The 121,896-nt window shown below is 45.3% G+C and overlaps 1 protein-coding gene across 1 annotated transcript; it reads right to left on the bottom strand.

Moving 5' to 3' along the window:
* Positions 1–407: 407 nt before the first annotated feature.
* Positions 408–107,872, bottom strand: ALDOC (aldolase, fructose-bisphosphate C). The gene is made up of 9 exons (XM_069615336.1): positions 107,366–107,872; positions 97,107–97,238; positions 95,243–95,454; positions 92,967–93,021; positions 82,875–83,035; positions 79,276–79,359; positions 70,909–71,083; positions 35,999–36,198; positions 408–646 (listed from the first exon to the last, which is right to left on the bottom strand). The coding sequence occupies exons 2-9, from the start codon at positions 97,216–97,218 to the stop codon at positions 551–553; spliced, it is 1,095 nt and encodes a 364-aa protein (XP_069471437.1). The 5' UTR covers positions 97,219–97,238; positions 107,366–107,872; the 3' UTR covers positions 408–550.
* Between the last annotated feature and the right edge of the window lie 14,024 nt (positions 107,873–121,896).

Below are 121,896 nucleotides of genomic sequence, written 5' to 3'. Positions count from 1 at the left end.
CAAACTGTAGTTTGAAGGTGATAACAACACTTTGTCTATCCCTACCAGAACTTGAATGAAACCACTCTGGCCAAAGCTGCTTTTCAGAGACAGTGGCCTTTCAGGAAATGTCGACTCTAGAACATTCTAAGTGCTGGCCTCAACCAGAGTTATGAGAACAAAATACTCCCATGTATCTATTTTCCCAAAGGCTTTCGCAAATCTCTGGTGTGAAGAAAAATGTCCTACCAAGCAACACAACCTGTAGGCAAGATGTTATTTGATAGCACACTCAGCTCACACTCTAAAATGTGCAGGGACAGGTCAACTCCCAAGACACCTACTCCACCCCAAAGAGGCAACTAACCTCCTTCTGTCCTTCCCAGGCACTGGAACAAAAGTTAAATTAAATGACTTCAAGACATGACTTTCCTAAGAAGCATTGTTCGCGAAAGGTGTGCATTCCCCAAATTGGGGTTTCTCCTAACTATGGTGGGAAGCAGAGAGCAGGTGGACAGCTAGAATGCCACAAAGCAGAGATGACAGGCAGCTCCATGATCCCGTGGCCGCCTCAGTAGGCGTGGTTTTCAACAAAGAGGGATTGCGCAGAAGCTCCAGAATCCAATCCGCTGTGCTCATACTGGCCAAGGGCTGCCTGGCTATTAATCTGAAAGAGAAACAGCAAGAGATAGTTTAATGGTTGCAAAAGAAAGGGAGGGAATAAGGTAAGAGTCCAGAGAGGTATGCATCAAGAAATGAAATGGATGGTAAATACAGTAGAAAGGTTTGACAAACAATAGTATCACTACCACTCTTGATCTATGCAATAGGCTTCCAGAAATGCTTTCTTGTTGCCTTTCACTCCTGGAGATCCATTCTTACCTTTTTGTTCCCTTTTAGCTCCTACGAGTCTGTTACCATGCAAGCTAACCCCTGTGGCCTCAACTCCAACTCTGGCACCAAGTAACTCTGGGGCAAACACTGGCATGAGTATATCAACTGTGGCCACAGTGTCTGCATCTGCAGTATCAATAGCAGGCGCCAGCCCACCTAATGGTCAGTGTTTGACTGGATATAGATCCTCATGTGAGGTCTAACGTCTCCCACACTTCTTACTCAGTCCAGGTGTCTCTCTCAACCAGACTAGCCATGGCAGGACCATTCTCCCTTATTCTTTCTGCATAGCACACTCTTCTTACTGCGTCTTCATGTCTTGTTCTTCTCTTACCTACCCATCTCTTTTTACCATCTCTTTCCACTGTCTGCTTAGTTTCACAAAGAGCATACGCACAAGCATTAAGATTATTGCCCATCAGTCAAGGCAATGCAGTTGTAGGACAAAGAGTTTGGTTTTCCCAATAAGAGTTAGTCATGTAGAGGTGGCTCATTCAATATGGAACACATTCCAAACATGCAACACTGCTTAGCATGAACTGTTTCAGGACACAGACACCATAGCCTGGTATCTCAGCATGCCTTCTAACACATCTATGCACTATGTTATAAACTGGAACCAGGACATCCACACTGAACAGTCCTTGCCCTCCCCTCCGCTTTGAAATCTCATTCACGTTGATCATTAACCTATGTGCTTGTGGCTCTCTAAATAGCTCAATTTTAGCACGCTGAGAAATCGCCTCTAAAATGTCTATTCTTGTACTCTCTCTGGAAACTGGCAACCAGCATGATCACCATATGCTAGCCCTCCTAACATGCTTATGCTCCTGGAGTATACCCTGGCCACTGCTCAGGGCACAGCAGCTCAATGAATCTAGCTGCAATGTTTAATGGCCTGCACTATTTAATTGAGTGACACTGGGAGCATTCCTCATACTAAACCCCTTACAGATCCAAGTGAATTACTGTAATTACCCAATTACCTTACCAGCATGGTGAGCCCTTGAATTACATGACTGCCCCTCTGTCTGGTCCCAGCCCTATGTATCTGCCCACAGTTTTGGGGTCTCAGGAATGCTTGCTGATCTCGCCTCTACACCCGGCCGCGGCATTGCCCTTCTGTTATCAGCTCCACTGCATGGGCTTTCTGTTTTTGCTAGTGACACAGAATTTCCCAAACAGCAGCCAACTTGAGAAGGGTTCACAAAGGCCTAAAAGGTTTGGATTTGGGCTTTGCATACCGACAGGATTCATGATCATAAATCCTTTAATCCAGTACAAAATCCCAATCCCATAACGGGTCACCCTAAAATTGATTAATAATATATGCGCGCTCCATTTCACTAGCTACTTATTTAACTACAGTTGGATCAATTGTAGCATGTTTTTTATTAAGGCCAGTACTCTGACCTTATCAGGAGAGGGGGTGAGGAGGGGTAAGGGACCTGCCACAAAACTGTCCAGGAGCAGCCCTGGCTATAAGGGGCAACACAGCTGTGGCAGACCCAATTCCTAAACTTTCCCTTGTGCAGTGTGTATTTGTGCAGATCACCTACTGTTTATACCATTTTTCAAACCGATGCTTGCCTGTGTCCCTCTGTTTCTTTCATTTGTTTCAAGCCAAGAGCAGAAAAGAGGCCTGGACGATTGCCAAACTACCAGAAAGCTAGAAGCCAGAAAGCAAGAAAGGCACAGTAAATCCACCGGGAACCCAGAAGCAAATAAACTGCTACTCCACACTGTGCAGCAGACAGAGAGACTGCTCCCATAGAAGGCGGTGCAACAAACATTCCCAAGCTGCTGGATCGAGCAGGCAGGCTTAAGATCGAGCAGGCAGGCTTATAACGCCATTCCCGGGTCCCTTAGACCACCGAGGACCCACAAGAGGGGTAAATACGGCCAACCCTGAAAGACATACCAGTAGGCTGCGTGGGGCGGCGCCTCTTGGGTTTTCCGATTTTACAGCCACTATCCGCGGCAACATTGTGGAGCTCAGAAACCATAAAGGAAAACTTGCACAAACACTACAAACTCCTCTAGCTCACCAGAGGGGAAAAAGGAGAGGCCCACCCTTTCCAACCCGATTTACCATGACACCCCTCTGAAAAGGGACCTGAATGACTGACGTGAACATGGGTCCTCTGGCGCTGCCATTGATAATACGAAGCAAGTTTGGAGAGAGTGGGTGGAGCTCAGGCCCTTTGCTATACCCTACCAGCACATATATCCACCCTTGATGAAGAAGCCAGAACTAGATTGGTTAGGGAAAGCTGGCCAATCCCCAGGACGGGAGGGAGATTTTAAGTATAGAAAAGGAAACCGGAAGTGTGCGTCTTCCATGTGAGGTCAGTAGTGGAGGTAGAGGTGGACCAAGGGACCAGCAGGAGGATGTGTGAGTTTGTGGAGATTTGTGTAGCAGGTGAGGAATTTGTTTAGGCATGAAAGTGGTTCTGCAGTGTGAGGTTGAGGGGGTGTTAGTGTAATTGTGTGGAAGAAGGAGGGAGTAATAGAGTGGCGAAGAGAGTAGTAGTGGCAGGAGAGTAGAAGTGTGAGGGAGGGAGTATCTGTAAGGAGATTAGTAGTGGGAGGGAGGGAGTAGTGGCACAGAGGAGGAGAGTAGTGGTGAGGCGTAGGATTAGTGAGGTGGGAGGGAGAAGTAACATCAAAGGGTGGAGGTGAGAACTAGGAGGAGTGAAACATTGGAGGTTGACGAATCCTGGAGGTTGACGAATCCTGAGATGTAGTCACTTCTGCCCAAGGGAACTGCGATACGGGTCTGGGACCCACATTGACCAGAGCATATGAGAAAGGCCAGGAGAAGGGAGACTTTCCCGCTGGCATTGTGAACTGTGATAAAAAGCCTGAGAAAGACCAGGGGAAGGGAGACATCCCCCCTGGTGTTGTGAACAGTGAAACTAAACCCCAAAAAGGCCAGGGGAAGGGAGTAATTCCCCTTGTGTTGTGAACTGAAAGTAAAAGCCAAGAATTTGTGAGAACAAAGCTAAGGGACGCCACGGGAAGGGAGCAATTCCCCAGGCATTGTGAAATCATGGAACCAAGTGAAAAGAGAGCCCAGGGGAAGGAAGTAATTCCCCCTGGCTTTGCGTCAAGATACCCGGAGAAGGGAGGCACTCTCCAGGAGCCTAATAGTGAAGAAGCAACTATGGGCAATAAGGAATGTTGATGTTTGAACTTCTTTTGAGTTTGAATTGAGAACTTTACTGCTTTTTGGCAAATAACCCATCTAACAACTGGAACTGTGATCCACTGTCCAGAAGAAGGGAGCCATTCTTATGGACCAAGAAGAACCACTAGCTATTTAGTTATAAGTATGAGGGACAGAAGTTGAGATTTGACAAACACAGGGCGGTGGGCTCTTTACTTGCAAAGACATCCTGACTGATCCATTAGTACTTTTAGTTGAGGTAGGGAAACCCCTCTTAGAGTTAGGGAAAGTTAGGCTTTCTCTTTATTTTCATTACTAATAAAGGTTTATGCCAACAACCATGCCACCTGTGTGCCAGTCTCCTCCTTCTGCACCCTTATGAGGCACAGAAGAGAGGTGGGAAGTGTAAGGAGGAGATGGAGACAGTAAGAGTAGAAAGGAAGAGGGGAGTGTGGGTGTCAGGGAACCAACCTGAGTCCAACTGAGTAAGTGTACCCCAATTCCCTACAAAACAGTAACATATGGCTAGAGTAGGGACAGATAAGAATTCCCTGATGGAGATTAGAGAGGCATAATTTAGAGAGACCATCCTTATCTAAATCAAGAAGTAAAGAGTAGGTGTTACCGATCAGTAGCACTAGCCTGGATTACTGATGCCTGGGTAAGGGAGGGAATCCCAAGCGAGACTAGGGCCAGAGGCACTATCCTAGGACCCACAGATTATCAATAAAAACCCTTGGACGGTCTCACAGAGAGTGACTTTGGGGTCATCAGTGACATTTACTGCAATATGGTCACTAGTAACCTGTGTGTGTGTCTGCATTTTGATCAGTGGTGGCCCAGCCGTCACCTACCTCTACCCACCATCGGCATGCTTCTACCCATCTCCCTCTTCTCATTTTATCCATACCCTTTACTATGGGTCTCCAGGCACCGTCTTGCATAGTACACCCAACCCTACCCCTCCAAAATACCCACCAAATCCAGATTCTATCCCCCTCTCAAACGACCCTTGAGGCACTCTGCTCACACCTACTATAACTTCAACTACCACTCTCCCCTATCTGTTGGAGGCACCTCTTCCCGCTTAATATCCACCCTCCACGTCCACCAAACTCACTTTTGGGCCCTGGGGTAGCCCATCCCTCTATATTAAGTGGTACGTCTCAAATACTTAACTCTCACATTCCCTGCCACACAGTGAAGGACATCACAGAAACCTGCATCACCCCCAAAGACACATGCTAAGCTGGAGGCTGGAAGGTTATGAATTAATCTTAACCACTGGAAATTGCTCAGGGCAACCCTCCGGACCATCATTTTTCAATATGTCATGCGATTACAAAAGGGGAACTACCATAAGAAAATTGAGCTTGGCTGCACACCAAAAGGGGCAGCCCTGCCTAAACTGCTAGGTCACATCCTTTCTGCACAAGACCACAAGCAACCCCAGACATGTTTCGGTTTAATCTGTGAGGTGTAGTTTGGACCGCTAGGCGCCTGAAGCTTGGGACCCAAATATGGGCATAACCGTCCCACTCGGGGTGACAAATGATAAACTTAAGGTTGATGGCAGGAAGGTTGAATGACCCACCGAAAACTGCTCTGGGCTACCCTCTAGACCCTTTCTTCCCCTGCCTGCAATGCTTTTACAGAAGGGGAAAGCGATATGCAAATCAGGCAACCCCCAAAGGCAAGACATTAGTAGCTCTCCACACTGACTGAAATTCGTCCATTCCTTGCATTTCCAAGAAGGATGGCATGGCTGGTCACTAGATCAGCAAAGACACCCATCCCTCTGCTCCCTGACCTTGACTTACTCTATCTAGTTTTAAATATGTTGTTGTTCAAGTCCCTACACTAACTCCTCTCACTATATATCTTATCTATTGGCCTCCTGGTTCACCAAACCTCTTCTTCCATTGCCTCAGAACTCTTAATTTAAATATCTGCCCTCCTTAAAGTGAATAAGTTGCATCATCTTCAGCTTGACTCCTCATATCTTCTCTCCTGTTTTCAGTCGTCACCTCTCTATTGTCCCCCCTCCCTCAGACCACACCCTTCTGAACTGCACTGTTTAACTTCCCCCTTGACTCTGCTTCCTCTCCCGCTACCTGATGAGCAAGCGCAAATTCCGACTTCATGCCCCACTATCTGAATTAAGTTGGGTCTTCCATCCTGGCGTTCTCTCCAACCCTTACGGATCCCTTTGAGAGGAACTTCCAAGACGTTATCCTAGTACTTGCTACTCCATTTGAATACCTTTATCCAGCGTGTACCTTCACGCCTTCTTGCCCATGACAGCCACCTTGGATCTCGCCTGCTGTTGCAACAGTATGGATTCATTAGGCACTTCAAACTATGGCATTGGCATATACCCTGTGCCCTGGCTCTCCTTGCCTCTTAAAAGGAATCTCTCCACTCACCCAATCCTCCAAAACCATGTGGACCGGAACTCAATTCCTTCCTCTCATTCTGCTGATTATGGGCCTCATCACGAGTTGGGCAGTATCTCTTAAATGCGGCGGTAACAGTATTACCGTTGCATTTAAGAGCTGGCCATATCACGAGTTGGGCGCTAAATGGCCTGTTTTACCGCCAGCTGTATTAGCACTAGGTATTTGCACCGAAAATTCCCCCATTGGGTCCTACCTGCCTACTAGAGGATGGGGATTTACGGTTAACGTCCAACCTGTGATCCAGAAGTAATACCGACCGACAGGTTGGCGCCAACGCTATTACAGTGGGCAGTATTACAGCAGGGATACCGCCCAACTCGTGATGAGGCCCTTCATTTGCACTTCTGCACAAAAGTCTCTCAAATCCATTACACGCAATGCCCTCCTTTCCCTTTCCTGTATTGCCTCCTTAGCTCGTTGCACATTTCCTAGCTCTTGAGCTAAAACATCCTATGTAACCACTCTACTGCTGTTTTATATGGGTCTGGTCCTTGGTCCTCTACTAATCACAATCTGTACCTCAATTTCACCTTCTCCTTTGGCTTCTTTTATCACCTCTTTTCTAATGATACACCAATATTTTCCCCTTTACCTTCCTTTAGCCTGGCTCCTTCTGCCTGTATAATTTGCTACCGCATGCCATTGAATGTTGATTGGCTGCGTAGTGCTTAACTCTTCCAAAACAAATGTGATCTACTCCTGGCTTCTAACACCACTCCTATCCTCTAACCATACTCCCCCACCCAAACACTGCCTATTGCGTTCATTTGGGCCATCCTGGTTCACTTCCCCAGTAGTAATCATTCTCTGATGCCCTCATTTGTTAATCGAGCTGCTCAGATTTTTTCTGCCTGGTTCCCCAGTCTTTTAATGGCCATCCTCGTCACTTCTGATTTTGGCTAGAGGGTCCTAACTCCTGGGAAGGCTAATTATTCTTTTCCACCTTCTGGGTCATCATTGGTCTGGGGTTCAGGTCCCTTGCTACTCAGATGCTGTAAACTACATCTGGAAAAGAAAAACGATATTCACTGGGTTGTTTCTGGCTTCCTGAACAGTCTTTTTTCAAACCATCACTGCAAATACTTACCTATGGGCTCAGAGTTGGCGGGCTATTTCAGATACTAACTCTCAGGGGTGCCCATGGACCGTGGTTTAATATCTACAGGTGTTCTTCAGCCACAATTTCCCATTCATTTGGTTCCTGCTTGGCTGGATCGCCTCCTGTGGCTGCTGGCGCTCAAAGCTGGCACTGCAGCTCTTCTTAAGCATCTCCTCGGGCATACCTTGGTCACCATCTCTGCCTGTGAGGTAGAACTGGGGCTTACCTTCCTTTTCCCCATAAGCATAGGGTTTCCTACTGATGGTCTCATTTTTCCTTTTAACTCACCTAACATTTCTGAAAGAGATTTAGAGGTCCTTACCTGCCTCTGGATATTATCCCTGTATACACCTTGATTACAGTGAGTGTAAGGGAGTGAATGGAATTTTAACTTGTATAAGTGATTTTAAGTGACTTTTTACCCTCTTGTATCACATTCCTGCCTGTGGGAATGCCTGATTATTTTTACTTTATTTGAATTTTTCTTCAGCACTGCTCTTACAAAGAGGGTCTCGGAGAACCTTACAAGGTTCTGAAGTGCAAAAGGTGGGAGGTGAAACAGTTACAAAATGTTTTCAGGAAAGGATAGAAATATTAGTATAGGCAGGTGATAGAAGGGGAGTTGGAGGGACTGGATTGTGTGTGGGTAGTGTGGCGAACCAGAAGAAGGATTTGGACACATGTTAGGCATGATTTAGCTTTTTATTTAAATATTAGTACCCAGTGAGGGTGTGTGGCAGACTTCCAGCCAATGAGGAGGTTCAGAATGGGGTCTTTACCACAAGGTAAAGACCCTGTTTTGAGTCTCTTCAGAGCAGGAGGCTGCCATCTTCCCTCCCCGGAAATCAGGTACGTGCGTTCCCCCGTGCCCCTGTGTCCCCATTCCCTACCCCGCTTTTCCACTTATTTAGGATCCCTAGCCCCTCCCCACCCAACTTGTGCTTCGTTGTGCCTCGCCAGCGCCGGAAAAAGTAGTTTCCTTGGCGCATCTCTGACTCTCGAATGACCGCCTTGGAAAGGGAGAAAGGACTATGTGTAGTTTCCTTCCCTCCCATCCATGGCGGCAGCCATTCTATTTGTAGTTTCATCGCGATACGAGAAACAGCAAACACACAGTTTCTGAACTTGTGATAAAAACACTTTTAATACCCTGGTACAACGTGCCGGGGAATTAATATCAATATAACCCGAGCAGGGAGGGAGGGATTACCGGACTGGTAATGCCTATGGACTTACATTAAAGCCCAAGCAAACTGATACCCCGGGGCATTACCTAACTATCTTGCTCTACTGCTAGCTGCAATAGTCCCTGCCTAACAGAACGAAATAAGGGTGCTCATCTGTCAGTAAGTGTCCAAAATGAACTGTCCACAGTCTAAATCCTCACTTCTAAAGTGCCATATCACTAAAAGTAATAGCTAAAGATTGCCAGTTAGTATTCTCTCTGGCACGTTCCCTTTTGGCCTGCTGGAAGCAAGGCCTTTCCTCCAGGGTTTTTTTCCACAAGAAATGTTTCTGTTATTGTCATGTTTTCAAAATCAGAGAACAAGTTCCTAAAATCATTACTGAGACTCCCAAATAGTTTGCCAAGTGTTTCACTCCACATTGAGTGTGGAGTCCGCCTCCCTCCTTTCCTGTAGCTCTCTGGCCGGCCTCTCTTGGCCCTCTTCCTGCTTGGCTAAAAACCTCTGGGTCATCTTCGACTCCACACTCTCCTTCTCTCCTCACATCCCTGTCGTCCCTAAGAAGTCACACTACCAGCTGCACCTCCACAGAGGTATTCTTCCTTTCCTCTCCTTCCCCCAGAAGCTCACTGTCTCCAGAGCTCTGGTTCTCTCTAGGCTGGATTACTGCAACAGCCTCTTTCTAAATCTGCCTGCCTCTACTCTGCACCCTTTGCAACTCATCCACAACAGTACTGCAAGACTTGCCCTTGGCCTCAAGCCCAGGGATCGTATCTCCCCAGGACTGAAATCTCTGCACTGGCTCCCACTGGCTGTGAGGATTAATTTCAAAACCCTATGCATTGCCCACAAGGCCTTCTGGGGCATGGGCCTCAATACCTTCAACTCTCTCTTCCTAAATATCTTCCTTCTCGAGCATCCGCCTACAACTCCCTCAGGGTCAGGCGCTTCTCCAAGCAACAAGTTGGTGGTAGATCTCTTTCTTCAGCTGGGGCCTCCCTCTGGAACAGCCTTCCTGCCTCCCTTAAACTTGAGGAGAACCATCTACGGTTCCGGAAGCACCTCAAAACTTTTCTCTTTGGTTCTGCTTTTTTTCCTACTCTCCCCTGCTGACCTGGATGTAACCAGAACTGTACTGGTTACCTGGACACCCTCTGATCTCTGTCACAGGTCCCTCGCCCGCCAGTCTCGCACAACTTCACTGCCTGCCTGGCAACCCCCGCACTTGGGGACTGTTTCTGTATCCCTACAGTCCCCCTACCAGCACTTGACACCTAATGCCTGCACTTACCCTTGCACTTGCCACTTGCTGGCTGTTACTTATTGTGATTATCTATTCCCATGTACTGCACTGTCCCTTCCCCCATCCCATGCACTTGCGCGATCTGAATGACATCTGGCCTAGTAGGATCTTTATCTGTCCTCGCCATTTTCCCTCTCCGTTGCCTCGTCGCGCCTTGAAACACTTGTGTATAGGCACGTTATAAATGCCATATCATATATCATATCTGATATTGCTCTATTCATACCCATCTTGTACTGGGTGAGAATCTGGTGCACCCTCGAACTAGGGAAGTACATGGAGGCATTGTCCCATGTCCTTGCCTCTGGAGGAGGCTGGCCACTCTTATGGGTAACTCATGTAAAGAAAATGGCTATTAGCTCTAAACCTGCAGTTTGTGGCTTGATCCTTTGTCAATGGGCAATGGACCAAGGTTGAGATATCAAAAGCAGCAAAGGAGTTGTCCAGGAGAAGGCTAGAGAGCTCTTGCAATTCACTGTGCATAGGCCCAATGTACTTGCAGGTCAAACAAGTACCTAGGGTTGAATCTTATTTTGATATCATAACATCGTCATTTGCTTGCTCGCTTTTCCAGGTGTTCTGAAAGGGCACATTGAACGTGCGGAAATGTACATATGGCTGGGGTAACTCAAATATTTCCATTTGCCTGACGTTTAACTGTAGCAAAGAAATAGTCATACATTTCTTGCCACTTTGCAATGGCTACAGTATCTTGAGAGCAAAATATCTCACACCTATGTTCAAAGCTGCTAACATTCGCCATATCTGTGGGGAAATGTCTCTTTGCAGGGTAACAGATGACCTTAATGTTGTCTATTTCACAGCCAAGTTCATCCGTCGATCTTGGCTGGTGAGGAAGGGACTGATTATTTAGTCACCTATCCTTGTAACATTTTTCATGCAGGACGTCATCAAATCCACTCTATTGTGTATTTAGTTGCTAGTGGGCTTTCAATCATTGTTGGAATTATTATGATGGGGTCTGTTTATATTTGTTCTAAAGTGTATTTATAGTGTTATCTATTGTCAAGATTGGTATGCCTTTTTTCCCTTTATTTGTGAATTGATGCTCTCCTGTATTTCTTGATGTATTCAGCAGAATTTTTTTGTACGTATTTATATTCATATGCAGAGTGACATCAAATAAAGATTTTATGAACTGAACTGTTTTCAAAATAAGTCACTAAGTTATATTGGTCTGAACTCACAAGGTTTCTCGTGAGCTCCTGTAGCTTTTAGTACACATTTCCTAGTATTATTTCCTGGTATTTGCCAGACTTCCTGAGGACCTTACTGTCCATCTTATTTTCCTTTTGAATATATTCTTTTATGATTCTTCCTCTTGTTTTTAATTCTGTATTGTCCTTGTACTGACATCTGCCTCTCTTAGGACTTGGTTTCTCTTGCTCCTCCTTTTCACTATATAGTGGTTGCAACACTCCTGGGGCTTTTCCACTGGTTTACCCCTCTCTTGTTCTCTTCTAATGCTGGGCTTTGTACTTGAACTTAATATCGAATGGCTTTCATGCCCTTTTCCTAGCACGTTAAAATGTTTGACAACGAAACACATAGCAACTTCCTAGGTTCCTCCCAGTACACACTCTCGTGGTTTCTCAGCGGTACACATTCATTCTTATACTTCATTTAATATTTAGCCTGTAGCCTGTTGCCTCTCCCTCTCTCTCTCTCTCTACCCCGCTACCTTCATTTGGGGGGGTTTATATTCCTGGGGTCTGGCGGAAAGACTGAGCGGCTTCAAATTGTTCTGCAACATCTTCCTGACTCTGCGACAGAGTCACTCCAAGCATCTGGTCAACTCACGTTGTTCGGCGTCACTTGTCCGACAGGCGATTTTGCTTATCCCACTCCTGTTGGTTTTGGCTTTGTTCGTCAGGCCCCCGGCCCATGACAGATCTCCAGTGGCCAAATCACCATAATGAACAGTCTCCTCGACCCAGTTCTGCCAGCTGAGTCGCCCTTGCTTGCAACACCAATCTTCTGGCGTTCTCGGCTGGCATTCTCTCCTTCAAGGACAACCCCAAGCTCCACGGTTCCTCACTGCTCCGCCCTCCAAGGCGTAGCGACATCAGAGGGCTGCCCCTGCATATGGCTCTCTCATGTCTCTCTCTCTCTCCTAATCAATTTGTCTATTAACATATACGGCAGAATGCTAATGGATGTTCGTTTGGCTTCAGATGTCACTGTTGATCCAGCATTACATGAAGTCAATAGGAAAGAAGACGTTTGACTTGGTATAGAAGTTAATCCCATATAAGCAGATGTTGTTGCTGGTATAGGGAGTTCCTCAGAGGAATGAGAATCCTGGTCCCCTAGAGGGGAGTCCCTCCCAGTGAGGTCCCACTTACCCAGACCCTGAGGGAGGGCCTTGTAGAGCAGGCTCACCTCCCTAGCATCACAGGGGGTGGCTCGTCCCTGGGGAGACAGGTGAATACTTTCAATTCATTACAGGAGGCAAGTATGTTTTGAGGCTCTTTCGGAAAGTGGTGATCGAGGATGTAGAGCGGATGTGAAGTGGTAGTGTGTTCCATGCTCTTGGTACCGGTACCCACTGCGTACATTCTTACTTGTTTGTGCATGTTAGTTTGCAAAATGGACTATGTAGAAGATGCTGGCTACCTTGTCTGGTGTTTGTGTGGGTGATGGGTTTCATATTGATGTGAAGGTGAGATAGAGTTTGGAGAATTACAATGTATCTCGCTTTAGAATATACACTTATCCCTAAGAATGTAAATTAGTGATCCTATTTGTCTAAATGTATCCTAGTTTTTGGTGGCCGCAGTGTGTATGTTATTGTGCGTTTCCCTCATTTGTCATCCCTCTCGGTCCTACATTTACTGTGAGGTATACATTTGTATTATTCTTGATAGTATGTCGTTGAGCAGGGATCTGCAATCTGAGTGCCTAAAGATATCTTGGACTACAACTCCCATGATTTCTCACATTGACTTTGCGGGATGAAGCTAATTGGTGTTCTAGTCCAAAACATCTGGAAAGCCAAAAGGTTTCAGAGCCCTGTCCTAGATGTTAGGAAAATTGAGACGGTTTGGTATTGGCAATTGTGGTCCTGTTTTTTACTTTAATACTGTTTGTTTTAATGTTCGTGGTTCCCCGTTTCTCTCCCCTCTCCCCTGCTTACATGTTAGTATAGGGGTGAGGTGTGTCTTCCTTGACAATTTCCGGTTTGTATACATACACTGTATTGTCAAGCGTGTGGTTCAACTAATAGATACATTTATGTATAACTTAATAAAAGGTGTATATTTCAGTATATCAATGTGGTGTATTTTTTGTTTAATTGTGTGGACTAACTGTATTTCTGTGTTAGCCTACTTCCCCTCCCAGGAGTTAATCCTTACTGCTCTACCCATACCTACTGTAGATAGGTTTACTTTACATTACAGGTTGGAAGCACTGGCCCACCTCTTAGTTAGAAAGTTAGCAAGCCCTCACCAGAGGGTTGTGCAAAAATATCCCCAGCAGCTGGCATGCCCGTAAACCCAACAAAATGTGACCAAGCCCAATCATTCATTACATTTTTGGGGTTTCAAGTGGGCAAAATAACAGTACAGCCTCACAGTGTCCAGGTACAAAGTATCCAGAAGATCTCAAGCTGAAAACAACAAAAAGACACTGCATGCCTTTCTCAGCCTTGTGGACATTTACAGATGGTTCATCCCCAACTCCTCAATCATCGCTGGAGCCAATAAAGGGTCAGCTAATAGGTTCAACTTTTCAACAGAATCCAGTGGGAATACAGGGAAGGCTTTTCTTAGTTAAAAAACTATGCCGAAGCCACCCTCCCTTATTGACAACTTTTCATACCCATTCATTCTTCAAACCGATGCCTCATGGGTGTGCGTAGGAGCCATTTTATTCCAAGTAAGGAACTGGGTGGAGCAACAGATCTTATTAATTAGTAGAAAATTACAATGCCAGCAGAAAAATGTCACATTAGAACTTAAATGCCCAGCCATCCCATTGGCCAACGTGGCCCTCAAATATTACTAACCTGGGTGATTTAACCCTGCTGACTTGGCTAGGCAGGGCCACATACAATAACCAATGAGTTCACAACCACTGCTGCTACTTCTGAACAATAAATACTGAGATTCCTCTTTCCTCCCCCTTTATTGGTTGGACGACTTTGGTGACGAGAGAAAAACTAGAACATTGATCATGCTTTTCTTCCTGTTATCCTACATTCAGGCTGGGCCCCCTCGTCCCAGTATTCTATGTTTACTGCTGATTCAGATGTACACAAATATATTGACTTACACACCATTGGTGTTGCTTCAGAAAAATACATATAGCCATATGGTATTTGAGGATTTAAGTCTGGGGGTAGTTTGGGAATCTTACAATGAGGCCCTTCGTCTCAGAGGCTTCGAGTAGCTTGCCACAACCAGTAGAAATAAGTCCTGTAACTTTAACTGCTTTAAACTTTGTCCTCAACTCACTTGTAAGAGTTTGTTGAGAACAGAGACAAAGTTAAAGGAATAGGTCACTAAAATGTTATTGTCCCAAAAGATGGGCAATAATCAAAAAACTACATCAAACATCTTTTTAAAGAAAGTTCCTATGTAAACTTTTGAGCAAACGAGGCTCAAAGCGTTTACATGGGAGCATCCATTTTGTCATTTCAGGCAGCCTCCTCTGCTCATGTTAAGCTCTGCCCTGGCGGCACTAAACAAGCAGCAAAAGCCCCCCTGGAAACATAGAAAGAAAAGAAAAACGTTTTTGTATTTGTAAATACCAGAGCATTTAGAAACCGGAGCACTGTTGTATTTCTGACTGCAGCGGTTTTCACTTCGAGTCTCCTGGGCTCCCGTGGGTCGGGGGAGCCCAGGAGACTCAAAGCGAAAGCCACCGCAAACATAAATACAATGTTATAAAGGCTCGGTTTTCTTTCTAAGTTAGAAAGGAATCCGCAGCATTTATTTTGCAGTGCTTTGAAAAAAGAATGAAATTTAAAGCACTTACCAGCAACAGCTTGTGTTAATCTCTGCTCTCCGGCAATAATGAAGCAAAAGCCACCTGCTGGTAGCTTTCATTTATTACAGCTGGCTGGCTCTTGCTTCATTAGTGCCACAAGGGCAGAGATTAACACAAGCACAGGAGTCTCATCCATTTCACAAAATGGATGCCTCATAGTGCTTGAAATGTATAACTTTGAGCCTCAATTGCTCAAAAGCTTTTTTAGAAACTTTTTTAATAAATATTTTTTGATCATGGCCCATCTTTTGAGCCAATAACATTTTTGAGTGAAATATTCCTATAAATTACATACCCAAACGTTAGCTGAAATAAAGGGTACGGTTTACTGGATGTAAAAGAATGGAAAAACCAAAAAAGGTAACAGTGACAACTCGGAAGCCTACATTACAGAACCAGACTTATTGACTGCTGACATTCCCCCCTCGAAAGAGTTCTTAAATGAGGGAGTCAGGCTAGCAATGCTGCCATGTGAAGACGAGGGTAAGCAAACAACATCTGAGCCTGAAAATGAAAACAATTTGCAAGTATAATAATTTGAATACCAGGACGACATTGAAAATCATCAACTAAAGATCGCAGATCTTTTTTTTTTATAATGCGCCACATGCCCGTGGGCCTCAGAGCACACTTAAAACATGACAGGACAAACACTGAACAGAGGGGATAGATGATCAGCTACGCGAAAGGAAAAAGGGGAAAATCCTGAATTAGGATGGTTTAAGGTTGAAAAGTTGGGTTGTTATTGCCTTCTTAAAGATAGACACATTGACTGCTAGGCGTGTGGGAGTGGGAAGAATATTCTTGGGAGGATAGCTCAGGGTCAACGTGCTTGCCTTGGAAGCAAGATGACACGGAGCATCACAGGATCCATCCCCAGGTCCGTGCTTAGAAACCTCTGGGTATTAAGCGCGTTATAAATAACCTATCATATCAGTGTAGAGGAGCCTGGATGTCGAAAGAGGTCCCTCCAAAGCGCCAGTTTGTACGTAGGCTGAGTGAACCTAGGCGCAGCAGAGGAACAAAGATTCCTTGTGATGATGTAGGGCTTGACACGATCAGAGAGATAAGCCGGGCAGATATTAGCATGGCATTTAAAGGCCAGGGTCAAGATCTTATGTGTAATCCTATGCGTAATCAGTAGCCATCTGGCGTAAGAAGCATGAGCACGCCGACAGCATTGTTCTGGGTAACTTGCAGGACCTGAATGTTGAGAGCTGTGGTACCAGCTAGCAAGCTGTTGAAGTAATCCAGTCTTGAATTAACAAGTGCTGTAGCAAGCAGAGCGCAGTTCTCAACGGTTAGAAAGGGACGAATGTAGTTTATACTTTTAGTGATGAGACCACATGTGGAATGAGACCACATATGGAATGAATATAAGAGACATGGGGTCTCATAGAAAGTTCCTGGTTATGAACCACCCCCAAGGTTTTGACTTGGAGACAGCAATGATATAACCCGCAATACGGAAGTTGGCATAATCAGGGGCTAATTTGCTCAGGCCTGTTTTAGATCGACAATTGAGTGCTTAGTGAATTATATGCCATGCAGGCCTGGATGGCATTGTAGATGTTATTTATAGCAATCAGGTCTTGCGCATATTGAGTGCTAAGCTCCAGGACAACCTGGGTGTCATCTGAATAGTTTGTACACCGAAAACCCAGGGCGTCAAACCGGTCGAGCAGAAACCAGCAGAAACCTAATGTAAATGTTAAATTAGATAAGGGACAAGCACGAACCCTGGGGGACGACACCGCATGTTTGGATGACAGGCGCAGAGTGCTCTCCACCAACTGATACCCGGACAGTCTGGGGTCCCAAGAAAGAGGATATCCAACTGGAGGCTAGAAGAGGACAATGGGCAACCTCCCCGAGTCTCCTGACTAGCAGAGAGTGGTACACCAAATCGAAGGCCGCAGAGAGGTCCAGAAGCATCAGCAGGGCAGGATGACCTTTGTCCGCCATGCCGGCCAGGGTGGATTTGAGGTCTAGCATGGTGGTTTCAGTCCCATGCTGTGCTCTGTAACCAGATTGACGCAGAGCCAAGATCTTATGTTCTTCAATGTGTTTCTCAAGTTGAAGGTTTTAAGGATAAATGGCATATTGGTGATGGGCCTGTAATTGTCCACCACCAGTGGATCCAGGTTAGCTTTTTTAAGCAGGGGTGTAACCCACTCTTCTTAAAGGGGGAATGGCACTACTCCCTCATCAAACGAAAGGTTAATGAGTTTTATCATCCAGGGTGCAAAAAGTTCAAGAGAGTCTTTAAAGATGCATCAGAACTCGAATATCAGGAGTTCATTGGGCGAAGGAGGACAAAAGGGCAAAGGAATAAAGGGGAAGGAAAGGTGGAGAAACGGGCCAAGAAAATGAAAAATCTGAAAAATAAACAGCGAAATAAAAGATCTTCAACTAGATGTCTTTGTGCCATCACTATACCAGAGTCACCAGCTGTAGAAACAAGGGATATGGCTCTTTTACCTGAAGCCTACAGGGTTGACGGACCGGCTAACATTGCTCCTATTTTTACTAAGTTTAAGATGTTAGGTAAGAATTAGTGCAGCCCAACTGGTGTGGGACTACACAAGACTTCTCTTGCTATTAGGTAACCAACCTTTTAATATAGGCATGTACTACACAAGTTGGTTGTGTGACTGAGCAGCAAGGCTTACCTTAAGAGGGGTAATGTGAAATGTAGAGCTGTACAATGAAGTCAGTAAATACAGGTATCCAAGTAAACGCTTACACACTTAAAGTTATATAATAAATATGTATTTATTTACACACAAATATATTTAAAGCATTCTTTAAAAATTAGTAACTAGCAGTAATATTAATTCATATGTTACACATTTTCCAGCACCAAGGGTGACGTAATTTGAGGTCAGTATAACACTTACTTTGTATCACCTTTGCAGCATTGAGTTATACATGAGGGAAAGGTTAGGGTTAGATGAGAACATACTGGTATTCTATAAAAACAGTTAGATTCTCCCAAAGGGATGCAGGTAGTCTTTTATCCCAGCATTAAGAGTGTTCAACAATTAAAACCTGCAAGGTAACAAGCACTGCCAAAGCCAATAGGTTAAGAATGGGTTCTTTAGGGGTTCTTTAGGGAGTCAGGACAGCCAAAGTTAATGGGCAAATTCAAAGTTCTGATGCCCTTCTTCTTAGAAAATGTTCTTAAATAAAGAAATCCCAGCAACTCAAGGAGTCACCTTGAAGAGGCACAAGCTGAAAAGCCAGTGCAAGTGAGTTGAGGTCAACTCAGATTAGGGTTAAATAGCACTCCCAAAGGTAGGAAGCACCCAAAATGGCAAATTGATAATGTATCCCAAGCCCCACAGTACCCGTGAACTGAAGAAATTGTTCCAGCTGGCTGCCTTCTGGTTGCAGTGCAGCAGACCCTTGTTCCAGGTCCTTGGTCGTTGTGATGAAAGGGAGGACGTCTGTCGGGCTCCTGTGGCAGCACTCGAGAGAGGACTCGGCAGCAATGAATTTCCTTCATTCAGCGGCTCTTTCTGGTTTTGGTGCCTTTTTCTCAGCACCAAAGAAGAACGAACAGCGCTGGTTAGAAGTTCCTTGATCCCTCAGTCCTGGACTCTGGTGAGGGGACGCTGGGCCCGTGGGCTGTAGTGCGCTATACAAATGTAAAAAATAAAATAAATGTCCTGCTTCTGTAGGGTCCTCTGGATGCCCAAGAAGTGTTGGCCGGATTCACACTTTGGAAGACATAGCACTCACAGATGGTCGAGGTGCCCTGGGTATTGGGATTCTGCAGCCTTGGAAAGCCACAGGAAGTCGGGGGTTGTACCAAAATAGAGTTTGTCTTGAGTCTAGTTGGTCCTACCAGCGTAAGGGAGCAAGTCGTCCTGTAAGGGTCTTCCCAGTAGATTTGAAAACTGGGTCAGCACAGCTGCAGGGCTTCACAAGAGACTTTGATGACCAGGAGGGTGCTGCTGGCGTCTTCTCACGTCATCATCTTGTTCGTTCTTCGGATGTCGTCTACCAGTGGTCGACTGTCTCTGGTCTCAAAAACGTTGCTTTTTATGTTATGTTAGCGGTACTTGTATTGCGCACCGTCACCAACGGAATTGGTCCCCAGGCGCTCTGGCGGATCTGTAAACAAGAAGGGTCGGGGGAGGGTTAGTCGGGAGGAGGGGAGAAGTAGTGTGCTGTTGGCAGCTTCAGCTCGGTATACACCGAGTGCTGGGATTTTGTGCTAGTATCGGATGGGATGAAGGCCTCCAGTGCTGTGGGTGAAGTCTATGTGTTGTTGATGCAGTGTTGTAAAGTGCGTGCAGATTGCTCGGAGAGAGATGGTTGTGTGGTTTTGTAGGGGTTTAAGTATGCAGAAGATTGAGGGTTGGGTTAGTGGGGCCTGTATCCTGGTTCAGGCACTTATGATTCCGTTAGAGTTGTATACCTGTGGGTTTCGGATGTTGCTGGTTCCTCGTGGGCCGACTCGATTTGGTGGTGTTGCGCTGATCCAACTGTATCCTATTGACTATAATTTGTATTGGTGGGTGCGTCTGAACCTAATCTTCAGGTGTGGGACTTGGTGGGTGATATCTATTCTCAGGTGATCTAGTGTGACCCTGGTCGGTTAAGGCTTTAAGTGGTTCATGTTCAGGGTCGGGGTCATGTTGAAGTGTTGTCCTAGTGGATCTGTCTTGGTGAGCGTGTGGATTCAGACGTTCGTATCCTTCTGTCCTGACTGGTTCTTTGATTTCTGTGGGGTGAACATCCTTGGGACTGTTTAGTTGTAGTTTGTGTGGTGGGGCATTGTGCTTCCTGCTTTGTGTTGGTGGACCGTGTGTAGTGATGAAACATTCTGTTTCTCACCCATTGCATTGGGCCCGTGATGCAGTGCTTCCTTTCCCTCTCTGTTTGTTCTAAGGGCTGTTGGGGAAGGTCATAGTTGGGTCCTGGCCCTCTTGATGATTTGTTCTAGTCTTTCTGTCTTAGTTTGCTATGTTTACTGTCTCCCGTTTGGTCCTTTAGTATGCCGTGGGATATTTACCTCAGCTTTTCCCATTGATTGATTGATCGGTGCGTATCGCGGTCGCTCTACGTTCATTGATGTGTTTAGTTATGTTGGGGCACCTGTGGCCAGTCTTTCTAGTTATGACGTGAAGAACCAGGTTTTGAGTAATTTCCTGAATAATAGGTGGTTTCTTGTGTTACATATGTACTTTGGAAGGTCGTTCCAGGTTTTTTGGGGCTTGGTGAGAGAAGGAGGATTCTCCAAGTTTTCTTTTGTTGTAGGGCTTCGGTTCCAGGCGGATGTCAATGCTTGATCTGAGCGTTCTTGTTGGTTGATGTAGGCGCAGTTTGTCTCTTAGGAAATCAGCGCCTCTGTTGTGTACAGCTCTGTGCGTAATGCATATTGTTTTGAATTTTATTTGTTGTTTTATTGGTAGCCAATGTATGTTTTCAGCGCTGGTGTGGTGTGTTCTCTTCGGGGTAGTTTCAGAAGCAGTCTGGCTGCCACGTTTTGAATGCGTTGTAGCTTTTTTAGGAGTCGTTCAGGCATGCCTAGGTATAGGCTATTGGCGTAGTCTACTTTGGACATGACGAGGGCGATGTTGGTGGTCGTTTTGTTGGTGAACGATAAAAACGGTAAGATTCTCTTTGCCGCTCGCAGGAGGAAGAAACATTTCTTGAGGAGAGCGTTTACTTGTGGCTATAGCGTGAGATCATTGTCCATCAGAACCCCCAGGTTTTTTACAATCGCTGAGGGTGCTGGGGTAGTCCTGAGTTCCCTTGGCCAAGGGATGAGTTGGTTTTCTCCTCCATTTTTTGTGACGATCATTATTTCAGTTTTGCCTGGGTTGATTTTGAGGGAATTGGAGTTCATCCAGAAGAATACATCGCAGAGGCAGTTTTCTAGCGTTGAGTTTCTTTCCGGGTTGTCTTGTATTTTGAAGATTATTTGTGTCGTTAGCGTAGTTGTAGCAGGTGAGGCCGTGGCTTTTGATGATTCTGATAAGTAGATACAGGTAGATGTTGAATAGTAGTGGGGAGAAGGAAGATCCTTGTGGTACTCCACAAGTTGAATCTCTCGGGCTGAATTTGAAGGGTTTCATCCATACAGTTTCCATTTTGTTGGTTAGGAAAGATTTGATCCATAGTAGGGCGGTGTCTGTTATTCCAAGTGCTTCTAATCTCGTTATGAGGGTGTCGTGGTCGACTGTGTCAAATGCTGCTGATAGGTATAGGAGTATCAAGGCAGTGCTGTTGTCTGAGTCTGTGTTGATTTTTAGATCGTCCCATATTGAGAGTAGAGCTGATTCCGTTCCTCTCAGTGGTCTGAAGCCAACTTGTGCCTGGTCTAGTAGGCCGTGCTCTTCTCGTTTTGTATATGTACATTTCGAGCAGCTTGGCTGTATACAGAATGTTGGAGAAAGGTCTGCAGTTGGAGAGGTCCTCTAAGTCTCCTGCTGTATCTTTGAGTAGTGGCCTGATGTATGCAGTTTTGAAGGCTTGTGGCACTTTCCCAGTTGCGATGGCATGGTTGAGGACGTTCCTGTGATATTCCATGGGCGTTTCTTGTTTAAGAATTGATTTGTATATGTCTGGTGGGCATGGGTCTTCGGGGGACCCTGTGTGGTTGCTTTCATTCACCAGTTTTACGAATGTCTCCACTGATATTTCTGGAAAGATTTGTAGTTTGTTTGGGTGCTCCTCCCGGTTGTAGGTTGGGGTTGTGGTCAGATCAGATGGTCTGCTTTGAATGGTTTGTTGGATGTTGGTGGTTTTGTTTTTGAAGTGGTCTGCAAGGTCGTGGCAGTTTCGTGGACGGAGTTGGTGTGTTGTTACATCCTGGAGGGATTTTGATTTAGTTTATGATTTTGAAAAGCTCTTTTTTGGTGTTTGGTGCTTTGAAGATTCGTTGTCGTAGTGTTTCCTCTTTGCTTCTTGTATTTCCTTTTTGTAAGCCCGGTTGTGTTGTAGGAATTTCAGTTTGTTCGCCGCGCCGTTTTGTTTTCTCCAATGAAGTTCTAGTCTTCTGTTTTTTTCTTTTCATGGTGCAAAGTAGTGGGGTGAACCATTTTGCCTTAGACAGTTTATTAGAAGAAGCAAAGGGTTTTTCTTGGGCGATGTTGTCTATAGTAGTTATAATCCAGGAATGCAGCAGGGTTACCTTTTTGTCCAAGTCATCTTCTTCCATGAATGTTGGGTGTGGTTTGTTTAGCTCCAGGAGTTCATGCAGGTTGGAGTTTTTGATGGTTCTCCAATTTCTTCTCATGGTTTTCGTTGTTTTGTCCAGTTGATTGTTAGCCTGGTCATTTTGATTACGAAGGGGATGATGAAGTGGTCGATCCAGGGTATTTGAATTGGGGGTGCTGTGGTGAGGAGTAGTTTGTTGGCTAAGATTACATCAAGTGATTGTGTTTGATGGCTAGGACGGTATTTGCTTCTGTGAAGGAATCTACGAAGGTTGCATCGTAGGTTGGTGGTCTATATATTAGTACGAATTTCAAGTTTGTTTTGGATGTTACTGCTAGACGTATGATTAGGGATTTGCATTTATCGATGAGTAGTGAGTCTTCCAGTTTGATATCCAGGTGTTTCTTGTGAATGATTGCCAATCCTCCCCCCTCTTTTGGTTTTTCTGTTCGACTGGACGCATTTGAAGTATTCAGGTAAGCAGTTGTTGAGGGTTATCTTGTAATTGTCGTCTAGCCAGGTTTCTGCTACAAATAGGATGTCGATCCCTCCTTCGCAAAGCAGATCGTATATCTCAGTGGCATGTTTCGACATTGATCTTGCATTGATGAGGTTGCATTGGATCTTATTGGTGTGGTGTTGCTTGTTGGTTGTACCTTGTTTTGGTTTGTGGTTGTTTGGCTGCGGTGCATCATTGTTGGCGTTGATTGGGGTTGTATCTTCATTGTAGGAGGGCATATGAGGATTATCGGAGGCTGCATCTTCATTGAGGCGGTCTGCTAGATTGAAAGCTTGGCTGTTCAGTGGTGTTGCTTCTACGTTTGTGCTGGTTTGGTGAAGGTCTGTGAATGCTTCTTCTTCGTTCAATTGGTCAGTTAGGTTCATGTTTGGGTTGTTGGTTATAAGATCTTCGTCGTCGTTATGTCTGATATGGCGTGGGTGTTGGGGGTGTCCTTCTGTTCTTGTGATGTATGGGGTCGGACTCTGGCCACCTTCTTCTTGGGTGTTCCCGTCTTTTTTCTGGTTGTCTCTGGATTTTCTTTGTCTGTCTTGCTGTCTTTGTGTCGTTGGGGTATCCTGGTTCTGGGGTTGTTGCAAGGTATGGTGTGAGATATAGGGAGTTTTCCCTTTGGAGTTTTGTTCTGGTCGTTTTGGTTTTTGGCGTTGTGTTTCTACTATTTGAGGTTGTTGCTTCGGTGGTAGGTTGGATTTGTGTGCCTGTTTCCAGTGCGGCCTTGTCTTGTGCCCTTTCTCAGCATCCCTTTCTGGTCCGGGGCATTTTGGTCCTCAGTGCTGAAGTACCGGTTGAGTGGTTGGCTGCTGTGTCTTGTGATGGGAGTGCTGGTATTTCTTCTTGTATTGGTAGGCTTGGTAGCTTTTGTGCCGTCTGTTCTTCCGGTGGGTCGGTTTGTGTGTCCTCCGAGCGTTGTCTGGTGGGGTTTTGGTGCTGGGTGTACTGTTGTCAGGGGTGTAGGTCAAAGTTCAGTGCTGTCTGTGTAGGTCTCTCTGAAAGGATAAGGGCAGATAGAACTATTCTATCACAGTATAGTCCTCTCTGGGAGTATTTTAAGGTGGTTAAGCTAGGTTTGTGCTTGAGGCTAGTTCTGACTATATTCTAGAGTCTCGTATGGTAGGAGGGACCCTAAGGAGTATTGTAATTCTTATGAATAAAAAAAAAAAATTCAGAGCAGAGTCCCTGCTAAATTTGCGAGGCCTGTATAGTGGGAGAGAGGCCTATCGCTGTAGTCTGAACGGCACAAGATGCTATTTTGGCGATAGAACCCCTGCTATATTTGGGAGACCTGCCTAGTGGGAGAGAGGCCTATCAATGTAAACTGAATAACATAAAATGCGGTATGGGACCAGAGCCCCCGCTAAAATTGGGAGGCCTTCCCAGTGGGAGAGAGGCCCCCCAATGCAATCCGAATATCACAATACAGTCTGGGAACAGGAACCCTGGCAAAATAGGGAGACCTGTCTAGTGGGAGAGAGGCCTATCAATGCAATCTGAATGTCATACAATATAATTTTGGAATAGAACCCCTGATAGTTTTGGGAGACCTGTATAGTGGGAGAGAGGCCTATCAATGCAATCTGAATATCATACAATACAACTTATCAAAGCAATCGGACTATCATACAATGCAATTTTGGAATAGAGTCCCTAGTGGTTTTGGGGGACCTGTGCAGTGGGAGGGCGGTCTCTCACTGCAATCCGAACATCATGTAATACAACTTGGGGGCAGAACCCCTGATGGATTTGGGGGACCTGTATACTGGGAGAGAGTTCTAACTATGCAATCCGGATGTCACACAATGCAATCTATACAGATCTCGTCAAGTTTGGGAGATCTGTATAGTGGGAGAGAGGCCTATCAGTCCATTCGGAATATGATACAATACAGTTTGGGAGCAGGCCTGTATAGTGGGTGGGAGGCCCACCAATGCAATCTAAATATCGTACAATACAATTTGGGGTAGAACCCCTGATACATTTTGGAGACTTATATAGTGGGAGAGAGGCCTATCAATGCAATCTGAGTGTCACACGATACAGTTTGGGAATGGAGCCCCTGGTAAGTTTGGGAGACCTGTATAGTGGGAGAAAGGCCTATCAATGCAAACAGAACATCACACTATGCAGTTTGGGGACAGAACCCCTGATCAATTTGGGGAGCCTGTATAGAGAGGCCTATTAGAGCAATCAGAATATCATACAATACAACTTGGGGACGGAACCCCTGATAAGTTTGGGAGACCTGTATAGTGGGAGAGAGGCCTATCAATGCAATCTGAGTGTCATACGATACAGTTTGGGAATGGAGCCCCTGGTAAGTTTGGGAGACCTGTATAGTGGGAGAGAGGCCTATCAATGCAAACAGAATATCATACTATGCCGTTTGGGGACAAGAACCCATGATCAATTTAGGGGACCTGTGTAGTGGGGGAGAGACCTATCAATGCAATCTGAAAATCATACCATACAATTTTGGAACAGAGACCCTGCTAAATTTGGGAGACCTGTGTATTGGGAGAGAGGCCTATCAATGCAATCTGAATATCACACAATATAGTATGTGGACGGGACCTCTGATAGATTTGGGAGACCTGTATAGTGGGAGAGAGGCCTATCAATGCAATCTGAATAACTTACAATACAATTTCGGAACAGAAACTCTGAAACATTTTGGAACTGTTTTATATCGGTTTGTTAAGTGGCTAGATTATAGGGTAGAGTGGTTGATCTACTCCTAACCCAGGCCACTCCTACCTTACTGGTCCTTGTAGTTGATGGTTGACGGCTGGCACCTGGCTTCCCCTGTGGACTCCTGCCGGCACTTCCTGGAGCCGCCTCTGTTGGGGCCGCCCTTGGCCTTGGGGCTACCGGGCTGCACTTGCAGACCGGTGAAGGAGGCTTCCCAGTGAAGGAAGCAGGAGGGCGGGGGAGAGGGGCAGTGGTCATCAACGGCGCTGGAATGGCCAGAGGAAGTAAAAGCTATGGGCCCAGGGGCTCTCTGGAAGCGGCCGCAGTTACCTGCCTCTGGGGTGGGATGAGAGTTGAATGAGGGCGCGACTCTCACTGTGCTTCTGGACCAAATCAAGATGTCAGATGGCACTAAAGTCCAATCTGGGCTCGGGGGCGGGATGGGAGGCTGGAGTCCAGGGAGGGGAGCTGAGAGGGTTGTGGTGAGCAGGGGAGGGAAGCGGGCCTGGCCGTGGGTGTTTTTTTTTTTTTGGTTATGGGGGTGTAGAGGCCTGGGAGCTGTGGCGAAGCCTTACCTGGATGGCGGCAGTGCGGGGAGGCGAGTGGGCTCACGCAGGTCTATGGACCTGGGACACACGGAGCTAAGCTCCAATCTGTGCTCGGTGGCGGGATGGGAGGCAGGAGGGCTGGAGTCCAGGAAGGGGAGCTGGGAATGTTGTGGTGAGCTGGTGAGGGAAGCGGGCCTGGCCGCAGGTGTTTTTAAAAAAATGTTTTATACAAGTGTTCATTCATTCACAGCCCTAGGCTGTCAATCACACAGCAGTGTGGCTGTCCTCCAGGACAGCCAGCCGGAGACAAAGGACAGGGAAGTTTTGACACCCTCTCTCACTTCCTGCTTTTCCAAACACACTGGAGCCTGGGCAGGCTTCAGGGCTGAAGCCTGCCAAAGGCAAAACACACAAAGGACTGAAACCGAATTCAAACAACAGAGTAAAAATCCAGATGAAACTAACTAGCAAGAAATGGCGGAAAAAAGGAGACCAGGGCCATTTCGTGAAAATGGTCACCCTTGTGTGCTGTACTGCAGCTGTGGTATCAGCCTGCAGATACAGATCACCAGCTAGTAAAAAAAATAAACTGCCACAAGCCATTCAAGTGAGTTAGTGTAACAAAATGTTACATGAGGAATGGGTTAAAGGAGTTACTATGTAAGTCCCCAGCAGTCCACATAGGGTGGTGTGCGCTGGACCCATAAAGTAAAGGTAAGTAAGACGGGGGTCATCTTACTATTCTTGGGAACAGTAGTTCACCCAAGAAAAGTTAATCAGTGGCACTGCACAAAAGGTGCTGTGTACTACAATGCAAAAAGCAGATGCATATGGAGTTTACCAGACCCAATAAAACAGTATGAAACACAGAAAATCATAGACAGGAAAACACATGAGACTGAAAAAAAAGTCCCACTCACTCAGGAGTTAAAATTAGAAAGCCCTGAGTCCAGCAAAAGAGCTGGGGGTCTCTAAGGTTAAAGGGAATAGGCCCAGAAATTAACATTCTCCCTAACACTCGTCCCGCTCCCGACTAAGGGACAGGGGTATTTAATCCACTCCTGGATTAATCTCTTGTTCCAGTTGTTCAGACTTTCTGGAGAGGCCAACAGCATTTGGTGATTGCATCCCGACCTATGCTCAGTGGTAAAATCAAACCCTTGGAGGCTAATAGACCATCTAAGTATTTTAGGATTTCCCCCCTTCATTTGCATTAACCATCTCAAGGGTTGGAGATCAGTTTGAATAAGGAAAGTAGAACCATACAAGTATGGCCTAAACATCTTCAAAGACCACACAATGACAAAACACTCACGCTCTATAGTTGCCCACCTTGTTTCACAGTCCTTCGGTATTCTACTGATGAAGCAAATAGGGTGTTCTCTGCCTTGCTCATCCAGTTGATTTAAGACTGCACCTATCTCTGTAATAGAATCATCTGTTGTACCATAAAGGATTGGCCATAATCAGGACCTGTTACAACTGGAGCTTTGCAGAGGGCTTGTTTCAGCCCTTCGAATGCCTTGGCATACTCCTCATTCCATCTTCCCTTCCTAGGAAACATCGGTGGGGCATACTATATAAGGTGTTGCCCAAGCTGATTCATGGAGAGCAGGTGGGGTTCACCTGGTGGGTTGTGGGGGAGATATGGGGCAGACAATATTAGGAACATTCTTGATATTATACACTGGGTGCAATGTGAAGGAGAAATCAACCTTTTAATAACCCCTAGACGTGGAGAACGGGTTCAATCATGTTTAATGGTTTTTCACAGAAGTGGTCTTGGAAAGAGCAGGGATTGATCAGACTTTTGGCAGATGGGTAGTCTCATTTTACAAGCGGTTGATAGCTAGGGAGCAGATCAACAAAGATGTATTTCTTTTTTATTTGCACTAGTCACAACCGCTGTTGTGCGTGAAACTACTTTATCCTGACAAAAAAGGTTTGCAATATGAGAGAATGGATTTTAAAATATCACTATTTGCTGATGATGTTGTTTTTATATCTGCCCAGCCCAGAAGAATCCATTGCAGCAGTGAGGTCCAAATTAGCTGAATATGGTTGTGAGGTATCAGAAGTAAGACTCGGACACAAGGGTGGCATGTTTCTGGGTAAAGACTTCTATTGCTTGATCAAGGGCTGGATTAAAGGCCACATCTATCCCTAAATCTAAGAGGGGTTTCCCTGACACGAAAAACACTAATGAAGATGTCAGGATGTCTGAAACTAAAAGTCTGTCCCAGTCAGGTACCAAAAACCTACTTCTGTCTCTGACGCCAAACTAATAAAATGGGTTAGGGTTAATCTTGCTCCAACAAAATAGTGTACATCAACATCAATTAAAAGGTTCTTGGCCAGTCCGGCCTTAAAGAAAGGACTCAAAATAATGTCTAAGAAATAGTGTTCCAATATTAGGGGGTTGCTCCATTCCCCTAGACTTCAATAGTGTGAGAAACATGAAGGTGTCTTCCTGACTAGTCCTGTGGATCTGTCATCCAGGTGGCCAGGACACAGCCATCGCTATTGGATCCAGTTCCTGAGGGTGGACCAGAGAGTGAGGATCACCTGGATGAGGGATCCTCAGGAAGTAAGCGGGACACCGACGGGTGAAACACGGTATCCCCCTTCTTAGAACACCTTTTCCCCAGCCTACCATGTACTCGGACACTCTACCTCCCCCCCTTTTCCGATACAAACACTTTCTTACACCACAAAAGACAACAGACTTACACTAGAGCCATTTACCTGAAATGTTCCAACACAAGGGTCAGGCAGAGTCAGGCAATAGACCAGAGCCACACACACCCGACGGCCCTTTCCCTTCCCCACAGGGATAAAAGGTGGAGAGCACACGACAAGCAAAGCAGACGGCATGACGAAACAGCTATCCAAGCACGGCAGTTCAAGAGGAGGAGAAAGGCGGCAAGAATAGAAGCGACCTTGCACTTTCCAACCCAGACCCGCAAAGCCTCCATGGAAGGAAACGCAAGACCGCGAACAATAGCCTGCGTGTGTTGCAGCAAATGTCAACGGTAAACGGAGCACACCTACATTGATAATCAGAACAGGGAGAGACGCTTGATACGGTGGTACCGGCCTTGACTCCAGAGACAAGAAAAGCCAAGCGGTTCATCACAGCCGGTGAGTCGAGGGGAGAACCGATTAGAAATCAAACTGTTGAACCAAAGTTGCAAATGGCAAATTAAAGCAAGTCCAAAGAACTGTTAACATTAAGGGAAAACCAGCTGCAAAGTGGTCCGGGACCACGTGGGTGCTCATTCGAGAGATTCTGGTTGATCCCACATTAGTTGAACCTACTGATACTAGAAGGCCCTAAGAGAGCTGGAAGGAAAAGGTCAAAGTGGTCATACAGGGGTCTAGCAAAACCCCCTGTACAGTAGAAAGTCTTTGACCTACACGTAATTGAAAAGCTAATGGAGGTTAATCTTGCATAGTAAGTTCAAGAGAAAGAGCTGTGCGATTGGCAAGAGTGAACCCGATGGAGGGATGACGATGGAAAGGGGCCAAGTCTGAAGTCCCAATGAACAGTGCATTGACAGGAGTGAACCAGACACATGGATGTCCGCAGTGAACTGTTCAAAAACACATTAAGACTTGTGAATGCCACAGGTGAAATTGTTTCGAGAAAAAGCCTTAGTGAACCCGACGGAGGGAGGCTGAGATTCGATAGGGGTCTGAGCCTGGAAGAGGGGCACCAAGGGGTGAAAAGACATCACCCGACATACAATTTGAAAGGAACTTTTTTTGTTATTTATTTTGAACACATCAGGTCCTCTGAGGAAAGGGACTTTTTGTAGAAAAGAGACTTAACCACCGAAGTTCTTGATAGCTGAAAACGGAACTGTCTTCTCGCGCTTGGACAGCTCAAGAGTGTGTGCTGTGCTCAGGAGTCCCGCCTTGTCTCGTCCTCAAAACGTGGGGAAGAGAGACCCCCGGCTACAGCATCCTGACTTATCATTTGTGAACACTTCTTTCTTTCTTATGAACCCTATCCCACACTCTTTTTGTATTTAGTTGTAAGGATTGGCAATATTTTTTTTAGCATAGGCCTTTTTATTTGACAAGACGCCACTAGGACTGCCTTATAATTATTTAATGGTCGTAGCACGCTCCAATCTTAGATTTAGGTTTAGATTAGATTAGGCCTTTTTCCCACCTGCACCCTTGAACTGTGATCACTTGTGTCAGGCTTTACTGTTGTCACCATGAGTTCCTTACAAGAGTAATAAACGTCTTTTAGTCTCTTCTCACGAAACACACAAGACAAGGAGCCTCATTACGAGGTGGGCAGTAAGGGATTACCGGCACCGGTAAGGACAGCGGTGCCGGTAATCCCTTACCACCCTATTCCGAGTTCCCTTAGCGGGTCCCTTCCTCAATGCCTGGTTTCACCAGGCGTTATGGAAGGGACCCGTTAAGGGACTTCAGAGCTAATAAAGGGCCCGCTAACAGCGGGCCCTTTATTAGCTCCATCCCCATTCCCATTGAGCCCTCTGGGGGCTCGAATGGTAATGGGGAATGGTTCCCGGAATGGGGATTTACCAGGTCCTCAAAGGTCAGAATGACCCGGTAAATCCCTATTCCACGAACACGGACCCAGAATGCGGTAAGGGGGTAGCATGGCGCTAATAGCGCCATGGCTACCTCCTACCTCGTAATGAGGCCCAAGATCAGTAATAGAATCTTCTAGGTCACCATTCTCTTCCTGTACTAGGATTCTCAACCCATCAGTTTTCACACTCTTATGTAGTTGCGGGTTCCAGACTCGCAGTATGCCGAAATACTGGTTTTACTCTCCTGCCCAGGAATAGCCCCTTCACACAGGCTATCAAAGCCGGGAAATTATGTAGCTTTACCTCAAGTGCCCACCATACCTAAACTGGCTAAAGAATGAATGCAGCATATCTTCTGACTGCCTGGTATTTCTCAAGCTATTATTTCAGACAGAGGTACACAATGTGTCTCTATGTTTTGGAAAACCCTCAGTAACCTTTTGGGAATTAAGTTTTTCTTCTGCTTATCATCTGCAGAGTGATGGACAGATGGAATGACTGAATCAAACCTAGGGGCAGTATCACAGTTTTTCTATATCGCAGACTACTCGGGTGACTGGGTGTCACTCCTACCACTGGCGGAATTGGCCTATAATGACAACCACTGTGCTTGCTAAAGTGATTCGCCTTTTCATGTGTCCTATGGAGGGAACTCTGTTTTTATTTCATTAGGAATCATCTGACCCTCCACAGTACCTGCAGTAAAGTAATTATTGAAGCAACTATGTCAGGGCATACAGATGGCTCATGTCCACTTAACCAAGGCCTAAAGCTAATCTAAATTGTCTGCATACAAAAAGCAATTACCAGAACCTGCATGCTCACAAGGGGATTATGTTTGGCTTTGTACCCAAAATCTCCATATCCCTTCATGCACCCAGAAATTAAAACCTCATTACACTGGGCCTTTTCTCATTGACAAAGTCGTAATCCCTGTTGCCATGAAGCTACGTCTTCCTAAAACACAGAAGATGCATTGCTATTGTGAGAGCATTGGTGACAATGTACAATAAATAAAGGTGTTTAAAAAAACATACAAGATTCATCCCGTGTTTCAAGTTTCCCTTCTCAAAGCAGTCATCAAGTTTACTAAATATCTAGAACATTCCATGTTAAAACCAATGGCGGTGGGATAGGAAGAGGATTATGAGATAAGCAGGATCCTGGATTCCCAGTATGTCTGGAATAAGGTGGAATACTTGGTGGACTGGAATGGGTACGGCCCTGAGGAGCATTCCTGGATTAAGATCAAGGACCTATGTGCTCCTAGATTCCTTAGACTGTTTCACTGCAAATGTCCAGGAAAACCTGGATAGTGCATTGTTTTTTTTTCCTGGGAGTGGTTTTGGATGGGGCGTACTGTTAGAGTTATGACCCATGCACACGCACCTCTTACCAGGCAGGTGCTGAGAACCTCAAAGGATGTGGTGATGCATCCTGGCGACAGGACGTGGACACGCGAGACCCGCATTCCTTGATATGATTGTGGTCATCCCAAGCAAGGTGGGGTCCTCCTCCTGGAATAGGAACTCAAATGAAAGGTGACTGTCCTTTCAAAGATGTTCCTTGAATAGGGGAGTGTCTAGTCAATAAACCAGTGCCTGTTCCAAAATGGCAGCCAGTAGAGGATTTGGCCACCACTCAAGGACATATTCATAGTTTGATAGTTTATTTGTATAGTGCCTATACACATGTGTTTCAAAGCACTTCAAGGCAGGCGAGGAAGCAAGGGAAAAAAAATACAATAACATTCTTACAAGGCCTTGAGACATTAAGAATGGGTACTAGGCCTGATGACATTTCAGTTAGTGCAAGAGCATTGACAATAAGTGAGGGAGGTGAAGGGAGGGTGGGGGAGAAGAGGAACAAACGGGGACTATTGTACTAGACCGGACGTCATTTCTGATAGTGCAAGGGCATTAACAATAGGTGAGGGAGGGAGGAAGGAGAGGAACAAACAATGACTATTGTACTAGGCCTGACGACATTTCTGATAGTGCAAGTGCATTAATTATAGTGAGGGGAGAGGAGAGAAAGGTACCAGCAAGGTTGAGGGAGAGAAGACTGAGAAACAGTGAGTAAGGTGAGAAGATGAAAAGCCAGCAAAATTCAGTATTAAGGAGCAAACAATCAGATGGAGTGAACACTGCCAGGATACAAAAGTCAGGAATGAATGCATAATGATGCAAGAGTCCAGCATGTGCATGCCATGATTCAAAGTAATTGAAGGGCAGAACATGAATCAGGGCCACCATGGTGGCGTAATGATTCCAAAGTCCAGCATGGGAATTTCAAGATTCAAGATGGGTGAACCAGCATGAGTCAAAAAATCCATTCAAGCATTAGCAACATAGCGGTGATGGTACCTTCATAATGTGACCTTCAGACTCAGACTTTGGACAGGTTGGGTATGTTGAAGCAGAGGAGGCATTGCAACTGTGGAATGCCATGGAAGGGGAATGCAAAGAGTGATAGCAGTGTTGCTAAGGTGCAAGGATGGAAAGAGCCAACGGGCAGGCAGGTGGGAGGAGGAATGAGTAGGCAATAAAGCGGGTGGGGGGAAGTATAGGTAGGGGGACAAAAGGAGTGGGGGCAATTTCATACAGCAAAGGGAGGACAGCTAACTTCGAAATTCAGGCATGCAGGCACACTTATACAGCAAAGGGGGAGGGGGGCAGCTAAATATTAATCGGGCATCCAGGCACACTCATACAGCAAAGGAGGGACAGCTAAATACGAATTGCATGCATGCAGGCACACTCATACAGAAGAGGGGAGAGCTAAATACGAATTTCATGCATGCAGAGCCAACGGGCAGGCGGGTGGGAGGAGGAATGGGTAGGCAGTAAAGCAGGTGGGGGAAGTATAGGGAGGGGGACAAAAACAGCGGGGGCAATTTCATACAGCAAAGGGGGACAGCTAACTTTGAAATTCAGGCATGCAGGCACATTTATACAGCAAAGGGGTAAAGGGGCAGCTAAATATGAATCAGGCATCCAGGCACACTCATACAGCAAAGAGGGGGACAACTAAATACGAATCAGGCATCCAGGCACACTCATACAGCAAAGGGGGACAGCTAAATACGAATTTCATGCATGCAGGCACACTCATACAGCAGAGGGGACAGCTAAATACAAATTTCATGAAAGCGGGCACACTCATACAGCAGAGGGGACAGCTAAATACGAATTTCATGCATGCAGGCACACGAGTCACGGAGGAGGGGGAAGAGGAGCGAAGGAGTCCGGTGTGGGAACTGACCTTGGGTTAGCAGCCTCCATGAGAATGAGGGGTGAGAGATGTCTCCGGACCCGGCCTAGTAGCGGACAGGGTAGCAGGCAGGGGCTTTAGGAGTGGGCCTTTGGTGGGGGGGCCGGCTAAAGCCTACCAGTCACCGATAGGCCCATAAGGAAGGAAAGTGGGCCAATTGCCAGGCAGATGGGAGTATGGAGGAGGGCTCAGAGCCTTCTCCAAGGGTGCCTTCTCCAAGGCAGCCATCTTGGAGTTGCCACGAGGTAACCAGCATCAGGGGGCAATTTAATTGTGTTGGCCCCATGCACGCTGCCCCATAGTGATAAATGGCCAGTGGGTGAAGCGCAGAGGTTGCAGTGCTCAGGATGCTCATAAAGTAAATTAACTTTTCATTTTTCAGAATTCTTGTCTTTTTTTCCAAAAAATGCTCACCACAGATGCAATCCGACATGGGCAGAAATAGGGATTCATATAGATTTGTATAGATAAAGGGAAGTTGTGAACACCGCTCTGTCTCCCAATCACAGGCCCTCAACCCTACACGTGGCTCTTGACTCATGGTATCTGTTACCAGAGAAAGGAGGCACAGACCATAAATCGCTCCCACCTTGTGGGGAGAGACTCCCCTTGTGTGCGAGTTTACAACAGGAGAAGTCTTTCCGGTCAGGGTGTGTGTAGCTCGCTTCCACGATTCTCAAGAAACAGGTATCGGGAAATTAGACCACAGTAATACCCTATTTACCAAAATCCCTGGCCAACACCCACTCTTTTATATAAAAGCTTTTGCCAAATCGAAAAAGGAAGGTTGCCAATATCTCCAGCCTGTGTTTGTACAAGGATCAATAAAGTTGCTGGAAAGATGCAAGACAGGCTATATGTTAGACTAAAAAGATAGGCTTCTCTATATGCACTGGGCCTTGAAAAGACCCAACAGAATAGTGGACCATGCATGAAGGTCCAAGTGGAATGATATCCTCTTCATATAAAGCTAATTCAGAATAATGAACACAGTCTATAAAGGGGACATATGAGTAAGTGGGAAAACTCATTAAAATCACAATAGGATGGAAACGATTGGCATAGGGTTTCGATTGACATCCCTAAAACAAATATATCCAAGCAGATAAGGCCTAATACAAGATGCTCTTGAATTTGTATATGGTCCCTACCAAGCAAAGTAAATATTGGGTTTTCCTATGGTCACTGAACAAGCCGCTTTCTTACGTGTTCTCATACTTGTTACATGGGAAAGTCTCTCGGCAAGTACGTGGAGGGTTCTTTACCAGTTGATGGCATTTTAATTTTTTAATGCTCAAATTTGGGGGAACACTGAACCTCCTTCTTATGCTATGTGGATACAAACATTATGTGGCATTTTATCAATGAAACAGGTTATGTAATCACTTCTGTCAGCACATGGTCGGTTTCTTCAATTGTAGAAGCCGATTTTCGACTTTCTCATGAAAGATGCCATGTTATTCTCCCACAAGCCCTGAAAGTGCTAAATGCTTGGACATGCTAAGGTGGGAAACTACACAATGATGAAGTAATCACATGCCTTTTTGTTCTGGAAATTAATGCCAAGGGTAGGGCAAGAGACCTCAAGCCATGCAGCATGAATAACTGTTCTTTGAGAGGGGAACAACTTAATTGCGTTAGTGTGAAATGTGCTGGTGTGAAGGGTTGCACATGCCTTTGTTAAGTCTGTGTTATTTACACATGTAACCTTTATCAGGGACATACTCGCGGTCACCATGCCTCTATACTACACCTGACTATTGAGTCTGTTTCTACATCCCCTCTACTTCTGCAAGGCACCCATCCATGGGATTGCCCAGTAAATACCAAAATAAAAAAAGAATAAAAATGCACTCCTGTTACACCTTTTTCACTTGTCTGGTAGTATGTTCCCCCCCCCCCGCCCCCCCCCCGACACCCCCACCTGTCCCATCAGCATTAACTCTCTCCAGGTTTATCTCTCCATTCCCACTAGCCATTTGTGTGCTGCCCCATCAGTCTCATGTTTGGATCTTGCTCAATCCACATTTTTATCATTATATTATTTTCTGCCCGGCTGTCCATTCCAGTCTCCAAGTGTGCCATGTGCTTCCCTAGCATGTGTTTGAAGGGCTCTGTTCATTACCTCTGCACGTTTGATGAACACCTCAGTAGCTGCACTCTCATTTTCCTTTTGGCCATGCCAAGTATCGAGGACGGAGGCCTGTAGGGCCCGGCCGAAGGAAAAGGTCAGTGCCCACGGCTTGGCCAGAGAGCATTTGTTGATGGCATTCAGATTGATGGAGGCTTCCTCCTCACTTTGACCCCCTGAAAGGAAAGTAACACCTGGAAAAGAAAAATTAAAATAACTCGGAGGGTTCAGTGGGCAATTATTATTCACACAAAAAACTAGAGCATGGGAGGTAACATACACAGATTCAGGTAATACGAGAGAGGAACCAAGCCCTCAGTGATGGGTGCAAAGCCTCAGGGTTGAATTGTGAATCTGAGGGGAAAGGGCACCTTGGATGAGATGGTTGACGAACTCCACTGCTTGGCGCTGCAGCTGATAGGGCAATGGCTCTAGGGGCTGGGGACCAAGAAACCTCTCAAGCTCATACAGCAATGGTGACCACCCAAATGCCACACTTGTGGAAAGCTGAGCCACACTGTCAAATGTATATGATCGTAGCACCCCAGAGCTAATTGATGCAAGCAACTTCTGGTTCAGAGGAAAATCTGGACAGTGAGGAGGACTGGTGGCCTGAACCCAGACACAAGTCTGTGGAGATGCCAGAAAAGGGCAGCATTCTGGCCCAGAGACAATTTGCCAAGACCTAAACCATCCCCTTTCAGATAAGAGTGTTGGGAGGTGCTGGTAATACTTGAATTAGGCAGTTGCAGACTATGGTTAGGTGTGACCTTGTCCTGCCAGAGCAAATGGGCTGCAGTCTTCCAACCACTTCTACCTGTGTCCACAAAGGCAACAACGCTAAGATGCGTCTCCAGTTCTCAGTGAAAGGTAAGGGTATGAAAAGTAGATAGTAATGCTGCCTGGCTGCCCAGAGCAGGTATATTTTAAAACTGATCTGCCCCAGTTCAGCAGGCCTAGGTAAGGATTGTAGGGAAGGAACCCCAAGTAAATGGCAGGCTGGTCTGAGAGCTCCCTCCCACTCAGTGCTAGAATGGCCCTAAAACATTGTTCAGGGTAAGGCACAAACTGGACCTCCCAATCCACACCAACCTGGGAATCAGAAGGGAAGTGAGACACCAAACGTCCCTCACCTCTTAAGGGAATTCTAGTGGAGGGGAAGATATGTAACAATTTCCCTGCTTGGTGCTTGCGGCAGACACAGCAGTGGTTCTAGGAGCTGGGGGACACCCATAACACATCAGAACGGTGGCCCTAGAGGAAATATACATGGGATCTCGTGTAACTCAGCACTGCAGCCCCATGATTCAGCAGGGTCAGTCACTTAGACACTACATGTCTCATAATCACTCCGTTTGTGGAGAATGGTATATAGAGTAGACTTAACCCGGTCCTTTTCCTTGTAGGGAGCCAACCCTCCCAGATTATTCCCAAGCGGGAAAGAGTTCAGGAAGGAACCACTCCCATCCAACTCTAAAAAGGAAGCTAGCGCCTTTAAGACAAGTACAAGCTATGACTACAGGATTAAACCCCATGTATTGATGGATGCCAGCCCTACCAACAACTTTGAGGACCCGGAAAATGCACACAACATTGGAAATAGCACACATTTTCAGAGCTCCTGTAGGTCCCAGGGGAAAGATTAATTGGTAAAAGGTGCCCAGAATGTTAACTGCAAATGGACAAATGAACTCCAGTTCTGTAAAAGCAGGAACTACAGACAGCAGGCAAACAAGGAGCGTGCTAAGGTGTGTGTCCCGGGATCGGGTTGCACCTGTGGAAACAGAATTCCTGGAAGGCGTCCGAACTGGAGAGGCCAGGCTGGTGGAGTTGTGTCACCAACTGATAGTATACGCTAGTAGCAACTCCAACCCTGCCCGGTAGGACAGGGGAGCAGGGGACACCCCCAGACGTCACAAGACTTCCCTTGCGGGTCTGATGTAAACAAGTGACTGCACTGGGAGGGATGGAGATGCAACAGACGAAAGGTGTGGAGGATGCACTGGATGCTCTTGCAGAGTATGGACACCACAGCAAAAAAGGGGCGAAGGCAGAGCCTGACAACGTGGTATTCAGGAGTCAGGAGAAATGGAGTAGCAGGCAAACTTGAGATACCAAGGGGGAACAGGAGAGGAGAACCAATTGGCGAGGCAAGGCAGAAGTCCGTAACCAACCAAAGGTGGCTAATAGGCAAGCTGGACCCCAGGGCAGACAGCACAGGCGGAATACCCCAAGGGACCCACAGAGGAACCAAGGGAGACTAGAACCAGGGAACCGGCTGGAGAAGGCTGGAATCAGGTGATAGCAGGCAGAGCAGGATACGGAGAACCAGGGAACCGGCTGGGGAAGGCTGGAAACAGGAGATTGCAGGCAGAACTGGATACGGGCGCTACTACGGCGAGTCAGGAACGAACCGCGTTAAGACGCGATTCGTTCTCTGACTCAGCTGCTATTTACGACCCTCGGCGTGAAGCCGAGGCCTGAAGCACAGGCTGGACCGCACATGCCCAGCCGCCTTGGCCGGGGGTGAAAACGAGGCTTGACACGCAAGCCGCCGGCCTCCGCGTACTGCGGCGCATGCGCGCGCCCGAAAACAATCCATGGTTTTGGATGTCGGGAGACTCCTCTCCCGACTAGCCGAAACCTCGGATAGACCCGCCAAGACTGGCAGTGTCTCGCCGTCCCCCAGGTAAGTGGTCTAACAGTGAGGCAAAGCAGATGAGCAAATAAGAAGATAGCTGGCCCACCACTTAAACCCTCTGTCTCACTAAATCCAACCGTTAGACTGTGAGAGGAAGAAAGTGGTCAAAGCCAATCACATCACAAGGAAGCCCTCCCCTACTGTTATCAACATAGTACTATATTAGGCACAAGCCTTGCCTGTAAAGGTGCATAAAAACAAACAAAAATACAAAGCGAAAAAGAAAAAGCCCTTCTGTACATAAAATCGACTCAAATATAATACATAACATACAAGTAGAAATTTAAAAATGACTGTTACAGAGTGGATATCCTATTTACAAATACATCTTTGTAGGGCCGAGGAAACAATCTAAGAAAATAAAAGGGTACCTGGTCTACTCACGGTGCTCCAGGAAATACTAGGGTATAAACACAACAATGGACCGGGACCACAAGGAGAGCAAGACAGTCACTCAGTGATTATTCCCAAAAATATATTTATTTCTGAATTTGTTCATTTAGTGGTGCTAAAACAACATCAAGACTCCATTTAATTCACTCCATCAAACATCATTGCTCACTCATTCATAAGCATCTATAACTTTACATTATATCTAGGTCTTACAATCTATGAGACCATTCAACCAAATTTTTGTGAATGAGGACAAGCGCGATGTACACAGGGAAGAAAGCACACATGATCAGCAAGTAATACTGTCATCCCTGGAGAGGATCTCGGGACAGAGGTATCCTTCGTTGGACTCCCGTGGTTGCTGGAAGCATGATAACCACAGCTTTTGAAAATAAAATGCCACAGAAGCAAGGTGGCACTGTTCGCAACTGCACCAGCAGATGAGCTTGGTCAAGAATCAGTCAGGTCGCCTGACCATTTAGGATCTACTCCACCGTTTTGAAGCACTTCCAAGATAAAAGTTGGCGATGATGTCTCCCATTCCATATATACATAAGTGAGGCATAATCAGTGCTCAACCTCCGTCCTGAAGAAGGTTAAGGAAATCAAAGGGCACATTGTTAAGCCCACAACAAACCAACTGAAACAAGTGTCAACTGAAAACATCTGTTGCAGAACAGATAGACACACTGATATATGAAAGGGGTGTCAAAAAAATAATTTTAGAGAAATTTGGATGAATGGTCTCAAAGATTGTAAGACTTAGATATAATGTTGTAAAGTTATAGATGCTGATGAATGGGTATGTTTGATGGAGTGAATTAAATAGAGTCGTGATTTGTACTGTTCATGTATGTATTTTTTGTGCAAATCTCTGTTGTTCTAGTACTATTAAATGAACAAAAGTCAGAAATAAATATATTTTTGTGAATAATCACTGAGTAACCGTCTTGCTATCCTCGTGCTCCCGGTCCAGGGCTGAGGAAACATCCATATCCGGTAACAATAATACCAATAATAGGAATAGCAAGGCAGACAGGGTCCTAATGCTCCCACGCCTAAATAATGGGGAAAAAAAAGTATCTTCTGCCTGATCTTCACAGACAGCTCATGTAAAAGCATATGGTGTAATGTTAATATGATGAACGAAAAGCATACATTGCATTGTGTCTTTTTCTACATGGTGACAATATGGGCAGGTAAACCTCTTGAGTTAAAGGGTGGAACCTCCAGGAATAGACAGATTATCGGCAACATATTAAATCTGAAAATCTTTATTACGGACCCTCCTTGATACAGTCCAATCCATGTACTCCATCCTTTTACCTGGATTGGAAATACAAGCATGGATCCTATTAGACTGATTGAGCAATTCCTCATCTCACCTCTCAGCATCCCAAATAGATTAAAATTATCCACTAGCCAGCCCAACATTCTTTTTTGGAATTGTGCCTGGATTTTTAAAAAGATTTTATGCTTCTGCTTAAGAGTTATGGATAAAGCGCAGCTAATGGATTCTTAGGATGTTCTCTCTAAGGAGAATATCCTTGGATTTGTTTGGGATAAAACAGGATCTGGGTTAGTCCATAAGGTTATCCACCTACGAATGGGCCTTAGGCAGAGGTCATCGGAAACAAAGGGTTGATTAAATGAATTCCCTACAGTCAAAGCTGCAACCTATTGCTTTGGGGACCAGAAGAGATGACACTATGTAAGCAGCACCAAACACAGTCAGTGTGTGGGTTCTGGGAGAGGAGGACAGATATGAGTGCAGAGAGAGAGTTGGTGGAGGAGACAAAGGAGTGGTTTGGAGCAGACAAAATGACATTGGAGGAGCAGAGTGTGGTGGAGGGTAGCCAACACCACAGAGAGCGAGATGGAGGCAGGAAAGGAGTTCAATGTGGTTGAAGGGAGAAAAGGATGGAAGAAGGAAATACAAATGTGTGTAAGGTTAGAGAAGGGATTATCATTTGGAGAGCAAGAGGAGGGTGGAAGTGGATTGTTAGAGGCAGTTCAGAAAGTTAAGTGAAAAGGTTGTAGAACTTGCAGAGATGGAAATGGAAGGGCTGTTGGGAGGTTGAAGAGTTTAAGTAGAGGTGAACTATTGTGTTACACTTTGGCAGAGAAAAACTACCCTGCGGTGTACGTCCCATTCACAGGCTCCTTTGTGGAGCAGATACAGGTTGCCATGGCGTCTGTACAAGCTACGGCGGAACCCGTGTCAGCTGACACGTCTTGTACGTGAAGGAGGTACAACAAGGCACACCCCTCTTACGGGCTTAAAACTGCCGTCTTCCAGCGGGCTTGTTGCTGCTAATTAGTGTTTCTTACCTATTTGCGGTTACGTCCGTTTTCCTTCGTGAAATCCTGTCACGAAATTCCAACTTGATCTCCTGGTTCCGACCCTCGCCCGAACTTTTGGATTGTTACATCTCCTATTCTATTGGCACTTCTTAGACCGCTACGGTATCGACCCCGACTGTCCCTGGACTGCCTTCTCTACGCCCTAAATCATTGTCGTGATCTTCTGGTATTTGACAAGGAACGTTAGTTGGATTGTTCTTCCTGCTGTCTTTTGCAACTCAGTTGTCAGCAGTTACTCGGAACACTTCAGTTACTCCAATCCTCGTTTGGGAAGCGTGTGTTTCAGGTAACCAACTGTGTTTATTTTCTTCTATTTCGGCCAGCGCCATCTTTACTATTTACCTGCTGCTCTGTTGGTATTCCTCTCTACTGGATTTGGGACATTCATTGAACTACAACTCTCAACAAACTTATTTTCAAAGTGCATATTGACGCTCTCCTGATCCTGTACCAACCCGGCTCTAGCGCGACCCTCGTGCCACCCGGGTTTACCTCCCTGTACTAACTTCCCTGCTTATTATTTTTTCCCGTAGTTGTCTCCAATCCTGGAAATTGTTAAACCTTAAGAGTCCCACAATCCAGGTCTGTAGTTTTGGCTAACACTCTCTATAGGAAGAATCCATTAGATTAATTCACTCAATTGGGTTTACTTCTTTACTTGTAGGTCCATTCCGGGGAAAGTTCCACTTCGATCCCAGCCTAGGTATTTCCTGTCCCATACTGTGCTTGATTGCTTACTTGTTTTCTCAGCACTGTCTAATATCTTTGTATTCATTTGCAGCTTTGGTATTGGCGGTGTATCCTCTCCCCGCTCTTTTATTCAACTGACATCTCTGCCTGTTCCACTAGAAACAGCAGAGAGGTACGTTGTAAAGAAGAGCCCCTCTCTTGAGGAAGCCTGAGTCTTGAACTCAGGGGAGCTGGAATTGGAGGCTGAATATTGATTCCTGTGTACATATCGTCTCCAAGGTCAACTATCTACCTTCCTGACCTATTTACGGAGCAGTGAGTAACAGAATTAGCAGCCTAATAATGTCTACGGAGACCAGTGATGCGTTGAATCAGATCGTGCAAATGGTCACGGATCTACGAACCGACTTGACCAATGCACAAGAGTTATTACGTCAACGTATGGATGCTATCCAGGCCTTGGTAACTACCCAAGCCTCAGGCACTGGTGCTACTGCTTCGGGGTCCGGCTTTCCAGCTCCCACACAGGAATCAAATCCTATCATGCTTACCACCCAGTTTCCTCTGGCTCCCCCGGAACGCTTCCTGGGTGATCCCAAACAATACAGGACCTTCATTAATCAATGCAAGTTGCACTTCTTGTGTCGTCCTGCTTCGTTCCCTACTTCCACGACTAAGGCAGCTTTTGTTTTGTCACATTTGGGTGGCACCGCTGCTGCCTGGGCAAATCCATTGTTAGAATCAAATAGTCATGTTCTCTACAATTGCAATGCCCTTTTAGGTATGATGAGTAAAGTATTTGATACGAGTTATACTACTCAAGCTACCGACTTGGAACTGTTGAAGCATCGACAAGGGAAAAATTCTCTATTGGTTTATCTGGCTCGCTTTAATCAGCTGGCAGCAGAAACGGATTGGCCCAAAGAAAAGAAGACTGCAGTCTTCTATCAAGGTCTCTCTGACGAACTAAAGGACATTCTCTCCACTGTCCCAGTGGTTCCCACAGCATTCGGGGAAATGCTTGATTTAGTCCTTCAGATTGATGCCCGTAAAGCTGAAAGGCGCGGAGAGAAGAAACCTGCTCTATTCGCCTCAGCCCCTGTGGATGCTTCATCCTCGACACTTCCTGCACCAGAACCTATGCAGATTGGTGTGGTTAGGGGTCCACTCACGCCTGCTCAAAGAGAATACCGCAAATTGCACAATCTTTGCATGTATTGTGGGGCCTCTGATCATCTGCTGCCCGAATGTCCCAAAAAACCTAAGAGAAAGGCGGGAAACGCCAAATCCCGGCAGTAGATGGAGTCCCTACGTCGGGAGGACCACCTTTGGACTCTCAGATACAGAATCCGGTTCAGCTGGTCCGCCTTCCTGTTACGTTTTCTTTGAAGCAAGATCGTTCGGTTCAGGCAAAGGCAGTGATAGATTCGGGAACAACCGGTAACTATGTTGACCAATGCTTTGCCTCTATGTCAGGCATACCGCTAATTCGCAAAACCATACCTGAAACTGTTAATGCGGTGGACGGTTCGATGTTGTGTCTTGACTGTCGTGTAGCCGAAGAGTCCTCTGTCCCCAAGTGCTGCACAGAGAGAATCAAAGTCACTCTCTGTGCCGCCTTTGAGGCCACAGGTGGGAGATGTTCTTTCCGGAACTGCGGTACTCGTGGAACCCCGAACCACTGTGAAGGAAACACCGGTTAAATGTCAAGCCAAAACAGAATCAACAACCAATCAACAAGTAAGTGGAACGGTCTTACCAAAAGGTGTCTGTGGAGTGGCGGTTGTACCTATGGGGAAGGTTCCGAGACCCAGCAAGGCAGTTCTTTCAGTATGTAAGTATCCCAGCAAGGTTGCAAGTGCCAGGCCCACCTGATGCCAGAATCCGTACAAGAAGGGTGGAACGTAGTAGGAGTCCGTGAAGCAGTCCGTGGTCGTAACAATGATCCAAAAGCAAGTACCAAAGCCAAGGGTTATCCGTTGCCAGTCCGTGAAACAAATCCGAGGTCAAGATCCAAAAAAGGGGTGAAACAAAAGGTTTGTAGCGCCGTACAGGAATCCGAAGAAACAGCTGTGAAGCACCGCAACAGAGCCGTTTAAATACTGGCGCTGCTATTTCCTCCCGGTCACATGACCCGCAAGCGCATCACGTGAGTGTAGTCCAGAAACACGTGAGCGAAAGGCGGCGGTCATGTGACGCGGAAGAAGTCAGTCTAGCAGCTGCCACGGAAGACGCCAAGGGGGCAGACGTCTCCGCGGGCAAAGAGCATGCCGACCCAAACTTTGTGGCAGTCGGCACCGTGGCAACTGGGGCAAAGAGAGAACCTGTGAGTCCCGGAACCGGGCAAGAGGGCGATGGGTGTTCGGGGCACGGGGATGAGGAATGGGATCCCTAGAGGGAGTGGAATGCGTGACATTCGACCCTTGTCTCTGGAAAGGTAACCCATCAAACGGTTCCATTGCATATGAGCACTGATGAAGGCCATACAGAAATGATATCATTCGATATTATCAAAGCTCCGGCCTACAAAGTCATCCTGGGTATTCCATGGCTGCAGTTCCACAACCCCGTCATTGATTGGTCTACATATCAGATCCAGTTTCCTTCCAAGGTTTGCAATAGTCAATGCACTTCCTTGCCTGGAATCAGCCAGGATAGCCCTGCCAGGGCATTGATATCTTCTACCATGCATATTGGAGCAATATCAAATAGCATTGCGTCCACGGTTCCTTCTCATTATGCAGAATATTTGGACGTATTTGACAAAGGTATGGCGGAATCTCTACCTCCACATCGGGCCTATGATTGTCCGATAGACCCGATACCAGGGATAAAGATACCTGCTGGAAGGGTGTATTCACTCACTCTCAAGGAAGATGCAGTACTCAAAGAGTACATAGACAAGGCTCTTGCCATGGGGTTTATTCATCCTTCAAAATCCCCAGTTGCGTCCCTGCTCTTTTTTTGTTCCAAAGAAAGAAGGGGATTTACGTCCTTGTATTGACTATCGCGCCCTGAATGCAGCTACCATAAAAAACCAGTACCCCCTTCCCCTGATCTCCTTGATCAGTTGGGTTCCTCAAAAATATTCACTAACCTCAATCTCAGAGGGGCCTACAATTTAATCCGTATGAGAAGAGGGGATGAGTGGAAAACTGCGTTCAAGACACGTTACGGTTTATTTGAGTACTTGGTGAAGTCCTTTGGGCTCTGTAATGCACCGGCCACCTTCCAGGCATTTATGAATGATATATTCCATGACATCCTTGACCAGTACGTGGTAGTTTACCTGGATGATATTCTAATCTATTCGCAAAACCAGACGGACCATGTACTACATGTCAAAACGGTGCTCCAACGGCTGAGGGATCACAATTTATTCGTAAAAGCCGAAAAATGCATCTTTCATGCCTCAGAGGTGGAATTCTTGGGTTACGATCTGACTAGCAGTGGGGTTCATATGAGTCAATCTAAAATCAGAGCCATTTTGGAATGGCCAGAGCCAAAAACTATCAAATCACTACAAACATTTCTGGGTTTCGCTAATTTGTATAGGCGTTTTATCAACGGCTTTTCTGAGATTTCTGCGCCTCTTACCTCTCTGCCCCAGTGCCAAGGTGCCATATGTTTGGTCATCTGAAACCCAAAAGGCCTTTGACCAGTTAAAAGCCGCTTTCACTTTCACGCCTGTCCTCAAACATCCCGATCCTGATCTCCCGTTTTTTGCCGATGCCTCCGGTTATGCAGTTGGTGCTGTCTTGTCTCAACATTGTCCTCCTTCCGGTGATATACATCCCGTTGCCTACTTCTCTCGCAAGTTGACACCTTACGAGAGGAATTATCCCATTACGGAACGTGAACTCCTAGCCCTCAGAGACGCTTTTATGGAATGGAGACATCACCTCTTGGGGGCAAAAAATTCAGTAACAGTATACTCGGACCATAGAAGCCTGTTAGCTTTCAAATCAATGAAATGTCTTACTGCCAAGCAGGTGCGGTGGCACTTATTTTTTTCACAATATCAGTTTATCACCACCTACCGTCCTGCCAAGACCCAAGTATCAGCTGACTCTCTCTCCCGCCTCCATGCGGGGAACCAGTTCCAGCGAAACAAAGCATTACCTCTCCTACCTAACAAAGTTTTTTGTGGATGTTCTGTTCAACCATCCTTACGTTCAGTTATCATTGATTGGGTCTTAACCCATCCAACGGAAATTGCTGATTTCAACCTGGAACTAGTTCAAGGTTTGCCATTCATTCAAGGACGCATCTTTGTTCCACCGGGTCAGGCTCGGACCTTGGCTCTCCAGTGGTCCCATGATTCTCTGGTTGCAGCACATCCAGGAAGTCAGAAAACCCTTGAGGCATTACGTCGTTGGGCTTGGTGGCCTTCCATGGCACGCAATGTAAAGGATTACATCATAACCTGTGCTGTTTGCACCCAATGTAAGACCTCCAGAGCCAAACCTGTGGGCTTGTTACAGCCCCTGCCAATCCCGTACAAACCTTGGCAGATGGTGTCGATGGATTTCATTGTTGACTTGCCTGACATCCAGGGGCACGACACAATTTGGGTGATTGTGGACTACTTCACAAAATTTGCTTTGTTCATTCCTTGTTCCGGTTTGCCCTTAGCTCCTGGTCTGGCTAGATTGTTCATGATGAACGTATTTCGTTTCTTTGGCTTGCCATCTGTCATTGTTTCCGATCGTGGGATGCAATTTACCTCACGATTCTGGAAGACTCTTACGGCTTCTATAGGCATTTTGGATAGGTATTCCTCGGCATACCATCCTCAGACTGATGGGCAGACGGAACAAACCAATGCTACTATTGAACAGTTCCTACGCTGTTTATGTCTTCAGTTTCAACGCTGTTTATGTCTTCAGTTTCAACAGTCATGGTTCACTTCATTGCCTTATGCCGAGTTTGCATACAATAATTCTATGCATACGTTCACAGGGGTGTCTCCATTCTTTGCCTTGTATGGTTGCCACCCTAGGGCACTCCCGCTTGATCCGACCTTGCCGGATACCAACCCGGCCGCAAGAGATTGCGTAAGAGATCAGGACCAAGTTCATCGGGTTGTTCGCTGTCACTTGCTTCGGGCTCAAGATCGTGCAAAGAAGTACGCGGATGCTCATCATTCGCCGACACCAGTCTATCGGATTGGCATGAAGGTGTGGTTGTCATCCTGTAATTTATGGATTGCTGGTAAACGCTCTCTTCTGCCTAAATTTGTGGGGCCCTTTACCATTTCTGATGTTATTAATCCTGCAGCGGTCAAGTTGTCATTGCCACGTTCTTGGTGCATTCACCCGGTCTTTCACGTCTCTCTGATCAAACCCTTTGTCCGGTCTACTCGTCTACTGACGCGTCCTTCACCGATTTTGGTGGACGGCGAAGAGGAGTACGAGGTCTCACGCATTTCGGACTGCAAAGTCTCTAAGGGTATGGTGTTCTATCTGGTGGAATGGAAGGGCTTCGGGCCTGAGGATCGTACCTGGGAACCTTTGGCCAACTTGCATTGCCCTGTTCTTTTGAAGGATTTTCATTCCGCCCGGGGGTTGCCGGTGTCTTTGGGGGGAGGATGCTATTACAGTTCGGCAGATAAAAACTACCCTGCGGCGTACGTCCCATTCACAGGCTCCTTTGTGGAGCAGATACAGGTTGCCATGGTGTCTGTACAAGCTCCAGCAGAACCCGTGTCAGCTGACATGTCTCGTACATGAAGGACGTACAACAAGGCACGCCCCTCTTACGGGTTTAAAACTGCCATCTTCCAGCGGGTTTCTTGCTGCTAATTAGTGTTTCTTACCTATTTGCGGTTACGTCCGTTTTCCTTCGTGAAATCCTGTCACAAAATTCCAACTTGATCTCCTGGTTCTGATCCTCGCCCGAACTTTTGGATTGTTACGTCTCCTATTCCATTGCCACTTCTTAGACCGCTACGGTATTGACCCAGACTGTCCCTGGACTGCCTTCTTTACGCCATAAATCATTGTCGTGATCTTCTGGTATTTGACACGGAACGTTACTTGGATTGTTCTTCCTGTTGTCTTTTGCAACTCAGTTGTCAGCAGTTACTCGGAACACTTCAGTTGCTCCAATTCTTGTTTGGGAAGCGTGTGTTTCAGGTAAGCAACTGTGTTTATTTTCTTCTATTCTGGCCAGCGCCATCTTTGACTATTTACCTGCTGCTCTGTTGGTATTCCTCTCTACTGGATTTGGGACATTCATTGAACTACAACACTCAACTGACTTATTTTCAAAGTGCATATTGACACTTAACTGATCCTGCACCAACCCGGCTCTAGCGCGACCCTCGTGCCGCCTGGGTTTACTTCCCTGTTTATTATTTTTTCCTGTCGTTTTCTCCAATCCTGGAAATTGTTAAACCTTAAGAGTCCCACAATCCAGGTCTGTAGTTTTGGCTAAAACTCTCTATAGGAAGAATCCATTAGATTAATTCACTCAAATGGGTTTACTTCTTTACTTGTAGGTCCATTCCGGGGAAAGTTCCACTCCGATCCCTTCCTAGGTATTTCCTGACCCATAGTGTGCTTGATTGCTTACTTGTTTTCTAAGCACTGTCTAATATCTCTGTATTCCTTTGCAGCTTTGGTATTGGTGGTGTGTGTTCTCCACGCTCTTTTATTCAACTGACATCTCTGCCTGTTTCACTAGAAACAGCAGAGGTACGTTGTAAAGAAGAGCCCCTCTCTTGAGGAAGCCTGAGTCTTGAACTCAGGGGAGCTGGAATTGGAGGCTGAATATCGATTCCTGTGTACATATCGTCTCCAAGGTCAACTATCTACCTTCCTGACCTATTTACGGAGCGGTGAGTAACATATTTTTAAAGGAGGTTAGCAGCAGAGTCAAGGAGATTGTTGGCAGGATGAAGAATTTATGAAGATGGGAGGATTGGTAGAGGATGGAGAATAGCAAGAAGTAGAGGTGCAACATCAGGTAGTGGAAGGTGATAAAGCTAAGGAGGGGCAACAAGGTAGTGACTTGACATTAGGGAGGTGGGATGAGTTGAAGGGAAGAAGATATGTTGAGGAGGTAGAAGTCCCATGAAAGAACAGCAGGAGGATGTGAGGTACTTAAGGAAGACTCAAAAAACATCAACAGAAGCTAACGCAAAGAAGGAGGGACTGGGTTTGAGGGGCATTCCTGATATGAAGCGAAGAAGCCCATGGTGGGAGGACATGGCATGGCAATGAGGGGGGCAGGATTAGTTCAGATACCAGGGAACTGGTAAGGTTGGAGAAGGGACCTTGTGGTCAGCCTGACAGCCAAGCACACACACTGGTGAACCAAAGACCTCCCTCCCTGTGAACCCTGCGATCTTCTGGGAAGACAGTGGGTTTGGGGTAATCTCAGTTATGACCAACAGAGTTCTGATCATAGAGACAAGTCCCATAAAGACAAAAACAAGTCTCATAGGGATAAGTCTACCCCATCTAAAGTAACGCTAACTGTCCCACAAGAGGATGAGGGGTCCCTGAAGTGTGGCCTTACATAATAAAGGCCTGTCCACACCAACACCCCAAGTCCCTGCCATACCTTACCCTGGGGTCATCCCCAGCTCCACTCTATCTATGTCCTCTGCTGACCATAGGGCTATGTCCAAAATTACCTTTTTTGCAAATTTCTTTGAAAAAAAACGTTGTAATAGAACATTTTCAGATCACACCTCCCGCTGCTCAGGTTTCAAGCTCTCAGCCTATGTCTTCCACTTCTCAGCCACTGTTTTCATCTCAGCCACCAGCAAAAAGGTCTTGCACTTCTGCTGACCTTTATGACATCCATACAGCCACTGAAGGGGATCAGGAGGGATATCAATACTATAATGGTGAGGATGGTGGTGATGAGGCAGAGGTGTATACTATGTCTTCTCCAATTCAACAGGATTCCCCAGTACCCGATTCTCTGGTAGACCATCAGCCCTTTTTCAATGACTTACTAATCAAAGTAGCTGAGCACTGAGCATTTCGATATTCAAACTCAGGAGACTCAGCAAGACAAAGATTTTGTCGAGGATATCCTGGGAGACCAAAAAGCTGCCACCCAGTTCATACCCATCTTAAAGTCTGTCCGGAGAAGAATCCAACCTTCACTGGAGACACCCAATATACAAGGGCAGTAAACCAGCTGATAGAAAAACAGTTCCGCCAGGTGCCATCTGATCCTTTATATATCAGGTGACAGCTTAAGCCGGATTCGCTATTTATCACAACTACTCGAAAGAGGGCAGGTACACCACTAGCCTCTTAAGAGGCTTCTGTGAAGGATTTCAATCAGGCGACACACACCTTGATCTCAGCCTAGTATGTAGCGCACAACTGAGATGCCTTTCTCTTTATTTAATGCAGCTTCAATTTGAGATGGTGCACAACTCGTCCCACACCCCCTTTTTCAAATACCCCAGGTCACAATGGACCATGAACTAGGCCAGTTGGTAAAATTGCAATATTTATTTCTTTTTAAAATTCAAAAGAAATCATACAATTTTAATATGGGCAGCAATCACCAATGGGGTGATAATTGAAATGAAAATGGAAGCAATGCATTTGGTTAACCTTCTCCTACAACATATACAAAGCACAAGTGAATAGGAACACTTTTTGAATTAGGATAGATAGCACCCAGGGTAAGGTTTCCCCCTGCACTGTTCCCTCAACCCACAAATCAGAAATAAGGGGCAGCAAACAGAATCAAAATCCGACCAAATATATAAAAAGAAGAGGAAAAACAGAGTTTAAATCCCTTTGCAATAGCATGAAATGACTCTCGGTAATGGCAAATAATTAATGTGCGGTTAAATGTGTGAAGCAAATATGATTTCTCACAATGGCAACAATGCATAAACACTAGCAATCACAATGCAATGGATCAACAAGAAGCATACAATTCGAAAACGAGTGGAAAGTTAAAGCATACTGCAGCCGTATGACACATGGGAAAATTGCATTTCCTTTCAATTCCTGTTTTAAATGACCCAAACGTTTTTTTATAAAAACGGGTGAAATATTGAAAATCGCAATGCGGTTTTTGGTCTGGGGGACAGATGTATAGCACAGGGACAATATCAAAGTGAAAGAATGGTGGTAGCTGAAGATTTGGATGAGATTTTCGGGGTGGAATGTGGTTCAGTTTTAGGAAAAATAGAGCAGTTAAAATGAAAACTTCGGTTTTGAAAGAAAGGCAAATGTTACATAAACTAAATTATCTAGACTATATTGTTAAAGAGGAATACAGTAAGCTCCAAGGTTGATATGCAAGGTCAACCTTATCACCCCAGTGCTCAACTTTAACTGGAAATTAGTTTGAGTACTCAAAATATAACTACGGGCTCAGGATTTACACCAGACAGAAATTAAAAGAGATGGCGCTAGCACTGAGAAATCAAGGACAGGGTGCACAGGGAATTATAATAGTTTTAACAAGTTACCAGGTTATGAATATGACTGCTTAGAGACTGTAATACAGACAAAAGGGTTAGGATGGGGAGACTGTGTTTCTCTGTGATGGGGAGATACTCATATTCCATGCTTAGGTTTGGAATTTTGAAACAGCCAACTGGGTCTGGTCACCACACGGCAGGTGCGCCTTACAGCAAACAGCTGGGCAATTCTGGTCACCGGATGGCGAGGACAGCTGAACGGTAGGGTTGCAGCAGGCATGCAGTTAGTGGGCAGCAAGCTGGTCTGATTTCAGGATGCAAAAGGTACCACAGCTTTTCCCTTTTTTTTTAAAGGGGATTTTAGTGGGTTTTTTCTGGATCAATGGCCTTGCTGAGACAGGATCGGCAATGCTTTGGCCTTGTAGTGAAATCTGGATTCAGCAAGATGAATGGAGCACATCAGGAACGCAGCCGCAGGAAATTCAGGAGAGAGTGTGTGTCTAGAGTCCTGCCAGGGACTCTTATTTATAATGCATAGTGACGTCATAGAAGTATATGGTAGGGCAGGCTTAGCTAAGCATGCCTCTAAACCACTGGATTGGTCAGGGGCGATAGTCCCGCCTCGCTCTCGGTTGGTTGGATTTCAAGGGCAGGATGTCAGATTTATGATGTGAGTTTTACAGTGTTCGATACCTCCCACAGTTACTTTAGCTAAAATCCAATTTTGCCACAAATGGCACATTTATACAGTTGAAGCATCTTGACAAATTACATAAGCAGGTTACATATTTGATGCAGAACATACCAGTCCAACTCTGCAATCTGTAAGACATTGCTTCGCCCTTCTAATACTTTTTAGTAATTTTGAGTATAAAATATTCGACCTAAAATTCTGTAACTTTACACACTTGTCTGGATTATCGTCAGGCATGCAAGTATTAAAATTCGTAATGGCATCATGGATACTTCCCTTATAATACCCAATTATCTGCCATTTCTATTCCCCATGTGTCCGTGAAGTCTATGGCATCTTAAATAAAGCCCATAAAATCACATTTAAACGGTTTACTTTTCACATTTTTGCAAAGTCCTGCTGCAGAGATAAAAGTCTTTAACATTTTTATTAATACATTTTCTTTGGAGGCAAATGTCAGTATTATTTCCCATATGTGGGCATGCCTTTCCAAGGCTACCCCCTCAATCCAGGGTTGTCACAGAGATTTCCTTTGAAGCTACCTGTAGAAGTCAAGAGTAGGTGTGATTTTTCACTTCGCACGTCCGCGTCCTAGAAGTTCCATTGTAAGATGGCTCAGCACAGACCAAAGTCTGATGAGTATGTGAAGTTTCTTTGTCCTGGTCAGTCAAAGTTTTCCAACCTAGCAATTATCGGCCAGGTGTCCTGGAAGTTTATGGTGGTTCCCTTTTGGCGGAAGCCTTAGCTTTGGCAACAGGAATAACCTGTTTTGGGAGCTTGCAAAATCCAGCCCAGGCAGTTTAACAGTTTTATTTTTCTTGTCTTAGTCTTGGGAGTGGGGTTGGTGGGGATAATGAATTATATGCATGTGTGGTCCGTCCATGGGAGAGCAGTGTTTGAGATAATGTTGCATGCTCAATTGTGATCCATGACCCAGTCAAGGGTGCGGCCTTTGGAGTGAGTGGGAGTGATGACTCTTTGGGAGAATCCTAGGTCTCCTAGTTCTTTGGCTAAGATTATGGCAGATATGTCTTTGGGATCATTGTATCCTAAATTTAGGTCTCCTAATAGGATTTTGGAGGATTGTTTAATGTTGTTACTGAGCCTGTGGGAAAGATACTCTTGGAAGTCTGCTCGGAGACCGGGAGGTCTATGTAGGATGTGGATATTGATTAGGTTATTGGGGGAAGAGCGTAAGCTTGGCTGATAAGATGTCAGCATTTCCACCCCATGTGCTATGGTCTGCTAGTCTCAAGGATAGTGAGTCTTTGTGGATGAGGGCGACTCCCCCTCCAATCTTATCAAGTCTATCTTGCCTAAGGATGGTGTATCCTGGGGGTAGGGCTAGTGCGATGGCTGGGCTGGAGGCATCATTGAGCCAGGTTTCGGTGATGCATAGAAGATCCAGATTGTGTGTGGAGAGTAGGTCATTTATCTCTGAGCCATGTGCAGGTAAGGAGTGGACGTTCAATAGTGCACATTTGAGAGGTGGGTTTTGTGTACCTTTGACATTTTTGTTTATGCTGGTATGGGGTGAGGTGTGCATGTTGTGGTGGGTGGTAGTGAAGGACTTGGTGCGGGGAGGTGTTGAGGCAAGTTGGGGTGATGGGGAGAGGGGCGGTGCGTGTGCCTAGTCTGGTGTTTCTTGATGTGATGGGTGTGGGTGAGCAGGGTAAGTACCTGGGAAGTGATTGGTTTCTGAGATGGTGGAGTCCGACAGCTAGGTTAGGTGGCTGAGACTGTGTGATGTTATAGTCTGGTGCTGTGGCGAGTGAATTAAGTGCCGGATGCTGGGTGTGGTGTGATGGGTGTATGTTGGGAGGTGTAAGGGCCATTATAGTGAGGACTATAAGAATGGCTGTTAGGTTGGCTGGGTGATGTGAGGCAGGGAGAGTGTGGGAGTGGGAGTCAATGTTGTGAGTGGAGGGTGAACTCTTGGGCATCATGGTAGTGGAGGGGAACTGTGTGGGGGGGTGCAGCTGGTGTGCGACAGGAGATGACAGCGAGGTTGTGCAATAGTGTTTGGCAGTGGCAGGACACAGGTAAGTTGCAATTCAGCAAAAACTACAGTGCCTAGAATCGATTATCCAAATATGGCAGGCAAAGGTTCAGTGATGGCAGGACACAGGTAAGTAGCAGTTCAGCAAAAACTACAGTGCCTAGATTCGATTACCCAAATATGGCAGTCAAAGGCTCAGTGATGGCAGGACACAGGTAAGTAGTAGTTCAGCAAAAACTACAGTGCCTAGATTCGATTATCCAAGTATGGCAGGCAAAGGCTAAATGATGGCAGCACACAGGTAAGTAGCAATTCAGCAAAAACTACAGTGCCTAGATTTGATTATCCAAGTATGGCAGGCAAAGGATAAATGTGATGGCCCGGGGCATGGTTGAATGTCACACAATGCGTTTACAGTAATAATGTCACACAATGCGTTTACAGTAATAAGAGGCAGCAAGCAATTTCATGTGGATAGGCATGAGAACTAGTTCAACTACGAATGTGAGCAGCAGGGCACCCAGGGGTGGGCAGAGTGAGTGTCAGGGCTGGCTGGAGTAGTAATCAGGAGGATTTTGGCTGGAGTATTAATCAGGAAGAGTTTGTACATAGAATTAACATTGCGGTTGCCCAAGTCAAGATGAAGAGAAATAAACTTAATCTGATTGGTTTAAGGAACAATAGTATGTTTGGTTTGTCTGATTGGTGGATAGGATAATGGGTTGGATTCTTGGGAGGTGAGCAAGATTCTAAACTGCCTTTCATCCATAGTAATTCAGTGGCTGGTTGTGTATTAGTTAAGCTCCTTAAATAAGGCTTTTCAGAGTTCAGAAGATTTACCAAAGAAGTAAGAAAATCGTTTGCTGAGCCAGAGTGAACTGGAAGACATCAGGTGGGATCGTTTTTTTTAAAAGCTAAAAGATTTTCACTGTGAAGTTTCATCTTTCATAAGAAAACTTAAAGAGTTAACGAGTTTTAAAGTTTACTGAGTGAAAAGACGTTTTACAGTTCTATTACTATAAGGAAACACGTGTGAAGACTGTGCGCTCAAGTTTTAAAGTTGTTTACTGCATGAAAAGTGTTTCAAGACTGTTTTAACGTGTGCGCGAGTCCGCGTGACGTCAGTAACGTTGTTATGGGAGCGTGCGGGTATTCTGAGCAATAGAGCGTGTGTCCAAATGAATAGCGCGAGTGGTTTTTGAGCGCGTGCACATTTTTAACGTGAGAGACGTTGCATAAGAAAGCGCGTGTTGGGTTGCGATAGAGCGCAAGTCCATTTTTTAACTAAGCGCGAGTTGTTTTGAACGCGTGTACAATTTTTAAGTGAGTGACGTTGCGTATAACCGCGTGTGTTCGGTAGCGATAGCGCGCAAGTCCATTTTACTTAGCGCGAGTTGTTTTTTAGCGCGCGTACACTTGTTTTCACGCGTGCGTTTATTTGTTAATATGCATGTGTGAATTTTATACGCGAGGACAATTTTTCCACGTCTTGTGATTTCACGTGTTTATCGCAAAAGCGTGTCAAGAAAGAAACTATGCGTTCGTATGTGTAAAAAGAAAAGGTTCACACGCAGAAGGAGAGCAGCGTTCAAGAAAGTTTATGAGTTTCTATTTAATGTAATTTTTATGCAAAAAGAATGAAATTCTTCAAAGAAAGACTGCATTTCACAAAAGCATTTTAAAACTCAAACTTCATAGAGTTAAAAGAACTTAAAAAAGCAAAAAAGAATATCTAAATCTGTAAGGCGCTTGCAAGGGTCATTACTTTAGGATTCTAAAGAGACTTGAATGGCTAAGACTATATGCACTAAGCATTATAATTGTTTACAAGATATTCCATACAGATAATTAATCTCCAAGTCTTATACAGAGGTTTAAGAGGTAATGAAGTTAGAGTTTATTTTAAAATAATTTTAGAAAAGAAGTTTATATTAATATATAAGTAACCAAGTGTATTTGTTTACTACAGATACCAGAGCCTACCAGACGGTTGCAGGGCTGCAGTGTCTCAGTTGTTATTTTCTCCAAATTCCCCTTTCCCTTTCTTGGGGTTCTCAGCTCAGCTTATACTTAAGGGTTGAGAGGTGAACTCCTGGTGAGGGTCTGTGGGGCCAGCATCAGCTCCTGTGGAATTCAGTCAAGCCGGACCCTGACAGGATGAAATGCCCACGATAATTTTTCCACCTGAGCTGATATGGATCCCACAGAAGCATTAGCAAGTTCCATTAGGGACATGTTTTCAGAGTTAAAGGAGGAGATGAGGGCTGTGCGAAAAGAGAACCAAGAATTACAGGTTAAGTTTGAAGAATTAAACTGTAAGGTTACCCGGAGGGATGAGGACATTTCTTTGGAGTCAAGAGTTTCAGAGAATCCTAGTAGAGAATTACCAGTGTTAATTAGAGAGGATTTGGGTGAAGGAACGAGTTCTCAGGGGATAAGTAGGGGAAGTTTGAATATACCTATAGGTCCAGTCCCTTTAGCACCTCCAGAACATTTTGTGGGAGATGCCAAGAAATGCCAAATTTTCCTTACACAGTGTGAACTTCATTTCCTTTGTAGATCTGAAGCTTTTATTACAGATGCTACTAAAATAGCTTTTATGCTGTCTTACTTTACTGGTGAGGCGGCAACTTGGGCAGTGTTATTAGCTGGTCAAGAGAATGCTATACTAAAGAACTTGTTAGCCTTCAAGTTAGAATTTAAAAAAATGTTTGACAGACGACAATTATCTCAAGAAGTTGATGGAGAATTATTAGAGTTAAAACAGGGAACCAAAGCTTTAGTGTCTTATATCACACAGTTTAGATCTTTAGTATTAGAGAGCAATCGGCCAGAAGAGAAGCAATCATCTTTGTTTTATAGAGGCTTGAGAGAGGAGTTAAAAGATGCTTTATCTACAATTGTTATTAGACCCACTTCATGTGAAGATTTAATTAATCTAGTCATACAAATTGATTATACATTAGGGGAGCGCAAGGCTGAGCGTAGAAGAGGAGGAGTTGAGCAACCCAGAGTTTTCCCTAGAGTTGATCAGGGAAAATTAGAATTTGTAAATAAAGAGTTGAGAACTGGGAATGCAGAGAGAGTAAATAAAGTGAGAGGTCCATTGACTAAGGATGAGAAGGATAGGCGAAGGCAGAATAATTTATGTTTATATTGTGGTAGATCAGGACATTTTGTTGGAAATTGCCCTTGGTGTCCAAAAACCTCTTCGTCTACAAACAGTTCCAGAAATCAACAAGTGGCAAATACAATCCAAGCTGCGGTACCACATATCACATTGAATGTATCCTTGTATATAAAAGAGTAAATAAAGGCAAATGGTCCAGTAGTAATTGATTCTGGAGCCACTGGTAACTTCATGGATTGGAATGTGGTTAAAAATATGAATGTGCCTTACATTGTAAAAAATATACCAGTGAATGTGAGAGCGGTGGATGGGTCTCAATTGACTTCAGGTTTAATTACACATGAAACAATTCCATTGGGGATGGAAATTGGAGGACACTGGGAGGAAATTGTGTTTGAGTTAATAGATACTCCACAGTTGAAAATAATTTTGGGAATCCCCTGGTTGACGTATCATAACCCTCAGATTGATTGGGGAAGAAGAGTGGTGAAATTGGATTCTTCGTTTTGTGTTACAAATTGCTGTAAGGAAAAAGTTCAGGAGGATGTTTCCGGTAGTTGTTCAGAAGTAGTGGAAGGTTTGGTGGAATTGGGAACCATAGTACATTCTATTGGGGCAGTAATTGGAGAATTACCAAAGTGTTATCAAGATTTTAATGATGTGTTTAGTGAAAAGGAAGCTAACGAATTACCTACTCATCGAGAATACGATTGTAAAATTGATTTAGAACCAGGAGCCCACATTCCTTGCAGTCGCATCTATGCCCTGACTGACAAAGAGAATCAACATTTAAAAGATTACATTCAAGAAAATCTACCTAAGGGGTTCATCAGGCACTCTCAGTCGTCAGCAGCTTCTCCACTATTTTTTGTTCCAAAAAAGGAAGGTACTTTACGGACATGTATCGATTATAGGGCATTGAATAAAATTACAGTTACAAATAGATATCCTCTGCCCTTAATCTCTGTGATGTTGGACCAGATTCAAGGAGCTTCAGTGTTTACCAAATTAGATCTTCCTGGTGCATACCATTTGGTGCGGGTACGTCAAGGTGATGAATGGAAAACAGCATTTAGAACAAAATTTGGTCTTTTCGAATATCAAGTAATGCCATTCGGACTGTGCAACGCCCCGGCGGCTTTTAAATTTTTTATAAATGAAGTGTTGAGAGATTTTATTGACATTGTAGTAGTATACATTGATGACATTCTCATTTTTCTAAGGATCTACTTCAACATGAAGAACATGTTAAGAAAGTTCTACAGTGACTAAGGGAAAATAAATTATTTGCTAACTTAGAAAAGAGCCAATCCATACCCAAGAAGTGGAATATTTGGGTTTCATTATTTCACCCAAAGATTTGGAAATGACATGAAGAAAATTAAAGCAGTAGAACAGTGGCCCATTCCAACTTGTGTAAAGGATATTCGAAACTTGCTGGGTTTCGCAAATTTTTCCAGGAGAGTCATAAAAGATTTCTCTCAAACTGTTTCTCCCATCACCAAATTATTGAAGAAAGGAATGAAATTTGAGTGGAAAGATGAAGCGGATCAGGCCTTTAAAAAATTGAAGAACTGTTTTACATCTGGACCAATTTTATTACATCCCGATCCTTCCCAACCATTTTTTGTTGAAGCAGATGCTTCCAATACTCTGCAATTGGAGCAGTACTTTCTCAAAGGCATCCTGAAACTGGGCAACTGCATCCTGTGGCCTATCTATCCAAGAAGTTGCTTCCTGCCGAGATAAACTACACGATTACTGATAGAGAACTCCTTGCAATCAAGAAGGTATTTCAAGAATGGAGACATTATCTGTTAGGAGCAAGATTCACAATAACAGTTTTAACTGATCATAGGAATCTTCTGTTTTTGAAATCTGCTCGAACATTATCACCAAGACATCTTAGATGGTCACTTTTCTTTTCAGAATATGATTTTGTGATAACATTCAAGCCAGGGCGGTTAAACGGTAAAGCGGACGCTTTATCTCGACAAAGTTCTTCAGATGAGGTAGAAAATCAGTTATTACCTGAGCCAGTGATTGCAGAAGATAGATTTATTCTAAGTACTACGAAAGAAGAGAATCTGCTTCTTGAAAAGATTCGAAGAGAATTACCGGAAAAGGCGATTCAATCTTGGCTTGCGGAAGATTCTGGAAGACATTTAATTGATGGATTTCCATGTGTCCATTCTAAAATGTACCTTCCAAGTAAAGAACTGCAAAAGGAAATTATGCAAGAATGTCATGAATCAGAGTTGGTGGGTGTCATGATCTCTGCTTCCAAAAGGTCAGGGTTTTCCCAACTCCCTTGGAAGCAGATCCATAACCCAGGTTCCGAGTGCCAACCAGTCCCAATTGGGACCTTTTGGACCCAGTCCTGGCGCCAGTGGCACCAGGCTCATAAATATGCCCAGTCCCAGCGCTGGAAGCGCCGGGCTCATAATGCTTGGGTGGACTTACCTGCAGCAGACCATGCTGCTTACTTGCCTGCCAGTTGAGCCTCTGATCCTCTTCTGTTTGGAACTACTTTTCCTGTTGGGTGGGGAAGGAGCCACTCCCTAGATTCAGAACACTGGAACTCTTCTGGAAAGCAGGAACTCTTTTCTTACCTAGGCGTGGCTGTGGAAGGAGACACCTAAGCACTACAGGAGGCTATTTAAACCACACCCGATGGATGAATCTTGCTTTGCGTTATTCTGCATCCTCTGCAGCAGAACGCTCATCGTGTCTTCTGCATCTGATCCTGGGCCTAAGGAAAAAGGCTTACCATCCTGAATCCAGTCTTCAGCAACACCTATAAAGACAAGAAAGAACAGGTTAGCATTACGGTCTTCAGTGACAGCTCTTCACTTACCTGGTCCATCGGCTGTCACCAACGCCTTGTGCTGCATTCCGGCATCTGAAAGACAAAGGCTTACCTACTCTTTGTGCGCTCCGGAGGTCTTCACACTGCATTCCGGCATCTGAAAGACAAAAGCTTACCAACTCTTCGCACGCTCCGGAGGCCTTCGGCGCTGCATCCCGCATCTGAAAGACAAAACAAGGTGCGTTTAAAGACATTGGGGAACTTTAATACTCACGTGCCATTACTCCATTCCACATCTAACCCAGTGGGTATTCCGGCACCCTGCAGCCGCTCCAAACTTGTACCTGCAAAATAAAAAGACAGTTAGAGCGCATCGTGAAGCAGGCAACAAGCGCTTACTTACGTGCTTCCAGGCGCTTCTATTCATCACACGGGCTCCATCTTCAACTCACTTCAGCCAGTCATCCGCCATCGCCGGAACTCTGCAAAACAAGAAACATCATTACTAAAGACTTTAAAGACATTAGAATTACTCGAAACTTACCGTTCGTGCAGTAAACGACAGACAGCAGTCCGCTGAAGTCAAGAGGCCTGCTCCCCTTATCCAGTGAAGAAACTGGTTACAGCACCCTGCCCCGAGGCAGATGGAGAGCACAGCGTTCACTTACCTAAGGTGAGAGTGTTAACCTTTGGGGTTCTACAGGAGAAGAGAAAGGGAAGAAGAGAGAGACATTCAATAACCCAGTTCCTAAATCCCATATTTTCTATCTGCAGACATCTTACCCTTCAAGTCAGACATACAGTGCACAGAGGTCCAGCCCAAAGAGCCAGCCGTGTGTTACACATCACCTTTGCAGATACGGTATACGCCCAGTCAAGACGGGCGCCTCTACGGGAATCAGGTGAGCGTTACAGTGGGTCATCCTGGTATTCGTAAGACAATTGAATTGGTGGAAAGAAAGTTCTGGTGGAAAGAGGTGAAAAAAGATATTGAAGACTATGTGAAAACTTGTGAAGCCTGTGCTTGAGTGAAATCAGGAGGAGGAAAACCATCTGGATTACTTAACCCGTTACCAGTACCCCCTAGTCCATGGTTTACAATCTCTATGGATTATATTGTAGATCTTCCTAAAGATCAAGGTTACACTACAGTATTAGTAGTTGTGGATTTACTGACCAAAGCTAGGCATTTCATTCCCATGAAAGGAGAGGCCTCGGCAAGGAATCTGGCAAAGGGCTTTTTGCAAGAAGTGGTGCGACTCCATGGATTACCAACACAAATTATATCAGATCGAGGGTCTCAATTCATTTCTATGTTTTGGCGAGCTTTCTGTAAGGAGTTGGGGATTGAGATAAAGCTTTCTTCAGGTTATCATCCACAAACCAATGGCCAAACAGAACGAGTAAATCAGCAGTTAGAAAAATATATCAGAACTTATTGGCAGGAGAAAGGAAGCTGAGTGGATCTTTGGTTGGCAGAGTTTTGCTATAATAATTCTGTCAAAGGCTCTACTAATCATTCTCCTTTTTTCAGTAATTACGGTTTTCATCCACGATTTTTGAAAGAAGTGTTACCATCTGAGTATTCCAATCCAGAGGTTGAGCATCGTTTGACTGGTATTAGGGATGGTTTAGAAAAAGTAAAGAAAACTTTGGAGAAAAGTAAATTAAGGTTTAAGGCCTTTGCTGATAGAAAACGTCAAAATGCACCACATTATCAGGTGGGTCAAAAAGTTTGGTTGTCCACAAAAAAATCTACGCTTAAAGGGAAGAACTAAATTTAGCCCGAAATGTATTGGTCCATTTGGTCCAAAGATAATAAATCCAGTGGCAATCGGGCTGAAATTACCCCCCAATATCAAGAGTCATCCTACATTTCATGTCAGTTTAGTTAAACCTTGTTTGTTAGGGACTAGATTGGGAAAACCACCACCAACAGTTTTTACAGAGGAGAATGAAGAAGAGTTTGAAGTTAAGAACATTTTAGATTCCAGGTTTGTTAGAGGTACTTTGCAGTATCTTATTGATTGGAGGGGATTTGGGCCTGAAGAAAGATCTTGGGAGGATCAAATTGATGTACATGCCCCTCAATTAATAAGACAGTTTCATAGAAAGTTCCCTGCTAAGCCAGGCCCTGGGACAGGGCTTTGAAGAGGGGGCACTGTCAGGGCTGGCTGGAGTAGTAATCAGGAAGAGTTTGGCTGGAGTGGTAATCAGGAAGAGTTTGTACATAGAACTAACATTGTGGTTGCCCAAGTCAAGATGGAGAGAAAGAAACTTAATCTGATTGGTTTAATGAACAATAGTGTGTTTGGTTTGTCTGATTGGTGGATAGGATAATGGGTTGGATTCTTGGGAGGTGAGCAAGGTTCTAAACTGCCTTTCATCCATAGTAATTCAGTGGCTGGTTGTGTATTAGTTAAGCTCCTTAAGTAAGGCCTTTTCAGAGTTCAGAAGATTTACCAAAGAAGTAAGAAAATCGTTTGCTGAGCCAGAGTGAACTAGAAGACATCAGATGGGATCGTTCTTTTTAAAAGCTAAAAGATTTTCACTGTGAACTTTCATCTTTCATAAGAAAACTTAAAGAGTTAACGAGTTTTAAAGTTTACTGAGTGAAAAGACGTTTTACAGTTCTATTACTATACGGAAACACCTGAGAAGACTGTGCGCTCAAGTTTTAAAGTTGTTTACTGCATGAAAAGTGTTTCAAGACTGCTTTAACGCGTGCGCGAGTCCGCGTGACGTCAGTAACGTTGTTATGGGAGCGCACGGGTATTCTGAGCGATAGAGGCGTGTCCAAATGAATAGCGCAAGTGGTTTTTGAGCGCGTGCACATTTTTAACGCGAGAGATGTTGCTTAAAAAAGCGCGAGTCCATTTTTTAACTAAGCGCAAGTTGTTTTGAACGAGTAGAATTTTTAAGTGAGTGACATTGCATATAACCGCGTGTGTTCTGTAGCGATAGAGCGCGAGCCCATTTTACTTAGCGCAAGTTGTTTTTTGAGCGCACGTACACTTGTTTTCACGCATTCGTGTATTTGTTAATATACGCGTGTGAATTTTATACGCGAGGACAATTTTTCACGTCTTGTGATTTCGCGTGTTTATCGCAAACGTGTGTCAAGAAAGAAACTATGCGTTCGTATGTGTAAAAAGAAGTTTCACACGCAGAAGGAGAGCAGCGTTCAAGAAAGTTTGAGTTTCTATTTAATGTAATTTTTATGCAAAAGGAATTCAATTCTTCAAAGAGAGACTGCATTTCACAAAAGCATTTTAAAACTCAAACGTCAGAGTTAAAAGAACTTAAAAAGCAAAGAAGAATATCTAAATCTGTAAGGTGCTTGCAAGGGTCATTACTTTACGATTCTAAAGAGACTTGAATGCTAAGACTATATGCACTAAGCATTATAATTGTTTACAAGATATTCCATACAGATAATTAACCTCTAAGTCTTATACAGAGGTTTAAGAGGTAATGAAGTTAGAGTTTATTTTAAAATAATTTTAGAAAATAAGTTTATATTAATATATAAGTAACCAAGTGTATTTGTTTACTACAGATACCAGAGCCTACCAGACGGTTGCAGGGCTGCAGTGTCTCAGTTGTTATTTTCTCCAAATTCCCCTTTCCCTTTCTTGGGGTTCTCAGCTCAGCTTATACTTAAGGGTTGAGAGGTGAACTCTTGGTGAGGGTCTGTGGGGCCAGCATCAGCTCCTGTGGAATTCAGTCAAGCCGGACCCTGACAGTGAGGATTCAGTAATGGCTAGGGCATAATATACATTTTTTTATTGTGGAAAGCTGCTAGGCTGTTTCAGCGAGGTGTGCTATATAAGCATAAGCATACATTGTTATGACACAGAAGCAATTTCAAATAGATAAACAGGATGTGCCAGATATGCAGTGCAGACAGGATGCAGGCTTTGGAATAGGCCTGGGAGAGGGTAAGGGGGAGTTACCAAGTAACAGCATGCAGCGTTAAAAGAGCACTGTTGCTCTTTTAAGAGCATATACACTCAGCTGGGGTGTCAAGGAGGTAGTATAGCCTACCAATGGACTGGTGTTGTGCTTTAAATAGCACAGGTGGCAGTTCTGGATAACAGAGTATTTAGGCAAGTTTCATTGAAGTGAAGCAACAAGGGGTACAGATGAATCGAGTCATGAGGGGCATACCAGTCTCATCGTGCAACAGTCGGTAGTGGCAGCAGTTGTTCCCGGCTAGAGATGAGTATGCAGCAGAGTGCAGGAAGGCAGAGCTCAAGAGACCTGGCACAGCCCGCAGCACGGCCCGCTCGTCAGCTCTGTCAGCAGCCTTTTTCTTGGCCTTCTTCCGAAGGCCGGCTCTCGCCTGCCGGCGAGTGGGGATTGGCTTTGGAAGCACAGCCAATCCAGTCAGACCAATGTATGATGCCTCCAGTGGGTGATGGTCGTCGGGTGCAGGTCGCCAATCTTGGAGGGGGGACAGCCACGTGGAAACAAAGGCAAAAACGCCTGGGTGCGGTCAAAACGGCCAATAAACTTTGTTTCTGGGCGTTAATGGATGGATCCAATGCACTTCACTTTTAGCAGTGAATAAATAAAGAGAAAAGCGGCGGGATGCCGCGCGGTCGTCTGGGAGCAAGGGCAGCTGGATAAAGTGCCCAAGGGGCTAGATTTGCATCTAGCAGTGTGCAGGTACGAAATGGAGTCGCTCCTGCAACTCGTGTGGTCGTGTGGCCTCAGCTAAGAGGTGAAAGCTGGCATATTCCTTCCAAATTCGGTTTTGCTCTTCCATCTGGATTCCCACATGGTTTTGTAGCTGTAGTCAGCTTGTTTTACACAACAGTCTGTACAAGGCAAAAGTCTTCATGAAATTGACATGTGCACAGAAAGCTATGATTTTCTTTTAAAGCAGTGATTTTTGATGTTTTGTAGCAAAATGTATGCATTTACCGTGTAGCTGAAGGAACGTTTTTGCTGATTTTCTCAGGTTTGGCTGGCACAGCCTATCATTCAGGATTATGGCTCTTTTCTGATGGAGCACAATGTGAATATGGCTGGGCATGACAGGGTCTTTTTGATAAAAGCAGTTTGATGAAAACAGGGGAAAAATAGCATCAGAGCGGCATCATTTTAAAGTTGAAATATTCCCTTTTTCAATAGGAATTTTGGGCTTGCAGCAAAACAGTGCTGCTTTTTCACTCCATTTATTTAAGACAAAACAAGAACACACCCTAGTAGCCTTTCTCGGGGTGCTCCCCGTTCCATCTTGCCCAATGGCGCTTGGCAAAATAGTGCAGCCATCTTTTTGTTGCTGCAAAACACAGTTTTGGTGTGATGCAGTGGTGCTCACAGGAGGCAGTGCAGCCAATTTGCTGATTCTGCTGAAGTGCAGCTTGGTGATGTGGGGGGGGGGAAGTACTGCTGAGTGGGTAAATATATCCCACACTCCCCAGACAAGGAGAGCAAGAAGCTCTATACCATGGGGCGGAAAGTTGCAACTTCGGCAGCATTTCAAACTAGAATGACCAACAATTCCACACTGTTGGCGAGCTATGACTGCCATAAATGGGATGAGATTACGGCCCTCATTGACTCTGCTTGAGAGCCTTTAAAGTCTAGACTTGCCCTTGTAGCAGCGGAAGGCAAAGCCACTGCCAGCAACTTGCTGAAGAACAACCTTGACGCTGCAGATAATGCAGGCTGTATTGTTGCGCAAGGAACCATTATCAAGCGCCACGCTTGGCTTCGCCAATCTGGCTTCAAGCTTGAGACCTAGGCAATGTTACTCAACATGCCAGTGGAACTAACCATATTATTCAGCAAAGCAGTGGAGGACGCTCTGAAATCAGCCAAAGATGAATATGATACCCTAAAATACCTTGGGCAACTCACTAATAAACAACCTGGCCAAAGGGGCGGGAACAATTTTCACCGTTGTTGCAGCCAAAGTCCCCAAAGAGGCTCCGGATACAGACAAAATCAAAATTCATCATGGAACAACCACCAGGGTCAGGCGTCCCAGGGTTAGCCAAGAGGCCAGCGCAGATCCCGCTGCCGGGATAGATCTTTCACATCTAGAGGTGGAAGAACACCTACCAAACAATGACAGCCCGCTATAGGTCCACTCCCATGCCTCCCCAGTAAGGGGATGGATTTCACTCTTCACCCACGCATGGGAGTGAATAACCACAGACAAGTGGGTGTTATCTACAGTAGCGGGAGGTTATTGTGTGGAGCTCCTGGAAAGACCATCGAATCAACCCCTGCTCCAAAGAAAGAACAACTCATCCTGTTAGAAGAAGTCAACGCGCTGCTCCTCAAGGCCATCGGGATTGTGCTGTCCAACGAGGTAAACAAGGGTATTTATTCAACATACTTTATTGTGCCAAAAAAAGATCTAACTAAGCGCCCAGTATTAGACTTATGCCCTGCAAACACTTATGTGAAGCCACAAAAGTTCTGCATGGCAACGCTACAAGAGGTAATTCCCCTGCTAAAACGGGGGGATTACATGGCAACATTTGATATGAAAGATGCCTATTTTCATATTCCAATTCCCCCAGTGCACAGAAAACTCATGCGTAGCAAACCAGCACTACCAATTCAAGGTGCTACCATTCGGAATAGCTTCAGCTCCAAGGGTATTCACCAAGGTACTGGCGGTGGTGGTGGTGCACCTGCGCAGGGAGGCAAACCCAGTGTAACCCTACCTGGACGACTGGCTGATCACAGGAGAAACACCCCATCTTTGCAGACAAAGCATGCAAAGAACCATAAATCTTCTCTTTCAATTGGGCTTCTCGATAAATGAGAAAAAGTCATGTCTTGTACCAAACACAACAAAACAGTTCCTAGGAGCTGCATTAGCTACAAGAACAGGCTTAGCCTTTCCATCCATGGAAAGAGTGCAGAACATGCTTCGGCAAATACCCCAGTATCAAGCTGGTCTCCAGATAAGCGTACGCAAAGCAATGCGTTTGCTAGGCATGATGGCATTGTGCATATATCTAGTCCCACACGCAAGTCTGTGCATGTGACCTATGCTGGAGTGGTTTGCGAAACAGTGGTCTCAGGCAAGTGGTCAGTGGGACGATCTAGTGGTCGTTTCGCCAACACTAGTTCAAAACCTACACTGCGGGTCGAGAGAGAATCTGTTAAAGGAAAAACCCTTCCACAATCAGGAAGCACAAGCGATTGTCACAACAGACGCATCACTCTCAGGGTGTGGGGCTCATTACCTTCACCACACAGCACATGGTCTGTGGACTCGCATCACGGCACCAAACCGAACCATATCAACCTGCTGGAACCTCTAGCAGTATTCAAAGCACTTCAGGCATGCGAAGCGCAGCTGACAAACCAGCCGGTTCAGGTGCTAACGGACAGCACAACTGCGATGTTCTACATCAACAAACAGGGGGGGGGGCACACACTCTCCAAGTCTGTTCAAGTTGGTGCAAATAATATGGCAATGGGCACTCAGATGGGGGATATCCCTATCCTCCCAACACGTTCCATGGGTACTCAACACTCTACTAGACTCTCTGACCAGAGATCCCCTACCAGAGGAACACGAGTGGCAACTAGACTCAAGTGTCGTAGACCACATCTTCTCTCAGTGGGGTTACCCCACACTAGACTTGTTCGCTACAGGAGTAAACAAGCAATGCCCAGACTTTGCTTCCAGGTTCACCCAGCCAGACTTCAAGGGGACCGCCCTATGGATGAACTGGTCAGGGAAATTTGCTTACGCTTTTCCCGACTCCATTAATGAGCAGAATAGTGAACAAGATGCACAGAGAACACATGACGCTCGAAACAACCGTGGTATACACATCTGCGCAAACTGGCGATGTGCGATCCCTTCAAACTCCTGTGCCAAGGCAACCCAACACGGGGGAACAGTGCACCCACAACCACACTCAATGAACTTGGCAGCATGGCTCCTGAACTCAGAGTTCGGACATCTTAATCTACCACAACAGTGTATGGATATCCTCAAGGTGGCACGCAAACCAAACACTAGACACTGTTATTTCGACAAGTGGAAAAGATTTGTTATTTGGTGCCATTCAAAACAAATAAACCCCATAGAATGTACTCCTTCACACATTCTAAATGATATGCTCCACTTGTTAGACTCAGGGTTAGTATTCAACTCTATAAAGGTCCACCTGGCGGCTTAACCAGCTTATACCACCTCTCAAAGTAAAGTATTGTGGTGGAACATCCCAGTCATTAAGGCATTCATGCAGGGAGTAAAAAGACTCCACCCTCCAATTTCAAACCCACCGCCAGGATGGGATCTCAATGTAGTACTAGTAAAGCTCATGGGGCCCCTATTCAAGCCTATGCATAAGTCAAGTCTTAAACACCCAACATACAAGACTGCCTTCTTAGTGGCTATTACTTCCATAAGAAGGGTTTGTGAATTACAAGCATTGTCAGTGCAGGACCCTTTTATTATCCATACAGATAAATTGGTTTTACATACTCATCCTAGGTTCTCCCCCAAATTAATTTCCAAATTCCACATGAACCAATCTTATTCAGCTTCCGGCTTTCTTTCAGAATCCAACTAGCTCAGCTGAAGTAAAACCCCACACACTAGATGTGAGCAGGGCGGTCCTTTACTACGTAAACATAGACAAACAGATAAACTGTTTCGCTGTAGCACCAGGCAGAGAAGGAGACCGCATTTTTCAAAAATGCCATCTCCAGGATAGTCAGATGTATACAATCATGCTATTCATTATCAAACAAAACACTGCCTTTTTTACACCAAGAGCTCACTCCTCAGAGCTCACTCCACATGGAGCACATGAGCTACTCTGGCTTTTATCACAAATGTCCCCTTAGACAGCATTTGCAAAGCAGCTACATGGAGCTCAGTACACATCTTCGCTCAGCACTACTGCATTGACACACCTTCTCCTAACACTGCTCGCTAATCAATGCGTAGCATGTGATCTAAGCAGATTCCACAAGCCTCAGAAGGGATAAATTACTCACCGTAATCGTAATTCTGATGCTTGTATCTGCTTTGAATCACATGTGCCCACCCGTCTTCCCCTTGAAAAGAAGGTGCATAGATGTTTATCTGAACTTTATGTGATACAGATCTGCTTTAATACAACTGTACTCACGCTACACTTTATGCTACCTCATGTCAGAAACAAAACAATCTGAGGGACCTTGACGCGTGAAGGACCATGGGTACAGTGGATGTCACACTAGGGTTAGTGTTACTGGCACGCCCTGTCGACGTCCCTTTTTGAGTTTCGAAAACAACAACTGTAATACTCTGCAGCTTCCACTAGATGTCGGGCCTATACATATTTTTTCTCACATATACACAGAGAATGATGCACTTTTTTGACATTGAGCAGCTTTTAAAAAAATAGTTGTTTGGCAAGTCAGCATTTATGTTGTACACATGAGGTTTTTTGAATTGTTGCCCAAATATGATACACATGCAGGCTTTCCTGTAGTAAATGCTGTACAAACTCTGCAAATTAAAACTAATTTATGTCCCATATGATGGGGTTTAGAGAGCATTAGTCTTCCTGGAACTTTTGGTCTAGTGTTTGCTCATTGATGAAGCATACGCACATCAGCTGACGTAGCGGTCATGTGACCAGCATGGCCCGGTGCGTCAAACCATTATCAAAGCATGTCCACTTTGTACACGCATAGTGGTTTGCGGTAGACCCACCAATGCAAAGGTGTTCACGGCGGTCACGGAGAGACAGAAGGTGCCTTTATATTTGCTGAATGAAGCAAGGTAAAATTACAAAGGTGCAGGGCAAAAGAAGGGCCACCTGCATTGCAGTGCATACCCCTGAAGGATGAGGATCCAGTGTGTTGCAGTACGTAACACAGGAACAGGGGTGTCTGGTGGAGGAGTGTACAGGAAACTAGCACATTGAACAGCATACCTTTTGCTTTGCATTTTTGCACTCCGCCAGGCATTTTAGGACAGTTTTTCTGAAGTCCAACTAAGGACTTAGTAAAACCATTCAACTGAGACAGTACAAGACTCCGCTCTTAGTCTAAGGCGGTACCGCCTGAATTCAGGGGAGCGTAGACAGAGCAGCCAGGTTTATTTTAGGAGGGAGAGAGGGCTGTAGTATCAGTACAAAGAAATTGTACAAATATTGTCCAAAGAAACACTGAAACACTGCCTCATCACAAGTTTGGCTGTAACCCTTAAATGTGGCAGTAACGCTATTACTGCCGCATTTAAGGGTACGCCAAATCACAGGCTTGGCGGATTTACCCCCAGCTCTGAGCTAGGGGCAAATTTACCGCAATTTCGCTGATTTTCGGCGCCAATAGCGTTGGACATTCCCCATTGGGCCCAATGGGGAATGGGAATGGTAAACGAGAATATGCACTGCTGGGACTGTCTGGAACCATAATGAGGCACAGAGTATTGCGGCGTAGTATAATTGGGCAGAGACCATTGCAGTGTGTGCTTGGTTCCCAGTGTGTACAAAGGGCATTGCAGAGATTACCTGGGAGATGTGGTGCTGACATGGTGCATTACAGTTTGTATTTGACACGGCACAGGGTTGTCTATAGGACTGTATAACTGAAACAGGCTATGTTCTGCATTACAGTACATTTCTGGGACAAGGTGTACTCACTTCAGGATGCATACTAGAGATGGGTCGAGTTACAGTACATCAGAGTGTGAACATGGGAAGATGAGCAATAAGCTTTGAATAGTGTACCTGGGACAGCAGGTGGTACAGTGCGTCGCAGGGCCGTCACTGTTGCCATGGCAATCTCCTCAGGACTGTACTTCGCAGAGGAGGCATGGCCAGCAGTTACCATGTTGGGCTTCAGCAGGGTTCCTTCAAGGTAGATGTGATGATCGCTCAGGGCTTTGTAAACAGCAGCCAAGACCTGAAGGAGCAAATTTTCAGTTAAAGATCCCACAAGATTATCATTCTCCCTTCCCAACTGCAAGCATTTCTCTATCAACAGTCCTTTCTTCACTGCCTTAAGAGTTGGAGTGAGGGTATCTCACTTTATCTCATTCTCTTTCTTGGTGTGCGCCCCCCATATGTCCTGCCTTTTATAGGTGTAGTCCCCCACCATCGTGCTCTTCTGGTCTTTTTTCATGATTCAAGCTTGTCCCATCAATTGCATTAAACAGTATCCCCCCCTCCCTGCACCGGGCCTTCTCTTTCCCTCCCTAGGCAGGTCTCTCATTACCCATTTTAAGCTCTCTCTACGTCACTCAAATTCAAATTAGTTTTAGTGAGATGAAAGGCCATAAAACTGTTGTCACAGCTTTTTAATTGCGTACAATCTAACAAACCGAAATGAGTACATATTTACTTTTGGGTTTTGACATTGCGGGGAATCCTTTGCTCCACTGATTTGTGTGAGAAGCAGGGAGAAGAGTGTTTTCATGCATTTCTCAGTCAAATGTTCAACTTGATGCTTCATGAAGAAGGCAGGCAACAGTGTACGGGAGGGTGCGGTGGTGCTCACAAAGGTCTCAGGAATTGGAATGGGGAGTGGCACATGTTTCTTTTATAATTCACAAGACCTAGGTAATGCAGAGTGTGAGGCAGACGAGTATTGCATATCTAGGTGGGAGAAGCCGCCAACACTATGCAAGTCTGGAATAGTGGAACCGGCTCACAGCCCAAGCAAAACAGAGGGGAAAAGATACAAACTTGATATATCAAGGCTGGCACCCTCAGTGCAAGAAGCTAAGAGAATCAACTGGGCGCACACCCTATAAATAAGAGAGTGAATGGTTATATGTGTGTTTGTTGCAAACACTGGGAAAGCTGACAAATATATAAAATTAATTGGACTGAGAACCAAAAACCCTACCAAAGAGCCACATGACTTTGGGGAGTTCCAGTGACACAAAGGTGGAATACAGATAAGTGTATGCAAAGTGATCCCAAACGGATTTAACCACTGGTAAAAAGCTGAAGTAATACTGGAACGATTTAGTCAGTGATAAAAAAAAAAACGAATAAGATATAGGAAGAAGAATTTGTCTTTTCCCAAAGGGGAAGTAGACAACAATCGGGAAGACATTTATAATTTTAACCGACAAACTATATTTGAAGATTGTGAATGGTATAAAGACATTATAAAGGAACTCTTGGGACTCATAATAAGTCCTCTACGAGTCGGGCCAGGCAAAAGCCCATTCCAAGGCTATTGTACAAGCCGCCTTTTCTTTTTAGTTCGATTTTCTAATGTAGAAGGGGCAGTTCGTAACTAGGAATTTGGACTCACGACTCTTGAATTTTTGGACTACGGCAAGCACCCTTAGTTTTGTTTTAGAAGGCAGGGAACTTCCCTTAGCGACAAGGCCAGAAAGGTATTTTTTTATTTGAATTAACAAATCTGCAGCTTGACCCATTGTAGTCCAAGTCCTTCTTCTGGTTCACCACAATACCTATAACTGGAGATTCTGGCCTCTTTGCATATACTGGAACGGAACCTCCAGTCGGGCTACCCAGCACGTGGGTCACACTCTGTGCTCCTGGTCTCCGTTGTGCTCTGCCTCCTTTGTTGCGCAGCACCCGTTCAGTCCATCGCGGCTGTAACGAGGGTCTTTGTTTTCCGAGACAGACGGACAGCGGCCATCTTCTTCCCTCTGTTGCGTCTGTCTCTGGGTGTTCTCGGACTGATATCTCCTCGGTCACCCCTCTAAGCTGCACAACATTTTCTCCAGGCACGCCTCAGGGAGGGAGAGGCCCCCGCTCCGAGTTACAGTTCCAGCTGATTTCTGTACACGCAGTTTTATACAGATGTTTGTCGGATCATCAGGAGCGCCAGCAGAGCCACGTCCTATTACATGGCTGGGCCACGAACTGTCAGATCTTCTTACTGATAAACTATATACCAGCAGACTATAGCACCACTGTCACAATTGCTCTGACCAGACACTAACTAAGCAAAAATGCACTGGAGATGAAAATGAGGTTGACACAAAGAGGCCAGAAAAGAGACGCTGGAGGACACTACCCACTCAAAACGTAATACAGCACACGTTATCATAGATTGCGGTCCTATGAGGACGACGTTCCCGGACCCGGACTGATCTGGTGCCGGCAGAGACATATCGGGCACAGAACCAGCACGATACAGAGGGGCCGAAATCCGAAACGCAAGCAGGGTAGCACGATGTCGGTGAAAGGGATTTGGGCTAAGAGTAAGCAACCCACAATGGAGGTCTTTGCCAAAACGCAACAGACCCCTACTGCTCCAACACAGAGCGTAGCAACGGCGTCACTGGTCAGTACCCCGGAAGGAGAGAATCAACTGGTTGTAGCAGCTATAACAGAACTGAGAACCTCATGGGGGACGACAATGGAAGACCTACGGACAGCCTTGGAGAATAAAATAGACGCAGTGGGAATCGAAGTCACGCTACGATTGCGGCAGGATGTCAGAGTGCTGGCTGAAAGAACAAGTGGTCTTGGGAGCACGGTTAAAACCAACGCAGAAACCAGCACAAATAACGTGAAGGAGATCCACATATTAAAGCAGCAGGTGGGCAATCTGGAGATCTGAGCAGAGGAGGCGGAAGGAAGGGCAAGACGCAACAACATCCGTGTGGTCGGCTTGCCGGAGGGAGAAGAAGGCCAGGACCCCACGGATTATGTGGAAAACATGATCTTACAAGAGATAGGGCCAGACAAGCTCTCACAAGGGTTTACTGTGGAACGAGCACACCGTGCCCTAATGAGGAAACCACGGCCCGGGGCCAGTCCTCGAGCGATAATTGCAAAGATCCTGAACTATAAAGACAGAGAGAAGATCTTGGAGTACTTTCGCAAAGGGGGAACGATAGAAAGAGCATCCACCAACATCACGGCATATCCGGATTACACCATGTTGGTGCAGAGGCAGCGATACAGCTATGTGGCGGTCAAGAGGAGACTGCGCACGGCTGGGATCAAGTACATGCTTTTGTACCCGGCGAAGCTGAAGGTTTTATACAAAAGCAGAGCACTCTTTTTCGATACTCCAGAGGAAGCAACGACTTGGTTGGATCTGCAAGGCTGCCCGGAGCGAGATGGGGGAACAGAATGATGAGGAGCGTGACAAGTGAGGGGGAGCTACTATGAATGCTGACGAGATATATGGGGGGGGTCCCAGTTAGAGACCGTGGAACATTCGAAAAGTATTGCTGCACTTTTGGACTCGCTTATGTTGTTGGACTGGAATATAGAGAATGTAACGCATAAGCATACTGTATAGCGGTAGGTGTAGTTGACTTAAAGTAATCAGGAGCAGCAGAGGGAACACAACCTACCCCTAGGAATTAGTAGTAAGATAGCCATTAGGGCGACTTTACCCTGCTGAGCCGCGAGTACGGCTATTGTGAGAAAGGGCTAGATGCGGGGGTGCCTGAGATCCAGGGATGGAGCTGGGCAACAGTTGGGGAGGGAGTTGTTGGGACAGGGAAGGGAGGTGGGTGGGAGCGGGGACATGGGGTTTGGTGTGTTTTTAGTTAGGGGAAGTTTGAGTTGGGGAACGAGCCTATTTAGATGGGGAATAAGGAACCTAGATATGCACTGCACTGGTGGGGGAATGGGTGGGACTCCAAACGGCCATGGGGGACCTTAGGATACTTACCTGGAATGTCGGGGGGCTTAATAGTTATCTAAAAAGGAACAAAGTCATGTTATACCTGCGTAGACAAAAAATAGATATAGCCCTGCTGCAGGAGACTCATCTGACGCGAGATAGGATGGAGATGCTCGGGAAGAAATGGAAGGGGGTCGTGGCTGGTTCTCCATATTCAGCCTATGCTAGGTGAGTACTTATTTGGGTTGTGCCGCATGTCCTTTTTCAGCTGTTACGCACAATTGTTGAGACGGATGGACATAATGAGGGGACTGGTGGAAAACTGGGAGATAAGCATTGTTAACACGTATGCCCCGAATCAGAATACGGCAGCATACTTTGGGACATTGTGCACCAACCTTAGCATGTGTTTGGGAAGCGCAGTGATTTGGGGGGGGAAAGACTTCAACTGTGTACTAAACCCCAGGGTTGATAGATCGGATGGGAAGGTGGACAAACCCACCCCAGCTGCTAAAGCGTTGCAGATATTGCTGACTAACTTTGGGTTCGGAGACGTGTGGAGGACATGACACCCCCAAGAGAGGCAATACTTGCATTATTCCGCCCCGCAACTATTACACACGAGGCTGGACTATGTCTTTGCCACGCAAGAGGTAATTACAGAGATCACACAAGCAGAATATAAAGCGAGGGGCCTGTCGGACCACTCGCCTTTGATCCTCAGATGGCAATATCGACCTCTGAGAGCAAGGATTCCGACATGGCGCCTCAGGGCAGAAGCGCTGAGAGACCCCTTTTTTAGGGAGGATATGAGGGAGGAGATCATAAACTATTTTGAGACAAATACTGGCAGTGTGGACTCGGCAGGCGTGTTGTGGGAAGCCTTTAAGGTTGTGGTGAGAGGGGTAGCCATAGCGAAATCCAAAAGATTGCAAGGAGGGATCCTGGCTGACCAAAGGGAAACAGAGGGAGAATTGGAAGAGGCACTGAGTGGAGTAAACGATACCAAGGAAGATATGGAACTAATACTCAAGCTGCAGCAGAAATGTGCTGAGCACTGGGAACGATTGAGCAACCTCAACTATAAGAAATATATAGAGAGACAGCATGAGGGAGGGGATAAACCAGGAAGGATATTGGCATGGTTATATAAAAGTGAAACCCCCAGACCCATGATAAGAACGATAACAAGGGAGGATGGTCGTATAGTTGATACCCAAGAGGAAGTTAACCAAGAATTTGCAGACTATTACAGGCTATTATATGGAGATGATAGGGAGAGTAATAGTACAATGATATTAGAAACACTGGAAGATATAGGATTGCCGCAGATCAGTGCTGAAGAAAAGGAGGAGCTGGATGCCCCAATTACCTTAGATGAGCTAGAGGAGGTGGTGAGACAGCTGCCTACCGGTAAGACCCCAGGGGCTAATGGACTCCCGAGGGAATTTTATAAAGTATTTAAAGGGGAGGTGCTCCCCCCACTGTTAGAAATGCTGAATGAAGCGTACGAGTTGGGTAGACTGCCAGAGTCCCTTAGAGAAGCGATTAGAATACCGCTCCCTAAACCTAATAAGCCTGGGCATAGCTGCAGTTCATATAGACCCCGGGCAATGCTGAATCAAGACAGCAAAATACTGACGTCTGTCTTGGCAAACAGACTGAGAAGGATTATTGGGAAGCTAATACATCCTGATCAGACAGGCTATGTCCCGCATAGGAACATATCTAACAATCATAGGAGACTCCATCGAGTCATCGAGCATGGGAGTGAAGACAAGGGCGAAATAGCAATTGTGTCATTGGACGCAATAAAGGCCTTTGATTCGGTCAAATGGCCATGGCTGCTGGCGGCCTTGGCTGGCTATGGGATGGGGCCTGGATAGCTGCGGTGGGTGGAAATGCTATATAGTGAACCGCTGTCCAGAGTTAAAACAGGAGCAGTAGTATCGGAAAGATGGCAGCTCCGTAGAGGTACCAGACAAGGATGTCCGTGGTCCCCAATGCTTTATATACTGGCCCTAGAACCCCTAGCGATATACTTAAGGCAACAATACGATACGATAGGCAACTCTGTGGGAGAGGAACGACATCTGATCTCCCTATATGCGGATGACATGCTGCTGTACCTGCGACACCCGGAGGAAAACCTCCAATGCATCCTAGAAATGAAGGATAGATATGCGGGGTTGTCTGGCATAGCGGTGAAACCTCAGAAATCCAGCATGTTCCCACTGGGAAGATATAAAGGAATCCCATTGAAACAGCTACCAGTGTTACAGATACCATGGGCGGTGAGCACATTTCGTTATTTGTGGTTAGATGTATACCACGTAGTGGAAGATGAGCATAGGTGCAACACGAACGTGGCCATTAAGAAAATTGAAAATTGCATGAGGTTCTGGGTGAAGCTGCCTTTAGCAATGATGGGACATGGGGCAATGCTGAAGATGGTGGTCCTGCCTAGGCTCCTGCACTTTTTTGGGAATACACTACACTGTACTTGATACCCAAGAAGTTCTTCACTAGACTGAACGGTATAGGCAAGGATTTCCTGTAGCATGGCACGCGGAACAGGTGGCCCTCTGGAAGCTACTGAATTTCTATGAGAAAGGGGGTATAAAGCTGCCAAATTATGAGGTCTATTATGTAGCAAGCCAACTGCAGTATGTTGCTAAATGGATTTTAGATGAAGTTTCCTCTGAATGCAGGTTGTTTGGACAAGACTGTGCCCCGTTTTACTTGAAAGAGATGATGTGGTTGCCCAAGGCAGATATGGAAGTGCGGCCCAAGATGATGATACTCGGGTAGAAGATGTGGCGTAGAGCATGCACAATGATGGAAAACCCATCCCCATGTTCCCTGCAGGTACCGTTAGTTGCATTGGCAGGGGGAGAAAACAAACTACGGATGATAATTAGAAACCACTAGGAACCGGCTGGGTTGGCAACAATGGGTGATATTTGGCAAGAGGGGACTATCATAGATTTTGAGGTGCTCGGCGAGGAAACTGGGTTACACACGGGCCAGTATATTACGTATCACAGAATGGTGCAAATAATTAAGAAAACATGGCCCGAATCGGTACTGGAGGAAGAACCAGATGCTACCATAGATATAATATACGATATAGCGGAAGGGGGACATAAAATATCTAGAATTTATGAGTTGATTATGTCTAAAGTTGGGAAGGAAGTAATACAATTGAGGGAAGACTGGGAAGCGGAAGTGGGAGCCCCGATGGAGGATGGGATGTGGGAACGAGCCCAGGGGTATCACAAGAAGGTGTCGAGGAATGCGAGATTAAAACAGATACAACTGTATATTACAGATAGAGCGTATGTGACACCCCAAAGGATATCCATGTTCAAAAATGCAGGAAGACAAGCATGCCCTAAATGTGATGAGGAGGGTGCGGGGATGGTGCATATGTTTTGGTCATGCCCGGTCATTGAGCGCTTCTGGAGCAAAGTGGCACAGAAACTAGCAGAGAAAGGGATTCAGATTGTGGTAGACACAGTGTGGGCCTGCTTGTTGGGGGGCGGGGGGGTTTCCTAAATCACGAAAACTCAAGCATGTGAGTAAGCTTAAAGATCTGGCATATGTGCTTGCGAAGAGGAGAATCGCTCTGGGGCGGAAGACTTGCCACAGACCGCGAGTAGAGGTGTGGTGGAAAAACTTGCAGAAATGGGCGGAGGCAGAAACTATGGTATGGCAGGAAGCGAGCAGTGCTGGAGGGGAGGAGGAGACAGAGACCCTGATGGCCTGGAAATCATTAATAGCAGAATTGTTTGGGTCAACGCAAGACGCAATGGAACCCGCGGAAAGGGAGATCCTATCGCAAGATGCAGCGACAGAATGAGAGAAATATTTGGCTCCGAACGGGGGCGGGATAAGGGAAGCAGTGATCAAAATTGAGAGATGTATAATTGGAATGTCATTATATGCACTGCGTGTTTGGTTTGTATTGTTTGTTTGAGTAAAATGTTTTTTTTTAAAAAGAAGATCTGACAGTTCTGCATGTTTTTCTTTTGTAGCTGCTTTTCCCTGTGCGTGATGCACTGGTTTTGTGAGGCTTATTCGAAATTCTTAAATCCAACTTTCTCACAGTTTGGGATGGTAGTGTGATAGTTCTGGCTAGTGATGCTCTCACAAGTCCAGCAGGATTCCCGCTGTTTACTTGTGTGTGGCTTCTGAGCAATGAGTGCTTGTTGGTAGAATGAGCTTGAGACGCTTTAACTCTGTCAAAGTGCAAATGCCCTTTTCTGTGGATTTCTTATGTATCAAGACAAAGAGATAGGATTTCAGTCACTAAAGGTGTAAGGGGCTTAGCTGATGAAGGTCTTGTTCTAAAGAGGGGGACTTTCACTAACTTAAGTCGCTTTCTAAAGTGGTGTCTCGTTGCAGAGAGGGTCTCTCTGAAGTGTTCCCTATTCCTGATTGCACTGTTTTGCTCTGCTCCCTAGAATGTGCCTTGGGTCCTTTCACTTTGGACAGCAACCAGAGTGCAAGCCTGTAAGACTCACCTTCTCGGTCACATACTGGCATCGCTTCAAGTCATGGTCTCCATCAGGCAGGATCTCTGGTTCCACGATTGGCACAATTCCATTCTGTATCAAGGGAAAAAAAAGGTCACCATCTTTCATAAAGATCACAATGCCATTGTAAATAAATAAGAAACCAACACAGGTCATGGTGGGCATGGTGCCTTTCTAGACAAAGGACAAAACACCAGGCACAGCTCCCTAACAGAAGCCACTTATTGAAAGGCAGACAGAACATACTGCTGCCATTCAAATAAACTACACGCACAAGCTCTCCTCAGTCTTCCCACACGTCTTCTGGAGTCCTTTTACTGTGTACTGTGGCAGGATTTCAAATATCAACACCTTTCCATGTGTGTAAACACTGTACTATTTCAATGTCCTGTATTTTGAGAATCAAAGCAAATACTTTTAACTATGCCTAAGGTGTCTGAAGTAGGGTATATTCTGCTGGTAGCCATGAGACACAAGCACCCAGCATGTAGTATTACAATGGCTTCCAGCGAACAAGTTAAAAGTGTCACATACAGACGTCTTTACAATGTCAGGCCAAACCTAATATAGGAGAGAAAATGGCATATACAACAAGCTCCAGAGTCCCAGCATCCTCAGACAGGTGACACAATGCAGCCATTGGGATAAGAGGTTTGGCCTAACTATTCCATCAAATTGTGGTGGTGGAAGGTATTGGTTATGTGAGTTATAGTCGGGGGCGCCTTACGAAGTGAACATCTTCACAGCTGGACAGATAATTTAGAGACAAAGGAGGTCACTGCTGCCATCTGTGTTGATCCTGCTGGTCACATGCGTAAATTCCAACAGGGCTGAGTTAGTCTTTCACAATTCTGAGGTTGATGAATTGAGTACCATTAAATTGGTTAAGTAGAAAAGCCTATAGTTTATAGCACTATGAAACATTAAAAGCTCTGATAGTAAGCACAATGAAAAAACAAAAATAATTCTAACTGCAGGGTGTTTGGAGTGGCCTCTGCTAAAGGGACTTTGAATCTGGTCTGCTTTTGTACAGCACTACGTATTACTGGTGGAGTGCTAATAGGCGATTTGGCACCCACCTGGATAGGTCTACAATGCTCAATGAGACTGGGCCTCATTACGAGTTTGGAGGAAGCCATGCCCTTAATAGGGGTATGGCTCCCTCCAAACTCTGGTCCGTGGTCCCTGAATGGGGAAATACCGGGTCATTCCGACTTTGGAGGGCCTGGTATTTCCCCATTCAGGGAACCCGGACCATCCCCATTCCCATTTGAGCCCCCATAGGGCTCAATGGGAATGGGGAGCATGCCAACAACGGGCCAGTTAATGACGGGCCCGTTGTTAGCATGCTGGTCCGCTTGCGGGACCCGCAAAGGATGTCTGGTCTAACCAGACGTCCAGAGCGGGTCCCGCAAGGGAACCTCGTAATGAGGCGGTACAGGGTTAACGGCGCCAGCACCTTTACCGGTGCCGTTAACCCCTTACCGCCTCACTTGTAATGAGGCCCCGTAAACGGGTTAGGTAGGATGCTGGTCCAGACACTGGTGTTCTTGAAGACAATGTTGAAAGGGATAGCTGGTAGTGAACTGGGAATGGAAAGGAGGTGGTGGAGGCAATCTTTGAATGGCAAGTGTGTAAGCCAGTGGAGGCTAACCAGTTAGCAAATGCTGCTGTTGCAGGGCAGGATGTTGTCATTCTCTAAGATGGAAGAGGTGTGGATGTGTTACTTTTAGAATGGCAGAGATTTCTTTTTTTCAAACTTTATTTATGGTTCAGGCAGACATACAGTACAAGACGTTCATAGTAACATATTAATTCAGTGCTTACTTTTTACCAGCATCTAGCATATTTACATTGCAATTACTTTATTATGACTCTTTATTTTGTAGTCCCTCCAGATAACCCCGAAATGGGTCCCATATCTTTTTTGGTCAACTGGTAGCTATTACCTTTCCTATATATCCCTCTTCCCTTTCTTGCACGTACGTTTATTCCTTTAGCAATTCATGTATTGTTGGTGCAGTCTTGGATTTCCAGCGTTGTAATATACATTTTTTCGCAATTATACATCCCATATTGAAAAGCCTGCGTGCTTTAATGTTCACCTTACCAATATCTCATAGTAGATATTTGAGAGGTAGAGAGGTAGGGGGGACTCTTGTCATAATATGTAAAGCACCCGCCACCTCATTCCAAAAGTCAGCTGTATGAGGACAGGCCCAGAACATGTGAATTGTGTCTGCTCCCTAAACACTGCATTTCATGCATCTGTCCGATGCTTCTGGGGAGAATCTTCAAACCTTGCAGGGGGTATAATGTAGCCTGCTTAGTACTTTAATTGGATAAACCGTAAACAGGCGTTGAGTGAAACATTCTTGGTTAATGTGCAGTATTTGTGCCATTTCGTGTCATCAATTGTCATGGAAGGGTCCCTCTCCCACCTTTCTTTCAGTAGATTGTTATGCGCCTCATTGTTTTGTACTTTCCCGTATAACCTTGAAATCAACCCCTGCTTTCTGCCCCAGTCACTACAGTATCTAAGCTTGCGCATGTGTCTGGTTCCTGTGGATAAGTCGGCCATCTCTTCTTAACTGCAGCGTGCATTCTATAGTATTGCAGCATTTTAATCGGATTCCCTCCAAGTTTTGTTTTAAATTCTTTCATGGTTACAAACCTACCTTCTGGGTATAGATCTCCTAGTTTCATTGTTTTGCCAGGGTCCCATGCTGTTTGGAGATCGAAATCATATGTTGGGGGGAGGCCTGGCAGTTCCACAGTGGGACATGACTGCTGTATGGATTGTGGGAGTCCACTCGCTTAAATATTCGTTGCCATGCTAATATGGTTGTGCGCATAAGTTCCAACGGGCAGGAATCCCTGTAGTGATCATCGAATATTACATTTTTGAGGACTGTTGGGGCGGCTCTGTATTCCTCAAGCCTTCAGTATCCTGAGCTGTCAACCGGTTGATACCATTGCCCTGCAAAATGCGCCTGTGCAACCAAATAATACAATTCAAAATCTGGTGCTACCAGTCCCCCTTGACCATATGGGGTTACTAGTAGTTCCCATTTCGTTCGGGCCACTCCCCCTTTCCAGAATAATTGCGTAGCTAATGATCCGAACTTTTGCTCTGGCCATATTGGAATGTTGTTAAAATAGTATAGTAATTTGGGTGCCACAACCATCTTGAGCAGCGACACCGTACCATATAGCGACATCATTCAGTTCGTATAGCTGTGTGTGTACGAGCTACTATTATCCCCAAATATTGTAAAGAGGAAGGGACCCATCAAAACCCACATAGATCTGCCGGTTTATTAGTGTCATCGGTTAGTAGGAATAACTCTGATTTCGCTGTATTTATCTTATATCCTGAGTGGGTCATACATTTTTGCCACTTCTTGCGGGGGGCCACCTATATGTATACCCCTCTGTGAATGGCAGAGATTTATGCGGTTACAATGGAGCACGACAAAGAAGCTTTTCACGATGACTAGAGAAGAAGGGGTGTGGATACTGAGAGATACACATGGACCCTTTGGGAAATACGGACGTTAACGAATTGGAAATGGTAGGGCTTTTACCTGTTGGCAGATACTAGCATAACGGGCCAGGACATTGGCGTTCTCAATGATGGCAACATTGGAGGGTGTGTTCTCACTGATCTTCAGCACACAACGCCACTTGGCAAAGTCTGCTCCATCCTTCTTGTACTGGGCACAGCGCTCTGCCAGCCCATCCAGACCTAGGTAAACAATGCAAAAGCCAAGTGAACCCTTTCTCTGGGGCTAGTGGCAGAGGGAGGCAAAGAGTAAAGGGTAGCAAAGAGTGGAGGACAGGCAATAAAGGGACAGGAAGAGTGCAGGGAAGGCAGACCTTGGTAAAAAATGTAAAAGGGGAGGGAAAGCAAGAAGACAATAAAGGTAACGTTTGACCTGAGGTTAGTGGACGGGGGAGCAGGGAAACCGGGGTCTTTTCCATACTCTCCTCTTTCCTCTCCCCGCCTGAGATTTGTCTCAGCAAAGGACATCTGCATCCACAGAGGGAGAGAGCAAGGGATAGAGAGCTTTGGGAGGAGGTGGGGGGAGAGAGTAGAAACGAAGAGTGGGATGAGGAGAGAACAAACAAAATGCAGCATTAGGAGGATAGAACACACTAAACCAAACTGCAAGCATGCGTAGGAAGCACTAAAAATAAAGGCCCTACATATGCGCAGGGCATTAGATCAGATCTTTCAGATTACATTAGATTTCACTTCTGCAGGGTTGTTCTGGAAGTTTCTTTTATAAAAGCGTAACACTCAGGCAGAAGATCACCATTTCAAAGCTTGAGGGATCAATCCACATTCAGGCAATGTTTGCTCATAAATCAATCAAAATCCAAATTAAAAACGCTAACTAAACCTTGAGAGTTCGCTGCACACCTGCTTAATGTACATGCAAGATTCATTTGATGCAGCAAAAACATTAGCTACATGGAAAAAAGCCTTGGGATGAAACCTACCCTTAAATACATGGTAAGCATTATTTTTGTGGACTTCTAGCCCTGTGTCAACCGAATAACAACTCACTTGCAGAGCACTTTTTTCAAGTGGGTGCACTAGCTTAAGGTAATTTAACATGTACATTTCGATCTGGAGCAGGTACTACGTACTAAACATGGTTCCCTCATGTACTGTGACACACAGATCCAGCCGTGACATATGCTAATGACATCTTCATGGACCAGACCACATTGTCGCTTCATATCCAGGTGGGCTCTGTTCCAGACATACACCAGGACAACTAAAATAGGAACCAACTGGAACAAGACTAATGTAATGATCTCTGGCTGGATTCAAAACGTTAATGAACCATGAATTTAGGGATTCCTTTGTCTATTTGGAATTGTTGGATTAGCTCATCACCCTCACACAAAATCAGGTGAGGAGCCAATCGCCAGCACTGATCCCTATGTTCTTAGAAGCGGATGCTTACGTGAGCTTCGAGGCCTTGCACTTACGGAGCGCCCCCTTGGCTGGGTTCACCTTCCAAAGTAATAGATGATGTTGAGAGGCTAATTCATGTGTTTATTTATGTAAAGAGGTTGCAAGGCATACAATATGTAGAATTAACTTGTGTTTAGTTGTGCGATGAGCTCATTATTCATGACACCTACCCTCTGGGGCCCGCAGAGGTACAGGGTTCAAAGACTTCTGCACGTCCCTGTGTTCCGCAGTGCCCAATTTGTTTGCATTGGGGGAAATCCTGCCTAGTTGCATCTCCTCCCAGGGCTGCCGAGTCTCGAATTTGGCACTGGAGCCCTTGGAGGAGGTCTCCTCTGACACCCCTTTGGGCTGATTTCCGTCCACACCACACATGTGGGATAGCTGAAACTTACCTTTGTTTTTCCCCGTAACACTGGCTGTGGCTACTCACTTTGCTCCATTGTTTTCTATGGGGGAACTCCAAGAACTTACCTGGAATGCTCCTCAAGTGACTTTGGAGGTACTTACCTGCCTCTGGACATTTTTCTATATCCCCTTGGGTCAAGCGAGTTGTATCCCAAAGACTGGAATGTTAGCGTGCACTAGTGTGTTTATAGTCCTGTATTACCTTAATGCCCATGAGAATGCCGACTTCATTGGATACATTCTTGAATTCCTGCATGCATTTTTCTCTGGGAATATAATGAACTGGTACTATTACTCTAAATGCATCCTAACATTTGGCGGCATCTAGCTGTGTGTTCTTGAGTGTTTGCTCCTTTTTCCTCCCTCTATGTCCTGGATGTACTGCTAGGTGTGCCATTTGTATTTCTAAATACTATATTCTACAGGTTTGGGAATGTTGTCACTGTTCAGTATTGCTATCTGGGGTCTTTGTAATGATAATCATTACTGTGCGTTTTGTGGTGTATGGTTCCCCCTTTTCTTCCCACCCCTTGTGTCTATATGTAATATGCTTATCGCCAGATAGTGGACCTACATTTTAGTATAACAGTAAGTTATGTTATTCTGTACAGTGTATTGCTTTTACTTATTTGTACCATGTGTTCCATCTACCTCAAGTACTTTTTCAACTGATAGGTTTTGGCTAGATTCACTGCCCCATCGTTTGACTAGAAGATTGTGAGGCCTCATCAGAGGGCTGTACAAGAATCTCCTCCACACCAGTCATATGGGTAATGGCCCAAACCTGGCAGTCCTCTTCACGTTTTTGCGAACTAAGGGGAATAATGTCTGAAATGGAACATATTGCTGGCTTGTTCTTGGTGTTAAAATTATTGATAGCTGCAAAAGGGTACATTTCCTAGATATGAGGTAGGTCGAGCCACTAACCAAAGTTATGTGGTAAACAAGAGGTATAGCATTTGGTTGTGTTGGAATGCCTTACATATGTACTGCAATAAGTACTGCAGGGGTGGATATGGCAAACATCTATAGCATCTATTCCTCACAGAAGCCAAAAGAGACTGCTGACATTGAATGTGCCATACTGGAATGCAGACACGAAAGGGACGTCAACATGGGCGTGACTGTAACACTATCCCTAACACTGATGTGTAGCGTGCACAAGATCGATCACGCGTCAGGGTCCCCCAGATTGTTTTTTTCCACCATTCTGGTCAGTCGCTTTCATGTGGAGCTCATGTCCACAAGAATGATTGATATTCCACGCATCTTCGACGCATCCATCAGCAAACTTCTTCGACGACTGTTACTGTTTGCCATCCTGCGGACCTTCACTGACTCCAACGACTCGACGGCTGTGGTCGGCCTTGGCCTTCATGCTTCAGCCTTAAAGTAGGGAAAGTGGGGACCCCTTCCTTTCTAGACATTTTTCTTTGGAGAATGCCTTTTCTTTCCTTCCCCTCTTCTCGTCTGGCTGCTTTTCCAGACTATCATAGAGAGATTTCCATTTAAATTTTGCCCTTCTGTGTTCTGTGTAACAATTGTCTACCTCGTGACCATGACAAGCAGCATTGCAAGACCCATCTGCTCTTTAAGCCTAAAACGCTTACACAAAGGCGCACTAAGCGGTGGGTGGCCTACACTATCCAGGCCAAGAATCCTACTCCTGCCGGCGCCTCAGATGAGGATTTTTCAAGCAGCCACGGCTCCGTATCGGAGTCCAAAGACTTTATCGTGGAGTCGGTTGATTCCCACCTGCCCGTGCCCAGCCCTGCTAAACATGCCGTCTGCAGTGCGATGGGGAAAATCACACCCTGGCGACAAAGGCACACATTCCCTTTCAAAGGCCAAGCACACAACCCCTCGGCCTCCTTCAACAGACTTGTCGAAAAAACGCCTTTGGCACTCTGTTAGGTAAGATTTTCATATCAATGATAAATCTTCCTAACCCCTGAACCTTTTGCTGGACTGGTAGATTATTTTTTCCCTATACCTCAGTGAGTGGGAATCTTTTTCCACACTCTTTTTATGGGTGTCATTTTTAATACTCTCCATAGTGTCTTTTAAATGTTATCCTCTTTGACAACTTTTTGGCAACAAGTGCCTATTGTTGCTGGGTTGCCCTAGGGGCTCGCCTTTCAATTTTCTCTAGCTAACCTTGTGTGAACTACAGTTCCCAAGGGTAGAAAGGATCTTTGAATTCCTTTTACATGTTATTATGCGAGACCAGCACCCCCCACCTTATGTGGAGTGCTGGGTAGATACTGAGTATCCCCTTTCTCCTTTTAAATGTAACATTTATGTTACAAGGACAAACTTACCTTTAATGGCTGGTGGCAGTGAACCTTTTTGTAAATTCGGTGCATCTTTACCTTGGGCTGTTTCCACCAGGCACACAAGGGTGCTCATTTTACCAGGATGGCCCCTTCTTTTTTCACCATTTCAGTGTTCCTTGTCCTTTCTCGTTCCTTTGTGTGATGTTTATCTTTGGCCGGAATCCTGTGGATTCCCCGCCCAGGCTTGAGAGTGTCTGTCAGAAAAACTGTCCTAACACACCTGCAGGCCTGTCCTAACACACCCGTAGGCCTGTCAAATGTTTTGATGGGGCCTAGTGGACCTGAGGGTTCAGGGCCTGCCGCGCCTCCACCATCATGGTTGGCACATGGTACCAAGACTTCCATTCCCAAGGGTGCCGTTCCTAAAGTTTCAACAAATGCGCTCCTTTAGTGAAACCTCATCCCAAACTCAGTGACAAGCTTACTAAAGCCCATTCTCATAGTTAGTTCTGGACCCCAAACCCCACCTTCTTTACCCTCAGGTTATTCCCAGGCCTCCTCTCCCTTATCCTAAGCCCTACAGGGGCATGCAGACCCTATTGCTTCCGACTCAGCTTTTCCTTTGCCAGAAGATTCCATGTCCACTCGCTGGACTAGGAAGAGATTTTGAACACTGTATGAACAAAGTGTCTGAATTTATTGACATTTCAGAAACGTTTGATGACAATCCTTAAGAGACCCTGTCCCTTTGGCAAAGGCCCTACGCCCTCAAAGTTTCCTAGGCTTCACTCCCTGTGTCTTGCCCCTCTTCTACTAGACAAAAATTGCCTGATCCTTCTGAAGACATTTTTCAAGATGATCAAGACATTGACGTCTACTATGTCCCAGATCATGATAATGGCTCCAAAGACAATGTTTCTCATGACCCAGATGCTTGGACTCCAGATGACATGGGGAATTGGCCCACTACCCGTACTCATGACGCCAAGCCTGTTAATATTTTTTGGGACGCCTCTCCTGTTTCCCGAGCCAGGAAGGCTTTCCCTATTGATGATCAAATGCTTTTCAATACCATCCTTAGAAAAGCAGCTGGCTATTTTAAGATTGTCACTCAAGAGGCAGGGCCTGATTCAGACTTTGTAGAGGACATACTTATGGAAAAGGTTCCAGTCATCCAAGCTATCCCGCTTCTTAATTCCAATAAAATGCACATTGCCCCCTCACTGCTTACACCCTTCCCTTACCCGGGTGATAAAGCCACAGGTCGAGAAGATGTTTCACCCTACGCCTTCTGAACCACTCCATATCGGAGGCATTCCGTCCAGGACTCCCTTACCGTTACCACGACTAGAAAACGTGCAAGGGTTCCTCTATCTTCATCTGAATCTCCCCCTGATTAAGACTGCAAGAAACTTTATGCCCAGGGCAAAAGAATCACTTCATTTGAAGCCTACAGTACCTGCATCGCTAACAATACTACTCTCCTTGCTAGCTTTAGTGATGTCCAATGAGAACTGGTACAAGAGGGTTTGCAAAATATGCCTGAACCCACAAGGTTGCAGCTACTTGCAAGTTACACAGAACATCTTGAAAAACACACTTGACGCCGCAGAGACTGTGGGTAGGGTGTTGGCTGAAGGCACTCTTACGCAATGCATGGCTTAAATATTCTGGGTTTAAGCCTGAGACAGAGGCCTCGCTCTCTTCGACAAGTTTGCTCTCTTCGACATGGCAGTGGATGACGCTCTTGAGACTGCAAAGGAGCTTAAGACATTGAAATCTCTTAATCAGACCTCTGCCAGACTATGTACAAAATAGGGTTTTCAATAACCGCTGGTCATTTTGCGGGCAGTCCTTTACCCGCACAGCTCAGGGTCCCTATGGTACAGAGGGATCATCCTGGTATTCTAGTCAAGGAACATCCAGAACCTATCAAACACCTTAACAAAGGGGAATTCGGTGTGGCAAAGGTAGAGGACTCAATGCAGCAGCCAGAGGCTCCCCTGCCTGCAAATTACTCTGATTCAGGCCCCCCATTCCTCTCCAGTAGGAGAATGATAACATGCTTCATCCAAACATGGGAGAGAATAACCTCAGATCAGTGGGTGCTCAAGACTGTGAGCAACGGTTATTGTATCGAGTTTCTTCATCCACCCCGATATCGCCTGCCAAAGAACAGAAGGCTGTCTCCGGAACATCCTCCTGGGAGGAAGTACGAACCCTGCTGCAAAAGCGAGCAATCAAACTCGTCCCATATCTTCAGGTTAACAAGGGTATTTATTCAATATACTTCCTTGTACCCAAAAAGGATCAAACCATGCGACTTGTAAACAAGTATGTCAAGCCTAAAAAGTTCAGGAGGACAACTCTGCAGGCGGTAGTCGCGTTGCTAAAACAAGGGGATTACATAACCACCTTGGAAATTAGAGATGCATACTTTCATATTTCAATGTTGCCAGCACACAGAAAGTACCTAAGGTTCAAGATAGTGAGTGTTCTCTATCAGTTGAAGGTACTCCCCTTCGGCATTGCCTTAGCCCCAAGGGTGTTTACCAAGTTACTGGCAGTGGCGTCAGCTCATCCGCGCACACAGTCTTCCGGTGTACCTATATATCAATGACTGGCACACCATTGGAGACTTGCGTGTTTGGAGAACTCCCAAAAGACTATAAACCTTCTTTTCAGCCTGGGGTCCTCCATCAACGAGAAAAAGTCAAGTCTTGTCCCCATCCAAGTGAAACAATTACTGAGGGTACTAATTCAGACAAAAGATGGGCTCATCTTCCCCTTCAGAGAGAGGGTTCAAAACATGTTTCAGATGCCTCTGTATGTAGCCAGTCGTCAGGTAACCGTACGGAAAGACTTGCGGATTTTGGGGATGATGACATTCTGCATCTTCCACACGCCCATCTGTGCACGCGTCTTATGCAGGAGTGACTCTCAAGCCAATAGTGCCAAGCAAATTGTCAATGGGGCGATCTAGTGGTTGTCTCAACAGCCCTCGTCAGTCTCTGCAGTGGTGCTCGAAGGAGAACCAATGGAAGGGCAAATCCCTTCACCACCTCTGCGGTAGTAGCCACTCTCACCACGGACGCATCCCTGTCAGGGGGGGAGCACACCTTCTACACCAGACATTGCACGGCACGTGGCCCCAATCAGTAGCAAACACACAGATCAACCTGTTAGAACTACTTGATGTGTTCAAAGCCCTAAAAGCCTTTCAAAGAAAACTGCAAGGGAAGACCAATGTGGTCCTCACAGACAGCGCCACATCAATGTATTACTTGAACAAACAGGGGGACACTCACTCTCCAGGGCTGTCCAAACTGCCACAGAGCACTTGGAAATGGGCACTCAAACACAGCATGTTCCTCCTGTCACAAAATATTCCAGGGGAACACAATCTTCTGGCAGACATGCTCAGCAGAGACGTGCAGCTACCTGTAGAGCATGAGTCGCGCTTGCACAAACACATTTTAGACAAAGTGTTTGCAGAATGCAGATATCCATATATCAACCTTTTTGCAGCACAGTAGAACGCACGGTGCCCAGATTACACCTCTAGGTATCCCCAAAGACAGTCCAAGGGGAACAGTCCCTGGATAACATGGTCAGGGAAATGTGCCTATGCTTTTCCCCGGTCCCTCTCAACAGGATAGTTCACAAGATGCACCAGGAACAAGTTACACCAATCCTGATAGTACCAATGTGGGCTCGTCAGCCGTGGTTCTCACATCTTATGAGAATGTCACGTTTCCCTCGAGTAAAGCTGCCTTGCCCATACAAGATGCTGTCCCAAGACCAGGGGATAACACTGCACCCATGCCCTCAAACCCACAACTTAGCAGCATGGCGCCTGAGGTCATAGAGTTCAGGCATTAGCAGCTGCCTCAAAGATGTATAGACATTCTTAAATAGGCACAGAACCCTAATACTAGGCACTGGTATTACTGTAAATAGAAACGCTTTGTCTTTTGGTGCAAGACTTGTAACATCAACCGAATTGACTGTTAACCCACACATAAAATCCTTTTAGACTCAGGACTTGTTTTTAATTCACTAAAAAGGTCCACCTTGCTGCCCTTTCTGCCTACACCACATCTCAAAGCAAGGTTTCAAAGTAGAAAGTCCCTGCAATTAAGGCTTTCATGGAAGGGGTAAAAAGATGGGACTTGAACGTTGTCCTTACCAAACTTATGGGCCCTCCTTTTGAGCCAAAGCACAAAGCTAGTCTTAAGGCTCTCACCTATAAGGCCGCTTTTGTGTTGGCTATTATCTCTATTAGGAGAGTTAGTGAACTGCAGGCTCTCTCAGTTCAAGACCCATTTGTTGCTATTCATAAGGACAAAGTGGTTTTGCGCGCACACCCACGTTTTGCACCTAAATTCATTTTTTTAAAAAAATATTTTTGTTTTGTTTATTACAACCTTTAAAAAAGAAAAAGAAGAACAGTTAGGATACATCTTCATTTCTAATTATAAAATAAAATGTTTTCAAAAATTAAGATTGCCTTTGCGAAACAAAAATTAGATCATAAAACTATTACACATCTATTTCTTATTGGTGTATAGCGCTATACTATTAACCAGTTCCAAGAGATTCCCCAGAATTCATCTTTTACCGCATCACTGTTCATTTTCACAGTTCGTACTAAAATGTTTAGAAAAGATGTTAATGTGAATATCAACTTATTGCTTTCGCCTTGATGCATTATTATCCACCATTCCTCTATAGTACGCCAGATATTTGTCCAACTCCTGACCAAAACATCTCTTTCTTTCATTGCCCATTTTAGGGCAGAACAGCACCAAATGCTTCAATGATTCCGCAGAATCATTACATAAACAGGCTTGTTCTTGAGGGCTATACTCTTTTTGATATGACGTTTCTTTTGTTTCCCATGCATTTAGCCTGAATTTTAGAAAAGTTAATCTTCTCCTTTTGTATGGGAATTTTCTCATATACTTTGGTAACACATTTAGTTTCTTAGCTTCAGGTGGAGCATTCTTTTATCATATGTCTCCATCCAGTCTTGTTCGTAGATTTGTTTTTTTACTGCGATTGGGTTAGACACAAGAGTTCCTTTATCTGTGTTCAGCTGTTTTAATATAGTTTTGCAGGTGGATCTCCAGCTGCCTAGTAGGTCTTCAGTATGGTCAGCCGTGATATTGGTTAAAATGCTAAATTGGGGGATGTTATCAGCTCCCGCTACCTTCCTATATAGAGATAACGTATTCCATATCACGATTACGTTAACGGACGATAAACTCAGCTCATACCTCATACAGGCAGTTGGATAGCCCTTAGGCAATTGTAATATCCTTCTACATATCACATGCTCACATTGTGACCAGAGCTTACAGGAAACAGCCTAACATGGTCTCAACTCCATACGTAAGTGCTGGGATGATTTTGCTCCTGAAAAAACGTACCACAGGAACTATGGAATATTTCCCACATTTTTCATGTAATTTCCCTGCTTGGGCGGCAAGTTGTTTACACTTGGCGACAATCTTTTTCACCATAGGTTCATCATTAATACTTGCACTCATCGTAATACCCAAGCAGGCTACCTCTGTTACAACTTTCAGGATATTACTGCTCAACCTCGATTTGAGGAGTTGGTAGTCCTTTCTTTTATGAGCTCCTTGAAGGTTCTTAAGAATCAAGATCTCAGATTTCTGCACATTAATCTCAAGCTTATTCTCTCAATGCTTTACAAAGGCATGTTATATAGTAGTTACTACATTAAGGACATGAAAATCGTGAACGGGGTATCGCAAGACTGACATTACATACATCGTCACCAATTACAATCTGTATAGATATAGGCAAATAAACAACCCGGTGACTATTCAAAATGTACATGTAAATCAATTACCTGGAACTCACCATAGATGAATGAGCCTCCCATGGATTACTGCTGGGAGTGCCAAATCTAAGTTGTCTACTATAACATAGTGGCCTGCATGCAATCCCCCTGCCTGGTGTGCAGGAACACTGCCTACCTTGAGTTGTGGTTTCGCCATCAGTCCCAGCCAGAGGAACGACACCTTTATCAACCTGTGAATAGAGTAAAGCAAGTTTACGAGTGAAGAGGCAGCCAAGCTTCATAGAGACCACCCCAAAAGGCAAGTAGCAACCCATGCTAGGTAAGATGTAAGCCTCTGGTTGTTCCAAACACATACCTCTGTTGGGCAAGAGATTGCCCTCAATGGATTAGATACAAATCATCACCATTTTAGAGGGTTTTTCCCCCCACACTCAAAGACAAAATTATATGTCCATCAAACCTTCATAACACCATGGGCCTCATTACATGTCCGGCGGTAACCGAGGTGGTAAAACCGCCTGGTTACCGCCGGACTCGTATTACCATTCTGCCTCTGTGATTCCCGGAATTACCGGGGCATTACAACCCGGGAATTCCGGAGGCGGAATGGTGTAAATTCCCATTCCCATTGACTCAATGGGAATGGGGATCATGGAAACACTGCCACCATCTTGTGATGGTGCCGGTGTTTCCTCGTCCGCCTGCAGGCGGGTGGTGGTAAACCCGCCAGGTCCGTTCTGGCGGGAACGCCACCTCCCGCCTGTAGGACTCGGGATCGGGCGGTCCGGAATTAACAGTGGCGGCGGGTTTACCGCCACTGTTATTTCCGGACCGCCCGACCTGTAATGAGGCCCCATGTCTCTTTGCTGCAGTTTTGAGCTACTGCAACCCACTCAAGCTGTCTATCCATGGATAGTTCAGTCCCTGGGTTCTCTGTTCACGCCCCTGCCACCATGACACATCAGTACCCCGCCTCTGCCCAAGTTCGGTCTGTTTTCCCAAAGACTCTTGAGGAGCTCCCATAATGTGGAAAGAAGCCCTAGAGAGATCTCTGGGGTTGCATGTAATGGTTTCAAGCTTCTGGGGCCTAACAGTAACAGACAGGAAGGACAACACTAGCAGGAGGAGCTGTATGGGCTTCTCTGGTGCAGCCCCACTTCAGGATTTCGAAACGCTATCAAAGCACCTGACTCTCACTGGAATCCGCTGTAGGGAAGCCTGCTGAGGCTGAAAGGGTGTGCCTGGCATTTCATTGGTGCAGATTAAATGACAGATAGAATGCATGGGACAGAGTCAGCACAGGCACAACTCAGCATTCTCAAGCTCAGTCTCTGTAGGAGCACATACATCTCACCGAAGGGATACAGAAATGACCTGTTTGCACTGCAGGTTGTTGCTCTTCGAATGATGTATGCTATCCTTGAAGTGCTTTTCCAGTGCCTTTTTAAAAGAATGACATGGGCCATTTTGTCTTTGAAACTACAGCTCTTTATCTAGCAATGTAGATTACTAATTCTATATTCTAAATTTGAGCTTTTCACCTGCTCTCATCCAAGTAACATTTGCTCTATGGAACTTTGTTTTTGCCATTTATTGCAATGCAAGAACTCTGGCTGTTGTCACCCCTTGGAAGCTATTCCACTTTCACCTTCGGTGCAATAGCATTCTGGTCTGCTACAGCTTCAACAGAGGTAGAAGTGTGCTTATTGGGGTTGCCTTGGCAGGCTGGTCGCTGTTCTTGGTTTAAGCTGCCATCTGTTGCTCTGTTTCTCGCTCTTACCATTGGGTGCTCTTATCCACAACTGGGTATATAATTTGGGAATTAGGTTACTTGTTTGGATAGGGTACACATTTACACCTCTGAGCCTTGCAGTCCTGGATCTGAGACCAGATGACAGTCCCTACACACACCAATACCCATAGGTCTTCTTTTCTTCTCTCTTAGTAGCCATGTATATCTTACCTTCAATCACTGCCAAGAGGCTGGGATGGCAATATAGACCTTCTTTGACCTGCATGTAGTCATATGTCAAGCTTCTTCAGGTATAATCCCCACCTCCGTGGCATCCCCTCAAGCACCCCTGTAGCAGTTTCCACAGTGGCATTCCCCATCGCAACATGACACCTGCCTCCTTGCTCATGGAAAACTAATACATAACCTCCCTGTGGAAGCCCCTCAACCTGGCATCATCGCCCTTCATATTGCCGTGGCACCCTCCACCTCACCTGTGGATCTCTTCCACATGGGATATTTGCCCCCTCACTAGCAGCAGCTTCTGTAGTGGAGTCGCCACTGTGGATCACTCCCATGCAGTCCCCTCTCCAAGCACCTCCCATTACCCCCATGGCAAACACCCAATACCCTGTGTTGACCTATATATTCCTTTTGGACTACTTCCCTCAAAATGTGGCATCCTGGCCACCAGAATGTGATCTTCTTTAGTGCAGTACCTTGATCCCTACTACAATCCCTTTACGTTTGATGATCTGGACAAAGTCAGTGCCGCAGTCGGAGTTCTGGTACATTGTCTCATGGAAGAAAATGACACCCCCGATGTACTGCTGCATCCGCTTATCAGCACTGAAGAGGATCTGGCGGTAGCGTCGGCGGTTCTCCTCTGTGTTTTCCACCCCAATCGGATCCAGGCGCTTGCCCATGCTCCCTGGAATGAAAGGGGATGTGTTGATACCACGGACAAGAAACAAGTTTCAGGGAGCTTGAGGGCGACACCATGGCACAGGCATTAGAAATGGAAACTCCACAGCCCTGGATACACAGAGGGCTGTAGGGTAGAGGCAGCCAAGTGGCTTTAATTTTACAGTTAGTTGTGGCATTACAGAAGGCCATCAACCACATGCAAATGACTCCATCCCAGTCATCAACCATGCCCCAACTTAGGGAGAGTCAGCAGGGATCAATAAACATGAGGTAAAAGCGTGTGCAAACATGCCTATCCCACTGGGATTAACCTCGGAAGCACGCACATAATTTCTGCCCCAAAATTGAGAGTCAAGCTGAAGCTTAACTATGAAAAGTAAAGCCAGAGGAATTGCCAAGTGGGTCAGAGAATAATCTCCTTTAAGTTCAAAGCTGTTTCTGTTCCATGTGGCAGTTTAAACAATGTGGCTGTGTTAAGGGAAGCGTGCTGAAAGCACAGTAGTAGAAACACGATATTTCATGTTACAACAGATGCTTGGGGTAGGGCTAATCAATAAGTGGGTCATAGTGTGACCTAGTAGTACAGTGGGTCATGTTGTATCAGTAACAATGTGCTGAAACAGTAAGAGCTACTGACTTGGGGTGTCAATGTGGTATGTGCAACATACAAAACAGCATTGAAAAGGCTTTTGTTTGAAATAACTAGCCGTGGGAAGCACAAATATGTGACTGACAAGGTATGGGAGTCTGTCAGGCACCATTCAACTTTGATGTCTACATTTCACAGGACAAGACGGGACGGTTGGCACCCTGAGTGCTGCTGCAATAACACGGTTTTTATCTATCATAGCTCAGATGCAATGAAGTAAGGCATGTGTGAGAAATGTAGGGGCGTGAGCTCGGAAAGGGCACCAGATGGTGATGTGGGATTGCCCAACTAATTGAAACAAATGAGGACTATGAAGTCAGAACTCAAAAGATAAGGTGCCCTGTAAAATTGATTTAGAAAAATTGTATGGATCCAGCAAGATACTGAATAAAAGTTGGTTCCTCAATAAGCATTGTTTACTTTGATATATTAGACCCATCACAAGGCAATAACCCAATTAGAATTACAGTTGTATCTTAATTTCTTTTTATTACTGTCTTGTAAAAATGTATTTTTACAATAATCAAATGTATTTTTTTTTAAGTGGCTGATATAAGCACATTAAGGATACCGCAAACTTGAGACAATAAATCATGAATTATATATTGTCATTAATAAGGTTTATTGTATCACCCACTAATGGGGGAGCGGACTACCTACACATCAGTAAATCCACTCCCTATTATGCACCATGCTAATCTTCTCAATAAGGGCATAGCCTGATATCCACTCGCCACCCCTTTCAGCCCAGCCCAACTGACTTGGTCAAGGATCTGTTATTCCGAAACAACAAAAAAGGAAACAATCCACTCCATGTTTCGGAAATCCGGGTTATTCCACAATCCCAAGGGAATCAAGGGTCAAACTCAAGGGTCATGCACACCCCCAGGTTATAACCAAAACATTTGCCACTGTAAACAAGCGCCCTTCTTGAGGAGTACATGGGTGGAACATGGAATTACACATATTATTCCCCCTGTTTCCCCAACTGAGTGTGTGAGTCTCACCTACGGACTCATCTGCAGCAAGGATTCCCTTTCCAGGAGCTACAATGCGCTGTGCAATGTCAGCCAGCTCCTTCTTCTGCTCTGGAGTGAGGGCGGGGTACTGATGCGTCATGGTGGCTGATCTGGCGTCTCCTAGAAGGGGAAAGAGAAGAGAAAAGGGAAATCATGAGGTGTTTGGCTCTTACTAGAGTTTCAGGGCCCTGAGCCCCCCACTGTAAAACATATTTTAAAGCAGGACCTAAATAACATACAGGATCCCAAATTTAAGATCCTACATTACATTTAAACCTGGAAGATTATTTCAAAGATTTACTTTTTAAAAGTTGCACACATCATTTAATTCAACATGCCAATTTCCTCAAGCCTCTCACACTGCTCATATTATCAGATGTAATATTTCAAAATAAAATGTTTTAGCAGCAACAATCGCTTGGAGACATAGACGATGTGAGGTTTCTGTAAATGGCAGAGTAGATACATTCAATTTAGATAAGTACGGAATTACTTAAATCTTTAACAGCTTCACTCATAGGGAGATGCTACGGGGCAGTATAAGCCCCTGCTGCATAATACGACCCCTGCAAGTGATACCTGGGGGTTCTCCCAGAGCCCTTCCAATCTCCCCTAAATGCACCTACAGAGAACCACACAACGAACAAAGTAGGAAAACCCACCCACTGTGATCGACCAGGAGATGTGTTACGCAGGAGGTCAGGAAGGATCCCCGTGATAGCGTATCAAGTGTGGAGTGGTACCCGAAGACAGAGAAACATGGCTCCACAGCATAGGGAGAGGTTTGCGAGTGCTATAGTACATGCTGCAAGCCTGTTGCTCTTCTTGAACTTGACCCTCAAGTCTGCTTGCAAGCAGACAAATTCAACACTGTGCCACCCAAAGTCTAAGAAGCCCTGATGTGGAGCGTGGACGGGTGTCCAAAAAGAACAGAGACTTGGGTACATGGAGAGATGGACATGTTGTACACAATGTCACGGCAGTGTGATTAACAGACAACTCGAAGCCAGGAACTTCCTGGAGTACTAGTCCCCCACCATCAAGCTAGGAGCCTCCTTAGTGGCTTGGGACTCAGATTTCTCTCACCTTGGCTCTCTGCTCTCTGACTTTGACCACCTCTTCCCTCTCACTCTCTCTCCCTCTCCCTCTCATATCCTTTCCCCACTGATGTTTTACACTGCTCTATTCTTTTCTCCCTCTCTGGTCTTCTCCTCAACCACTGGGGCGATCTGTACATTTTTACCTGGCATTACCTCCCATTTCTCCTTAGTCTGCTCTGTTCTTCCTCTCTACAGTTTTTTTACACCTCCTCCTACCCGCTCCTCACTCTACTGATCCTAATTCCTGCTGGTTTCTCCCCTTCCTCACCATTACCAACTCTTTTCCTCATTCTAACTCATGGTCTCCCTTCCTACTTAGTTCTTCCTACCCACATTTATCCACCAGTAGACTCTGCAAGTGATTAATAATTGACAGCTGTTTCACACTTGTGAGCGGGTGCTGTGATTAGCGCTCAACCTGAGGAACTATATTTCTTTCAGGGGTTAATTTATGTGCAAAGCATGTTGCGGGTCCACTCGCCAAGGTTTCATTAAGCCCAGGGCACCATGGACACCCGCAGGAGCTGATCTACAACCTACTGAGGCTACAACATCACATCTTTGTGAAGTATTACACAAGATGAGGATCATACCATTAAGGTTACATTAATTCTCATTGAAGTTAATTATATTTCCTATTTTGAACTTCCCAGTGGTCTCTGGCTTAAGTGGAACGCTGCAACCTACATAATCTCCAAAACCTATCATAACCAGAAAGGGGTTCCTCCAGGCAACAAAAGGGGTCAAGCACAGCAAACTAGGGATGGACTGGGGAGCCTGGTGGGTTCCCCCATTTGTCTTATATGAGACTTACTTAGAGTGGGTGGTGGTCACTGGCTTCCATGCTCTTCGAAGTGCCATCCCTTAACCCAGCACATGGGAATTCAACGCAGCAGGATAAAGCTGCTATTGAGAGGATAGATTCACTCACCGTGCAGGGAGCCGAAAAGCATGACTGCTAACCTGCCATGTTAGCTCTGGCAGATTCAAAGATGGTGGCCAGTAGTTTTGAGACCTTGGCCCAAGAGGAACATGGATCAGTAGGAAACCAGCAATACATTCCAATAAAAGAAAGGAGAAAACATGGGGAGGAGGTAGGACCACAAAGCCCAGACACATCAATCCGGGATTATTGAGACAATTCGAGGTAGGCCCACAAATAATGTTATGTGGGCATTATGATGGCGTTGCAGAGTTTGGTGTGTTAGCAGAGAGCAGTGAAAGCAGAGACCCACAGGTAGCTAATCCAAATAATTCATATACTGAGAGAGAGGTCAGACTTCAAGAGCAGATCAAGCCCAGAAAATGGACACAGCCAGAGAAAACTGATGGCGAGCAGCACAACTAGCCTGCTGTAGGTTACAGCCCAGATCCTAGTCCTAAAATGATCAGAGTTGAGAAAAAGAAGATATTGCTACCCTCCAGGTGCTGTAGTTACAGATCCCTGGAGGGCAACTCATCTTCTGAAGAAAAGTGAAGGCAAAATTAAAAGCATGCTAGGGCACTTGAAATAGCCAGGGACTGGGAGTGAACTGAAGGGCAAACCTAGGGCGCAACAACCACTAGACCTTGTTGACTACAGTAGACTCTGCACATTAACTCCACTTAGCTCATGCCCCTGCACCAAGCTCATCGATTCATCTATTCTCACCCTATTACTACAGAGCCTTCTTTTTGTTTTAGGTGGTAGCCGGTAGTCTGAAAGAAGGGGTATTCCGATATCTTGAGTTAACAGTTGCTTCCTAAATGGGACAAAGTGCAATGAAGGCTTGTAAAGGTTTAGCTCCATCACATGAATCCTTTTCACCCAAGGCCAGGAGCTTTCCCCGTGCCACAGCTCTGGCAGCTAATACAACTTGAATGTTCCCCTCTGTGTACAATATTAAAAACCATTTGGAATCTTACTGGTACCCAGGACTCTGGTACTTCCAGTCTAACCATTAACACCTCAGGTTTTGCGATTACATTTCCCTCTACCCCGACAAGCTATGCTTGGCTCCCTGCAAAGCTTTTCGAGCAGCTGTCTACTTAGTGGCCCAAAAAGACTAACTTGAGGATAATGCTTCTGGAAAAGGAGTCTGGATGTGTCCAATTTTGCAACATCCTTCTGAATAACGCCCACTAAGGCACTACAGTAAAGGGATGTCTTAGCATATATGCAGGATAAGGAAAGAACTACCCGAAATTATGTTCTGAGAACAAACAACTCCCCACAATGCCCTTCTGGAGAACCGACACAAACCTTGCCAGATGAGGTCAAACTTGACCCCAATCCGGCAAACTGAATTCCCTGGCTGGAAGAAAGAGGCAGTGGGAGACTCAAGAGGAACAGTCAAAGGAAAGCAATGACCTGCTCCAACATAGAAAAAATAAACAAGGTCTCATGATCCTGGGCTTTTTAAAAGGGCCATTGCTTCCCATCCTCTATTCGGATGACTGGTCACAGACAATGTTCACTTTGATGATCCATTCCAAGAGTGAGCCAAATGTATTTGGCAGGCCAGCAGGGAGGCCATACAGGCTGTCCTAGAAAACACTTTTGTAACACGTCTGGATTGGATCATCAGACTGACCATTGTCGGTCATCATTCCTCTGATTAGGTGCTACTCTTTCAGGCTCGAAATTAAGGATTGATCAGCAAGAGCTAAAACCAGCCCCTGAGTGTTACACATCACTCAGTGAGCTGGGGAACCAGGAGCAAGTACACAGCGCATCTCAAATGGAGAATGCAGATCGGAGGTGGTTACAGAATGTGACAGCCTTGGATAGGAGACAAGAAAGTTGATGAAAACTTAATAGAAGCGTGCACTTTTGTAAGAGAGAAGGGGCAAGAAGCTGTAGAGGGATACATGGGCCAGCCAGGGGGAAGATAGAAGCAAGAGGATATAAAATGAAGCCTGGGAAATAGCACGTGTTAAAAAAGTTAAAGTGAGCAAGATGGAAGCCCGGTCTCTGGGGATAAAGATAGGTGTCACTAGACGGGCAGTTGGGTAGTTCGCCATCCCGAACCCCACTAAGCTCTCCTGGTCCACATCATAGAGTTTTGAAGCTCATCGAGATTCCCCCACGTTTTCTTAGTGGCATATCATCTGACAGAACGAACAGTGGGAAATCTGGAAAAGGACAAGGTGCGAGCAACCAATAAGAACAGGTTGAAAAGAAGAGGAAGAGGAAAGAGGGAGAGGTCAATTTGAACCCAGTGCGAAACAAAGGACTGCCACATAATCTGGGAGAAGGCAAATCCCAGACACTGGGTAGATAAAGACGTGTTACTAGGGACTTTGGTTTTGTACAACTTGGACTGCCCACCCAGGAAAGAAACCCCAGAAGTGTGTGAGGCTGGAAACCACTTTGAGTTTTGGTTTCCCTGCACCCCACCTGGGAAGAACACCACCACTTATTCTGACACTAGAATTGCAGTTTAGGTCTGCTCCCTTTATTATTTGGCCCACTCCCTGTACAAGTTCCCAAGTAAATCACCAAAAACGTATGATCGGCTCGACATTTAATCACCGCCACAGAGTGACATCAGACGTGCGTCAGTTGAATGCCCCTTTGATAAACAAACTGGGAATAGAACAGAAGTCGGAGCCTGATCAAGGATGTGGAGGAAAGTGGCAAAGGTGTTGGCTTTGTATAGGGTTTCATGTAGCCTTTCATAAGTATCGAAAGGGAGCAGAGCGAAGCACATCATGTCAGTGTAGGGGCCCTTGTTTTTCAGTGGCGTACATAGGGTTGCCTAGACAGGGAGTAGCCGAAGACCACTGCTGCTGATTGAAACGTTCTTGCAGACATGCATGCTCTGGTGCTCATGGCTAAACTGGGGGCAGGACATGGAACCCAGAGGCCGGCATGAGTGGCAGTTAAGCCACAGATGTGGCTGGAGGAACGAGAGGGGTGGATACAAGAAATGAGTTTGGCTAGCAGTTAAGAAGCAGCACCATAAGTGCAATGAGGAAATGGTGGGGGCAGGGCACAAAGAGGGGTAGAGCAGCAGCATCTAAGAAGCAACGAGATGGAAAGAACACATAGGTGGAATAGCATCATGGTAGGGAATCTGGCACGGTTACAGCAACGTAATGGACTAGTGCCACATAGGTATCCTTTGTAAGATGTTGCTAGTTTCTGGGGAAAGGACCCAGCAACTAAAACATGAGTTTATCTAACAAAGACGCAATCTCTGCAAGATGCTGTGCTACTCGGTTCTTCAAAATAGGAGATGGGACACTGACCCTAAAAGAGAAGGGATATCTGTGTATAGGGAGGAAACAGCATCGCATGAGTCTGACGAGTGTGTTGTTGTCTCTCAATTAAAAGAGAGCAACCAGCAGAATGCAGCCCTCCTGTGCTTCCCCCTGACTTATGTATATTTGTATTCATCATTGTAATCAAGATACAATAAATAAATAGTTTTGAAATAATCAGTCACAAGCATGAAATCCGACGTGGATCCCAGTTCAAGTCACACAATGTTATCAGCAATGGAACGGAACAGCCATGAGCAAGGTCCTCCATTGTCTGTCGAACATTTCAAGACCATAAGAGAAGATTTGCGTTCACCTCTAAGAATGGCCTAGACAGATCCGACAACAAGTGGCGTACTTATGAGGAAGCTGGAATATGGCTTAAGTGAGTCAGAGCTAGTAGACATGGTCTGAACCCCTCAGCACCCTTATTGTTGGTATAAAGGCAGCCTGGAAATGAATATGTTGTCCAACAGTTATTCAGCAACGCTGAGATTTTCTGAATCACAGCCATGTCCCATAGTTCGGCCCATCACATTTAACTCTGAGGGATCTCATCTGCCTTACGAATATGTTCCACTGTGAGCTTTAGGAATTTAGCTTATGGTCACTAATATAAATCCATCCCCTGATATTTGGCTATTGGTCTCATCTGTGCTACCCACATCTTTCTCCCAGAAATTTCACATTCCTCTTTACACTTGGGTTTCCTGGTTGTCTACAGACAGGTTCTCAACGGACTATAGTTTGCGAGGACCCTTCAGTATCCCTGAATCTACCCCAGGGTTAGAGGTAGCACTGTTCATCCGAACAGCTGGCAGGGACTCGAGGCAAGTGGAAATGATTTTAACTATAGGACAAATATCCCTTTGTAATACAAACTTCTTTCCACCCAGCAATTTATTACAAGAGTATTTCCCTTAAAGTTCCTATTCAGACTAGGCGGTCACGTTACTACAACTATTTTCTTTGCTTTAGCTCTGCTAGTATCACTAATGCCAAAATGACTTTGTACCTTTGCCGTTGAAAGCAAGGGGAAGGTCACGGTGGGTCCATTGTTTGCTATTTCTTGCTGTACATATGTGTACTCATTTTTGTTAGTATTTACTGTTGTACCTGGTGGCTTGGTCATCCTTCTACAGAAGCAGCAAAGCAGATGATTATGTCCTTTGGCTTCAGTGATTATCCATTGGTTGCTGGGGGTGTGCCTCATGGCCTGGACAATGTTCCCCTGAATGCAGCATGGAGATTGGAGCACGACATGGCTTGGCCAAGGCATCCCACGTGCAGTTTGGGGGAAGATGCACACCACTGCCAACAAGATGCTCCATTGAAGTTAGGATCGAAGACAACGGTGATCGATGTTCTGGTTAAAGCTGTTCCACATGCAGGCTGCCGCAAGGATAAGGCACCCTGCGGTCCGGGCAATGCTCCTTCAGGTACAGCACGGGAGTGGGATGCATCACTTAAGTAATGCTCCTATGGGAGGCAGCGTGAAGGATTATTAGCAATAGCCTGAGTGATTCTTCAATGGGTGCAGTATACTGCAGGACTTTGGCGATGCTCCTCTTATGTGTAGCATGATGGAGGATGCCCCCCCCCTGCAGTGTGGGCAAAACCCTTCCTCTGCAGTGTGGGGAAGCCCCTCCCCTCTAGGTGCAGCATGGGGGCATGCAGATGCATCCCATAACCAGCACGATGCTACAGTGCAAGCGGGAGACAGTGTCCCATGTCCTGGATAATGCTCCCTTGAGACAGCATTGTGGCGGATGCACTGCCATGGCCTGGGGAATGGTTCCCTGCATGCAGCCTAAAGGAGGAAGCACTCTGTAGTTTGGTTGATCCTTCTTAGGGTGCACTATGGAGGAAGACATGCCCCATTCTCTGTCAATGCTCCACAGCTACCAAAATTGAGGTGAACAGACCCATTTCCCTCGATATAGGGAAACGGGGGGTGGGGGGGGATTCCTGCAAGGGACTAGCAGAGATGTTTACACATTCTCCTCACCAGTCAGGTCCACTCCAGCGAGGGTGTGAGAAATGTAATGGACGAACAGCGGATGTGCTTCCCTGTTGTCCCATGTTAAGCAAGAGCAATGAGAAAACGGGAAAAACGAAAGAAAAGCATGGAAACAGAAGGAAATAGAAGTAAGAAGCGTACAAAGAGGCTTGCATTCAGGGTAGGTGATGGCTGATGGAAGTGTGGCTATCGGGAAGGTGGTAAGTAATGGTACTTCTACAAAGCCAACCATGGCCCCACCCTTTATATCTTGCGCTCTCCTTCTCCATTCAACCTTGAATACCAAACCCCATCTTCAATCGCAAAATGAACAATGCCTCACCATTCCTAACCGCATTAAACTCCAACCTGCTCTGCACCACCTCAAACTTGTATTGTTCCTTGTAGCTGGCAGACTATCACTGATAAGTTGTCCACTTCAGCCCAAGATCTGCGACTTTGTAGAGTTCTCTTTCAAATCCGAAAAGTGCCCTGGTCGCTACAACCTTAAGCAGCCAACACCTCTTGTGCAGAGCGTATCGTAAAAACCTCTGAGGTCATGCTTAATGTTAGGTGCTTGCCCGCCCCACACCCCTTCCCAAATAATCTTGCTACCCACACTGCCAAGCTTTCAGTGCTGTTGATGAGTCCTCTGTAAGGCATTGCTGCACGAATTACTCAGCAATAAACACATAAACAAATTAGGACTGGCTTTTGGGTAAAGTAATGGCAACTGGATTTTGAACAATTGGTTATAGGGGCAGGCAATGAGCAACTGCGTTTAAATATTTGAGCAGAGGGTAAATCATCACGACTGGCTTGTGGGAGTAAGCGTGAACCACCGGGACTTGAAACAGAAAATGACCTCTCAAGGTTAGACATCAAAGCAGGTGATGATGCATCAGGATGCGGTACCGGAGAAGGTCCCAAATCATGGAAATCACCTTTTGGGGAGAATAAGACAAATGTTGAATGCAGCTACTGCTGCCGGTGAAAATGGGTGGAGGATTTGAAACCGCAGCAGGTACTGCAAGAATTAGATGCTATGGCAGATGACAAAGGATTGGAACGGCCCGTTAGGAACAGGTGAAAAGGGATAGGGCGTGGATATTATGCCATAGATAATGGGCCGTGTTAAAAAGAGAAAACGGTACATAGCTCCATGGGTTAGCAGTGATGCCAAAAACAAATGTAAACAGGACCTCTGTACTTCGGCCCATTGGGGCATGGGGCAGTAGCGTGTGTGGGGCTGATGGTATATGGGTGGCATACAGCAGAGTAGGCACGGGTGGGAAGGTGCTACATGTGAGCATAGTTTACAGTGGGCCATAGTGCAAAGGTTAGGTGGTAAATTCGAAAAGGCAAAATAAGAGGGCAGGCTGTACATAGGGTCAAGAGGTACTACGGGTGTTATACAGGAAAAGGTGAAATTTAGGCCATATGGGGGATACGACTTGGGATAGAGTATGGGGGCCTGTGTGGCAGAGGCACTGGTAGTTCATTTTGCTCGAGAAAAAGAACAGGGAAAATATGGGTTTTCTGGTGGTTAACAGTGGTGGTGGCAGCATGGTGGTTATAGTAAGTGAAATTATATTGGAATGAAGGTGGTATGCTGGGGAGATATGCGTGGGGTGTGTGTTGTACCGAAAAGGTGGTACTGGGGATTGCCAAATTAAGCATTAGCTTCAGAGATCTGAGCTGGTTCTGCAGTCACAGCTTTGCAACACTGTTGGGTTTCCCAGCACTTCCCATTTTCTAGGTCGATAAACTCTGCAACATTAAATTGGGAAATATCACCAAATAGTACTAAGCTTATCATCAGGAGTAGTAACCCACCATGCTTCTCTATATAAAAACGTGACATTATGATTATTATATTACAAAGGATGCATATGGTATATGGGCGGGTTGCACATCGCTCAAATGATTTATGGATTGATGGTACATAGGGTGCAAGGGTTTAGGGGTAGGTGACATAGTGGCAATATGTGTGTCCTGGTACATGTGCATTAAGGAGTGAGGGAGTAATTCATGGGGTTCAGGTGGTGTGTAAAGGGGCACAGAAGAAGGTAATACTTGGGAGACAGATATATGGGGAAGCTCGTATGGAGGAAGGTGAGTCGGCGAGTAATGTATGGTCGCAGGGGGTGATCAATAGCAAAGTGTTCTGGCTTGGTACATGGGGATTAGGTAGTATACTACCGGGGTGATTATGGGGTGCGTGTAAGTGTTACATTGGGTGGTGTAAAAAGTGCAGGCGATGGTGTATCAGTTGTACAGGGAGAGTGCAGAGCTCTCAACCATTGGTGTCGCCACGGAATGAGACAACACATTTTTGGGGCGGGGGGGGGCGAATGAGAGCCCATTGCCGTGAATGGGCGTATAGGGGACTTGGCGGGTGGGTGAGCCGATTGCAAGACGCTTCACACCCGCCAAAAGCGTGTGAGTTGAGAGTGCGATAAGGGATGTTAGCATCTCAAAGGCATTCGATACACTGGGATGGTGGTGATGGACCATAGGTGCGCAAGTGATAAATGGGGAGGTGGAAGATGGAGAAGTTGATATTGGTAGTAGGTATATTGTTGGGGGGAGTTAATATTGGGGGTGGTATATGGTATCAGCAAGTGGGCGAGAGGGTGGTTCCGAGGGTGCGACTATACAGAAATCTGTGTTACAGGAGTGGTAAAATGTTCTGCACCTTATTGATCGGCTGAATGTGGATGTGGCGTATTTATAAAATAAATAGGTTGACAGCAATGTTATACGAGTGGCCGAACATGGTTGCGGATGTTGCAAGCAAGTGCTGAAAATTAATATCGCCAGAGCACTGGTGGGCTATTGGGAAATTGTTATGCGGACGAATATGGTGTCCGACAGTATTTATGAGAACTGTACTGTCTTACCTATCGCCGGTATTGGCTGAGAATAGCGGATGGATACGTTCCTGCTTTGGCCCGCGGAGGACGAAACGATGCTCAGAAGGTCCTTTGCTTCCGCTCCCGAGGTGGATGGTTACAGGATGGTATACTTCACCTTCTCTCGATGGTGTTAAAGCTGCTTCTGCCGCAGAGCTACGTGCGGCCAGAAATACAATGGAGGGGGCGGGGCCTGGCGACAGCTCTGCCTCAACAAGGCTATGGAATGAGGGATGCTAATAGAGATAGAAAAAAGACCACGCAACAGGCGTAGGGTGAAATTAAAGCGCATAGCATGCGACGGGAAAAAACCATAAGCTTTTCTTTTTAAATACACTTGAACACTGGCATTTGGGACAGTCTACCGTGACAATGTCCGCCCCTAAAGACAAAAGATGAAGGCAGTGTGCCTCCCCCTACTGATCGGATAAAAGGACAAGGACTAGCACTAGACATGGACAAGGACTAGCAGAGTGAAGATGTCTTGGGGAGAGTGTTGTAATGTGCTTACTAGCTGAGTGGATGACATCACTGCTGAATGGAATGTAGTGATGTCAGTGTGAGTGGAGTGTTGGTGTGTGAGGGTTCTAAGCTTGGCAGTTGGAGTTATGCTGACTAGGAAGGATGGGCGTAGGACTTGGTATAAGGGTTTGGTAGACACTTATGTGTCAAGTTGCCCAACGTGTTGGCACAGTGTTAGTATCTTGGGGGTGCCATGTAGGTTTTATTGGGTTCTTACTCCTTTGGTGGAGCACTTTCCTGTTACTTGGTGTGTCGGGGTTTTGGTGTTCTCTGGGGGCAGTTTCTTGTCGCCAGTGGTATAACTAGTTGGAGCATTACGTGCTGGCCACACGTATATGCAGGGGTTTTTGTCTGGTGATGGTTTAGGTGTGATCATTATCTGTTTCCAACAAAGTAAAGGAGGGAGAAGTGTTGTAATGTGCTTACTAGCTGAGTGGATGACATCACTGCTGAATGGAATGTAGTGATGTCAGTGTGAGTGGAGTGTTGGTGTGTGAAGGTTCTAAGCTTGGCAGTTGGAGTTATGCTGACTAGGGAGGACATGCCAATGTTTTGTTCCTGGCATTGAACTACAATAAATCTACTTAATAACTTACCTGCTGGCTCGGGTGTTCATCAGCTTCCAAGTTATTACAGGAAGAACTGACCATGCATTTGAAGGGTTGTAGCATGATCACATTGAATTCTATGGGAGGAGTTTGGCTCTTGAAGACTTTCAAATCTTTTATTCTGGCGTGACTTCTTGAACTACTATATATGTTATGTTACACTTTTTTTATACCGAGCACTGTCCTGCGTGGTCTCTTGGCGCTCTGGCAGATCTGTAAAGCAAGGGGGTGGGGAGGTGTAAGTTAGCAGGACTGAGCAGGAGAAAAGAGCAAGAGCGCTGTGATGTGCTGTTGGCAGCTTCAGTTCGGTTTACACCGGTCGGTGAGCGTAGGTATGATTTTCTATCAGCAGCCGTCATGTGTTGTTGTACGGGGCTATATGTGTCGTGAGTCCCGTAGGAGTCCCAGTCTCTCCCAGTCAGTTTGCAATTTTCAATTGGCAAAGTTGAAGGAGAAGGTGCTAGCGGTGACCGTGTGGATATTGTGGATACTGCTTTAACTTGAGACTCCTCCTTTAAAAACAGATTCCCGGCCCGTAAATACTGTAGCAGTCCCAGTCCCTCACAAGGAGCTATGAGGGGCAACAAGCTTGACTGACCCCATGGAGCTTAGCAGCGTCGAAAATCTTTGCCCCAATACCCGTCTGCTTCAGCGGAAACAAGACAGTGGACCGTTGCGGGATGAAAGAAGATCTACATTTGGTCTCCGCCGGTAAACAATTGGTGACTGGTGTGCATATGTGTACTCCTCAAGAGATAAATGTTTTCAATAATGCAGGCGGAATACATGAAACAATTGTTGCGAGTCAGTCAAACTGCCTTATTATAACTGAGGCAGAGCTCTTAGAGGCGGAGATTGGGGGAGCCAAGAAGTCAGCATTGGTGAGGGGTTCCAGTATTTCGCCCAAAGTCCCTAATGACTTTAATTATCTGAACAGAATTACCAAAAACTTAAATAAAACCAACGACTTACTGCCGGATCCTCGTTGTATTGACCTCGCAGTGTTGGGGAAAGAACCAGTCACGACAGACGACGACTTAACAACATCGCTCATAGTGGATAAGTCGGCGCAAGGGAAATGTCCACATTCGTATGAGCAACGAACCAGCTTCGATAGCCAGGACAACAAGGGCTCGAATATATCGAATGAAACTTCAAAGGGTTGGGAGTTAAATCACGATACGAGGAGTCAGTCGTAAGACATGAATAATAGAGAGTGCTTCTGAAGTAAGATCGATCAGGAGACGAAATAAAAGAGGCACTCACATTTGACGATTGCTATTCATCATCAAAGTGAAACTGAAACCGAATTTAGAGCTGTAACCTGGGCGACAGAGAAATGCACAAATCCAGAAACACCTGGTAGTACACCCACACCAGCGAGGCAAATGTCCACTCCCCTGACAGGGACCAAGCAAAAAGTGCAAACATTTAATTTTAATGAAAGGTCAATTGCAGACGAATTGAAAGAGCATGACCGGCGCGTAAACATTATAACTAAATTGAAAATTAATGAAAAATCCAAAGGGGATCCACAGGCCAACAGTGCTCAAATAGTTAAGGGCTTGAGGTGTCGGAAGTGAACACTCTAAATAAGAGGATTCACAAGAGTCCCGTATACTGACGCTTGGTATAACTAAACAATCAGCAAAGAAAAACAATGTGAATAACGAAATGAAGGAAAGAAACGAAAAAGCTGACTATAATCAACACTGTACACGCCAATGAGGTGAATAATATACAACTGGGAGGACAGGAGGTAGAGAATAACGCCGTGTATCTGCAGAATCAGTCACAAAGCATTTTGGATGACAATGAACATGGCAATCAAACTGATAATTGTGACTCAAAATTAAGACCAAATATAAGATGAAAAAGTCCAAATTTAGCCGAGATGTCAAACAACATAAAAGCTGGAAACAACAAGAGTGTACATGGAAGTTCACATGGAGATCACAATAAGATCAATGATAAGCATAACCTTTCAATCGCGGCAGGGATTCAGATTCATAATAAGGTCATGGCTCCCATGACAATTGCTATGGCCCCTTCACAAAGCCTTACGAAGCATTGAATGAAAATATGAAAGACAACGTCACATTGCTGGCTATGACACATACAAAAATGATATTTCTGGAGACGTTCACAACGAAAGTGGAGGAACGGTTAAATTTGGAAGCTGAATCCTCACTAAATTGGCAGCGGACTAACGAAAATTCAAACAGGGTACACAGAGCAAGAGATGCCAGCCATAAAGATGAAAGTAGGAGAGTTGAAAACAGAAATCCGAATGTGAAAGTGAGTAACATTGTCATCAAAGTCTCTGTCGTTGGAACCCAACAAGAAACTGAAAGGCACCTAAACTCCCTATCAACGGGACATACATCTAGAAGGAAACCGGCGAAAGGAAATAAGAATGGTCAAAGTGAAGAAAAGAACAGGCAAGGGCACAACCTGACAACTAAATGCCAAATTCAGGATGTTGAGTGCTCAAATGATGACCTATATCAAATATTTCAACAAATGAAGAAGAAGGACGAGATAGAGGCTCAATTGGTCCCTGCTCATAAGGCCAGGAATGCAACCCGGCAGGTGATACAAAGTTAAGAAAACTAAAAACATGACAAAGGGTATCACATCGAAATCCAACGGATCACAGGCTTTCCTGAGGAATTTATCAACGCCTCCTTGCCAAGCAACATTAAGAGTAATTACAATTGAAAAAATAAAGGAGGTAGTGGCAAACGCAAGCTCCTCAGGGAAGAGTGACAACAGTTGTGTCATACTCTCAGACGACTCATTGTCAGACTTAACTCAGGATGAAGAAGGTGGCAGCAAAGAGCTGATCAATGACATCTCATTTTATATTAATGAGAATGAAGAGGGAGCCCATGTGCGGCAAACAAGAGGAGAGCAAACCAAGGAGATTTCAAGACCAAATGAAACACTTGATCATCTTGTTGTTCTGTTAGAAAAAATGTAATCATTGAAGTGTGTGGCTCCAAACTGTAAATATAATACGTTGTTTCTAACACTCTCTGGTAAGCGAAGAAAGTACAGATTACGTGTGGATAAAATTGCTTTTGAAAAGGCTGAGCAGAAAAAGCAAACTAGCTTTGATTGGAATCCAAGAGGACTGGGAATAAACAGAAGTGACATAACGAGTGGAACAGTTCAAACTCAAACCAAGACTGCAATGGTCATGGCGACGAATAAAGCGGTACTAGAGAACATTCTTGCCGAAAGGAATGAGGTGAACTTAAATAGGAGGAACAGCGTGCCATCTCTTCAAGCAATATATTCTGATGACATAGCAATTGTGTAATATGCTAATGAGGAGAGAGCAGATCGGGTCATCCTGCATATTAAATCAAAAATGGTTAAAGAAACCCTTTTAAAGGGAAGCAACGAAATGCTGTGGTATGGCTTTGACTTGGTTGACTACGATCAAGACACACCTGAAAGACAAAAACTAAACGGCATAAAAACACAAGTGAATGGAGAAAGGATAAAGGCTAATATCAAACCAGACTCAGATGGATTACTTGTTGACGGAAGACCTGCGGCCATAAGAGTGACATTTGACAACAAGTGCAAGGCAAAAACGATTGTCACTAACAGACCAACGGATGAAAACATCTTAAATAGATCAAACGACTGGGGCTGGCTAGCCTCAACTTTGAACAAACAAAGAAAGGCCTAGCAGAGAGGCAATCCAAAAACAGCAGGAGGATCCCTAATATCTTGGAACTGCAGGGGATTTCGCCATCTGTTTTATAATAATCATACCCAACTGAAAGAAGCCCATATTATCTGTCTCCAAGAAACTTGGATTAGAGCAAAGCCTGTATGTGACGGTTTTAAAATGCTGATCAATCCAGCCAAAAAGGGTGTTAATGGAAGAACATTCGCTGGGATTATGACAATGATTAAAAAAGATTGTAATCTGAAATTGTTGGATGGTGGAATCCCAAATCCATACATATTGTGGACCATTTTACAATCTTTAGAACAAGCAACCAATAGCTCATTGATTTTGGTCCTCATAAATGTATACTGGAATCCAGCGAAAATAAACTCGAGAGAGATGGTAGATGCAATCTCATTAATAATGGAAAAGGTTTACGAGCAGTGCAGTAGCCCAATTGTACTAATCTGTGGGGACCTAAACATGAAATATCTAGATATAGAGGGTGTTCCAGTTAAAAAAGTTGACAGAGTCAATCGACAGAAACCAAACAAAATGGCTAAGAGTGATGGAGTCCAAGAATATGTATTTGCTAAATGGCCAAATAGACAGAGACATCCCGGTTAAAAAGACTTGGTCCAATGGGTATTATGTATCCACATTAGATTACATTTGGATTTCGAGGAACCATCTTGATAAAATACAAAGTCTGGAGGTGAAAACACAGACTCACAGTGACTGTAATACACCAAATCTAACCTGGAATATAATATGTGTCTCTGATGTGGAATCTTCTACTCAGCCTCTGGAATTAAATCAAGGAGGTAACCGATTCAAGATCAAGAAAAATGACATTAAAGTTAACTGAGAAGTATATAGATGAAACTAAACAAGATCGTTCGGACACTTCATATGAACCCCTTTTGGAATTTTACAAGGTGGTGAGGACCGGAATGAAATTACCACTACTAAAACCAAGATAATCATATAGTAGCTTAGTGGTGGAGCAATGGAAGTGTCTAAGGAAAGATCTGAGAGACATTCAGAGGAAATATCAAAACACAAATGAAGCAGAACTAAAGCGACTGTGAAAAGCCAGGAAACAGCGATATACAAACTGGATGATCAGTTTCAGAAAAATTCGTGAACAAGAACAAGAGGAGGAAATGATAAGAGCAATGCCCAATTTAAACACGCGAGAAATGTGGTCCATGATAAATAAAATCACGCTGAATCAGCAAAGCCGGTTGAGCTGCGGAGTCTCTGAGACAGATTGGCTGGCTCACTACGACAAAGTGTTCTCAAGTAACAGCAAGGAACCAACAGACCAAGCTGTTCGCCCTTTCACGAAATGGGTAGTGGAAGCTGATGTGGATCACTTTGAAGGCATGATAAAAAACCTAAAAAAATTCCAAAGCATCAGGACCAGAAAATCGACCCAGAGGCTTGATCCAGCTTTATAGTAGCAGTATTTCAGAACATTGAGAGGTGTGAAACGCTTCCTATATCCTGGACTTCTAGTATTACAGTCCCGATATTCAAAAAGGGAGCGAAAGATAACCCTGCGAATTATAGGCCCATTGCATTACTAGATGTGATAGGGACAATCTTCGCATTCCACCTTGCAAACACGGTTAACGCAATGGAAAGATGGTGAAAGAATCACAGATCCACGACAATCAGAATTTACACAGGGCACTGGGACTGATCTAAATCTATTCATCCTATTACTGTTAAAACTAGACACCATCAGAGCAAAAGGTAAACTCTTCATAGCTTTCATCGACATGATGGTGTAAACCGCCAAAAACTGTGGGCAAAACTACATGCCTGGAAATGTCCAGAAGAGCTGCTGTGGCCCATTGAGGCTCTCCATCAAACAACAACAACATGTGTCAGGCTTGATACAAAAGGAACTCTATCAGTGGTCATTTATGTTAACAAAGGCGTAAAACAGGGGTGTTCCCTAGCAGCTACGCTGTTTAAATTTTATATAGCAGATCTACCAGATGCTTTTCAACATCCAAAGCACTTCCCTCCAAAATTGAATAACATAGAGATCCCATTTATTGTATATGCGGACGACTTGGTACTAATGGACCAGACCCAGATTGGCCTACAGCGCTTATTAGATAAACTCCAAGAGTACATGAAGGAAAACGAGTTGGTCATAAACAGTACCAAAACAAAGATAATGACCATTGGGGTAAAACACAGAGAAGGGTCCAAATATTTAAAATGGAGAATCGGCCAAGAAAAGCTTGAAACAGTAAACGCAATATGCTACTTGGGTATACATTTCAATATCTCTGTGAACTATATCATAAAGTTAGCTTATTAGCCTCTGAAGGTGCCATATTACATGCTCGCAATGGCAAATTCTCATTGAGGCCATTGAGATTATTCTACGTGAGCAAAGTGATACCAACTCAGACATATGGTGGAGACGTGGCGTTAAACCTATCATGGAAGGTGTGGGAAGTTCTGGAAGGTAAATTCTAGAAGAAAACGTTAAGACTTCCCAAAAGCCTTCCCATGGTAGTGCTCTGTGCAGAGCTTGGTCTACAGTCTCTTCACTCGATTGTTTTGTGGAAATCTCTGGAGCTCCTACAAAAACTGTCAGAAGACCATTCGGCGATGGGGTATATCTTTCTTGAACAAGATGGGAAAGGCAAAGGGTCTAGGACTCTAACCAATTGGAAGCGAAAATGTGAGAAATATCTAGTATACCTAGAATCGTCATTAAAACAGCTAATTGAAAATATTGAAAAATAGAAAGACAAAGTGAAGAGAAGTGATTGGATTAACACCTTAGAAGCAAAATCGCATATGACCACATTGAGAAATACAGCCCCAAATCTTCGGCAAAGAAATACACTTCCGCTATACCTGCTAAAGTTCCCAAGTAAATTGCATCGCAATAAACTTCTAAGGATAAGATTGAATATTTATCCAACAAATGAATATCTTCAAAGAACAGGAAGACGCGTGGAAAATAATGGTCAATGCAGGTTTTGCCTAACCCATGGATTTTTGGAAACAGTGAAACAACTTCTACTGCATTGCCAGGGAATAATCGAAGAAAGGACTCTATTTCTAGAAAAACATGTTGAAAACTGTAAATCGCTAACAGCAGAGGAATGGTGGGCGCTATTTGTTGAGGGGCACAAATATGGACTGGCGTGTGCAGGAATTAACTTCCTAGACAAGATATTGAGTAAAGCTGCCTTACATGACTACAGCAGTAATATAGATGTTGATATCGGCTAGACTAATGGCTTGGTATTACTTTGGAGAAATGTCGGGAAATGTCACATAACCAGAAATAAGGACTTTTTAGTGTGATACTAATTATGCTTTACTGGGAAATATTTTTTATTTTGAATGCTAATCAGGATGATAATGTGTTAAAAGTTTGTTAAAAGATGTTATTGTTATGTGTGGTGTAGTGAAGAGCGTGCCGTTTGTTGCGCTGTAGATGTGTGGTTGTGTTTTGTTCACAGTTTGAGAGGTGTATGCAGAGGATGAGGTTTTTTGTAGGATTGGTTTGTGGCTGTAACCTATCCTATGCCCTCTGTTTTGGCTGTCTGCTGTGTACGTACCTCCTCCTATTGTACATTGTTATTTGCTACAATCACCACTCCTATGTTGTCTATGGAGGTGTAGTTCGTCATGAGGGTTGTTTAGTGTTTGGTGGCGGCATCCTCTCCAGCCCGGTGTCCCGACCAATAGCCACCCGCATCCCTTTACCCCAGGCGCATCCCAGTGTACAGCAATCACCATCCCCACACCCCCCGCCCCCACTCCCAGGGGCACTGATTCTCTGTGTTCTGTGGTCCATTTGATCCGATTGCATTGCAGGCCACTTGTGATGCCATGATGATGGTCCACTTTTTCAATTAATGACTGTCTATGCAAGGCTTTAAAATTTGCTTTCAGGATGCATAGCTGAGTATGTGGTCACCATAAATGTGAGCATATGCCAATCCATTCAGGAGATACCAGTCCAGTCCTGGTTTTAACTTTGAATTCTAGGACTTATATTGCTGTATTTCCCCATTATAAACCCACACCTGCAAGCCCCACAATGCAAAGATAAAAAGATTGAGCGTGTATGCAGTCACTGGGCCTCATTACACGGTAGGCGGTGAGCCATGGCGCTATTAGCGCCATGGCTCATGCCGGTAAAATACCGGCACCGCCTTGGCGGAAAGGGGATTTACCGCCCCATTCCAAGGTTGGAGGGGCGGTAAATCCCCCTTCCGCCATTGCCCTTCCCCATTTCTGCCCCATAGGGCTCTATGGGAATGGGGAAGGCGCTAATTACGGCACCGCAATTTTGCGGTGCCGTAATTAGCTCCGAGGTCCCTTAGCGGGTTGGATTTTAACGCCTGCAAAAAGCAGGCGTTAAATCCCCCAACCCGCAAAGGGACCTCGTAGTAAGGCGGTAGGGATTTACCGGTATCTTGATTGTTCTCATGAGCCTCTCAGCTTCTCGGTAGCCTTGAGGTCATCTGGGGAGTTATCTTCTGATGCTGTCTTCCCATCCAGTGGAGGCAGCATTCCACTCCTCACCCAGTAATCAAGGTCTATTGTAAGTTTTGATGATGTTTAGAATTCCCTTCAGTTGCTAGCATATCGTCCAACTTGGGATGCACATCTTTGACTGAAAGAGGGTGTACTATCTCAACTTCCAAATATCTGGAATATTCAACCACTAAGAAATGGCAGCCATCCACCCATGGACAGGTACTAAGGGAGTTTCCGACTGAACCAGTGGGAGACTGTGCTCTCAGCCCGTTACTTGACACAGAAGGCACATAGCCACCTCTTTTTATATTCAAGTATCTAACCATGGAAATCAGTTTCTCTTAAGCACGCTTCATCTTTATCACTCCTCGATGTCCAACATGGTCCAGGTGGATTTCCCTTTGAGTTAACCTGTGTGGAAGGACAAAACAAATGTTTCTTAGCAATATAACATCTTCTCACAGTGAAAGTTCCGTTCAGACATTATGCAGAGCCTGCAAGATTGAGCGGGCTTCCGCAGTCAGATGGTACTTTTCCAACGTTATTGCAATGAGCTGGGTGACCTTGATGAGCAATCATGCATGTTCCTCTGTGCAAATGGCTTCTTCTCATTCTTTCTTGAATGCCGTAACAGGTAACTCGCCAGGTTTTATGCTCTCGGGTGATACACCACAGAGAACTGATATTCTTGCAGTTGCAGAGCCCACTTTTCAATCCATGGGAGAGGCATGGAAACTGACCATCAGAATATATGCACTAGCGGTTTGTGACTGGTGGCTACCACCAAGACTTGTCAACAAATGTAAAGGTGAATGTGACAGCACACCCATAAGGTGGCTATGGGCTCCTTCTCAATGTTGGTAATGTTGCTCGGTTGGGGTGAGTGCCTTCACTAGCATAGGCTAAGGCCATGCGTTGTCCTGGTGGTGCTTCTGGGTCAGCCCAGTCCACTTGGACTAGCATCTCCGATAAGGTTAGTCTATTTTTCTGGATAAAAGTAGGACTGTCGGCCTCACTGGAGAGTGCTTCTTTGATAGGATTGAATGTCGTTTCTTGGCAAGCAGTCGATGTCCCTTCAGTGTTATCTTTCTGCAGCTCCATGTAGCCAGATCTGATCTGACGTGCCCACAGTATTTGACCATTTCCAAAAAGCAGTGCAGTTCCTGGACACACTGCGGTGCACTGGCCATTTTGCTCCCTCCTTGCGGGCCACCTCATCCATCATATTTGCATCGAGGTCCCTCAGATTGTTTTGTTTCTGGCATGAAGGAGCATAAAATGTATGAGTGAGTACAGGAATGTAAGAAAGGTGTAAGAGGTCTATGTGCCTTCGACTCCAAGAGGGGAGCATCAGAAATACGATTACGGCAAGCAATGTATGCCATATGTTTTTTCTTACACAAGCGGGGAAGAATTTTGTCACTCTTCGCTAGTGGTGCCCTGTACTAGTAGCATTGCGAGAGCCAGGGGTGGACAGAGAACCAAAAGTGGCACAGGAAATGTTTTTAAAAAATGTGCAAGCTTATGTGGCAAGTGAACTAGACCCCTCCAAGTCGGGTTTGAGTTAGAATGAGGGGTTCAAATGGTGTTTTTAAAGCACATTTGTCCCTAGCCTATACAGGGATCACAACTAACAAAGGTACAGGCTACATTTTTTAACAGCGAGGAATAAAAATACTGAAAACTCTATTACAAATATTTTGTTTCAAAGGGATGTGGGGATATGGGGAACGGGGAAAAAGGGGGTGTGGTGACTGGGGGAGAGGGTAAGAGGAGCACAAAATCAGGGAGACCACACTTAAGAGACCCATGGTATAGAGGCTCACAGGGAAAACTCCAGAGTCCCCTAAAAGCCAGTTTGCCACGATGGGGAGACAGTAGTCGCACTGTTCTGTGAATAAACTCGGGTCAAATGTACATGTGTGGTCCAGGAGTATCTGAGTGTGTACGGGAGCTCCCATTTTATTCTTTCTTGACGGAGCATCTGATGCCCCGAGTATGGGCACGTGAATGTGCCAACGCCACAACAGGACTTCTTGCCGTGGAGTGTCGTAAGTGCCTTCATAATATGCTCGAAAGCCATCTATGTAGCGACCTTGTGCAACCAATCCCTACCGCCCTTCAACTCCTCTGAAACTTTGCATGTTAAAAGTATGTATTTGCATAGCAGCACACTGAGGAAGGTGCATCAATAAAGATTGCCTACGCTTACAGTTCAGGAAGTCTTCATTCTATTAAAGACAAGGAGGCAAGCATTATGCTTTATTTTCTTTAATACTGCCATATCAGCACTTTAAAACGTGAATTTTAACTGGACATTTATTTTTTTACTCCATGCCCTCGAGAAAAAATCAAGCAAAACCAAGTTCAAAGTTCAAAAATTCACCAATGTTCTAAAGGGACTACGCGCCCCATGATCCTCTGGGCTCCAGTGGTCCTGACCTCCTCCTTTCCACCTATCAGCATCCTGCCTGAGGTATAATAGCCTTCAGCTCTTGGTTCCTTCCTCTTTCTTTGCCATCAATGTCTTTGATCCTGAACATTAACTGTCATTGCAAACAAATGATCCCCACGATCGGATCTGCAAACAGCTCCCTCGCAGTGAAGAACTCTTTGGTCCAACAAGACAACTCGTAATCATACACTTCCTCTCTCCATTTTCAAGTGCATTCAGGCTGCCTTCTGATCGTCTCCTGCGAGGAATGGAGAGGAAATCATGAGGGTGGGAATGTGCTAAAACTTACATATAATACTTTACACGTCAAGTCCATACTTTTGCCATTCTGGGTGGGAAATAATGCTCACCTCCTTGTCTTTAATAGGATGAAGACTTCCTGAGTTGTAAGCATTACCAATCTTTATTCTATGGCAAGACAGGAGGCTCGCATTATGCTTGTTCAAAGCTTGCTACCACCCTATTCATTATCATTGATAGAGGCTTGAAATAAAATGTCTTAAAGGTCAACTCAGCGGACCAATCTGCTGATTTCATTATGTCTTGTAGAGAAACGCCTGCTGCGAACGCTCTAGACGCATCGCTCCTCTAGCGGAATGCGAACCAAACAAGCACAACTCTATCCCCGCCCATTGCATCACTTCTCTCACCCACCTAGCAATAGTCGCTGTTGCCACGGCACGATGTGGCCTTCTGCATGCTATAAGCAACAGGGTCATCCCTTGCGGCCTAAGATGAACTGTTGCTTCCTCATAATCTTTAATACATTGTGCCACGCAAAGCTTCATATTCTCTGTAAAGTAAGGGTAGAAAATAACTCTGGAATCCGTTTTTGTTCTTTTAGCAATAGTAAATGCTACTCCCTCTGGGTAAAAAATCTTTCTATCTATCTCTAGGGTCTTGACGTCCGACATCCTCCGGCACGCCGCTAGACATAGCAACATTACTAGCTTCCCCTTACAATTGTGATCGGGAGAGGCTCCCGTTCTCTGGCCATCTACAGAAAAGACGAAAAACTTCTCTGACATCCCACAAAACTGCGTACTTGGATTCTGACGGTCTCTTCAACGTTATTTCTTTTTTGGATCCGTAGAACCACTAGGTGCTCTCCTACGGCACCCCCTTCCTCTCTGTTGTGCCCTGCTGAAATTGCTGACCTGTATACTACTACTGTTCTGTAGGCACAACCTTCCTGAAACTTAGTTGCTAGGAAATTGAGGACCTGCACTACAGGGGCTGAAATGGGATCCAGACTATGTTCTGTACACCATCACGCCCAGTCTGCAGTGAGTTGTGAAATTCCTGGCAATTCCCATCTCCTCCTGAAACCCTGCAGGCGATCAAGTGTAGCGTGCCTGCCGCTATCAACAGGTGAGTCTGGCCAGTCGGCCCGAGAAGAAGGTTGGGCCGATTCAGAACTATCCTCAGGAAATCCAAAGAAAGTTCCATCGCTACTGGAAGCCAGGCCTGTGACTTCCAAAACAGAAGTACCATCACAACCTCCACCTTCTCTCTGCGTATCTTTGCTAGGGCTCTCATGATCATTAGTAACGGCAGGAAGGCATAATGCACTGCCCCGTTCCACGGTTGCAGAAATGCATCTGTGCCCGCTGCACCCGGGTCCATCCTTCAACTAAAGTACTTCAGCTTTTGCGCGTTCAGTCTGGACGCACATAGATCTATGTCCAGAGGACCCCATATTTCCTGTAATCTTCTGAATACCTCTGGATGTAGCTTCCAAACGCTGGAGTCTACAAGATACTGTGAGTTCCAGTCTGCTACACCTTTCTGTGTCCCTGGTAGATACTCTGTCATTACCGCAATCTTGTTCTGCAGGCAATAATGCCAGAAATCCTTTGCTAGCTCTGCTAGCATCTTGGATTTCGTTCCTCCTAACTTGTTTATATAGCGCACGGCCAAGATGTTGTCCATCTTTTTTTTTTTAAAACACATTTTATTGTTTTAACAAGTGCAAGAAACAAACCTACAAAATTAAGCAGAAGGCAATTAATTCAGTGGTGTAGATAGTCACTTACAATCGAGTCCACCCTAGTTATGGGGGAAAGAGGGGAACCACCGGTTTACCCCGCCAGCGGCAACAGTGGGGGGGGAGGAGAAAGGAGAGAAAGGAGGGGGAGAGGCCCTGTCATTGTTCGTCCAACCATTTGCCCCAGACCTTTTGGAACTTGCGTGGGCAGCCTCCTGCTGTGTAAATTCGCCGCTCCAAAGAGGCGCACCTGGTGACCTCGTTTGCCCATCGGACAAGGCTCAGTACTGCGGCTGATCCCCAGTTTGCTGCAATTAGTCGCTTGCCCGCCCCCAGTGCCACAGCCGTGAACAGTTTTTCATGCTTGGTGAGGCCCAGTTCCCCCCATATCCCGAGCAGTGCCAGCTTTGGGTCCAGTGGTATTTGGGATCCTACTGTTGCAGAGATCCTGTGTATGCACCCCACCCAGATGGACTGCACCACCAAACACTCCCAGATTGTTTGGAAAAAAGTGCCCCTTTCACAGTGGCATCTAAGGCAGGCTTCCGCATCCTCTCTGCTCCATCCAGCCAGTGAAGTGCGGGAATAATAGGATCGGTGCAGTACCCTGAACTGGATCAGGCGAAGTTTTGCCTCAATACCGATCTTGCAAGGGAACATCAGGGCCTCCACCCATTCCTCCTGCTCCAGGACGCCCATGTCCCTTTCCCATTTCCCCTTCAGATTGGT

This window comes from Ambystoma mexicanum, chromosome 9, assembly GCF_040938575.1.
Source record: "Ambystoma mexicanum isolate Mex_15411 chromosome 9, UKY_AmexF1_1, whole genome shotgun sequence".
Classification (NCBI taxonomy): Eukaryota; Metazoa; Chordata; class Amphibia; order Caudata; family Ambystomatidae; genus Ambystoma; species Ambystoma mexicanum.
The sequence above is the reverse complement of the archived record's forward strand: the minus strand, read 5'-3'. Positions and strand labels throughout refer to the sequence as shown.

Bases quoted from the DNA above. Each gene is read 5' to 3' on its own strand.
- ALDOC (XM_069615336.1), bottom strand. From the start codon at position 97,218: ATGACGCATCAGTACCCCGCCCTCACTCCAGAGCAGAAGAAGGAGCTG. The intron at 83,036-92,966 runs GTAGGCAGTGTT...TTGTTTACCTAG, and splicing joins TGGCGAAACCACAACTCAAG to GTCTGGATGGGCTGGCAGAG. The intron at 71,084-79,275 runs GTGAGTCTTACA...TTGCTCCTTCAG, and splicing joins GCCAGTATGTGACCGAGAAG to GTCTTGGCTGCTGTTTACAA.